Source organism: Tauraco erythrolophus, chromosome Z, assembly GCF_009769465.1.
Source record: "Tauraco erythrolophus isolate bTauEry1 chromosome Z, bTauEry1.pri, whole genome shotgun sequence".
NCBI lineage: Eukaryota > Metazoa > Chordata > Aves > Musophagiformes > Musophagidae > Tauraco > Tauraco erythrolophus.
In genome coordinates, this window is record NC_141496.1 from 79,881,681 (window position 1) to 80,025,859 (window position 144,179).

Here is a 144,179-nt window from a genome sequence, read left to right on the forward strand (position 1 = left end):
ACCCTTGTCCACCGATGTTGTCACCCCATCGTAAAAGGCCACCAAGTTGGTCAGGCACGATCTGCCTTTGGTGAAGCCATGTTGGCTGTCACCAACCACCTCCTTGCTCTCCATGTGCCTTAGCATGGTTCCCAGGAGAATCTGCTCCATGACCTTGCCAGGCACAGAGGTGAGGCTGACCGGCCTGTAGTTGCCCGGGTCCTCCTTGTTCCCCTTTTTACGTATGTATGTATGTATAAATAACTTCCCAATTTACTGATGAACATCTCTTTTTTTCAAAACAATTGAGAAATACAAAATTATACCCTGTGTCATGCAAGCTTTTGCAAGCAAGTTTCCCTTGCTTCTCAGCTCATGTGAGAGAAAGATGGGAATTACATTTCTACATTTTTGCTATTATTTTATCTGTACAGTTGCTTATAGAATTGTGCTTTTACAGAAAATCTGGGAAAGCATAACACTCACTTTTTGATTCAAGTAACACTTTAAAAGTGATACATCTTATTCACCAATGGGCAACTAATAGTCACATACTAGATAGAAAATGGAGTTCAATTAGAGACTTAAGGCAATACAGTCTAACTTCTATAAAATAATAATCTTTGTGGCTTGGGCCAGAGCTAGTAAGCTTGCCTTTTTGTAACACTCTTCTACTTATTACGAAAAATACCTAACTAGGCCCAAAACTTCATGTAATGGTTTCTCAAATGCTTTCAGTGAAAAAATAATAATCCCACAAAGCAAATATCTAAAGTAGCACTTAAAAATAAATTAAACTTTATTTTCCACTGTCTTATGCTTTTCAAATACTTATTATCCAGATAATGCATTCTTCGCTTTTACTGGAGATTTACTGTGGAGTTTCAACTTCTTGCAATGATATAACAATGTTCCAGGGGACTGCCAACATAATAAGCTAATTGATTTGAAGATTTCTATTTTTAAAGTTCCACTACATTTCCAATAGAAGTTAAAATTTTGATGGAGTAAAAAACATAAATATAAAAGTAAGTGATAGAAGGCTACTTAGAGAAAGACATATTTTTTTTCTGAACCCAACAGCTGCTGATAAAATATATTCCAGGACTGTAATCCAGATAAACTATATTCTAGCACTTCTCAGTGCAAGTCAGTAACAAGTCCCAGATGTCCTTCACAGGCAAAAGAAGGCGGCATTTATGTGGGGCAGCAAAATTATGAAAGACCTTAAAACAAGAAAGACTGGACAAAGACAGACAATATTCCCTACAGTAAAATTCTGCAAACTACACCAGCAACATTTCTGCAGTTGCACAGGTTTCTTGAGGAGAAAGCAATGCTTGGCAATTAGGTTAAGACAGAGGATTCTGGATGGTTGCTTTTATTTCTCCTTACACATCCCAAGCAGAAAAAACTCTCATATATCTTAGGACATTCAGTACCTGGGATAAAATCTACCCCAGCTGAAGTGAATGGGACCCATTGAATGCACAGAGCAAGATACTACACAGTTGGTATTCCTATAGTTAGCCCTGTACCTCATGCATGGAGAGTCTGTCGTGCTTTATGACCCAGGGGACAGGAACACGCACCATCTTGATTTATGATATCGAACAAGGTAGGGCGATGTGTGGTGCAGGGAAGAGGAGAGCAAGTTTATGGCTGTGCTACAATGGGCAGTCTCCACTCAAGGGACACCATGAGAAGACAGCCATCCTGGTGTTACACTCCTTCTTCCTTACATGACCCATTCCCCTCCTACGGCCTTCTGTGAGGTGTCTCAGCTTAGGATAGAAGTAAGTCGGGAAATATGCTTTCTGTTCCTATTGTTTTCAAACACAGGGGCAAAATATGCCAGGCTTTGTTGAGCAATTTGCTTGTGGCAGTTTTGTTCAATTGAGGACTCAGAATTTGTCTTGTGGCTTGGCTGGTTAGCAGGGAGAGAACCAACCAATATTCAAAAATTATTTAAAAACATGTGGACCTTGTCTGCACCATCTGGACAGTTCAGCAGGAGCCCTATGTGAACCACTTAAAGAAACTGGTTTAGAACACGGCCTTTACTCTTTCCACAGTATCTCAGCCTACAATAGATCTAAAGTTGAACAATGACCTGTGATTTGTTTTTAATCCCCACAATTATTTGCTTGGTTTTTTTCCAGAGGCATTGATAATATAAGAAAGAAGCTGTACAGCTTCAAACTAGAGTGTGTGATTTCAAATAAATATATCTACTTATTTAAATGGCAAATTGTGATAGATGTTGAGAAGTCTATCTATGTTTAGATGTACCACAATTTATAAGAAACACAGGCAAAATCAATCTTCTAAGAAAAAGATGTAAATAAAATGAAATGGATGAACCTGTACCAGATTAATTAAAGGAACGAAATACCTCTGCACTTTTAGAGAAGAGTTCCATTGAAGTAACTGCCCTTCACTGCAGGTAGTACATTTCGCTTGAAAATTAAATGCCATATTCTGAACTGTTCTGCAGGACTATAGAACTTGCCACGCAAAATGCGTGTACAAAATATCCCTAAATACTTACCCACCTCTTCCTTTTGTTAGACAAATATTCCCCAGCTTTGTTGAGCTAAAAGTAAAATCAGGGTGCGGTAGGGGAAGAAAAAAAAAAAAGAAAAAAAGTGCTGTTGGTATGTTATGATGCAATAGAATGTTTCCAGAAAAGGTGACTGACTTCGTAGGACCTCATCAATAATAGCCTACGCAATCAGTGGCTTTCTACAAATCCCTAAATACTGTTCTTGTCTTTCAAGGACATCTCACTTGCAGATGTGAAGAATACTGGTAAAAGTGCTCTTATATGAACCACCTTCAGAGGCTAATCATGTCTCTCTTTCATTTAAGTGAAAGACCTTAATTCAAAGCAAAATACTGGCATTTAACTGTTATCTGTCCATATGGGCAATATGAGAACGTTTAATCCAACCTATAATTATGCTAAATGGTGTATACGCACATCTGCATGACTTGTGCAGCTTACTCCCTGCTTTTCATGGTTTGCATGGGTGAGATTTGCAAACTACTTTTTTGCAAAATTTATGAAGATATAATGATTTCACTTGTGTGATCCAGTCTGTTCCCAAAGTACACCCTACTGCCAGTTTTAGGGCACAGACATTCTCCTGAGCTATGCTCTGGGGTCATGTAACATCGAGATTTTCTCCTGCATGGATGCTACTTAACTCAGACAGCTGAGCACCTGAGTATGCATAAGGACATTAATAGACAGTAAAGCTACAGCAGAAAATGTGAGTGGCTGGATAGAAAATGTCTTACTACCAACCCTTGAATTTATAATGGTAAATTATGGATATGTGCATACTTTTCATTGCTTTTGAGCTCAGATGGATAGATGGCAAATCAGTCTTGTGCAAACCACAAAAAAAAAAAAAAATCCCCCAAGCAACCATCCCCTCCCCACCCAAGCATTTCAGCGTACAATATCCCATCTATACCGCACTCATTAGGCCTGTTTTCACAGAAAATGTCCTTTCAATGACTTTGGCTGCTCTCTCCTCAACAACCAGCATTAATCTTAACTCTTCATTGCATTTTCTATCTGCTAATATTCAGATGTTGGATCACTGGTGCATGGTTACTCTACAGCGTGTGTAATCATACCATGCAGTTTTCTGCAGTAGAAAGTTTATTGGTATTTTAGAGGCAGTAATATAGAAGTGGAATTGCACGGGCTGGATCTACTTTTCCTCTTCTTTATACCAATTTTGTTCTGGGTGATGCCAGTGATACAAGCATACCAGTGTATCAGAAAAGATCAATAGTTGAAAGAATTGCCTTTTTGATGGGATGCTTCATTTGAGTTTTCACTTGAGGGCTGAGTAGATGATCCGTATTAGTGATAGTTCTACGTGCATGTCAAACCACAGAATTTATGATTTCATATTTTGGAGGATGGCTATGCTTTATTAATAATCACAGTTGTTATTACATATTAGTCCTTCAGGATATAAACTGAAACACCTGCATTAAAGGTAGTGGAAGGGTAGTAAATTCAGAGTGAGAAGAAAACAGAGAAGTGAAGAGTGCTGGATGACTGAGATGTTTAATTCTTTTCTTTTATACTGTGAGCAACTGTAATTGTTTACAATCTTGCCTGAAGTTCAGTGTTGTTTTTCTAAGGAAATTTCCACATTGTTAAGAATTGTATGACGTTAATGAAATGTTCCCTCCCCATATAATTACTTTCCCTCTCCCCAGTTCTCTTCTCCATCACTATCTATGTCCAGCAACTTCTTTCTCATAATCTCATCGCTTCCCATCAGATCCTAAAAGACATGTTGGTAAATCCATTCCCACAAGAATATGGGAGCCCAGAGCTTTAAAGCATGAAGAAAGTTGGAAACAGACCTACGGCTTCCATGCCACCAGTGCTGGAAGAGCATCTCCACAGATGTTGCAGCTGTAGCATGCCAGTGCATTACAGCATCTGCATTATGAAGAAACAGCAGGACAGCTCAATCTGCTCTCATCTAGACTCCACCAGAACCAGACTGGAATCTGAGGTCTGCAGTAGAAGGCTGGTATGAGGGCAGCTCATATGGGCTTTATAACCTCAGTGTAAGCATGACTCAAATTCTGAAGAACTGAGAGGCAGAAGTATTAGAGTAACAGCTGCCAAACTCCAGCCAACTTCCAGTTGAACCTAATTCCGATGGCTGATGGAGAGTCATGATTCTGCACAAAATAATTCTGCATTACATTTGTACTTAAAAGATTTCTCAAGGCTGTTGTCTTCGTATACAAAGAACAGATATTAGGGTAAAGGACAGGGCTTCAGGTACCTTTGCAGCAGCAAGCAATTACTGCTCCTAACCATGAAATACCAGTGCACTTGGGGCCATCTCTCCCTCACAGATAATCCCTTTATTTCCAAGATGAAACTTCCTTCACTCATTTCAACAAATGTTGTGGAATCAACACTTTCACAAGACCATTTGTCTCAATGTTATTTCTCCTGTGGTTTTAAGTCGAAGGACCTTTGGTGATCTCTAGACTCTTTCTAAGATGTTATTGACAGCTTAGGGAAAAATAAATAATTAGAAAACTCCACTATTCATGCCAAAAGACAATATATAGGGAACTAAAACAGGTTGGAAAAGTTGTAGGATTATGGAAGGCAATAGAAAAATACAAGTCCACTGAAGTGAAATGGTTAACTATACTCCTGTGATATCCTTTCCTTTTAGGTAATTCTCCAAAAAAGGGGATAAATCCCAGTCTTCTACACGTGCATAGCCTCACTGGTAAAAACACACGCATTCTGCTTATGTATGTCTCCCACAAACTATGCATTCTGTGTGCCTGGCCCTGATGTGGTGAAGTCTGACATGGAGATATCCTTTTCATGCAAGTATTGTCATTGACTTCAGAGGGACTATTTCCACGAGTAAACTTAGTCATGCATGTGACGCGAGATCAGGGAGCTGCTATGAGCGCGTGTCCCCATTTACTGTACAAAATAGACACACATTGCTCCTTTCACTGTCATCTCCTGCGGTAGAGACATCATTCTGCAACAGACTGAAGTGTGATATACTGGCAGGTGGTCTTTATTAGAAAGGTCATTGACGTTGTCAAGCATCTTTTGAAAGGTGACATGGCACCTAGAAGGTTATCGGGCCAGAGTCATGAAGTCTAAACAATTTCTCTGACAATATTGTAAACAGGTAATATCTCTGACCCCTTTTTAGACTTAACAAACACGGGAGATTAAAGTTGTTCTGTGCGTCTTTCACCCCTCTGACATCCATGTATACACTTCCCCCAAGCTTTGTCTTGAAGTACCCTGCAGAAGTAGTGAAGTTGTGAAAGAGCTACTTTAATTGTAAGTACCACAGTAATGAATTCAAGTACACTCATTTATCATAAAGGGCTTCCCCATCTGTCTCTAAAGTATGCTCAAAAATGCTGTGTATTTCGTAACATGAAGGTTGAGAATTTAACACATGTTAGTTTTAAACACTCCATTTTGGTTAGCTTTTTATAAGACTGTACAACTGCATTTTTACTGAGAGAGCAGATTGGGGTGTGTGAGGGGGTGTGCGTGTAAGTGTGTGCGCGCGCACGCGTGCGCCTGTGTGGTCTCTTCCTAATTTATTTGCACTTCAACCCATTTGGGACCAAGCTGCAATCCCTGTAGGCAAAAGAAGATTAGGGAAAGCGACTGACTGTTTTTTCCCAGACACAGAAGGGAAAGCGACTTCTCAAGTACCACAAGTTTTTCTGGCCACTGTACAAATTGTTCCTGAGTATGGAGAGTTTCCAAAAGACCTAATTAGCAACTCGCTGCAAACATTTCTTTGCATTAGCTAATGATCCGGCTACACTTGTAAGCAAACAGTACCAACATATCTAATCAATGCAGAAAAACCAACAGAATGCCTATTAAACATCTGGATGTAATTTTCTAGTTAGACTTAGAACAAAACGAAAACATATGCAGGTTTCTTTGATCTATGCCTCAACAAAGAAATCGTCAATAAAAAAAAACACACTGGCCAGTCAATGTGTCATTTTCATAAAGCCTGGTCATTTCTCTTCAAATGTTCCCAGTTTAATTTTGTTGGTTTCCTGCAATCTCTAATTTTACCATATTGTGTGAAACCACAAGGGATTCTTTGGATCTGATTTTATTTGAGGTTTTACTGCTGCACGATCTGCTACTGACTTTTTTTTAAATTCAAGCCGGGGAATTTTTAAGGGTGAAGGAACGGGGGAAGGGAATACAGACGTGATGGTGAAATGACCTAGTGCAACTTTTGAACAGTCTTGCCTACAAGGAAAGCTACTAATTAAAAAGAAATCAAATTACAAAGAGGCTATGCAATGGCTATTAGCCAAAAGATAGCGAATAATTAGAAATGTAATTGCTTTACCCTGCTCACATCATTTGCACTTCATAAATAAAGAAATATTTTTAAAGTGATATTGTTTTGCATGCCCTCATAATAATTATTATTCTTGCAGCTGTATAGATAGTCACTACTAAACCGCATACACTGTATGTATGACTCAGATACTCTTTTTTTTCTCTATCCCATCTGTGCTGTCCTGTGATTAAAAAAAAATAAAATAGAACAACCTCCTCCCCCCATGCACATATACATAATTTTTAAACGTACTGTTTCTCTTTCAGTTGCAACTCCAATGATCTCTCAATTGAAAACTTTGAAAGCATAAAATCCATTGAATTCTATAATTGCTTCCTTCACTGATTTGCTCTCATGACATAGGTAGTAGAACAGTGGGATAAATCACAAATTTGCTAAATTGTTTCCCACCCACCTGCGGCAGACTCCTGGTGATTAACATCATCAACATTTTTATTATATTTGCCAGTTTGTGGGAAGTTAAAAAAATATTGCTTGTAAATAGTGCTGTTAACTGTAAAGGAAAAAAAATATAAACAGTACGGTAAACAGAACATCATACAATACGTCATTTCTCTAAAGAACAGATGCTACATCTGAAACCTTTTCAGTATACTCAAACTACATTTTGGACCCAATACTGCTTTTTTTGACTCAAACCTCCAACTACTTCCAGCGTGAGCTTTCAATACACAGTCAATGCAGGATTAGGCCCTTTGCTGGATGAGGTAGGAACACTACATTAAAATGCTTACAGTGAAAAACATTGATTTCAAACAGCAGGGTCGAATGGATGATTAAACAGAATGGCTTGGGGGGGTATAACACTGAAGGCAATCTTTTATTGCATTTTTAAAACATGAGACGAAGGTTTAAACACAATTATTTTTAACCCTTTGAGAATTGTGTAGATTATGTACAATATGGCGGCATAACGATCTGGTTTAAAATACTACCTTGAGTTGAATACAGCTCTTTACAAGATGCTTAGTCACATTTTGGTCTGTCTTTCCATGGTGTAAATAGTGAGTATCACCACGGAATAAGGATGTTCAGTTTTCTGGGATTAATCCCTTTTACAGATTTATATCCATCTTACAAAAAGGAAATTTTTATGCTCTAATCAGCCAACGATGACACATTATAGATTAGTTACATATCAGATCATATTGGTTATTGTACGTACTATGTAATGTCAGTGGCTCACATTTGAAAAAAATAATCACATTTGATTCTAGCAACTGCTTTTACAGCTCTTCTAGCTTGATTGCAATGGAGAAGATTCAAAATGCCCTTAAGTGTCTGATTCCAGAATCTAAGTAGGTTAAAAGACTTGTTAAAAAAAAAAAAAATCAAGAAAATAGAGCTCTTCTGTTTCTGTTAAAACATGCCTTGGACATTTTAATGATGACAAATAAAGGTTACAAGACATTTCAACTTTCATGTAGGCGAGCAATTAAAAAAAAAAAAAGCTTTTGTTTATGTTCCAAAACATAGTGTTGTTTTAATGTCATATCTGTTAATATCTCATTAACAACTTGTGCCAGCAGGTTAAGCAAAGTATAACCAAAGTTAGGTAAGTGTTATGTTATTACAGACTCCATAGCTACTAGGTACACACACAAAGTATGTAATAATAGCTTGCATTTTTATGGCATCTTTCATCCAAAGATCTAAGTACTTTATAAGTATTAATTAATTAAGGTTTCTAATGCCATGAACAGAGCAGTGAGTTGGCGTGTCCAAGACTAAAAGGGAAGACCTGGGAACAGAATGCAAGATTTTTAGCTTTACTTATGCATGCGGAACACCAGACGAGTTAACATTCCCGTCCTGGGAACCACAATCTCTCTTTGCCTCATCTCTTAAAAAACATTAAAAATCCTTTATTTATGTATTCACAAAGACATATGCACATATACAGATATAAATACGAACACACATACATATGTATAGGCACAGACACCTATAGATTCAGACACTATTACATACATACACGTACGGAGACATACACGCATCTATTTTCATTGTCAAAAGTCTGTAGTCCCAGAATAAAGTCCAGATTTCACTGCAGAAGACTGAAGGAGTTTAATTTGAAACTGGGAATAATGTAGTATGGAAATTAGCAGTCTGAATGAGTAAAGGTGTATCTTAATATCGCAACACATCGAATTTTGTATCAAGTTTTACACATAGACTGCTCTTTCTTTAAGATACAAGATGAAGTGTAATACAATTCTTAATAAGTGTATCTAGCAAACATTAATGGGGAATTGTAAGAAAACGCAAATTAGAAAATTACCCTTACTGTGTTTAAATGATGCAATACAACATTTTAAGGCCTTTTTTTTTTAGGTCATATACAGGTATACAAACAGGGTAATTATGTCTTAAGGCATTGTTTCGAATCCGAAGTCACCAGTATTTAACACTTTATCGTGTGATTCTGCTATGAATAAGGCAGCCGTTAACAGAGGACGTGTTTTGAAGTTTACTTCCCACTGCAAGCTGTGTTGCCATTTGTCATCTCAGTAGTCACACAGAGAGTCAGTGGCATTTGTTCGACCCTCGCCTACCTCAAGTGGGCCTATAAACCATTTACAACAGCAAAGTTCTTGACAGCTTTCCTCTAGCAGACCCCTCTTGTAAAAAAAGCCGATTTTACCCAAAGGACGACTTCTGTCTGATCAGGGAGTCAATCCAGCCAACAGTTCAGTTGGTATATTTGAGCGAAGCACGCGAGCACGAAGCTTCATCTTTTTTTTTTACAGTATTTTATGTATAGCTGAGAGCATTGTCAGCAGGTGCTACAGCACGCCCCGGTATCACCGTGCAAACGAGACACGGAAAGGCGCCGCGCCTGCCTGCCCGAGTTACGAGGCAGATGCTCGGGACAGGAAAGTTAAGCCTCTTCCCTGAGCGCTCTGGGCCCGGCTCCGCGCAGGCACCGGCCCGCGGCTGCGGGGCCGCCTCCTTCCCACGCCCGCAGCCGCGGGCCGGCTGCGCCTCCGCGTAGTCCATGGCGGGGGATGGCGGATGCAGCCCCGTGCACCACCAGCACCCCTCGGCGTGTGCGCGCAAGGCACCGGGGCGCTCCCCGAAGGCGGGGGAGCCGCCCCGCTCCGCAGAGCCCCTGCGAAAAAAAAAACCCCGGGCGGGCGCAAGGCGCGGAGCCGGGGCCGCCCCGCACGGCGCGCCCCGCTCCGGGGCAACCTCTAACGGACTCGCCGCGCCTTGGCAACCGCTCGAACAGCGAGCGGGAAAACGCGCCGCGCGGGCGGGGAAGCGGGGCGCGCTGCGCTCGGGGCACCGTGCACCGGGCCGACCCCCACCGCCCCGCACCGACCGGGTGCGGAGAAACCGGCCCCGGCGGCGGGAGCGCGCAGGCGCCGCGCCCGCCGCTCGCCGGCAGCCCCGCCCCTCCGCGAGCCCCACGTTACTTTGATTGACGGCTCAGCGTCTCCACTCTCCTTCCCACCGACCTTCCCCTCCTCCCCGCGGCCCTCCGCGCTCTAACGCCCTCCTATTGGCCAGCTCGGAGCGCTCCTGCCGCTGCGCCAGAAACGGTTCCCAGCGAAAGGCTGCGAGCCGGCGGGACTCGGGCTCTCGCCATTGGTCCGCGGGGCCGGGGCGCATCACGGCCCCACGTTGGTGGCGGGGACGGCGATTGGGCGGCGGCGGCGGCGGTCCCCCTGCGCTCGGCGGCGTGGGCGGGGCCGGACGGGCGGGTTAGCTGGCGGAGTGTGAAACCGCGTGCTAATGTAAGCGGCGCGGGAGAGCACGGCGCGTCCCGCTCGGCCGCGGCCGCGCACCCGTCCCGCCGAGCGCCTCCCGCGGGGCCGCCCCAGCTTCGCCTTTCCCTCGGCCGGCGCGGAGGGCAGCGGGGGAAGGAGGCCGGTGGCGTTTCCGGCCGCTCGTGTCCAGATTCTTCAGCCAGGGAGAACTTTATCCCGGGTCGGCGAGGAGCGGTGCGGCAGCGCGGAGGAGGGGGAGGATGAAGATGATGAAGGTGCTGATGATGCTGCCGCCGCCGCGACGTACCGCGCTCGGGGGACCCTAGTGAGACGCGCAGCTCCCCGATGCGCGCCCGCACGGAGAAGGCTGCAGTGGTGTCGTTGCACGAAGGAGCTTCCCGTCTGATTTAGCCTCGATACGGACGCTTTCATCTTTTTTTTTTTCCTTCTTTTTTTTTTTTTTTCTTCCTCCCCCAAGCCACCCCGACGAGGCGGGCGGCTTGGCCGGTCGGGCCAGCGGGCATTTTGAGGGGTTTTGTTTTTCTTTTGTCCTAGGGACCTCTCTGCAACTAACGGAAGAGTCTCTGCTGCGTGTGTGGTTCCCCCTCCTCTGTCCCCCTGCGTTTCGTGCATGTGCTACTGGAGCTGCTCCGATCGGGGCCGGCTGTTCAGAGCCCCCTCCTGCCCCCTTCCTCCTCCTCCTCCCGCCTTCCTCCCTTGTTCATCGCTCTGTGTCTTGCCGATGACCTGGCCCCTCCGCCGACGCCTGGGAGCAGCGCGGCCTCCCCCGGAGACTTTCTCTCGCCCCCCCGGTTTGCGACGGTCCTGCTGCTGACACCGCGTCCCGCGTCCTCCGGCTGGATTTTCCCCTCTTGGCAAGAGGCAGAAGTGGGGAGAGGAGTCTCCTCCAACCGGGTTTCCGGCCTTACAATTGACATCGGCAACTTGCGAGCTCGAAAGAGGGGGATTATCCACTCCCGTAGCGGAGAGCGGCGGGGCGGCCGCGGCCCCCCCCCGCTCCCTACCCCACCCCGTCGGGTCGGGTCCCGTCCCGTCTCGCCCGGGCCCTGTGGGCGCCGCCCGCCGGCCGGAGCGCCGCCGGAGGAGCTCGGAGCAGCGCTGACCGCCCCGAGTGCGGTCCGTCCGCCTCCCCAGGGGCACCCCCAGGCCCTCCCGGAGCAAGAGCGACAAAGAACGCCGCGGCCGGAGGATGTCCCCGCGGCGGGGGCACTGAGCGGCGCCTCGCTCCGCTCCTGCCCGCGGCGGAGGGAAGGTGGCCGGCGAGTGTCGGCGCTCCTGCCCCCTCAGCGCCCCGCGTGTGAAGCCGGGTCAGGGCGGGGGGCTCGCAACGAGAACCGCACTGAGAGGGAGCCCCGCCGCGGCCGGAGCCATGTTCCCCCAGAGCCGACACCCCGTAAGTACGGCCCGGGCCGCCGCTCCGCGGGGGTGAGGGCGCGGGGCCGGGGAGGGAGCGGGGCGGGGGCCGGGCGGCGCCCCGCTGCTAGCGCTGCCCCGCCGGGACGCACCCCCGGCTCCTTCGCCCGGCTGACGGGGGGGGCGGGCGCCCTCCCAAGTTTTGGCCCCTCTTGGGAGGAGCGCCGCATCCTGCCAGTCGGCGCTGCTGGGAGGGTAAGCGCCCCCTCCCCCGACCCCTTTTGTTTCGTGGGCAACTTATTTGCCTTGGGAATGACGGCGGGGGGCCGCCGCCGAGCCGGGCAGCATCCCCCCTCCCCGCCGAGCGCGGAGCCCGGGCCGGGACCGGCCGTGCCCCCACGGCGGGGGTCGGCGGGGAGGAGCCGGCACGCCCCGCTTTCGGGTAGACGGCGGCGGCAGGAGCGTGTGGGTCGGGGCCGGAGCGGCTCTCGAAGCGCGGTTAGCCTCGTCCCCCGCAGATGAGGGACGGGAAGGTGGGTAACAAGTGCGCAGCGCCCCGGGGCGGTGGCGGGCGGGGCGGGCCGGGCTCTCCCTCCTTGCTTCCCTCCCTGCTTCTCTCCGGCCCTGCCGCGGCGGGCAGCGCCGAGCATCCCCTCCCCGCGGGGCCGCCGCGCTGTGTCTGAACGTGCCTCTCTCTCCCGTGCCGGCCGCCGCCGCGCCAGACCCCGCATCAGGCTGCGGGCCAGCCTTTCAAATTCACCATCCCGGAGTCGCTGGACCGCATCAAGGAGGAGTTCCAGTTCCTCCAGGCGCAGTACCACAGGTGAGCGCCTGCGGGCCGCCTCGGGGCCGGGGGTCGCTGCCCTGTCCCCGGCCCGGCGCGGGGGGCTGCACTGGACGGCCGCGTCCAGGCGGTGGCGTGCGGCGTCGCGGCGGAGCTCCGCCGCGGGGACCCGGCCGCCCCGGCACCGACGGCCTGTGCCGGCCGGTTCGGTGAGGGGCGGCGCGGGGAGCCCCGGCTCCCAGCGGTGGCGGGGGGTGCCCGAGGACGGGGCGCGCAGGAGAAAGCAGCCTTGCCCCGCGCGGGCCCTCCTGGCGATGTGCTGCCCGGGCACCTACGGAAAGGGTGGTAATGTCGAAGCTGGAGCGGTTCGGCGCGCGTATGAGTTTAAAAGACAAATAAAATTGTTAGGGATCCTTATGCGGAGCATTTTTTTAAGTATATGGAGAGAAGAGACCTGCTCTACTTCTGTGACACGCAACGTTAAGGAGGTTAATTCTGATGTGTCTGCTCATTTGTGTGTGGTGTTAATGCAAAGATTAATCAAATGCCAACGCGCGGTGCTTAAAGAAGCGAGAAGGATTTTTTTTAAGCACACAAGTCAAGTACGGGAGTACTAACACAAAGTTGACGTGAATCTGCTGAAGCAGTGGCATGTGTTTGATGCTATGCTGTCCTTCAGACGTTCTTGTTGCGTTTGTGCTTGCTGCCGAGGTCCCTACAGAGATTTAGGGTATGGATTTTTGCGTACACAGGGCAATTGGCGTTAAGGGGCAGTAATCTTCCTTAATTTTGTACTTCCGTGCACCTGCAAGCTGTGGATAGGAGTAAAATTCCTAGTTAGAAGTCGCTTGGTGTTGCTTAGGCTTCCTCTTTCTTACCTATGATACTGTAGTCTTAGTCTTATCTAAAATCGTTAACTTGTTTAAGCCATTTATTACTTTAAAAGTGCAGTGTAAAACACGAATATTCGGTATTGCATCTGTAAGTGGAAAATGCTGTTCCCTAGGATACTTACTAGCGTCGTTAAAAAAAAAAAAACCAAACCCCAACAACAACAACAACAAAAAAAAACAGTTTGCCAGAGAACAAAAAGAATATTGAGGCATTTGCCCTCAGTGAAAGTAATCAGAATTATACTGTTGTTAGTGATGAGATGTGCAAGTGCCAAATGCAACTTCTTTTAATTTGCAAAAACAGAAATAGAAAACAAACTTGCCAGTAAATGTTAGTGAAAGTTACTGATTTTCAAGCCTTGGGCATGATAACATCAGCTAGAGTGTACTTAAGGTTAAGGATTATACACATACTCAAGCTGTAATTGTAAACGTGAGTGGTGTTACTTGGCAGTAATTTACTAAATGCCATATACAAAGAAATATCTCTGGTTTAGGACTGAGAAGTACTTTGGAGAAATTCAGATCCTGTTACAGCTTGAAAGTTGTAGCACTTCATCGCAGCTCCTTACCAAAGCATGAAGATTGGGTATGTTTGGGTTCTGGAGCCAGTTTGGGTCTCATACAGCACCCTTGAAATACCTTTTAAATTTCCTGTTCAGCCTTTGTACCGAAAGTAGGAATTAAGTCTTTCTCTCTGTGTTTGTGTGTTAGTTTATGAGGTTTTTTTAATTAGCTACTTCTGTCAAAATACAAATAAATGGGTAGATGTCACAACAAATGACATAACAGTTACATTAAAGTGTGATCTATTTTGTAGCCTTAAATTGGAATGTGAGAAACTGGCAAGCGAAAAGACAGAAATGCAGAGGCACTATGTGATGGTAAGTATATTTGTTTTTTCTTTATTTCAGTAAATAATCTCCTGATAGAATGTAAGCCAGCATGAGAAAATAATATATGCTCCTTTATTTGCAGTATTACGAAATGTCATACGGATTAAACATTGAAATGCACAAACAGGTAAGGCATTCTGTTTTCTAAACCACAATCTGCAGTCTGTCTAGTGCATTGAAATGTAGCCTTTCTGTTTATGTTCTGATGACCGTACCACGTGGTTGAATCGATAGGCTAGTTTGTAGCCGTGATTAGTAAACCTTTGCCTACCTGCTGTCAGACGAGGTATAGATTAGGTTGAGCGACAAGAATTTCTTGGTATTGGTCCTGAAAAGCGTTGGCAGAAATAGGAAAGGTCTTGTGTCTGTGGTTTTAAAAATATAACTCAGTGCTTTACGTGGCTTTATTTTGTTGGTGGTAGAGTCTTTGATGTGTAGAACCGGTCCTATGTGTGTGTGTGAAACCTATGTGTATGCGTGAAAAGATTAGTGACTTGGAAAGCTCTAGTTATGACTATGAGTTTGCAAGTTCCCATAAAATTCACACTTATGGCCACTATAATGGTGAATAAAAAGAGTATTGAACTGGAACAAGACACTAAGGACCTCATAAGAGAAGAAAAGCTAAATGATTGCTCAGCCCAGAGGACCCTCAATTGAGTAGTCATTGTCTGCCAAATAAAGCATTAATGGCAGGGTGTAAGTATTCTGTAGATATGCTGACATTCACTTTTTCATCAAGATGCTGGTACAATAAGTCTTTCAGAAATCGATGGCCTCTTAAAAAAAATTATCATTAGATGAAGTTGCACAGTTGGACACGTTTCAAAGTGCAACAATACAATTCTTTCTTGATGTGTATGTGCTATTTCATCTAAAACTCTTGTTTCATTAAATTAAAGAGCATGGCTGACCGGCTAGGGCACAGCGAAGAAATTGATTAGTTCAGGCTTCAGATCTTCAGTATATTCAAAGACTTTCTTTACGCAAGTGAATTGCAGAGTTGAATTTTGCTTTTGTAACTCTGAGCTCTTTGATTTTTGTTTTGTTTTCCCCTAAAAATATTTTATTTGATAAAGTGGTATTATAATTCTGTGATGGCTTTCTGTCTGCAAAGCTGGGAAGGTATTCTCTTGGTTTTTAGAGGTACACTTGTTTGAATGCAGAACGCTGGTAAAAGAAGAAATATCACGACAACATCAATTTTTTTTTTAAGTAACGCACTGAATAGGTACACTGGAGGAGTAGTGTTTGCCTTGGTTCTGTAGTGTAGCTACACTAGTCATCTTGTGTTTTTAGAAGACTGTCAGTTTTCCTGTGAGGTGACTTTTCCAGGCTTTGTGATGTGGAGATTTCTTTTTTCCTTCTCCTAAACAACTATTTGACACACTGTAACCTGTGAGGAAGCCAACATCTGTATATAAGCCTCATTTGGTGTGAAATGGATGTTGATCTTTGAAGAGAACATGCAACTTCAGTAAATGTACTAGGAATTAACTTTAGATAAAATCAATTAACTCCACGAGATTAAAGAGTGTCAGAACTGAGGTTTCCACTTTGACCTTAACGTCTGTGTATTGCAAGGGTGTAATGTTCTGTATGTATGGCAACTATAATTACATACCCAGTAGGCAGTGATACTTAGGAAGCTTTTAAAATTTATGACAGAGCATTATACCTGTGTTGGTTCTAGCTAGTGAGAGTAGAGCGCACTTGCTCTGTGTATACTGTTAAGAAAAGAACAAGCTTTTTGAAGCCATAACTACATTTCCTTGGATAGGAGTCTCAGATGCTATGCCTTTACATGCTAAGTAATTCTAATTTCCGATAGAAGTAGCACCTTTGTGTGAAAGACTGTCGATTCGGAGGCTTGCAATGAGGATGCCAAACGGTGTTACAGTTCGGTATGTAGGTGGTCTTAGGTTACAGAAACAAACAAAAAAAAACCTTGCCAATGACATTCTTCTGAATTTCCACAGCTACCGATAAGTCCTGAGGAGGCTTTTGGCAGATAGTAATCATAATTCTTATTAAAACTGGTGACGTGTAGCCCCAAGGGTGTAGCCAGGCTCAAATTGATGCTTTTTGCTGGCTGATCACCAGCATGGCCTAAGTGCTCATTATGTTGTAGAGAGGGCCTTTGGAGCTCTCATTACATTTGACAGGAATTCTCTCTAGGGGGAAACTGGGCATTAGCTAGACTCCTGACAGGCTGAAATTATTCCTGCTTTATGGCTTATAACCAAATGCTAGCAAGGCATCATCAGGGGACACGAAAAATTGTCATTTCTGACAACATCTTTGTTACTGAAAAATGCAGTGATGGGGAAACTTTCCACTGAACAAGCTTGAACGTTTTTAAGGCCTGCCTCCTATGTGGATGCTGCACTCACTCTGTGTGAAGCCCTTCAGAGTGCTTGGGCTGCTGACTGAAAAACAAAAAATTACACTGGAGCAGTCTTTCTTTATGCAGCGTGATGCGTACGTACATCACTGTTAAGGTAGAGTCACTTCCATAAAATGAAGTGGTTGAAGTTTGCCTGCATATGAAAGGGTGGACTTCTTGTACTGATACAGTAGCATCAGCAGTTCCCTCTTCATTTAATCTATTGTAATTTGACTAAAACAAAGTTAGTCAAGACTTGAATGTTGCTATACACAGACTTAATTGAGATGAACTTTCCATACACAAACAAATTTACTGCGGAGCTTTCCACTTGAATATGTTGCATTTGAGTCCAGAAATGGCCATGATAAGGCTTCCTTCACAACTTTAGCTTTGGCACTTTGCAGTGTTTAATTGCATAACTGTGTGCTTAAATCCAGTTGCTGCTGTGTTTCAGCTTGCTGGCTGAACAGTGGTCAGGAAATAATTTTTTTGGCGTATTTGTGGCTGGTTTGTGGTTTTTTTTTGGTCTTGTTTCTATGTGTGTTTTTTATTTTTAAGAATTTCTAAGGTTAGTCCTTAAGAGGATGTTGTGTGTGGATTCTTATACTGTTTTCAGAAATAATTATTTTAAGATTAATAGTTAATGGCTAAGGGTTGCACACCTGAAACAGAAACAAGCACCTGAAAATTTGTTTAGGATGGATGCGCTTGATTCAGATACTGTTTTCATATGTGTCAGGAAGACAGAATGAATAAGGATGTTTTGTGTGGTCTTAAGTTTTTCTGTGTTACCTCATCCACGTCAAGATTTTTCCCACTGTGACATCCGTGGCTGGCAAAGCAGGTGCATCGACTGCTAGTACCAAGATGTAAAGTTGGTTGGGTGTTAAAAATCCCGCTATACTTAAAAGGGTTGCTGCTCTTGGCTATTAGGGCAGCGCCTCTTTATTTTCACCAGCTCTGTCTGTCATCTTCTGTCATAAGTCAGAAGATAAGGCTTCCTGTGCGTTTAATGCCTAGATTGTTTAGGTGCAAGATTAGCTTTTGTTCCGTGGCAGGCAGCCAAAGAAAGAAAAATTCATCACTGCTGAACCAACTGACAGACTATATAAACTACTACAGTGTGTGGGTTTCTGCTATCTGACAGCTAGGTTTCCCTCTCTTTGGGTGGGTTATTGTGATCTCTGTGACCTGCCTGGAGGCAGACCTGTCATGCAGAACCTTGCCTCTTGTAGAAGAGTATACAAACTCCCAAACTGCATTATGTTAACCAATTGTACGAGAGTTAAACGTCTCTTTTAGCCTGGACTGTTTCGTGGAATCGTTTGTAATGCTCCACGGCAAAGGACAGAATCTTCTACTGATATCTCATTAGAACATCAGTCTTTGGGAGTGGGTTAAATAGAAAGGAATTAAGGAGCTTAGTTAGCTCTCTACAGCTCCTGAGTAGGATGACTGTGCTGTTGAAAGGGATTTAAAGATAAATTATTTTTTTCCTACTTGCATTTTAATTATTAGAATGAGAAACTTCATGAATCTTTAAGGTTTTGGTGGTGTGCAGTAAGCATTTTACAGTTCACACTGCCACATAGGACTTGCAAAACCTGTTTTTATTTAAAAGAGAAAATGGTGAGGTAGGTTGGAACATAATATTTTTCACTGAAAAAAAATGGTGCTTATTCTACAAATACTGGGTTTCTAAATAAGTACAGTTATATCACCAGTGCAGCCAGTTCAACCACAACGAGAGCTGCCAGTTTGAACGAGAAGGAAAGACTAGAGTAACGACCTCAACTTTCTCGACTTTTGAACCACATTCAAGCTTGAGACCAGCATTATTGTTATCTGACGGATTCAGGGCACTGTGTGAAGTATGTCTCCATGTGGCTTTTAGATAACCATATTGTCAGATACTATCTATTATGTCAGCTTCATATGCAACTTAATCTGAAAGTATATCACGGTGTAAACATTGTACATATGTTGAATACTGCCTGATCATCTCACGTTGTAGGCTTGGTCTACCAGATTTCAGGTTCGCCACAGAATGGAGAGAGGAAACGCGTTTCTACCTGCAACGTTCTCAAACTTCCCTTGCATTGCTGGGACTTAACTTTGTCAAATGTCTGTTGATGTACTTTATGGACTGGTTCAAGTGGGCAAAAAAAATCTTCCTGGTATTTTTTGGGGCACGGAGAAGAGTAGGAGGGAAGATGACTTTTTGAATGTGCAGTACTCCTGTCACAACATCCTGGGGGAAACAGCTTAACACTTTTCCTCCTTCTGCTGGTTGTTATACCAAATGGAGCTGAGCATTTGAATTGCCTATCCTCCCACCCTTCTCCAGCACTTCAGTATTTGTAGCAAAGTGGTACAGTTGCATTGTTTCTCCTGTGCAAAATGGAAGTTAGTATCCATCTAGGTTTGATAGTAGGTCACCATTGGCATGCAGTAAAAGCCTTTAAAAGCAGTTTTAGGTGAACTGGCTCTTATCAGAAGACTGCACGGTACTGTTATTTTAAAAATGGTAACAGCTTTGAGTAGAAGTAATGAGGTTATCTTTCCACTTGAAGTAAGATCTAGGGATATCTAATGGCCACTATTTTCATCTCTTGCAACATACTTCTTAACTGGACTCTGGATGTAGCTATTTGAGCAATAGTAGTTCCTTTCAGAAGGGGGGGGAAAACAACAGCTGACGGGGCATTCCCGATTTTTCAGCATGTATTTGTCAAAACAGCATTTTAATGGATCAGTCCTTATGATTACTCATAGGCTGTGGCTTTTAAAGCACTTGTAAGTTGGTCCCATGTTCCACCTGAGCTTGCAACCTGTACTTTTGCAAGTATTGTATTCCCATCCCAGTATTCTGTGAAAGTAATCTTGCGTGACATCTCTGAGCAATGCTTTCCAGTGTTTGCCTCACCTTCGCTGTGAAGAATTTTTCCTTCACTAACTGCGACTTTGCCTTAACTGCACTGGTGACCATTGTCAGCCTTTTGTTCTTCTGCTGTGCGTGTCTGAGAAGAGTCTGGCTTAGTCTTCTCCATAATCACCTCTTTGTCAGCAATCAGATCTCCACTCCCATTAATCCTCCTCCTCTTGAAACTAAACAAATCTAACTTCTTCCTGGTACGTTGTGTGCTCCGATTCACTGATCGTCTTGCTGGTGTTGCTTAGTGACTTGCTCCAGTTTGGCAACGTTTTCCTTCGTGCCAAACAAGGGGAACAAAGAGTGGAACAGTTTATTTTAATCATCCAGCTGGTTACAGTCACACTATTGCATCCTAGTATGAGGTGTAGCCTTCATCAACATAAGGGTGTGGGGCTCATGCCTATTCAACTTGTCCTCTTCTGCAAAACTGCTTTCTAGTTCGTTTCCACACTGGCTGTGCTGTTGTGGGGAGGAGATTGTCCCAGGTGCAGGACAAAAACAACCTTTGTTTGCTTTGAATCTGGTTTCCACTGTCTTTATTGGATGGCCCCTAGTTCTCAGAATAGGCAAGTGGTTGATGCCTAATTGCTTTTTCAATGCACTCAAAATTTTGCATCTCTGTTGTAACTCGCCTGTATTGACTCCTTTTCAGTTTGGGCAGTCCCATCCTACACAGTTGTGTAGCTTTCTTTACTCATCTTCCTTGCTTTTCCCTCGACCTTTTTCATTTTTATCTTCACTTGCTGAAATGAGGGGACTAGAACTACATACAGTTCTCAGGGTGCAAGTGAACCAGAGATTTGCATTATTGTATAGTTCTGTTTTCTGGATGTTTTTCTTTTTTATTTTACTCCCCCCCCCCCCCCCCCCCCCCCCCCCCCACTTGGTAAAGTTCTCAGCATCAAATTTCTCTTTTGGCTGCCATGAAATGCTGAACTGCTGGAGTCACCTTTCACATTTCAGTTTACTTATCACGGATGATTGTAAGCTCAGGAGCTGTCACTTTATGTTGAGTTTAGGGAGGGCTACTCTCAGTGTGTGCAAATTTTGTTTATATACTACTCTTTTCGCTGCCCACTTAGACTTCTAAGGTCTTCTCTATTGCTTGCAGTTCTTCAGCCATTGTTTTTACTTTAAATGAATTCTCTTATGGAGCAATTTTTCTTACTCGCTGCTTACTGTCTTTTCCAAGCTGCACTGCTGAGTGTATTGATAAAACAGATTGCAGTAAAGGCACCTATGAAACTCCACCAGTATTGACCTGTTGATGGCATAGAGCTAGAGATGATTGAAGAGTAGAGAAATTGAGTTTATCCTTAACTGAGCTCTAGTTTAAATCTGACTAGGTTTAAAAATCTTATTTCTTGATGTCTTTTTTTAAAAGAAGGCTTACTGATGCACTTTTTTTGTTACTTATAAAAACAGCCCACCCTGTTGCTGTGTTAAAATTTTTATAAACAAATGGAAACAATGTTGAATTCTCCAGTTTGGAACCATAATCCCAGTATGTTTAAGTGAAATTGGATTAGGAAAAGGTTTCTAGTGTTAATTCATAGGGTAGCTGTGTTTTACATTTGTAGGTATTGAGGATTATTTTAGTTGTTAGCAAGCCTATTTGTTATAAAATATACTTTCTAGTATGGGGAAAATGGTTCATGAAATTAATCAGTTTGGTAGGTTTCACTGAACTTTTGTAATGGTAATAGTATTCTGTGGCTAATGATAAACCGCACAGTGTTTAAGATCTCCAATCTAATTGGGGGATTAGCTGAGTTGCTCTTACCTTTTCTTTATGTTCTTCAGAACTATGAACAAATTAGCACAGATGATTAAATTACAAATTAAAGTTCTTTGAGGGCTGTTGGATAAGCTTTGTGTCAGGGCTGCTTATCTGGAACGATCTTGTACTTCTCAGGTGATGCAAAGAGCCAACTAGCCTTTTTGTCTGTGTGATAACAGAAAGCTGAGGTTAATTTGCGTTATGGTGTAGTGGTTTTTTGTTTATTTGGTTTGTTTGTTTCTTTTCCAATTTATTTTGTGGGGTTTTTTGTCCTCTTTCCCCAGCAGCATGGATGTTCTTTTTTTTCTGTTCAGTCTTTTCTTTTTTTAATTCCACTTGAAGCTTTTTGATGTTCGTGTAAACAGTCGGTCAAAGCAACTTACTTGTAAGGTGACCAGTCAGTGTATTGACAAGAACAGACACAATAGAAAACTTCATTAGGAGGCAAACCGTTGGGATTTGCAGTAAATATATTACAGAACACAAGTGAATTGCCGATACTGCTTGTTTAGCAGTTTGCAAGGGCAATGGTAGTATGGATTTTTGAATTAGAAAGGAAGGATTGTTCTTTCTCTGTGCTGGAACATCTAGTTGATAGCTGAGGATAAAACTGATTTAGAGAACAAAATGCTGCTGCCTCTATTTGTGCCATTTTTAAAGGCTTCTATAGATTAGCAAGCAAAAACAAAAAGAGAGCTTTCAGTTTGGAGGAGGAAAGAAAGAAAGGGTGCGCTTGTTCAGCTGCGTCTTGATTAGGTATTAAGTTTAAAAGGAAACCTGCTTTTGTTAGGTCAAGAAAAGGGAAGGACATCTGAAACTGAGTGGGTTTATGATCTGTGGAAATCTGCCTACTTACGGAATTGTTTTTAAGTGTTCTAAAACCCCAAAATTGCTGTGGTGTCCACTTCATGGAATGATGATCTCAACATTTTAAATGTAGACATTTGAATTAGATCCCTGGGGAAGGGGATGAAAAACCCACAATTTCTTGGGAAAAATAACTAATAGAAAGATGATTTTGCTTTATTGCCACAATAATTTTCATTTACAAAGGTATGTTGTGTTATTTTTTTTTAAAAGCTGAAATGGTTATCACTGTTTTTCATGTGAGTTTGGATGTAAGGTCATTCTGAATTTCTATTTTTGTAACTGGTTATAAGGTTTCCAGCCATTACTTTTCAGACAGCTAACTGTCTGGCCTCAAATGACGGACATAAATTGCCAGTTAAGCAAACACAAAATCTTTAATTAACAAGACCTATGGGAAGCTCCTAGGTTGTTTCTTTAAACTGAAATATGAACTGTAGAATCACAGCACTAAAAAGTAGGTAGTGCCTCCCTATGTCCTAGCTGGATTGGCCGTACTGCTGTCATTCCTGATAGGGTGTTTGTCCTATCCGTTTGCAAAGACTTCACAGTAGTGGTGACTCGCAAGCCCTCTAGGTAGCAGAGTGCTTTTATGTCCTTGCTGTTGAAGTGCTTCTTCAGTTACAACTTCCATCTCCTCTGCTGCAGCTTCAGCTCTTTACTATGCATTGTCTTTACCCTGGATAGGGAGAACAGGTCATTCCCCCCTGCCTTCCAAAACTGTTTTGTACACCTCTACAGTCTGATGTTCATTCTCTGACTGTTGTTGCCCAGCTGAAGTTCAGTGCCCGAAATAAGTGCAGTGCTCCAGGGGAGGAAATGCCGTGCTGAGTAGCACAGGAGGTTTACTTAGCATATGGCTTACTGTGGTGACAGCCTTTTTTGCAACAGGATGCTATTGACTTACGTTCAACTTCTGATCCACTGTGACCAAGAAATTCCTTCCTGGCCCATTATTTCCTTTTCCTTTATGTTCCTGTCTAGGCATGCTATGGTCCTTTATCCCTATTTATCCCTATCCTTCTTTTTTCCTTTGTAGTCTATTTTTCCATTCACTGCAAAGTGAGTTCTGAAGCTATTCTCCAGCATATTCTGTCTTTCTCAGCTTGAAGCTCTCTTCAAATTAAGGATTAGGGCAAATGAAGAGATCTCTATGCTTGTTAGTGGGAAATACTGAAAAATGCTTGACCTATCATGCATGCAGAACTTCTTAATTTGCAGAAGAGAAGGATGTATTCATACATGGTTTAATCATCAAGCAGTTTTGTGCTTGTTCCTGCGAAGTTTTAGCTGGGCAGGGCCATGTGTTGCTCCTAGTAGTACTACAAGTGTCAAATTCTCAGGGAAGATATTAACATCATCTGCCTCTCTTAGCCATAATTACTTTACCTTTTTGGATATTGCATAATTCTGATGTTGTTTACTACTGAAGAATACTTTTGAGTTCTGATTTATATCCCTATTTCACCTAGATGTTTATGGATAAGAGGTTTTTTAATGCCCCAAACTTAAGGAACAGTAATTAAGCTGAAGTGTCTTTCCTTCTTCATTTGCTGTTTTCTGTCTGTTAGACACTCTCCTTTCATGGTTTCATATCCACTTGACATTTGCAGGTTCTGCAAGGTGTCCTCTAGCTATTTTCACTAATGTGCACTTTTTATTTCATCAGGCCTAGTCAATTTGAAGATGGTTTTACTTGAAACGCTCTCATCTGTTCCTTTCCTGTATAAGCTGCAGTGTTGACCTTGCATAGCTAGTAATTTATATTAATTATGTGGTTGGTAATGATTCTTGTATAGTTATGATGGATGCAAAAAAGTATAGACTTTCTGGCCTTCTCGGTGTCCCTTGACTGTATCTTTCCTCTTCTAATTGAGGGGATTGAACCATTGGTTTTTTGTTCTCCTCTGACTATTCCAACCTATAGAGCAGTAGCTTTACTTTAGCTGCTGCTTACTAGTGGCACATACTTAAAAAAATACGAACTTCTGCTGTAAATGTTCGTACGGTCTCACCTGACCTAGTTTCCACTTCCTGTGTGCTTTCCTGTTTATATGAAGTCACTTAAGAATTCGGGATTTAGTCTCTTGGCACAACTTGATCCCTCCCCTTCTTCATCTGTCCCTTCATCTTCCATTCTCAGATGTTTTAACTGTCATCCATGTCCTCTTAAATTGTTGGTTGTTAGTGAGTCACCCGATGGCACCTGAAGCATTGATGCAAACACTTTTTTAAGGCCTTAAATTGTTTCTCTGACTTGACAGATATTTGAAACTGAGCTGTGGGTGTACTAAGTGTTGTAAAATGATGAAAATTACATGTAAGATACGAAAGTGCATGTGACTTGGTAAGTTTAGTTTGGTAGTGATTTCTAAAGTCCTGGTGAATGTAGCATATTGAATTTCCCCCCCATATTTCAGGCCCTTGCATTAGTGTGTCGTCCTTTTTTTTTTTTGTCACATGGCATGGTTATTGTTCTAGTCAAGTCCAGATTCTACTGCTATTATAGTCTTACTTGAATATTGACAAGGACTGAATCCTGACTGGGAGTTTTGTTACTGACTTGCATACTGTAAATGTATGTTCTTGGTTTGAGGAACTTTATCCTCTTAAGTTTTAGAAGCTGTGTGGTTCTAGGCACTTCTCCAGCTATGCAAGAGCTCTGACTTTCTAGTGCCATCCCAATAAAGTGGCTCAGTGTAGCAAGTGCTGCAAGGATGTATGCAGAAACTTGGATTAGGCTTGTGGGAGTGAGAGTGAAATAGGAAGTAGTTCTAAAATAATGTCCTAAACTAAATGAAAAGCCGACAGGGCTCTTTTCTGGTAGCAGTTACAGATACATTGTGGTTTTTTGTGCCTCCTTTCTTTTTCTCTTCTTGCTGTCTCCTCCTCGTTCTTGTGTAGTGTAGTGCTGCTCAGTTTTCCAAAGTAAATTAAGTTCTTGACATCCTTAAGGGTAATAATGCAAAGCATGTTGGATAGTTTTAGAGACTGTGTTGTTTCTAGATCACCCTAAGAGCACATGAGACAGCAGCCCTGTGGGAAGAGGAGAGCTTGTCCAATAGCTTATTCTTTCCTCCAAAAAAGCTCTGCTCCCAGCTTGGTTTGCCTGATACTTTGAGATACTCTGTTACCTGATGGATGCCTCCTGTGAGCCTATTTAACTAAGTGATGTGGTGGTCTACTGCCCTGGCCCTTTTTCTTCTCACATAGTAATGTTTTCTGCTTAACTAATTAGTTGAGATGTTGGACCAAGTCCAAATGTCACCAGCATGATTTGAAGAAAGTCTGCCTCTGGAAGCAACAGTGACAAGACCTCTTCTGGATTGGAGTTAGCCTGTGACTTGCTCAGCATCTCATGAAATCTAAATAAAAGTGGGAGCTGCACGTGCTGGAAAACAACTTGAAAATAAAATAAAGCTGTGAGCTTACTTCAGAGACTTAGATACTTCTGTGTCTATTGAAGGTTAGCTTAGGCATGGAAACTAAGCTGTGGTACTAAAATTTGGGTAAACACACCTTTAGTAGTTGAGAGTGCTTGAGCAAGATGGGCTGAAGACGAATTAAAGGAGAAATGTGATAACTGTCCTGTTTAGCCAAGTTTAAGAAGAGTCTTGACATAGTGAAAATGTGTGAAAGGAGCACTTTAACATCCTGACAACAGCTTCTTTGTTGCCAGTTGGCTTGGGTTCAACAGGATTTACAGCTGCAAATGGGATGGGCAGTTGTGTACAGTGGTTTGTTGAGAGCTGCACAGTGGCCTCTCTATTATTATAGAAAGCATTGAAATTAGACATCTGAAATATATTCAGTCACTTCACTTTATAGTTGACTGAAGTCCAAACCTGTAGTAGATGTTTGGCAAGTGTAGCTGTTGGCTTGTGCATCATATGTAGCTTATGTTTAAATTAACATGACCTTTCTGTAGTTCAAGCTGACATCTAAGAGGATTCAGATAAATGTAGTTTAGGTGCTGAATAAAAAAAAACAAAACTAGTTTCACTTTGGAAACAGTAGCATTCCGTGACTTTATCATTTTGAGGTTTTACTCTGTTAATATTTCTGTTACTTCTCCCTCTCTTGACTCCCACTTGCAATATGGTGGTGTTTTGGGTTTTTTCATAGCTAAAGATTTTTCATGCCAGTCTTCTGGGGTTTTAATATCATCATTGTGTGGGTGGCTGACCTCGCAATTAAAACGAGTAGTACAAATGGCGGGGAAGAGAGAAAGCTGTATCTGTTAATGATACGTCACGTTAAACTGACAGTTTACGCCCAAAACACCGAGATTGTTCCTCTCGCTGAAATGAACGCTACCCGTTGCCGCTTGTCAGATTGAATGTCAAGTATCTGTTGAGAGTAAACCTTCCCACCCCCTCCTATTGGTGAGAATATTAGTAATGAGTGTTTATAATTTAAAATAGAGTCTGAAGGCCAGCTTCCACAGTTTGTCGCAGGGTGGTTAATACGACGGTAAAGGGGAGATGGATGTGGCTACTTGTGTTGAGTCTATTACTCAGGAGGCCCGTAAATTTGATTGGCTGCTGCAGTTCTAGCAGAATCATTCGATTTGAGAGCAATAGAAAGATAAGATATCCAATTACCCAAATGATTTGCAGGGTTAGCCAACGTTGTCATGGAGACGCGAGTTGGAACAAATTAAATTTTAAGCAATAAAATAATCTTAAAGCACGTCTGGGAACAAGAAAATTTGGCAGTGGCACTTACCTGAATTGAATCTTAGCTTGACACGCTGTTGTTTGACATTGATATACTGTGGAGGCCTAAACTTTTAAATGGCATGTTGCCTTTATTCCCCCCCCCCCGCGCCCCCCCCCCCCCTTTTGCAGCCATTGCCAGAACAGATTGTAGTGTATTAGTTTTAAATAAAAGGACATTAATAATATATGCATATCTCAGTGCTCAATGTGGATTCAATAACTCATGAACAGCAAAGTTCATAGAATGCTAGCCTTAATCATTTGAGGCTTTTGAATATTTAAGTTTTCAGATTTAATTATACCTCCAACATTCTGTTCCCCCTCGAATTCTTACCAACAAATTTTTTGAAGTGCTTGAGTCGTTCTGTAACAAAGTTCTAAGAAAGCATGCAGAGAGCTAAGCATAGTGAAATGTTTCTTTTTTGTAATTGCTCTATGAATGTGTGCTTTTTGTTGTCTTTGAAGATCTCAATCACAAAAAGAGTAAAGGCTGCATCGTTAAACTGTACTGCTGGTTTCAGTGATTCTGTTGGAAAAATGAAAATACTAAATAGGTACTAAACTTCAGCTCAAGACTGAAATATACACAAAGAGTTTCTTGGCTAAGGACTTTTGAAATGTAATTTTAAACTGATTTCTCGCTTGCGACAGGGATTAAAAAAATGGTTAGGTATGTCCCATAAAGAGGGCTTTTATCTACATGTCTGTTAGACAGATGGAGATGAAAATTGGTCTGAGGTCAAGCCATTTGCAGCATTCTCATAGCCTTCGATTTTCTTCTCATCCCCACCACAGATAATCTCAAATGATTCAGTAATGACCAAAAGTGCAACATTGACCTTTACTCCCCGGTGGATTACTGTGTTACATGCTGTAAATGACAGGAAGTCCATTTTATTCTTCCAGGAGGAGTTCAGTGTTGTACTTGGCTTCCTACATGTTGAAAGTGTAAGTGGAGGCAAAGTACTTACAAATTACCTTCTAAAGCTTTTATGAATGTGATTTGACAGTATATTTTTTTTTGTGTGTGAGTTAAAGGCTGACCCTCAGCTTCCTTTGCTTTAAAGGAATGGATTAGTACATGTTTTTTTTTGATATCATCAGAACTTTGGGTTTTCTTGCTTTACTTTTAATCGTGTTGTTCCTAAGCTGTATTCTTCCCAATCTAAAGACAAATATGAGTCTCAAAATTGGATTGAAATAACTTAAGTAAATAAAAATGTAATAACTGAGAATACACAAGCCAGTCCTTAAAAAGTAGTGATAGAGTGCTTTCAAATACTGATCTAACTTTGTGATATAGGAAGTGCATTTTGTGTGAAAGAACAAGCTTCTGGCATACAACGGACGTTTTTAGCTGAGCATTGTTTTCTAAAGGTAGGTCTGGAAAGCTTTGAGAAGTCTCAGCACTAATAATGGAACAGTTGTCACAATGCAGTTTATTGTTAAAAATAACGTGTTGTAAGATTCAATTTTTGCTTTAGATCAGCATGGATGCTATAGCTAAAGTCAGTCCTGGGACACGTATGTCAGACACTGATGGGAGCAAACACAAAAGTATTATTGTTCAAACCTCTGAAGCAGAAAGGTGATGAACTAATTCTTCTCAGAGGAAGGTTGTATTCTTCACTCAAAAGTGAGCAGTGGCTCCCGTAGGCTAGGGCTTCCAGCATTAATGATAAAATATATATGGATGTTAAGTGTGGTGTGAAAAACCACCAGTCCGAGTTTGGATACTTGTATTATACTTCCTTCTTTTCATTCCAGTACAAAAATCTGTAGTTGTTTAAGAAATCATGTTGATTTCAGTATGATATCTTGCATAGTGCTTTGGAAAGCAGAGGCTGTCAAAATGCAAAATGATCTGGAATAGACTACTGTAAAGGAAAACACTTCAATACTTCATTTAACCATGCAGAAGGAAAAAAAAATACAATTGTATATACAAGCTCTTTCTTAACTGCTTAGTACAATGACTTATTTAAATGAGTATTATATTTAGTAACGAGTCTGGCTGCTTTGTTCTTTGTCATTATGTTAAGAATTCACTTTAGCAAGGGACAAACTTAAGTACAATCACTTGAGTTTGGCAATGGTTAGGTCAAAACATTTAAGTCCTTAATTAGATGGAACGGAGGCAAAAAAATTACGTGAGTGAAGAAAAATTAATCCATCGACTCAACTTAATTTTACAAAATGCAGCTGAATTCCTTCATGTTAATTTTTAATGATACTTCAGAAAGGAGGGTAGCACTTCAGTCAGAGGTCTGACAAGCTTGTCATTTGCAAATAAATCAAAAGACAATCATTACAACAGCAAGAACCAGTGAACGATGTAGTTTTGTCATTCTTTGATGGGCCCCACACTCAAGTCCTCTATTAAAAATGAATGTATTCAAGAGGCTCTGCATTAAGAACACAAACAATTAAGGGCACTTCAGATGCTTTGCTAAGAGCTGCCGTAGAGCTAGGAGGGCTTTCATGAGAGATGCAGGCTTCTACAGTCTGCTTTACCAAGGAGCCAAAGAACATGGGCAATTAGTCATGTTTGTCTATGCTTGAGCAGCTTTCTGCAGAATTTTCTTTGTTTACTCCTTCTTCTGACTGCCCTACATGTCTCAAGATCAGCAGTTAGATAATAGTTATGTCATACTGGGAGGCCTCTAGAAGTAACTGATAAGTACCTTTCCTTTGTGACTTTCAAATGCGTGAGCCCCAAATCTGGAATATATAGTTTACTCTAATGCCACCAATTACTGATGTTTGATTTGGATTAACAAAGCTCTCCTAGACTCCTTCAAAAAAGGTTTTTGCTTTTAAGAATGAATATATGTATACACACACACGTGCACACAGATATAATCAAAGATATTTCACCTTGAAAGGTGAATGTACATTGCCTTTTGGACAGCTAGATTTATATTTGAAGTAATGAAAGTTCCTTTCTCGCAATTCTGAAAACCTCTTGCAACTCCTGATGGGCAAGATTAGGTGAATTGTGCATTAAAATCTAACTTCCACAACTCACTAGAGAACAAAAATATATTTTAACATGTTTGTGAATAAGAATCGTTTTTACTAAACATTTGAGGGCAGCCACAGGAGAAGCATGAAATCTCATAGTGGATAGGTAATTTTAAGTACTTGATTTAATTGCATGTGGGAAATAGCACTAGTAGGCAAACTACCTTTTAAATGTAAGCAGACTTTTATTATGAAGTGTAGAATAGTATTTTCAGTTTCCTTTCAGTGTAAATGTTTCTTAAAGAAATAAATTTCAAAATAAACCTATTTATGGCATGTACATTTAACTTTACCTAGCACTGTGGATAATTATTAAGGATGCTCTTCATATAGGATGGTGAATGATACCCTGCTTTGGTAAAGACAAACTCAGAAGTATACCTTTTTTCAGTTCAGATACGAAGTCAGGTATGATAGTACTGAGGCAATAATTTTAAAATAAGATTGACTGGGAAAGGGAGGAGTTGATTATGCCCCCTTTTTTGGAAAAGAAATAAAAATCTAAAAAAAAATAAACCTAATTGACCTGTGTTGGGACTGGTAATTACAGTGAATGCATGGTGTTGCATTCTCTTTTCTCATTTTTCAAAATCCAGTAACATGGACAACTTGCATGTTTTATAGACTCTACTGAAAATACATGTTGTTTTTTTTTCTTACAGCTACAATAAGGATACTTACCTCAACATTACAGATTAGGGAGACCTTTGTGTAGGTCATACAGGTCAAAGAACTTTTCAGTAGAAACCAAATGAGTTTCTTATTTTAGTTTTTTCTTTCCCCTCTTATCACCTACTATGATTCATCCTGGCTTCGTCCTGAAAACAAAAGTAATCCCATTGGTCTAGGGCAATTAACTTCTTGGACCCTTAACATCTTAGCTAAACATCAGCCAACTGGATTGCTATGTAACAGACTTTCCATAGCTGACATATCTTGCTTTCAGGAGAGACATATTAGGTATGTGGAAAAATGCCATGTAGTACATAGATTCTCACAATCATGTGGTTTAGTGATTTATTTTTTTTTTTCCTCCTGTTCACAGACACTGAAAGTACCAATGGATTTGATAATAGTTAAGTCTGATAACTGAGAATAGTTAAGCTAGTAACTTCCTTGATCGCATTTGCTGGTATGTATGTAGTACCAGTGCTAAAGGCCACATGCAGAATGATGGATATTTTATGGTCGTAGCTCGAACGAAATGGAAGCAGACCGCTGTGGTACTGTGTGAAGTGGTGGCTGTTTCTAGTAAGAACAGAGATCTGTTCCCTTTGTTGCAGGGAGAGAAAGGTTTGCTGTAAAGCAACTGTCGCTTCATCGCTGTTATATAAGGGGAATGTGTCAAATGCCAGACATTGGTCAGGTAGAGTACTTCAGCTTGTGTCGGAAAGACGTGGTGCTTTACAAGTTTCAGTGCTATCAAGTATTTTCCCTGTGTCTGTCAGAGGCAGGGAAAGAGGTGTTAAAGCTTGCCAGTTGTATTTCGATCCCATATCACCTGTCCGCTGAGGCATAGAAGTGGAGGGTGGCTTTTGTATCCCAATTACTGCTTGACTGATGCATCAGGATCAGCACATCACAGAGTCTTCCTAAAAAACTGAGGATGATGAGAAGACTCGGGGAAAGGCTCAGCAGATGAGTTACCAATGTTTTCATCGGACTTCTTTGAAAGAATATGTATCTTTGCTCAGGTTTATGCACGTCCTTTCATGGAAGGCGTAACGATTCTCAGCAGGGATTTTTTGTTTCTTGTCTCTTAAAAAAAACCACCACACCAAAAGCCTCAAGAAATATGTATATGGATTAATGGTATGAGAGACTGACAAGAGCTCTTCAGAGTGTCTTGTATGTAGGCTGTGTTCACATCTGGACGCTAATTTTGGTTTTGTGCACCCGTGCTACGGTGACTACAGGAGATGTTATTAAGGAAAACTGTAGGAGTTGTGCAAGCACCTTGAGCGTTAATTACAATGGTGGTTCTGAACGGTGGGCAGATATATAGGTCTGAAAAGCTGTAAGCACAGGTAAGACTGAATAATGAGAGAAAAAGATCCCTGTACACCACCAGAAATCCTGTATTCAAGTTGATATGCCAGAAGTGGGAGATAGATAAAGCTGTTGAAAAGTGGGACACAAACACTTTGTCCTGCTGTTTTCTCTGCTGCTTTCAGTGAAGGATTGTTCCGTTCTCTGCTGGTTCCTAGCCTTATTGTTCTCCTGTTACTCATGGTTTCACTGATTTGCTGTTATTGACTATCACATTCTCCGATCTGATTCTTTTCTGCATTATTTTAATTCCCTCTCAATATGGATGTTTTAGAAGCCTGTATCTTTTGTCTCCATTCTGCCTTGCTTCTGTTTTGGTATTTCTTTTGTACTCTTGATGGTGTGTTTCTGTCAGCAAAACTAATTTTACCTTTTAATAGGCAGATAAAATTGATCATGAAAGAAGCGTTTTTCTTCCATGCCTGTCACCTTCATGTTATGCTGCTTGATAATTTGAGTAATAATAAATCTACCTTTTAAAAGGCTTTATCTTGAACTTAATGGATTTCAAAAATGCTTTACTTGTTAATGAGCTATGTACAAGGACCAGATTTGTGCCTAAATGTGTATACAGATTAGGTGCTTTAGACATGGCAGATGTCCTAGAGGAGCTAACTAAATCTCTGTCCTCATCTGGGCTTATATATTTACTATTTGCAGTAATATGAAGATGTGGATTTTTTTGTTACTTTCTTCACTGTGTGAACTTTATATAATCCTGTACACTAGTGAATATATGGCAGCGAATTTAAAACACAGTTTTAATCAAAATACTTTTCCTCTATAGACAGAAATCGCCAAGAGATTGAATACAATTTGTGCACAAGTCATCCCATTTTTGTCTCAGGAAGTAAGTAAAACTGTTCAGCTGTTAAAGTGCAATTATGTTGCTTTTCTGTTTGCAAATTAGCTAGTTTTAAGATGTTAATTTTATCACAATACACAAGTGTAAGGAACATCTGTTATAGCTGAAGTGTGCAAACCCCCTGCTAATTTGATCTAACAAATCTGAGTTCAAACTAGTGTCGATGGCTCGGCCTCATTCATTGCCTGAGGAGAGTGGGAGTCTTGTAAAATATTACTAATGAAACAAAAAGCTTTCATTTCTAATCATGATGATTGCTTATTTTCATATTCAGTTGTCAAATGTGAATCTAGTGAAATAAGCATCCTTATCTACATAATCTGTATCAAATTTTAGTGTGAAAGGTGAGTAGTTAGCTTGGATGCAAAGCGCTGTTTTAAGGTTACAAATGTGCATCTGGTCTGAATGGCTGCAATTGTAGCGTATGGTGGGCAGCTGCTGTTACATTTTGAAGCCTGTTATTTTGGATATGCCTTTTCAAACTCTACATAGAGTATTTGTAATTCTTGTTAAGTTCAGTGAAGCACTTCTTTTCCCTGTTTGAAATTTCAGTAGGTTTTACTGTGTGGGCACAGAGTATATAAATGTTAAAATTGACACTAGTGTGAAGTTGACATTATCGTCCTGTCAACTCAATTAGAAACTGATTATTCATTTGCCAGAAGATTAATATTGAAGTGGCATGAGGGAAGAGGTGAGCTGGCAGCCTTCAGTGCTCTTGTTTGCTTTTGAACGGGTGAGAAATAGGGCACTGTTACCTCAAGTAAAAACTTGTGTAAGATGTCTTGCAATAGGTAGCCCGGGCTTCTGCAGGCAAACCGGTTGTGCAGGTATTTGTGATCCTGGTTTGATTTGGTGTGGTCAATACCTTAACACAAATTCCTCCCCATGCCCCTTCTTCTTTTAATAGCATCAGCAGCAAGTGGCCCAAGCTGTAGAACGTGCCAAACAAGTGACCATGGCTGAACTGAATGCCATCATCGGGGTACGTGGCCTTCCAGGTCTACCTCCTACAGTGTGTATAACTTGCTTTCATATCTTACTGCTTTGCTGTTTTTAAAATAAGCTTAATGTTTTGATGTCTAACGCTGTTTTGATGCCCAGTGTTGCTGAAGTGTTTGCCTTGCTTCACGTGGATTTTAACAGGGATAAAGTTAATAGTTTACTTTGTCAGAACATCATTTTGTGCAGCAGTGCTGTGTAATGAAACTTCTCCTGCAAGAAGTATAATGATTAGGAGAGTTGCTTGTTTATTTGTAGGTATTGTATGTCAGTTGATCTAGTTACCTTTGCCTCATGCTTTTTGTGACACTTGAGTTCTTGGAGCCTGTACAACTATTCATTCTTCTTTCTTTCCCTTTCTTGTGAATCTTTCATGAATTTTAAATTAGCAAGCTACTGAAAAGAAACTTCACTTGCTTTTGAAGTAGTATTAATTGTCTGACACAGTATTCTAATAGCCTTTCACTGAGTTTGTGCTTCTAAATATGCTCAAATAAGTTAATACTACTTGCTTGTGACTGGTTGTCAATCACAAGTCATTTGCTTTGTGTCAATGAACTTTCTGAACCATACATTCCTTCCACTGCATGAGTTCATTTCCCCCGCCACTAAGTCTAGAATATTTCTCATGTTTTCTGCCCTTCCAGACTAAGTGAAAGAAGTAGCCGTAACAAGAACCCGTCCTTTCTGATTTTATTCATATGTGAGCGCCTTGAGCAGATTCAAATTACTCATTTATCAATTTATGTTAATTGCTTGTGAGAAGATGCCCTGCTGGTCTTTATAGTTCCCTCAGACACTTTGTAATGATAATTAGACATGCTGCTGTACGGATTAACAGTGCCATAGTCCAATGACGTCTACAGACAATGGAACCAGTTAATCCATCTGTGCTTAAAATTACATCCCAACTGGAGATGGAAAAAAAAAATAGGAGTGAGAGAGGATTAAAAGAATGAGCCTCAGCTTGAAAACTCTCCTTTCATCAGTTCCTCAATTGCAGATCTGCAGTTGGTTTGCCTGTGGTAAGCTATTGGCAGTCAATTAGGTGAAATAAACTGAGAGGGTGACCTTCATTTCCTTTTAATAGCTTTTCCTCCCTGAAATGGGGAGCTTCAGTGGATTTTCAGCTTAAATTTTATTCAAGCTGCTTTATTACACTTGACAGATTAGCTTTGCATAAACATACCCCCCCTTCAAATCTGCGCTGTTTTTCCCTTCGTATCAAATTTTGACTGTTACTTAGTTGATTTGCTAATCACATCTTAGAAACCCACACAATTACATCTGTATTTGTCACAATCTCCTCTATGCTTTTCTTGTGTAATGAATTACTTTATGAATACCTGATTTGATCTTTGAAATACAGCACATGTACGTTTGTGGTGTTTGATTAACAAAGATTAGAGAACTGTACTTTCTTGCATTTTTTAAAATTAATTACTTCTTTAGGGTGAGAAGGGAATGGAAAACCCTTTTTAATGAACTAGTTTTAAATAATATTTTACGCAGTAAAAGGAAGTATGTATTGAAATGTATTTAAAAATATTCTTACCGGACTTAGGATAGTGCTACATAGCCAAACCAAATTTTGCTGTCTTGAGCATGCCATGTACCTCTTTTTAAAGTCTGCAAGATACGGTCTTTTAAAAGCAATAGGATCTGCAAGTACGGCATGCAATTAAAAAATATTTTTTGAGGGGGGGCGGGAAACTCTTTGGAAGCTGGAATAGAAGCCTCCACCTTTTTAATTTTTAAATTATCCAGGATTCACCAGATGAGATACTTTCTTAATGATGCCATACAAATCCAAAACTGTGAATGAGGAAATGAACATGTTGAGTGCAAAATTCCTTTGACCGTGTAGATGCATGCATATACATAATGCTAAAATTAGACGTATGTCACAGTGATCTTTTACAGTCTTACACGATCGATAATTATCTTGTGCTGCGCAATAAGTTTCACGCTCTGACATATGCTTGATTTTGTTTGAAAGGGACGGTGTGCATCCTGGAAGATCTGAATAGCATAAAATCGGGATGACAATTCAGTGGAACTTTGCTCCCCCTCGCTGAGCACGCAGTGTGTCAAGCCCTCTCCCCAGAGGGAAGGACACATCAGAAGCCTGTCTGTTCCTACAAGCGGCAGCTGCACGGAGAGTGAGCACGGCCCAGTTTGATAGCAGCTGTCAGTATTGTTCAGGGATCCGACTTAGTGTAAAGAACAATGGAAGGGCCATGCTGTTAAAGTGCAGTGTCTTTCAAGATAAGAAAAGAAATAGTAATTTAACGGTTTAGACATCTATTACGAGCATGAAAGATCATGAAACTTCTTTTCAGAATGCAAATAGGGTGCAGCAATCTGTAACAGTAGAAGATGCAATCGAGTACCCTCTGGCATCATACTACTGAGGGTACTTACGCACAATACATTTTCAGGACAGGAGGAAAGTTTTTAATTTTCCTGGCTGATGTTCATTGTGTAGTTTCTCTTGATTAGATAAAATCTGTGGTTTTATCAGGCTTTGACTTCCACCCCCTGCCCCCCACCTCCTCCCCCATTCCTTTCTCTTTACGGGCCATTGTTTCCTGACACTAGATGATTCAAGAGTTTCCCAATTGGCTTGCCTGAGTTAGAGCAATTCCTCTTGCTGCTGAGCCATATGTGAATTCTGGAAGGGAACAAAGCCTTTAATTAGTGGTAACAACTTTTTTGAAATGCAAAATGATTTCGAACTATCTTCATACTATTTTTATTTCCCTTTGAAAAAGGGAAAGCCTACTAGAGGACAGACTGTGAGGATACGGACTTGTAGTCTCATGGGACTGAGATTTTTTTTTTTGGAGAATTTACCTACAAAGTGAAAAGCCAGGCTTTGGAATTGGTGTATATTAAGCACGTACAAAAAGAATGAATGAATTGACACTTTTTTTTTAAAAAAAACAAAGTAATATAGTAGGACTCGGTGAGCTTGTAAGCAGTGCTAATCCTCTGCGTTGATTAAAAATTCTTACTTCAGGAAAGAACTGTAGATGATGTTTGGTTAAGTCATACTTCTGGCCTTATACATTTCCTGCATGTTCTTGAAGGCTTTAACTTCCAGCCAAACAACCTCCTTGCCAATTTTTTTAAATGGCACTATGTAATATTTTTTTATATTAAAGTTCAATGAAGCATCAATTTTGCTAGATAAATAATAAACAAAACAGGAACTTTCTGACTTACAAGTGCACCTGTTAATTCCTTGGCACCGCTGCAGCTGCAGGCAGTGTCCACATTTAGGGTTAAGGGAGATCCAGCTCATGGTATGAAATAATTAGGTAGATTATCATGGTTTAACTTGAAGGGGTGGGGTTTTTTTTTGTGTGTGTGTGTTTGGTTTGTGGGGTTGTTTTTTTTGAGAGAGAGATGATCTGGCTGGAAAATCAAAGGTACTCAAAAGTTCATGCTAGGAAGAATAAAGGATAGATAAATTGGCCTATCCAGGTGTAAACAAGGCAAAATTGGTTAGATTTACTTTCAAATTAATAAACTATAATATATATGCTGCTAAAAATATAAGCTGCAAACGGGGATCTTTTTAGCATTGCATTGTATATGCATGATTTCAGTGTACCACTGAGTAGCCAGATAAGTCTTATTTTGCCTTTTGAGGTGGGTCACTAATGGTTCTGTGAAATACGTGTCTTTTGAATTGACAGTTCTCTTGAGACAGATTGAGTTGTAGGCCTCCGAGAGGCCTCTCCACTGTTGCATGAGGTGATTGGCTAAAGGATTAGCAAGATGTGGGATTATTTTTTTCTCTCTTGGCTGTGGTTGCCAGCTATCTCTGGGATTGTAGTGTGTGAAGCTTAAGAGGATGAGGTTAACCTCTTGAGGGTTTATTCTTATGAGTGTGTAGTTAATCCCTAGAAAGCCTATAAATAACTAGACTGTATGTTTCATTATAAAATAGAAATACAGACTAGAGCAGAAATGAATGCAGAACTTAGTGCAAGGGAAGAGCTAAGCAGCTGTAGCATTACTTTAGATCCTCCTCAGCCATGATCTGCATTATGTGCTGAGGGAGGGGAAATTGCCTAGTTCTTCTAAATTAAATAAAATGAGATCTAGTGAGCACAAGACAGTATGTCCTCACTTTGAACACAAACTAGCTAACCTCAAGTCTAAATTACTGAACTGCAACAATAGGAATTCTGTTGTGTGACAACATCCTGGGTTATTCTTCATATTTTGCTTCTTTAAAATACATAGACACTTTAATTACGTGCTAGGATTCTGTCATGGTAGGTGCTTTTAGAATACAAAGGCTCCAGACTTGTAAACTAAGTTTAAAATAGGTAGCAAAGGAAGAAGGTATTTGTCAGCATGACAATGGGTATTTTCAAAATATTACTCCCCAAACAATGCTCAGATTGGTTTTTGTTGTTGTTGTTGTTAGTGCCACTAAGTTTTGAGGAAAAAATAAGAAAGTGTTATTGATGTGTGTTGGTAGTTTGTCCTACTCAAAACAGAAAACCTGGGAGAAGGTGTGTAAAATGTGAATGAATAGATACTGTTACTCAAACTTGGTTTCCCCTTGACACTCCGCTGCACCCCAACCCCCATTCCGTGCACTCCGTGATGGGAAAATGAAGGACCTTGGAGCAGCAACAAGGGTAGTGTCTAAACAAGACAATAATTTCCTGGAGAAAAAGATATTTTCAGTCTGAAGAGGGGAAAATTGCATCCAAAAGTCAATTGTAATTGAGGTGCAGGCCAGGCCTCCTTCATCTTTCAAGGTTTCACGTGTGGGTGAATAGAAAAAGCTGCATCTTGGATCTTGTCCAAAAAGAAAAACGAAAGATCTTTAGGCGGCTCTCTCATCTAGATCTCAAATCCAAGCTACAAGTCAAAGGTGAGACCAACTATATGGTTACAAATTTGTGAAACTAAACAGCTTTCAAGAAAGGAGTGAAAGGGAGATGGTTGGAGAAAAACGTGGTTAGCTAGAGCTCAAACCCAAAGATACGCAGCTGCAACTGTGAATGCAGAGAAGGTAGATTCTGATGAGATGAGCATATAAGGTACCAACAGTGAGTAGGTACCGCTTGCTAGATTACTGTCTGCTGAGCAGATGTTGGGGATACAGATGTATGCAGAGCTGTAAGTTGGTCTGTTTTGCTGCAGGGAGGACTGGTAATATTAGAAAAACCTGTGTATGTGGCAACAGTAAACAGAAGACCAGAAAAGTCAATGGAGAGTATGGTTTCAGGAAGGATTAGGTAGATAGAAGCAGAGGAGATTGATACGCTAGAAGAGATGATTCCTTCTTTTTGTGAACTTGGCTCCAAATGTTTCTGTTAAACAGACTGGTTTGGAAGGAATAGTATCGGTGGAATGGAAATGACTAAAGTTGGGTCAAATGTTGGAATAGTACAGTTCATCGCAAGGATTTACAGAAAGTGCATTCAATGAGCTTTAATAAAGACAATATGGTTGGGCCACCAGAAAGACAAAATGGGGGTTAGGAATGGGTTTGCTTTTGAGTGTGGTTGAGGCAGAGGAGCATCTACATATCTATTTATATATATATATAAAGTCATTGGCACAGAAGAGTAGCTTATTTAATCCCAGTGAAAAGGATTACTTCCTCTAGAGAGTGATTCAGAGCTGCTCTCTTGATTAAAGCATATGCAGGCAGAGTAGCTTTCCATATTGGAAGATAGTTTTTGTCAATATTATACACTTTTTTCCTAAGTTATCAAGGAAGTAAAAGGAGACAAAGAGATGAACATACCTTCTTCTGTCTTACAAATGTCTGCTTTGTATTCTTATTTGAAGTGAGACAAGTGAGGGAGTTGGAGTAGGTGAAAAGTCAGTAGGCTGAGATAAAAATATGATGTGACCTTCCATACTTGTCTTGAAAGAAGTCTGAGATGTGGTAGGTTTGGAGGACAAAGGAGTTGGATGGCAAGAATTGAAGGTCTAAACTGTTTAGAGTTAAATGTTGGGGATGACCTAGTAGAATGTCTGTGGGTGAAAATCAAAGGGGGGCCTATGAAGGCGGATATTGTAGTGGGAATCTGCTACAGGCCACCCTGTCAGGACAGTGAAACTGATGAGCTATTCTTTAAACAACTGGGGGAAGTCTCGCGCTCACTAGCCCTTGTCCTTATGGGTGACTTTAACCTACCTGATGTTTGTTGGAAGTATAACATGGCAGTCAGGAAACAGTCTAGGCGGTTTCTGCAGAGTGTGGAGGACAACTTCCTATCGCAACTGGTCAGTGAACCGACTAGAGAAGGTGCTCCCCTAGACCTGCTGTTTGTGAACAGAGAAGGTCTTGTGGGAGATGTGAAGGTTGGAGGACGCCTGGGGCATAGTGACCACGAGATAATAGAATTCTCAATTCTAGGGGAAGTTAGAAGGGGGAACACTAAAACGGCCAAGCTGGACTTTGGGAGAGCTGACTTTGGGCTGTTTAGAAGTCTGGTTAACAAAGTCCAATGGGAGACAGCTCTCAAGGGTAAGGGGGCGCAGGAGGGTTGGTTACTATTCAAAAAGGAAATTCTGGAGGCACAGGAGCGAGCTGTCCCTGTGTGCCGGAAGTCGAGCCGCCGGGGTAGAAAACCAGCTTGGATGACAAATGAGATTTGGGAACATCTCAAAAGAAAAAGGGATGTCTATAAGTCTTGGAAGAATGGGCAGGCATCCAGGAATCAATACAGGGAGGAAGTTAGGACATGTAGGGAGATAATCAGGGGGGCAAAAGCCCAATTGGAACTTAGACTAGCCAGCTCTGTAAGGGACAATAAAAAGTCTTTCTATAAATATATTAATAACAAAAGGAGGGCTAAAGATCACCTCCAGCCCCTACTGGACTCAGGGGGTGCGTTAGTCACTAGGGATGAGGACAAGGCTGAGGTCCTTAATGCCTTCTTTGCCTCAGTCTTTAATAATAAGGTTAGTAGTTCCCAGGTGAGCTGGCCTTCGGTGTCTGAGAGCAGGGAGGGAGAGCAAATCGAAGCTCCTGTGATCCCAGAGGAACGGGTCAAGGAACTGCTCCTCCGGCTGGATGCCCACAAGTCTATGGGGCCTGATGGTATCCACCCGAGAGTCCTGAGAGAGCTGGCGGATGTCATTGCCAAACCCCTGTCCATTATCTTTGGACAGTCTTGGCTCACTGGGGAAGTTCCGCTGGACTGGAGGCTGGCGGATGTTACCCCCATTTACAAAAAAGGGCGGAAGGAGGATCCGGGGAACTACAGGCCTGTCAGTTTGACCTCGGTGACGGGCAAAGTCATGGAACAGGTTATCTTGAGTGCTATTAATGAGCACATACAGGTTAACCGGGTGATCAGGCCCAGTCAACATGGGTTTATGAAAGGCGGGTCTTGCCAATCAAACCTGATCACCTTCTATGACAGGGTGACCCGCCTAGTTGACGACGGAAGGGCTGTGGATGTAGTTTTCCTAGACCTCAGTAAAGCCTTTGATACAGTTTCTCATAGTGTTCTGGTTGAGAAACTGATAACTGCTGGCCTGGATAGGCACACCCTCCTTTGGGTTAAAAACTGGCTGGATGGCCGGGCCCAAAGAGTGGTGGGAAATGGGGCTAAATCCGGCTGGAGGCCGGTCACCAGTGGGGTTCCCCAGGGCTCAGTGCTGGGTCCGGTTCTGTTTAACATCTTTATCAATGACCTGGATGAGGGAATTGAATGTACCCTCAGTAAATTTGCGGACGACACCAAGCTGAGAGGCTGTGTCGATCTGCTTGAGGGTAGGGAGGCCCTTCAGAGGGACTTGAACAGACTGGATCGTTGGGCTGAGGCCAATGGCATGAGCTTTAATAAGGCCAAGTGCAGAGTCCTTCACTTGGGGTATAAAAACCCCAAGCATCGCTATAGGCCCGGGGAAGAGTGGCTGGAGAGCTGCCTGGCGGAGAAGGACCTGGGGGTGTTGGTTGACTACCAGCTTGATATGAGCCAGCAGTGTGCCCAGGTGGCGAAAAAGGCCAATGGGATACTGGTGTGTATCAAGAATAGTGTGACCAGCAGGAGCAGGGAAGTGATCCTGCCCCTGTACTCGGCACTGGTGAGGCCGCACCTGGAATATTGTGTCCAGTTTTGGGCCCCTCGCTTTAAGAGAGATATTGAGCTCCTGGAGCGAGTCCAAAGAAGGGCGACTAAACTGGTCAAGGGGCTGGAAAATAAAACTTATGAAGAGAGGCTGAGGGAGTTGGGGCTGTTTAGCCTGGAGAAGAGGAGGCTGAGGGGAGACCTGATTACGGCCTATAAATACTTGAGAAACGATGGTGGGGAGGTAGGGGAAGGACTCTTTACATTAGTGATGGGTGATAGAACAAGAGGAAATGGGCATAAGCTTAGTCAGGGGAGATTCAGGTTGGATGTTAGGAAGTATTTCTTCTCTGAAAGGGTTGTCAGCCACTGGAATAGGCTGCCCAGGGAGGTGGTTGAGTCCCCGTCCCTGGATGTGTTTAAGAATAGGGTGGATGATCTACTTGAGGATATGGTTTAATGGGGATTAGGGATGGTTGGACTCGATGATCTCTAAGGTCTTTTCCAACCTAGAAATCTATGAATCTATGAATTAATCAGTGGGCCCAGACAAAAGATAAACTCATCTGGGACTGTGCATGAGGTGAAATCAAATGCAAAGAATTGAGTAAGGACGAAACAAAGCATGGTCATGGAGTTGTCCTGCAACATGAGTAGGAATAGAGATGTTGAGTTTCCATGTTGACTGACACAGGGCTGTAAGTTGGACTACTTTGCAGTAGGAGAGAGAGGTGCAACGAATGAAGCATAGAGATGCAAAAGGAACTACGGTCCAGTTTTGAGAAGTACTCACTGATATGCTGAGGTGAACTAACAGTCGGTGTGCCAATGGGAGTGTTGTGGACCATGCAGGCAAAATATACCTGTAACTGGGTGACTGGGACAAAGGTGGAGTCAGTGAGAGTAGGAAGCTGCAGAGAGGCTGGAGTAAGATACAGGGGCTCACAAGTACTGTAAATACTAAACATTTGAAACATGCAAGAAAGCAGCAACCCACTATCTTTTCCATGGGAGAAGAGCAAGGCAAACCGTCAAGATTCCGGGGCTGTGTGGGAGGACTGGAAGAGAAGGGAGAGAAGCTTGCATTCCCCGTTCTCACACAGGGTGAGACTAGCATAGGCATTTAGGATACCTTTAGGAAATATTAAAGGCAAGGCAAAGACGTAGTTTGTACAGCACTTTGCTGTAACTCTTCAATATGCTGAAGAGTTTGTATCAACTGCGGGATTTCTATTATCTGTGAACTGCATTGTTTTTTCTTTTTTCAGAGTACTTGCTGAACTACTAATGTTGCTGTCTTGTATAATTGTTGCTTGATTTCCTGAGAACGTCTAGTACTGTTTTTAAAGGTGCTGTCTGACTGTAGCTCTTTGAATTGAATACTTACAAGCAATAGTATTGAGACAGTAAAGCAAGGATTAGCAAAAGTGGATTGCTCCAGTGCATGTTCAGAAGTGATGGTCATTTGGTAGATAGAAATACTTACAGAATCTATATGAAACTTCCAAGAATCTGGTCTGTGATTTGGAACAGTAAATACAAATCAATGTAATTGAATCAATGTAATTGGAGTGGGTCCAGAGGAGGGCCACGAAGATGATCCAAGGGATGGAACACCTCTGCTATGAAGACAGGCTGAGAGAGTTGGGGCTCTTCAGCCTGGAGAAGAGAAGGCTCTGGGAAGACCTTCTGGCAGCCTTCCAGTACTTAAAGGGGGCCTACAGGAAAGCTGGAGAGGGGCTTTTTGCAAGGGCGTGTAGTGATAGGACAAGGGGCAATGGCTTTAAATCGAAAGAGGGCAGATTTCAATTAGATATAAGGAAGAAATTTTTCACTCAGAGGTTGGTGAGGCACGGTAACAGGTTGCCCAGAGAAGTTGTGGATGCCCCATCCCTGGAAGTATTCAAGGTCAGGTTGGATGAGGTTTTGGGCAACCTGGTGTAGTGGAGGGTTTCCCTGCCCATGGCAGGGGGGTTGGAACTACATGATTGAGGTCCGTTCCAACCCTAACCATTCTATGATTCTATGATAATGCTTTTCTTCTGACTGTCAAATTTTTCATTCTGTGATATCTCTGAAATGTTTTTGTAGTTAGTAGTAGGTGAGACAAAAGCGTGATGAGCGTAATTTAAAAGGCTATATTTAACTTACGGATTTTAATTTACCAAAAAGCCTTCCAACTCCATCATTACTGTCTTCATGTTCAGCAAGATTTAACTTTCTGGAGACTAAAAGAGCCTGAAAAGAAAATAAATACTTTTTAAGATAATCATACGTCAGTAATAAAACTCCCTAGAGTAATATCTTTAAGTCATTTCCAAATTGGTACATGCTTGAACTAGTTGTTTTTGGCTGACGTGGCAGCAGAAACACGCTTTTGAAGTGTCGTTGGTAGTGGCATGCTAACAGTAGCTAAAAAGGCAAATACATAGATTTGAGGTTAGAAGGTGAGTAATAGCAGGAATTTATGGTTGCCCCAGAAAAAAAATGTGCTGGCACTTTCTGCAAACCAGAAGCACTGTGTGCTGACAGCTTCATTCTAGAGACTTAAGGCTTGCATCTGAGTCTTCAGAGAAAGCAATAGGTACTTGTCTAAAATTAAAGAAAAGCTTTGTTCTCAAACTGACTTACACACTGACAGTAATCAGAAGAATATAACTGATTTCAGAAAACCAGCCTTTATCATGTCTGGACCAAGAGAATTTACGGTCGTGTTCTGTGGTTTTTAGAACGTGGTTCTGAATTTTTTACTTTCCTTTAAGAGTCTGGGAAGTCCTCTGGTGAAGACATGTTTTCCCGCGAAAGGATTATTTTTTTTCGTCACTGTACTCTGACTTTACCCTTCCACTCCCTCCTGTCCTGTGACATCTGTCCTTTATAAAGGTTTCTCTGATTCCTCCATTGTTGTGGTCTTTTTCCTGCAGCGCAACTTCAGCTTTGCTGTTTGTCCCTTATTTCTTCAGAATTTAGCCTAAGGGAAAAACTCCAACATTATTTAACCTAAGGAAAAAACAATATCATTATTAATACAATGACCCTTAGAACTTGCTCTTCTGACTTGTTTCTATTTCCCTTTTTTGCTGAAAACAGTTTGAGACAGGAACTGTTCTTAAGCCAGCCCTGTAACACCTATTTTCAGAAGAATAGCTATCGATGAAAAAGCTGTATATACAAACAGAAGAACTTTTTAGAGAAAAGTAAAAACGATATATATGTAATATATATATATAGCTGTAGGTATAATATATAACGTATAGTACGTGTAGTATATAATAATATATTAATGATATATTAAGATACAAACTATATAATTGTGTATACACAATATATAAAATGTTGTATGTGCTTATACATACACATAAGGTTGTGCTAGCTAAAGGGCTTTAGTTGGTGGGCTGCCTGTTGCAGCATAGCTGCTGTTACAAACACTAGCTGTGCTTCAATGGGTCTGCACTCGGTACAAGCTGCTATGTTTTAAGTTGACTTACAGAGCCTAAAAAAATGGAGGAGGGAAGAAACCCCTTCTTTTCTGTTGGCAAAAGCCCTTATGTGGATGCAGCTACACCAGCGGAGTGGTAGTGCACCTTGGGGAGAAGATGTCGCTGAACTGGAAGGATTCCATCTGCTGGCAATGTCCTGTGTCCTCGCTGTGGGGCTCTGCTGACATGGGATGGTCCACAGAGGCTCCACCATGTAGATAGACTGCTAGTGCAGATCTGCTCTTGTGAAAGTGCTAGTCATGCTGGCAGTGCTGTATAATTACTCCCTGTATGTCAATGGGATGTTAAAAATCTTGCCATTTAACAATTATCACTAAAGTTTTGTTAAATAGTTAATTGGCGATCACTTTAGCGGAAAAACAGCTGATGTGCTCATTCACTGGGTGTGGTGACAGATCATTTGGGTGGGGTCACCCACATCTGTCAGTACTGTTTACAAGAGTGATCTTTTTGAAGAGCCCTAAAGTGTAATATCTCTTTATCTTTCTAGTTCTGATGCCTGGGCTTGCCCTCCAAAATGCCAGAAGGAAGGGCAGAGGAGCTGCCCTGGCTGCTTCTGCTGAGACAGAAGGGCACAGCAAAGATTAGAGTTGCTGCTCAGCATAGTGCTAAGGAAAAGATAGAGTACTGCTTTCTCCCTTGGAGTCTGTATGTCTGCAGTCTATAATGGTGATGTGGCAACTAATCAATGGTTAATAAATAAGGTTCCAATTTACCCTTGGAAATTATTTTTATATTTGCTGGTTTTGTTACACTGGGAAGCATTGAAGACCTGTTTCTCGGTTCTCAGTATAGGTGTAAAGCTAACTACAGAATTAAAATTTAAAAATGGAATCTTGCAATTCAGAAGAACTACTGTGTTTGTAGTTGTAGGCAGGCTGGTACTGGCTATGTAGTTCAAATTGATAGCAACTCAAGCCTTTCTCATGTTGAGAGACTCGTTTAAGAAAATTCTTCATGAAATACAGAACATACTCTAAAATACAAACTGAAGCATATTGTTAGTATTTATATGCTTTATTTTATATAAGGATTTCAGGGAGCTTTCAAAAAATTTTTCCTGTTGTAGTAATGAAAAATTGAATTTAGAGTTTTGCTAGGTAGACGCATGCTTCAATATAACTGCTTTGACCCTTGTTGACTGTCTGAGTTGCCTTCTGTGTGCTCTTTGGAGGTGACGCATGTCCACCAGTGGTTTGCTTGTCCCGCATTAGAATCTGTTCTCTTCCTGTGTTGTAATTTTTCTATGAAATCATTTCTCTCTTGAACTACACCACCAATCAATAAATGTATATTTGTTTCAGGTAAGTTAGTATGTCAGTTTCATGAGTGCAACTAGTTATTATCTTCTTCCTTTATGTAGAGAAGAACTTTTAGCCTTATAGAGCAATTATATGGGGAATTATGCTTGTAAGTGTTCATGCTAACTTTCCTTCTTTTAGCAAGATTAAAGAATGTAGTTTAACGTCTAATGCAAGGAGAAGAAAAAAAAGAACAGACTCTACAGCTGGCCAGGTTTAGTATTCTGTGGCAAAACTGTCTAGCGTAAATCTGCAGATGAAATACATCTTACAGTGAGACAGGTATGTGTCAGTGTAAAAGTGTAGAGAGAGCACCAGAGCATGAAGTGGTCTTTTTAATCTTCCTAAACCAGTTGAAATCAGTATTGCTTTTCCTATTCAGAGTTTTCTGAAGAGCAAAGAAGAGACAAGACTATATTCCTAAAGGAGGATCCCATAGCAGGGGACAAAGTTAGTTCTGAAAAGGAGGGAAATAACACAGGGAGGAAGGAACCAAATGACCAAGCAGAAAAGGAGTTAAAAAGGGAAAACAGACAAAAGACTCTAATTGAGAACCACAAACTTCATGTTGTTTTTCAGTACCTTCATGGAGTACTTTAGACATGCTGAGGGCCTTAGGTCTGATTTTATTTTTTTTTTAATAGATAAGGTGGCAGAAGGGCTTAGTTTGCTAGTGTTCTTATAATCACTATATCAGCAGAGCAGTGGCAACTTCGAAGCCTTATTTCAGTTACCTTAGAGATGAAGTTAATTTTTGAGAAAAGGACTGCTTGGGGAGTGTGTGTGTGGGGAGCTGCCTTTATCCCAGTATAACATCAGTTTTCTGGTTTATGTGAGGCATTTTATGCAACCCCTTACTGCTTCAAAAAAGTTGATGTGCAATTGAGAATTATTGGTGTGGTTTGTATTTGAATAAGTGGGAACAGGGACTGTGCAAAACTTTGAAGAGCCTTCTGTTCAGAAATTTAACATTAGTTTAAAGCAGATTCCCATAGTAGAAAATAGTAACAAAGAACAAACTCAAGATGACTTTTTCATAATCTTTCTGACTTTTATATTTGCTTTCTGACATCAGTTCTCCACAGAGTAAAAAGTTTATTCTGGTTTGTTTGTGAGTTGATTTTTTTTTTTTTTTTTTGAGGGAGTGAAAATTAAATGATAAAAGTAAAAGATTCTATCCTATGCATCTTCTGTAATAAAGCATGAAAAAGGGACAGGATTTTTCCCATGAGACAGTTGATTCTTTAAATAATCATGCCACTGCCACACAAATTTTATATATATGAAATATATGGCTTTGGATAGCCTTTACCAATATTGTCCTTCTGTGGACTTAAATCTCTGTAGTACAATGACATTTCACGTGGATTATAGATGGAACAGGCTTGCTGAGGACACTGTTTCTTTGTTCTGAAGGGACATTCTCTTCCTGCAGCCAAGGGACTGTGGCTTGTTCACATAATGGATAGTTTTCAAATAACTTCTGCAAAACTACAAAGGCTCCATTCTTGCCTTGCTAGCTAGAGATGCAGTGGTGGGCACTTTCAAGTTTGTTTACTGTGGTATTGTGTAGCTTCCTATCTGTCAATAAAATCTGAGCATTTGGAAGAAGAGGAAGTAAGAAAACCAAATGAACCAAAATAAGCACAGATGTTTCAAAGGAATTAGGTAGAAAATTAAGCAGTAATAGTAGCAGCTGACTCATTTTTCTAAAACACGATTAAACAGGGAGAAAACAGTAAGCAATAAGAATTGCAGAGTCACGGAATGCCTAAGGTTTGAAAGGAGCCCTGGAAGTCATGTGGTCTACCCACTCCGCTCAAGCAGTACCACCTAGAGCCAGTTGTGCAGGACCATGTCCGTGTGGCTTTTGAGTATCCAAGGATGGAGACTCCACAACCTCCCTTGGCAACTTGTGACAGTGCTAAGTCACCATCATAGTGAAAAAAGTGGTTTTTGATGTTCAGGAAGATCCTCCCATGTTTCAGCTTGTGCCCATTCCCTTTTGATCTGTCAGTGGGCCATCCAATGATGTGCCACAAAGATGATTAAGGGACTGGGGCATCGTCTAGCATATGAGTACAGGCTGAGAGAGCTGGGACTGTTTAGCCTTCTCTAGGCCCATCATTGGATGTTCTCCAATACGTCCATGTCTCGGTCGTATTGGGAAGCCCAGAACTGGACACAGTGTTCCAGGCGTGTGTTGAAGAGTGGCGAATAGAGGGGAAGGATCACCTCCCTTGGCCTGCTGGCAGTACTCTGTCTAATGCAGCCCAGGATGCCATTCACCTGCTTTGCCACAAGGGCATGTTGCTGGCTTATGTTCAGTGTGGTGTCTGCCAGGATTTCCAGGTGGTTTCTGCAAAGCTGCTTTCCAGCTGGGTGGCCCCCGGCATATATTGGTGCATAGGGTTTCCCCTCCTGGTGCAGGACTTTGCAGTTCCCCTTGTTGAACCTCATGAGATTCCTGTCAGCCTATTTTTCCAGCCTGTTGAGGTCCCTGTCAATCTTCTGATCTATCAGTCACTACACCCAGTTTTGTGTCATCAGCAAAAGAAAGCAAACTCAGAGCTTAGTTTTGCAGATTGCTGCTATGGTACTGAAGAGTAGGGTTCAAATAGGTCAAAAGGAAGCATTTTGCAGGGACTGCTAACACTTTGTGATTAGTTACTCTAATACTGATATTATCAAGTAAAAAGAACCATCCAAAAGCAATGAAGAGGAAACACAGCTTCTGCAGCCGAAGGTGTTAGAAAATGGAGTAGTAAGCAATCCACCACTTCTCTGGGCAATCTGTCATTCCAGTGTCTCACCACTTGCATTATTCCTTATGTCCAGTCTAAATCTACCCTCTTTCAGTTTAAAACTGTTGCCGCTTGTCCTGTCACTACAGGCCCTGGTAAAAGGGGTGTCTCCATCTTTCTTACAGGCCGACTTTATATATTGAAAGGCCACAGTAAGGTGTGCCCAGAGCCTTCTCTTTTTGAGGCTGAACAACCTCAACTCTATGAGCCTTTCTTTGTAGGAGAAGTGTTCCAGCCCTCTCTGATAATTTTTGTGGCTCTCCTTTAGACCAGCTCTAACAGGTCTGTGTCTTTCTTGCACTGTGGACCCCAGAACTGGATGCAGTACTCCAGATGGGCGTCTCATGACAGCGGAGTAAAAGGGGAGAATCGCCTCCCTCAGCCTGCTGGCCATTCTTCTTTTGATGCAGCACAGGATACGACTGGCTTTCTGGGTTGCAGGTCCACATTGCCCGTTCATGTCCAATTTTTTATCCTCAAGTCCCTCTCTGCAGGCCTGCTCAATCCATTTGTCCTCCAGTCTATATTAATACTGTGAGTTGCCTTGATCCAGGTGCAGGACCTTACACTTGGCCTGGTTGAACCATATGAGATTGGCATGGTCCCACTCCTTAGGCCTGTCAAACTCCATCTGGATGGCATCTCTTCCCTTGAGTGAATCAATGTGCCCTTCAACTTGCTGTCATCTGGAAACTTGCTATGGGTCCACTCAAACCCATTAGCTCTGTCATTGATGAAGATATTGAATAGCGCGGACCCTTGAGGGACACCACTAGTTACTAATTTCCACAAGGACATTGAGGCATTGACTCCTTGGATGGAGTCTCATTGGACGACCGCATCCAAAGAGTCAGCCAGTTCCTCACCTATCTAACAGTCCAGCCATCAACCCCATATCTCTCCAACTGAGTGGCAAGAATATTGTGAGGGACCATATCAAAGGCCTTCCAGAAGTCTAGGGAGATGATACCTGTAGCCCTTCCCTTCTCCTGTGATGCAGTCACTCCATTATGGAGGAATATGGCCATATTCTTAAGGGAGATTGTTTGTCATCCTCCAATATGGTCTTCCCTGTAGCTGAAATAGTCTTTTTGAAGTACCTACAGAAATTTCACTGCAAGTATTAATTAATGGTTTAGACTGTCTAATGAGTTTACTCCTCCTAGACTTGACTGTTGGTAGCGTGGGTTGTGTGTGCAGTTTGGGGTTTTTTTAGAATGAGAGTGAAGACTGGATCTGAGAGGAGCATAATCTTGAATTGTTTCCTTTTTTGAAAGGTTACATGTGCAATATTGGTTTTAAGAATATTTCTGAACAGTGGGGGAGAAAGTTACTGCTTGTTTGGCTAGTTGTGTGTGCTCAGACAGTGGCCCTCGTGTGTTCATCGGCCATAGACAGTTGATACAGGCTGTCACTTCCTTCTGCTACTCAAGCAAGCAAATCAAAAACCTGAAGATTGCCTTTAGGGAAGGGAGAGAATATGGCAAGGAAATTGAACACAACAATACATATTTTTCTCTTGTGTCTTTCTGCCTTTTTGGGTTTAACAAAATCACATCAGTTTTACAGGAAATAGTGCCCTTTACATTTTAGGTCTCTAAATGACACTTGTGCTTGCCAGATATTTTGTCAGAACATGTCTATGGAGCTTGGGAGAATCTATTAATAGTATTACTGATGCTAGTGCTGATAAGGTTTCTGAAAACTTTTTCTACTCTCGGGTAGAAAAAGGTCACAACAGAAAACAGCTGTTGTAGTCTGGGACCACATATAACCCTTTTTTCCATTGTTCATGTACAATCACATCTGAGTTTTTAACTCGGTGCTTTTCAACAGATACTGAGTAGTGCATCACGCATCTAAGAACAGAAGAATGCTCTAACTGTTTCATGTTAGGAATTCAAAATTAGATTTTTAAGTAAGCCATAGGTATTTGTGACCTCAACTACTTTAAGGTAGGAAGTGGGATTGTAGGAGCTCTTCCTCTGTCTTGGTAAGCAGGGAGGCCAGAGGAGACATGTTATTGTATTTCCTATATTATTTATAGGAAATCTGTTTCACAAAGATTTACTAACTCTGTCTCTGGAAGTCTCTGGCAGAGATTGAAAATTAATTTCAAATTTTTAGTCCTAGTTAAAGAGCGCTTTATAGCTGGAACTCGCCTAGGACATTGGAGGTGAAAAACTGTGCTGCCTTTAAAATTGTTAGGAGGTGCTTCCTGAGAGAAGGAAGTGCTGTGCTTTCATTTGCCGTTTTTTCAGTCTTTGCAGTCTGGTTAGGGGAATACTTGGAAAAAGATTTGAGTCAATAAACCTCACATCTAGCCAGTGCAGTAAGCTGAATTTGCCATTGCATTTCTCCCTTTGAAAATACTAAGAACTTCTGTTCTTGCAACAAAATGGTGGGTGAACTACTGATGCCTTTAAAATCACTGCTATGGCTAATTATCTCAGGGCAGTCCCTTGTGTATGCATCATTGCACTCTTCTCTACCTTCCCACTTCCCTCTGAAAGTGGACACAGCCCTTGCCCTGCAAGTAATGATAATAATTGGTAGTAAGACAGACCTGTTACTCATCCTTTTTTGAGCACATATCTTATGGCAGGTGTCTGGTTTCTAATTAACTGCTAATGAACATGCCTAGTAGACCATGATACTGCTGCCAACTTACTCCGTTTTATATCTCACTGCTGCTAAGCTCTTAAAAGGTGACAGAGCAAGCATTAGTGTTTTTGAAGTGATGGGAAAGTGATTATATGCATAACATAATTGTTTCTAGGATCTACTATGGCAAATGTCTAGTTACTAAATACATCTGGTGAGTGCTGCTGTTATCCATCTCCCTGGTCTTTAGTTTCTTCCTTTGTGTGCAGCGCATATTCCCTTTTCCCTTTCTAGAAAGAGAATGCAACGTACTTTTGACAAATCAAGTTTAAATAAAAAGAGCATAAACTATCATCTTCATCTATGTGTTAGAGAAAACTTTAAACCTATTATGAATAGATTATGTAAGTCAATATACTTCAGTGTCTATATGTATATAATGTAAATCAATATACTGCAGTAAGCCTCAGATAATAAACATTAAATCACGATATACCTTTGTTGGCTTAGAAGACCATGATCAGATTTTCAGTCTTAAGTCTGTTTAACATAGCTGAATATTTAAGCACCTTTGGGTACCGTCTTCCTCTGCTACACCCAGTAGCCATTTTGCAAGGCTACTAAGATGTTATGCAGAGTGATCTGTTTCCACTTACAGCTCTCGTACTTCATTCTGTGCCTTACCCTGGGCATCGCTCCCCACCGTGTGTATGCAGTCCTGTCAGAAAAACAGGACATAGCCCTTCTTGTCACATGCTTTCAGCTTCGTAACCTGTTAGAGGGGATTAATCTTTTCCTTGTTTCTGGGACTTTTAAAATACTCTGTGTAGGCTACAAAGCAGAGCCAGGGAAATTGTAGGTAGCGTGTCCCTAACAGTTCAATTTCTAAAGACATTAAGCTATGCTTCCTGAAATCACGCGGGTTAACTTGTTTGCTAATTAAACCAAGCAAGAGAGGCATGAATAAAGGGCATCTTCACAGGCTTCCTGAAGGAATAGGGACAAGAATGGAAACAATTTAACTTCATTTCCCTGTTTTGACCTTCCCATGCCCACACTGCAAAAGAAGCTAATTTGAGCTCGCTGTTGGAGTTGGGAGGAGGTTTTTCTCCAGGAAACCAATTCAGAAGGGATAAATCACTTTTTGTTCTTAGCCAATTGCGCTCCACAGCTAGGTAATCCAGTGTGATAGTGCAGCTGGGGACAAGACAGACCAATGCCATGAATGCAGTATGGTACTGCTGATGCATGTTGTCTCATGGCTAGAGTGCAGATGATTGACCTGGCTTAAATGGCTGGCAAGGAAGGGAATGACTAAGATACTATCTCTCTGAGACAGTCTTCCAGAACATCAGGTTATCTCCTGATTTGAGGAAACATGCTGGAAATTACTAAAGCCTTGATAAAATCTGTGAGAAGAGAGATGTCCTCTTGTTCTTTAGAGGCTGGATCAAAAACCAAACAAAAAACCCCACCCAAAACAAACAAACAACAACCAGAACCTCTGCAGTCCTGTCAGACAGTGCTTTTTACTGATACTTCTTCAATTACATCAAGTTTCACTATCAGTAGCTGCCCAATTTTGTAGAAGATGGTCTACTGCTGTAATTACTTCAAATAAAAATAAATCTTAATACTTTTTTCCAAGTGGCTTGAAGAATGGGTTTACTTTTTGGGTTGTTGTAAACACATTAAAATAGAAGAAAAAGAACTATTTCTGTCTCACCAGGCTTTTTAAACATTCTGAAAAGTTGTCGTTAATGGTGATCAGATGTACATCTTACAGTGAAGACTAGCAAGGCTTTTTATCCAGCATGTGAAAAGAAATTCTTGATTCATGTTGTGAGAAAGATTTGATAAAATTATGACTTTATAGAATTGACTAAAGGGATTGTGGTAAATTTTAAGATTTGTCTTGTATATCAAAAATAAATGATGGCTGCTTTACAGTTGGGACAGCAGAAAAGTGAAAGGTTGATAGGTCCACTCCAGGGTTCTTCACTGTCAGTCACTTGTGTTCACATAAACTTATAAACAGCTCAAGGCATGTCTTGGGGCATGTTATGAGGCATGCTTTGAGTGTAGGGGTGCAGTATTTATCTAAATAGTAATAAATTAATATTGTGAGCTTTAGTCTAGTTAAGATTTTAGTAGCCTGTCAGCAGTACTGTAACAATTTTGCCTGCTCTTACAGGACCACTGGCATTCACCAGGTCAAACTCTCATGTCTAGCTGAGCTTATCCTGTTCAGAAATGTGCTTATCTATCTCCTCTTTGATCCAATGAATTGAGTCGTACTCTAGCTTTTTTCATGGTGCCTACCTTTGGCAGAGGGATGGTGGAGCATGGCCAAGGTGGAGAGGTTTGTTCCGTCTTCTGTTCATATGCCTAGACATGAGGAAGCAGGAAAGAGATGTAAAATCTGTTTACCAATAGCAGGCTACAGGGAAGCTATGACTAAGCTAAAGAGAGTTTTGAAGCTTAATTTTCTAAATAAATCTGTGCTGAGCATTTTGGACAAATTAAATGGTTAACTGAACTTGGAAAATATTAATAAAACCATGACAGCTTTAACTAGAGAATATCTTAGTATTTAAACTATGGGGACGTCATTCCATTATAAGGACTCTGTTTCTAAAAATCGCTTACAGGTTATGTTGCCAGATTGGTTGCAGGGTTGTATGTCCACTCATTATGATATTGATCTTGCAAGCTGCTTTTGAAACAGATGGAGGTATTTTAATTCATTAATACCATGATTCTTTTTGGGAATTCCATGATCTTATTGATACTCTCTGGAATACCTGAATTTTAAGCTCAAAGTTGATTCCTAAACACAGTGTTAGATCATGAATAATTTTTTTTTTTCAAAAGCTTGGCTAGAATAAAATATAAATTTGACTACACCAAATATGAAATTGAACAATGTCTTTTAGGTTTTTTAATATGAAAAATAGAAACCTACTTATTGTTCCTAAATTGAGGGAAGAGAGGGGTGTGAGTTTAAATCAATCTTGCCAGTGAAATTTGGGGTTTTTTTTTGTTTGTTTGTTTGTTTTTTTTTTTTTTTTTTTCGCAGAGCAATGATACTCCATTCTATAGAAAGGGAAAGATACATGGGACTTCTGCTGCTGCTGTGTGTTGGTCACTGGTGATGCTGTGGCAGGCGGTAGCTTCTCAAAACAGCCTACAGGAGTTGAACCTGTTCCTCAGGCTGCAGAACAAGTATCCAGCTAGCCTTTTTTGGTTTATGGGACATGAGCAGAGCTGTCCACAAACAGCATATTATCATCATAGAATCACGGAATGATTTGGTTTGGAAAGGACCTTAAAGATCATCTAGTTTCAACCCTGCTGCTGTAGGCAAGGACACCCGCCACTAGATCAGATTACTCAAAGCCTCATCCAACCTGGCCTTGAACACTTCCAGGGATGGGGCATCCACTTCTCTGGGCAAACTGTTCCAGTGTCTCACTGCCCTCAAAGTGAAGAATTTCTTCCTTATATCTAATCGAAATCTCCCCTCTTTCAATTTAAAGCTATTGGCTCTTGTCCTATCACTACACGCCCTTGTAAAAAGTCCCTCTCCAGCTTTCCTTAGGCCCCCTTTAAGTACTGGAAGTCTGCCAGAAGGTCTTCCCGGAGCCTTCTTTTCTCCAGGTTGAACAACCCCAGCTCTCTCAGCTGTAATGCAGCTGTATAGTATGGTGGGACAAAAAGAAAAGGCTAGATTTAAAACAAACAAATGAAAAAGTCTACTGTTGATTCTCAATAATTAACCAAATTTCTTTCTTTCTTCTTCCCAAACTATGTGCTCTGTGCTGTTCTTCTGGGGATGATGATACCACTGGGAACAGCAGCAGCAGTTGCAGGCTCAACATCTCTCCCATGGCCATGGACCTCCAGTGCCTCTAACACCACATCCATCAGGACTTCAGCCTCCAGGAATCCCTCCCCTTGGAAGCAGTGCTGGCCTTCTTGCCCTTTCTAGTGCTTTGGGTGGGCAGTCTCACTTGGCAATAAAAGATGACAAGAAGCATCACGATGCAGAACACCACAGAGGTGAGAGGCATGGCAGGCCTGATTAGGACATTGTCAGAGTTGCACGTTGCTGCAAATTATGTGCATCTCTAAAGAATTCAAGTTATATAGAATGAGAAAAAACTGCTGGCAAACTTATAAATGTCTGCACATATACCACTGAAGCAAATTTCAGCTTGGAAGTTTTCAGTGTTTTAAAAGGGGATCTCTAGGTGTCACCTGCTCTGTAGCTTGCAGGGCGTTTTGACATCCTGGTAAATGCTTAGTTGTAACACCAGTGGCCTGCACCATGTTGTGGAAAATTGTTAAACTGCGTAATGGCAATTTTTTCAAAGAAAGTAGTGTTGTTAAATGGGTAGGTGGGAAGGTAGGGAGAACAAGAAGTTAAATTTTGAAGTGAATGTGTTTGAAACAAAAGATTTAGATAATTGCATCTGTTACTTTAGTTTCATAGGCTTAAACTAGAACGCAATTAAGTATTGGGCAAAATTGCACTTGACTAATTTTTGAAAAGAAAATAATTTATTCTGTCATGAAATAAAACTAGGCTTTGTGTATGGTTAAACTGTAAATCATGTTTACAAAATACTGTAATTTTCAGGAAATCACTGTATTAGGAATGTGCAATGACTTATATAAATAAAAGCCATTTTAAAACTGTTCACGGCTTGTGTTCTAATTTTTTTCCCCCCTTTTTTATTTCTGTTCTTGCCTCTGTGTCTGAACGGGCATGTCTGTGCATTTCTTGGTTACTGCGGGAGCAGACAGAGAGCCAGGCACGGTAAGTACCAATGTTCCTGCTAATGTTTCTATTTATAATGTAATAATCAGAAGTTGCACTGTTTGTCTGTTTTGTCTTCCTTTTTAGTCAGTTTCATGATATGAGGCATATATTTTTTTCTGTTAAGATATCTCTTAGTTTATGCAGAACACCAAGTCATTTGTTTGGAGGACTATATGAATCAGATTTGTTTCAGAGCAGAATGATTTTGAGGAAGTGTAAACTTTATTTGCTTATTGAGGGTGAGGAGGAAGCTGCAAATCAAAAAGAACGTTGACTGCAACTTAAAGTATAATGGCTCATCAGAGTTCAGATTTTTCCTGTAGGATTTTCAGAAATTAAAGTTGCGGAACAGGTGAGAAATTTAAAATTCATGTCATGTGATGGTGTTTGGCTCTAGGAATTTCTTTAACTGAATCTGTTTAAGCTGTCCTGATGTCTTTACTGCTTAATTTGTGCTTCAGGTAAAACTTCCACAGCAATACTCTTTTTTTTTTCCTTTAGATATCAGCTGAAATAGAATTGGTCTAAGTCAATCTTATCTGAAAACCAGCCAAAGAACTACTTTGTTAGGGCTTTTTACACTTGTGTTTTGAGTGATGTTGCTATATGAATCTGTTGGGAATGGGCATATGCAACTTTCATGTCATTTCAAGTAACAAAGCTAATTCTGCTTGTTGATGCCATAGGTGAGTTTGAGCTCTGCTTTGTTTCTTTTTCTGAATTAGACAAGAACTAGGAAAAGTTATTTGACAGATACCTTTATGGTACTAAACTTATGGATTTTATTGCTGCTTTATCCCGCCATCCCCCCCCACACTGTTCCCCATGCTAGGGCTTGACAATTATTTACTAGAAACTATCTGCATGTCTTTTGTGGCAATGTTTTCTGTTTCAAGGTTATTAAGCATGAAACATTGATTTCAGCTTGCTTAATGTTATCAATGACAGTGTAACTGTGGAAATAATTTTAAGCTCAGTTTTTCTGAAGCCTCAGACTTATTAAGAGCATATTTCTTCAAGTGGGACATATTTCTTGAGTGGCGTTGGTCAAGTGCAGCATTCCAACAACTTTTCTTAAAAGCTAAGGAAGGAGGTTTGCAGTGTGTGTCCGTGTGTGCACACACGTGCACATGTGGGAATGATAACTTTGTGTTTTGTTTTGGTTGCTGTGTATCCTGTCCTTGCTGTCTTCCCATCCTCCCCTGCCCTGTCCTTCAAGTACTCTAGTAAAGGGTTTTTGAGTTTAAAATCAGATGCTTCACAGTGTTGTGAAATTCAGACTCTGAATTCATCTTGTAGCCGAGAACAGTTCTTGCCTACGGAAGAAGAACTGTCAAAAATGAAACCAGGCTTTGTGTTGTGGGAGATTTGCAATATAACTTGCTTAGTATACTATGTGTGTCAATTTTATTTAATTAAAGTACATAAAATTATTGCTGCAGTTACTTCTGTCTCCACATGTCTAACTCATGATTGCTTGGTTATTACCTGTAGTAGGCTTTTTTATGCTGGGTTTACCACTAAGTAACCTTTAAACAATGTGAGGCTTTATTTCATAAAATAACTTTGCCATATGAATATATTGAGTTCCTAGACTATGATGGCCACAGTTTCTTTTTGATCCTAGTGGACAATAATAGTTCATAATTAAATTAAACTTCAATAGCTAAATACAGGTGAACTTGAACTTAAAATTGTTTAAATGCAGTGTTGAGTTAGAGTCTTGGCTTAACAGTAAATGATATCTTCAGTGAAAGAATCACAATTCAAGTAATAGTCAAGTTCAAATCTGTGGCTGAAATGATCATCTGGGAATTATTTGCTCTTTGGACTTCTCTAATTCACTTGTATTTTTAATGGATTTTTTAAAATTTAAAGTACATTTTTAAGGATAATATAAAATTGATTCCAGGTAGACAAGGCATACCAGCAGGTCTGTTTACATGTGGTTCCAACTGAGCAGTACTTATTTTGCAAATTATGTTAGAACATCTGGGTCACCAAGATAAGATCAATTTGATTTTCAGTGTAACACTTTAAGTGTAATGGTGCTGCCAGAAATCCTGACAAAGGCTTGCTTTCCTCACCCAAGACACCAAACCCCATGCTGTCTGTTAGTTACCTAAATTAACCATGATATTTGGTATTACTGTGCAGCTCTACAGTATGATTTCCATCAAATACGTCTAGTGTGACCTTCCAGTATCATCAGTAGAAGCTGACAGCTTTAAATGTGGAAGTTTGAAAGATTACAATTTCGCTCTTTCCTATTTGGTTTTAAATCAACATGACTTTGAGTTAAAGCATATTGTGGCATACTATTTGAGCATATTCATTTTTAAATGAGATCTGGTTTTATTTTTTTAAAGTCGTCTTGGGCAAACAAGCAGTCACAAGCTTTTATGTATTGTATGTTTAGAAATACTTCATAATGCAGTGAGGTTCATGTATTTATAAAGGAATATAAAGATGTAGTGATTTAATTACTCTTGTTTGCGATCTATGTCGATTTTACCTACTTTTGCTATATCTAAATGGGAAGGGCTACTTTTTTCTTTTTTATGTTACTTAGTTTCAGGAAGTAAAATGAAAGAAAGTTCTTCATAAATGCGTGTTTGTAAAATATATAACATCTACATTAGTAAGAATAGTATACTTCATATATGAACTGCTAAAATTATTTGGTCAAAATTAAATTGCAGGACTACATGTATAATGGCAGGAAGGTTTTGGCTGATGTAGCTTTAACCATCCAGAACTGGGTCACACTATTGTGGGAATGCAGGCATCCCTACTATTGTGACATAGTTTGGCTCCAGGTAATGAAGCCAGGCAAAGTAACCAAGTTTCGCAACTGAAGCTTAATAAAATTTTTCGGAGACATCAATACAAAAGAACTTTGTCCACATTATTTTCTCTAGGGAACATACTGGCAACATTTTTCAAACTCAGCTTAGGTGTTCATTTGTCACTTATCTTCCTGCTGTTCTAGTATCCTGTTTGGACAGCGTAGAAATGCAAATGTTCTGAAGTGCTGTATTTATTGTATCAGTAATAATTTGTATACAGAGAAATCTGACTTGCTTATATGCTTGGGATTTACATTAAGGTTGGTGTTTATCTTTTGTCCTCGTGAAAAACATTGAGTTTGTTTTCTAGGTCTTAGAAAGTACTCATGCTTGTCCAAGAATTTTTTTGTCTTCACTATTAAGCATAAATATCACTATCGTTTTGTAAAGCAAATGCACTTTTCTTACAGCAGAAAAACATTATGTCGTTAGCTGTCTGTCCTATTCTTTCCCTCTCAGTCTTAGAGGAAAGGCGCATGCACAATTTAATGCTACTTTTTGGTTGATATTATATGCACACTGTTTTTGTTTTGTGTTTTAGTTTTTTAAATGGGGGGGGGGGGGGAATGATAAAAGGAGTTGTATGAAGATGTAGAGTACTCTTCAGTGTGGCACATGTATGCTTCTTGGCCTTTGTGAAGCAAGTATTATTTTCCATTATATAGCTTGTAATCAAAAATCCTGGATTTCTTTAATCAGTTACCTGTTTTTATTGGCTCTATCATCTCAAAAATAAGTAAAATCTTACAGTCTTTAGGGATGCAAACCACAAATTAGCTTCAGCAGAAGTTGCTCACGTGGAAGAGCTGTGGGATGCTGTGATGCAGTTTACTTTGTAGCTGATACAAAGCAGCATGAGGCTGATGATGAAGGACGAGAGGATTGAGGTGGTCTACTAGAAATCTTTATGGATACCCTGATTCTGACAAACATTAGCTAGAAAATACTGGAATCAACCGAAGCCTTATTCTCAGTTACTGGCTCCTGATTATTGAATCAGTGTGGAGCGTGATTCAAATCCATTTAGGCTTCTAGATTTCTGTATTCCTAATATGAATATACTAGTCTAAATATAACTTTAGATGGTGGGCGAAAAGAGGGTGGAATCAGTAGCTTTCTATCACTGGTAATTTAAAACAAAACCTACTGACTTTAAAAGTCATCTTTTGAGTTGTTGACCTGTGTTTTGCAAGAAGCGTATTCAACAAATGGAAGTTAATGTTTCTTGAGTCGGCTAACTTTGAGTGCGTTCTTCTTGTACCTTGCCAGTCCCTCTTCCAACGTCCACTATATTCCTATCAGTGAGTCCTGACGATGAGCAGTGGGACTGCTGAGCAACTGATGTTTTGGTCATAGGTGTTACGGACTTGATCCTGTGTTGCCTCCTTAAGAAGGGATGGCGTTTGTTCCTGTCTATGGCTGTAGATGATCTGTAGGTAGCACTTGTGTGGTGCAGTGGTGTGGGTCCAGCGCAGCGGCTGACTGAACACAGCGGCCCTGCTTGGTGACATGGGCAAGTGCGAGTTGTCAGCCGTGATAACTGGCTGCAATGGCAGGTGGGTGCAGTTGGTTTGTATGTACAGGGAGTCAGTGAATGGAGTTAGAGAAAAGCAATTTGTCTGTCGCTTTGGGGGAAGGGGAGTGGGAGTGATAAGGAGCCCAGCGCCTAGAGATCTTAATTGGGACCAGGTGGAGTTGAACCATGAGCACAGATGTAATGTAAATACTGTTATTTAATTGCTGTAACAATCAGCATAAAGTTAATTGTCAGTTCTGTATGTTCTAGTGAGTTGTCTGTGGTGTATTATAGCTGGGGCTAAATGAGATTCTGTGGGCTCAGCCTGTACCTCTGGCACACACACCTGTGGTTTGGAGGTGGTTCCTATGGGGAACAACATGGCAGTCAAAGAACTGCATTTGAATAATGTGTGTTATATTCCTAATAGGAAACCAGCCTTCTCTCTGTGCACCATGACCAGCTTTTCATTTCATGTTTGCTGCTGGTGGTTTCAGTGTTAAACTTTTGCTGGCAGCAAAGTTGCTTTAGGATCCCAAGTTGCCTGTTACCCAGCCCTTGTGCAGGCTGGTAACTCTGACAGGAAGCGGTGCAATGTTAGGCTTTTTTTCTTCTTTCAGGACTTATTTGAAGAAAAGGGATTCGTGTGAATAAATTTTGAATTATCGGAAGAAAAATAAAACATTTATATAAAATTGATTTTGACCATTTATTCTGATCTGAGATTCGTGATTTACAGATGTTGCCTTGGTAATCCCTAATAAATTGAACTCCTAGTATTAAAGCAAGGATTATCCTCTATTATGCATCTAGTCTGTTGAAATTAAGACAAAATGAAAACTAGTGTCATGCAGTTTCTCTTTAGGAAATCAACTATGCATGTTTATATCTTTTTACTCTTTTTGTATGAACTGATTGTTATTAAAGATCAATCCCAACTGGAAATTTCTGTACCATTATAAAAATATATATATAAATATTACAGCTAAAATAAAAATGCTCTCCCACTTTTGAAAATAAGTCAGATGTTAGTAGGCCTGGTAGAATAACTAAACAGATATTTTTTTCTTTAAGAGAAGGTAAGGAAAATTATCATTGTTGCTGCGGTCTCCTAGCTGGCCCCGATGCTTCACAGTGAACATACAGTAAATATAAACTACCAGAGCTGAAATGAGAAAAGGTGACTTTTGGTAGGCTGTCTTCACTGTACCCTGAACCTTAACATTATCTTGGTAAGAGATATCAATAGCCCAAGGCTTATATGATCATCTCTTTCCCAGTTCTTGTTTGCATTTTCGTTTGTTTCCTTTGTTACTTTAGTGTTCTGCATCTACTATATTCGCTGGTTAAAAAAGATACATATTTTCATATTGTTGAATGAAATGTAACACAATTAGTGGTTTGAATTATGGCAGAAAGTTACAGTACCAAGCTATTTTTTTCATCAAAAGTTATACTTTACCTGATATTAGTCACAATTGTTAGAACATCCTTGTGCCATAGAAAGCAGCAACTTTTTAATTATTGAGTTTACTGGTAAATTTTGCCAGAGTAACAGCACGATCTTACTTGCAACTGCCAGTATTGCTGTTGTGAAATAAGCTGCTCTACATCAACTTCTAGTGTGCTCTGATTCCAAAGGACAGTACTTCAAATGAATGTGGTAACTTAGAGAAAAGCAGTGTAAATATGACCATAGGGGAGACTTTTTTTTGCAGAATAAGCTTGTGAGGACTGTAAATTATTGTTATAATTATGTATTTGTGTGATGAGTCAGCCATCAGTCTTTTGAGGAGAAATCAAATACCATAATCTTAGTTTAGCATTTAGGTATACCTAGGCATTCCTAGGTATGTTTCATGGTACTGAAATTCTGCAAGACAAACTGTACAGAATATTGTCAGTATTGTCTAGTAGACTTTACATTAAGCCATAAAAAAATACCAGCTGTTGGAGTTACACATATTTGATGCCAAAGTTTGCAAGCTGTTTCCTACCCTTCTGTGTAGTAACTTCAAATAGTAGGGTTGCTAAGTTTTTCCCACTGCTGCCCCTTTGCCACCTTTTTGTTATGTTTAATTTTGGCAATTTCAAATGAGAAACTGAGTTTATTCGCTTTACTACATTTGCCTTCATTGTTTTATTCTAAGTTCTTCAGTAGTAAAATAGATTTTTTAAAAAATATTTTTGTTAAGGGAAGAATCTCTTAAAGGAGCGGCTCCTCCTTAAGGCATTTGCAGTACTCAAATCTGTGGTCAAGTTTGAATTGACAACTTGCTTCTTAAGATATCTTCTTTCTACTGCTACAGACATGACGGATTCAATATTAAAATGTCGAAGATGGGTTTTAATGTTTTTCAGTCTAGTGAATCCCTGAGTTTGTGTGCATCTGGGAGGAGACGAGGGGTTAAATTCAGACTGGCAAGGCAATTAGTTCAGTGATCCAACGAGCCCACCTTTTAGCCGGGAAACATTGCGGGTAAAGACATTATTTTGAGCTTCTTTATATTGAATTTGATTAGACCCTCCTATATGCTTTATGTAAGCCCCCTGGCATTTGTTTAGCTTGAATAGTCCTGAATAAAAGAGCTTAGAGTTGGCTTTAAAGTGCAGCTTCTGAAGTAGGAAAAAGAGGATTCAGATTGCCTTATGTACCCTGTTTTGTTTTCCTTCTCCTTGGGACTAAACATTAATGTCTGAGTGAAACTACTGTGGTGTCCTCAGGTTTTAAAGGGGAAGGCGTTCAGTGCACAGTTCACCGGCTATTAGTATGTGTTTGTGATATATTAAGACTGAGTATCTCTGACTCTTGAGTAGATCTAAGTATTTCCTTTGAGGGCTTGGGCTTACCCTTACATCATAGCATGTATGTCGGTATTAGGCTTTTCTCTTGTGAGACGTGTGTATGCGTGTAAATACGTATTTTCACATATATTTATGTGAGCATATATTTATTTATGGAAGCGTGTACTTGGCTTTTAGGAACTAGGCTTACGAGGTCTTTGTGAAAGGAGATTTTTTTCTCAGCTCATTCAGTATTGTTCACAGCATTAACACATCACTGAACAAATTGCCCTCTTGCATATGCTAATCCTGCACTTAAAAGAACTCATTGTAACACGTTTTAATGCTTTAGCTGGAACGGAGATGGAGATGGGAATCGCAAGCATGTCAAATTGTCATGTGACTGAAAAATGTCTAAAATGCCTTTCTCTTTGGGTCAACAGTTTGTACTTAGCATAACTTAGCATGAATGAAAGCAGTCCGTGTAGTTTAAGGAAAAGATTAGTCTTTGCTTTTGTCTTTTGTGTGTCTGTGTTGGCCTCAGTTTTTCAGATCAAGTCTGATTAAACAACACTTTAGCCTTAATTTCACACTAGTAGTGAATGTTATGCGCAAAGTAAAAATATTTGATATTTGTTTGCAATACATTTGTTGAAGGCATCCAACTGGAGTTTACCGCAGTTACCAAGTGATTACTTCATAACCTTATTTGGTAAATACTTGTTGTTTTAGGAGTTAAAGGCGAGTTACCATATATCTATCCATGCCTGCAGGTGTAGACATATCAAAGCGTCATCTATATGTGATGGTCTAGAAGGGAGCAATTAATCACATTATATTTAGTAAGTCTCTTTTATTATGTGATCTCTGTACATTAAAAAAATAAATTAAAAAAAAATTGTTACCTGCTCATGAATCAAATAGCAAGCCTGCTTCTCCAAAGCAACAAATTCAGTTGAGTTAGTTAAATACATGATGACTGGCAAGTGAACTAAACTTTTGATAAGTTGAACAATGAAAAGCTAAGCTTCTTAGAATGCATGAAGCTGTACATGTTTGCCTGGAGGACATTGAGTGAATTAAACGGAATGAAAGGCTATGTAGGTATCGCATTTCTAAAGCATCTATCACATCCAATTTGAGTTTTTAAGCATATGTGAAGGAATCTTGAAAGGAATTTTTGATTGACCTTGTTTTTTTGTCTTTACAGAGTAATTCTCTGTTGGTCCCGGACAGTCTGCGAAGCACAGATAAACGCAGGAATGGCCCTGAATATACCAATGACATCAAAAAGAGAAAGGTGGATGATAAGGATTCCAGCCACTATGTAAGCAAATCTGTGTCAAAGAAATGATTAATTTATTTGCACATACTGTGCTTGTATGAGGAGTAAAAGAGCTGTGAAGAACAAAGCAATGTGTTTCCTATGGCTGATGTAGTACATGAGTATGTGTGCCAGAGAGACCATTATTCATGTTGTGGGAAGAGTGGTGACCTAATAGTTTGGGCTATTGTCAAATAATACTCCCCAACAGAGAATACTGAGCCAGGAGTAGCTGTTCAGGATTCACAAATATTCTGGGACATTTCTCAGACCAAGCAAGAGATCCTTTCTGGACTGCTAAAACCTACAGGTTTGTTTGAAGTGGAGGACTTTGTTGATTTGGAAGGCTTTAGAACATTTTTCTGATACTAGCTATTACTATGCTGAGTAAAAATTACCATTGCAAATTGCATATATTATGAGGCTGTATCAGTTTACTAAAGCTTACTTCTGGTTGATATGGTAGTTTCAGCAGAAAGCAAATTAAAATACGAAGAAGTCACGGTCTGTGTTTTGCGTTTTTGACTAGCTTGCTTGTTGCTTGATTTCGAAGAGACATTTCAGTACAACAGTGTGGTATTGTACTGAACCTCAAAGGGTCACGTAGGCTTTCAACTTCCAGTCTAAATTCTCAGCCAAATCACAGGATGATACTCGAACAGACTTTAGAGACTAGAACTGGTGTGAAAAAAGAAAAGCAGAAATTAAATCTAACAGAATATATTATTCTTTGACATAACAGTGTGGCAAACTGTCTAGTTTCTATAAATCCAATCTCTAATTAGTTCCTGGTTACTGAATCCTAAGAGAAATTTGGGTGCCAGTTTATTTCTTCAGTATTTGGTAGGGTAACGTCAACCATTTGGATCCAGAATGTCTCTGAGCAGCTGTTGGATGTCCTTGGAGCTACTTACAGTAGATGCGATTACTTTCTCCTTTCTGCACATTGTGGTGTTGTAGTACTGTTATGGTTTTGCAAGTTGAATTTCCACCACTATCTAATAATCTTGTTTTGATTACGGTAGGGTGTGCAAACTTTCCCATGTTACTCCCTCAACTTTGAGGGTTTGATATTCTATGGGCATTTTTCATTTTAAATATTTGAAGATCAGGCATTTTCAAGCTACGTTTGATATTAAAAAAAAAAGAAGAAAAAAATTAACTTGCTTGTTTTGCTTGTATTTCTACTATAAAGAAGTGGAAAGGATATTATTCACTGTAGAAACAGTTTGTTTTAATCCACCCTATAAATGTGTGGTTCTGTTTGCTGTTCACTTGAAAAGGATTTTGCAGATAAAGGCAGCATCAAAATAAAGAATTGAGTAAAATAAGGATATTTGAAAGTTCCAGATTTATTCTGGAAGAAGATCTTTGTTTTTAAAGGTTCCCTGATTCTGCAAACACAGAGGGGCTGATTTCAAGCTCATTTTAGATGAGGCTCTTCTAGGGACAAGGAAGTACTGCTTTTGTCAGAAGGGAGATAACCGAGTTGTAGGAATTGTTGCTTTTGGAAATAAGATGCAAAATGCAATTTTTTTTTTTTGACTTCTGAATAATTTTCATGTTAGGACCTGTATAGTTTCACCCTGTGGGTTTGTTAGGAGAATCTTCTGATATTAATAATACCTATAAGAGATGCCTTTGATAGTCCCAATAAATTTCTGTTTCTCAAGATGACAAGGTCAGCAGAGTGCACTTAATCATTGCTTGGCAGCTATTTTTGCCCTCCTCAGGAGCGGTATTTCTGGTGGACAAGTGTCCCACCTACTGTGCTCCCGTGTGCTCAGATGTGTTCTAACCTATTCTTGCCTTCTGGGTGCTTCATACTTTTTAAGAGGTGGCAGATAACTGGGGCTGAAGCTTTCCTGTTCCTTCTCCTTTTGTACCCTTTGGTTGGATAGCTTCCTGAGTGGCTAATAATCACTTGATTTTTTTGTTTGTTTGTTTGGTTTTGAGTCAAGACTCACCTTCTGGTTGAACCACCGTGATGCAATGAGGAAATCACTAGACCACTGTGTATCACAGAATGTGTCTACTGGGGCATCCCAGCCCACTTCGGAGATAGGGACGAGGAGGTACTTGAGTAACAGCTATTGTGAGGCACTAGAGCAGCTCAGGTGAACACAGATTTATCTGAAACAGTCAAAATGCAGTTTGACAAGCCTCGATAAAACATTTCAGTTTAGGAATGTCAAAGTATTTTGATTTTATTAGACAGAACTGTTGAAATGCTTTGGCATTTTTGAAGCTTTTTCTTCCTCAGAACTTTCCATTTCAAAAGTTTCCTTTCTGAAATAGGACAAAAAATGACCTATCATTTTGAGGAAGTTGATTCATCAAACAAATGCCAAAAAGCTCCATTTTTTTGAGATCTGTTGTATTTTTTAGCTATGTATAAGTAGCAATTCCCATAAGATTAACACATAAGATTAGCATATGAACAGAATGAGTTTCTCTTTCAAGAGTAGAGTCATAGAATCATAGAATGGTTAGGGTTGGAAGGGATCTCAAAGATCATCTAGTTCCAACCCCCCTGCCATAGGCAAGGACACCCTCCACTACACCAGGTTGCCCAAAGCCTCATCCAGCCTGGCCTTGAACACTTCCAGGGATGGGGCATCTACAATTTCTCTGGGAAACCTGTTCCACTGCCTCACCACCCTCTGAGTGAAAAACTTCTTCCTTATATCCAATCTAAATTTCCCCTTTCAGTTTAAATCCATTGCCCCTTGTCCTGTCACTACATGCCCTTGTAAAAAGTCCCTCTCCAGCTTTCCTGTAGGGCCCCTTGAAGTACTGGAAGTCACACTTGGAGAGCTGAGAACGGCCAGGAGGCAAAGAGATGAACAAATTACGGGCTTGCAAACAAAGGTCTACAGCAGGACTGTTGACAAGGATGTGGTGCATCATAATCCCCAGAAAAAACACACATTTCCTGGTGTGATGCTATTGCATAGAAGGAAAAATTACATTCTTGAGTGTATTTGTCACCAGAAGCATTACAGAAGGTGACTATTCTGTTCTGCTTTCCCAATGACTTGTCAGTTGGAATGCTTCCACTCAAATTTGAATGCTGCTTTTGCAAGGGAGCAAGTCAATCAAGGAAAGTCTGCACTAATCTGCAGGTTGGGTGGTTTGGGGTTGGTTGGGAACTTTTTTTGTTTCAAACTGGAGTTGATTTGTTAGTATGGCACAGATCTTTTCCAAAAGGGAGTTATCTATAAATACTTCATATTTCACACAAGACAGAAACTTTTAAACCCACAAGGAGAAAAAACACTGTTTATTATGGTAATAAGGAGGGGATTTGGACCATCTTGCACTGATGGTGAGACTACCATCTTTCAACTAGTTCTACCTTATTTGGGTTTATTATTGAAGCAGAAATAAGATGTTATATTCCTGTTTTCATTATTTTCCCTATTGCTAATAAGTTAATGAAAGGCTGTTTGCTTTTTGTTTAGGAAAAACATGTCTGAGTAGATGTGTAGTCTCTCTCTGGGCTCTTAATGTACTAATTGAAATGAACACTATATTTATTTATTTTTAATAGGACAGTGATGGGGACAAGAGTGACGATAACTTGGTTGTAGATGTATCCAATGAGGTAACTTTTTTCATTTTTGTAGTCTTGACATTTGCCCAAAGGTTAAAGGAAAAATGCCTTTAGATGTTGGAAGAAAAATAATTCTCTGTGTGGTTGTGTTAAAATATTCACAACTTCTCCTTTTTGTTAGTGCTGCAGTCACTATGTCTTCTTCTGAGCTTTCCTTCTGCTACTTTGTCTGGGTCTGTTCCCTCCACGGTTACGTTCTGACGCTTCACAGCGGCTCTGTAGTGAAGAGAGTTGTGGTGAGATGCAGGTGGAGGGCTGAGGTTTTCAAACTACTGTCTTCAAATGAAAAAGAAAGACGATACCTAACCTTGTCTCTAATAGTAGGAGTATTATTAAAAACATTTGTGGTACCTTAAAAATTACTGGTGTTTTAATGTCCTGTGTTAAAGACAGCATTTTCCGGAACTGTTTGGTTTTTACAATGAAGTCAGCTGAATTCAGAATGAAGTCAGTCAGTTCACAAAACTTTCCAGAGATTGTAGCCACTTTTTTTCTCCAGGGCAGAGATTTGGCTCTGGCATCAAGGTGAAGGGATGGGCTTTTTCCCTTTTCTTCATCTTTTATTTCATACAACAGAGAGATTTAGGAAGCCTGAATGTGATAGCGAGGTGGTTCTGCTCTGTGAAAAGCACAGGGAGAGAAGCTGACAGGGAAGAAGTGTCTTCTGCAGTTCCAAGTGCCCAAATGATGTCAGCCAAGTAGAAAGATGGGTATCCAACTAGGGATTTTAGTAATCCTTTCGGAAGCCCTACTTGCAATGAAACTGCTCAATAGTCGATCAGTAGACTTATTGCCCTCTTGTGAGGACCGCTTCCTCCCTGCTGCCATTCACATGAGCCAAAGGAGCATGGAAAACCTGCAGAGCTCTGATGGCGTTGTAGCTTGCTGGGCTGGCTATTTCAGGTTAAAGTACATGCAGACAGTGCTTCCGGAAGGGAGAAAGATAAATCACCTGGGAGATAATTTCAGTTTTCCCTGTAAATTTCAGTAGTAAGGCAATTCCAGGCGGTGTTTAGAAAGAAGTGACCGGTATTGTGGCATATAAAGCATATGTCTTTATCTCTTCTTCTGAAGATAGAGATTGTGCCAAACGCAGGACTGAGATAAGCAAGGTTTGTATGGCCTAAAAGAGGTTATTGAAATGTTTATCACTAAACGTACAAGGATGTGAAAAACATACAAGGAAAAAACAGTGTAAACTTAGCGCAGTTACTGTTGGTCGTTCTTGCTCTTACCATGTCATGTGTGCTTGCCTTAGTTTGTGCTTAGGTATACTTGGATTGCAGGCTCTATGCTTGGAAAGTTTATGATTACATGTAGTGTAAAATAAAACCAGATTGTTTATTATATGAACTTACTTATGTCTTTAAATTGCTGGAAGGATTTCAGCTTTTTTCTGTAGAGATAACAAAATGTCATTTGAGCTTGTGACTTAAATTCTTCTAGTTTTTCTCCTATAGACTCCTTAGTGGTGTTTGTGTACCAACCCATGACACACTTCTGTGCCGTTTTTCCCTTCTGGTTGTTTTAGGATCCTTCTTCCCCAAGGGCAAGTCCCACTCATTCACCACGTGAAAATGGTATAGATAAAACTCGTTTGCTGAAAAAAGACGCCTCTAGCAGTCCAGCATCTACAGCCTCTTCAGGAAGTTCCACTTCCCTCAAATCCAAAGAAATTAGTCTGGTTGGTAGCAGTCTGTTGTCCAGATAAATGTTCTTGTTTCTTGTAAAGTCTAACTCCTCATTCTCCTGCAACTACTGTGGCAGAAAGTACGTGGCTTTAAATACTTGAAGCTGAAATAGACTACTGTGTTTCCAGACCTGTATGGTATTATTCAGCATTCCTCCTCAGCAATATTTTCTGCTTGGTTTTGATTTCTTGTATTTCCTAAGTTTCTGTCAAAGAAGTTGCAAATTTATTGCAAAGTACAAGAATTGCTTAAGCCTTGTTTGTTTTCTTGAGAAAAAGCTTATGGTTTAACATAGTCTGTATACAGCCACTAAGAACTTCTCCATACTTTTGTTAAACTCTTCTAAATAAGCTGTTACTCTTTAAAAACTTCTCCTGCAGTATCACTAATAATTTGATCATATTGTACCTTTTCTGTCACAATTTTTTGATACTATCAACTATGGCGGTACTTAAATTGTACTTAAATTTGCTGTGTCCGATAATAATTGGGACAGTAATGATTTCAAGCTAAAATAATTTGGTGATGCATACTGTATTGTCCTGAAAAAAAAATAGCTCAAGCATTTTTTCTTCATGCAAATGGAAGAAGGAAAAATAACTTCTTGTTTCTTATTTTAATTTTAGCAGCAATCAAAAAGGTCAGCATTTTTTTCTTGCAAGTTAATGTTGTCAGCATTGCGTGGATTTATGAAAATTGGCTGAAGGACTAGGTAGTAGGTGCCCAGCATCCCAGCTGCTGGTGTGATAAATTGTGTAATATGACCTGGATCAAAAATAATACTCATTTAATTTGTTTAATGATACCAGCATGAAAAAGCCAGCACGCCTGTTCTGAAATCCAGCACACCAACTCCTCGAAGTGATGTGCCAACCCCAGGCACTAGCGCAACTCCAGGACTTCGTCCAGGCCTTGGCAAGCCTTCAACGATGGACCCTCTGGTTAACCAAGCTGGTAATGCATTACCTCACGTGTATTTATGGTTTCAAAAATCAATCTTTTTTTGCGTATGTAGTTCTGCGTGAATGTTAACTAAATGTGTTGCTTTGTTCTTGGTATCAAGAGAGGACTTGATGAGAAGCAGATGTTTGGATTATCGAGAGTTTGAGTATCTTTCTATCTCTTATCCTTCTTTGTTTACTTTTGTCTTTATCTTTTTTGCAAATAATCCAGAGACTGAAAGCAGTATAAAGACTTCTCAGAAGTTTCTGGTACTTACTCTGAGTGCAATCTCTTCTCCAGCCCTTTGTCTGAGTCTGCTGATACTTGCTGCAGTGTAAATCTTGACAAATGCAGGGGAAGTTTACTTTTGCTATTCAGCCTGGTACAGCACAGTTGCTTCAGACATGAGCTGTGTAAACTGTGTCTGTCAGCTTCACTGCTTAATTTGGCAAAGGGGAGATTCATGTAAACTGGGAAATATTACAGAAATGGAAATAAGTAATGCTAGAAGAGATTGTTAGAAGTAATCAGCAAGTTCAGACTTCAGCAGATCTTATTTACACTGAGTGAAAAGAGGTGGCGGTACTGATAAATTATGGCAATGTTTCTTGGCAGCATGTGTATGTGAGAGGGGAAGGTTAGGTATTGGGGGGGCGGGGGGGGTAAGAAAGGGCCGTTTTCTTCCCTGTATGCAGGAATATATAAATAAAACTACTTGATTTCATTATTCCATAGCTGCAGGTTTGCGGACGCCATTGGCGGTACCAGGACCATACCCTGCTCCATTTGGAATGGTACCTCATGCTGGCATGAATGGAGAGTTAACCAGTCCAGGGGCAGCCTATGCCAGTCTGCACAATATGTCACCCCAGATGAGTGCTGCTGCTGCTGCAGCTGCTGTGGTTGCCTATGGAAGGTCTCCTATGGTAGGCCATACGTTGCATGCAATCTCGGTTGTGTGAGTTGTGGTTCACTGAGAAGAGCTACATGCTTCATTTAGCACTGTCGAATTCCCAAGTTATAACAGCGCCAGAGGCTTGACAGGTTCACTCTGTGTTTCGCTTTGCTGCGTGGCTGGAGAAACAAATTTGCACCTTGAAAACAAAGAATCTCGGTGTATTTATGTATGTTCCCTTTTTTCTTCACCTTCATCAGTGCTTTGACTGATTAATAAATGACAAAAAAAAAATATTTTGTGCTTTAAATGGGAAGATAGTTTTAGTAGCTACAACGTATTTCATTGGTGCTATGGACATCTGCTTTTCTCTTGCGGAACCAGATTTGTGTTCCATAGAGACATACCAAATTAATCTTGAAGCACATAGAAGTCTTTGTCTATGTCTCTGTCCTTGTATTTTGTGGTTTTTTTTTTTTTGTTTGTTTGTTTTGTTGTTTTTTTTTTTTTTTGAAATCAACATAAGAAGTTGATGGGTACCTATCTTGGAGCTCTGATAAGATGTGTTTAGAATAGCTACTGTTGTGGGTGCAGTAAATAAATGGAGCTTAGTAGTTACAGCTGTTTTCGAGCAGAATAACCTAGGGGCCCAATTCTGCAAACATGATCTTGATGGCAGCTTGTGCATGGACAAATTTACCTATTTGTAAATTTGCAAGATTGGACTTAAGCTTGTCATCTTCTCATTACTGTGGATATGGCTACATTTTTCAAACTGGTAAACAGGGCTCTTATGTGAAAATGTGGAAATTCGAAATAGTATATGTGCTCCTTTAAAGGAGCAAGAATTTTAACTCAAATATAGTATTCAGCAGAAAAGCTAAGTCATTTGGTCCAGAATTTCTGTTTGGATTATGTGATGGACATATTTATTCAGAATATAAAAGTTTAGTGGCATTGCAGTATGTAAAGAGAACACAGTATATTTAAGCTGCAGACAAACTTGTCTGCACCCTGTGGAGTAGCTCCATGAGAGAGATCTCGTGTGGAGCCATGCAGAGATTCTGGCTGGGGCTTGAAGCTGCTTTCCAGCACGGCGCTGTGCCGGCGTGGGTACGCGCTAGCTGTCGCATGTTGGCTACATGCCGACATGCCACGGACTCTAATTCCAGGGCTAGCTCTGCGCCAGCGCGGGGGTATTTGTGTTGCACTCAGTGGTGTGAATGCATGATACATGTTATTGGTTTTCTATTTGCATATGAATACTTCTAGCAGAAGCATGCCTAGGGAAGGCGTCTTGTTTTCCCCTCCTGTGAAGCAACATGCACTTACCTAATACTGTGGGTAAAAGCCACCTTTTGGTTAAATGCATAATATCTTGGGGCTTAAGAAAAGGGTCTTGCCGAATGAGAAATTGCGAGTGTGAGATTAATTCATTTTTCATTGTCAGGTTGGGTTTGATCCTCCTCCGCACATGAGAGTACCTGGAATCCCTCCAAATCTAGCAGGGATTCCTGGGGGAAAACCGTAAGTAACTTTTATAATTTTAGTAACATCGCCAGTATCTAATAAAGTTATCGTGTGTCTATGAACAAGAATTCCGAAGGGGGTACTGTCTGGTTGATCCCAAGAGAATTGTTTCAGACTTCTCCTGGTAAGAGGTGCAGCATATAAATTCTCAAATGGTAGTTGTCGTATCCCGAAACAGGTGTGCATGTACCTATTTCCAAGGACAAGCTGTTGAAGGTACGGTTTAAGGGTTTTTATTTCGTCCTTTCTAGGGGAAGTTAAAATGGGTGGTAAAAGGTGTAAGATAAAAATGTATTGAAACTAGACTTTGTAATACACTGAACATAAACGCGTAGGGCAAACTCACAGGCCTCCTTTTCTGGCACCTGTGTTACTGGGCGTGAGAGTCTGCAGCTGTTAATCAGAGCGGGTATCCAAAGCAGTTACTTCAGCAGCTGATGCGCACCTTGCGTCATGGAGCAAGCTCTTTAAAGTGTTTCTGAAAGTGTGCGGCTGGAGAGCGAAAGGATGATGAAGCAGTTGCGCAGCAGGTGATGTGTAGATGCAAGATAACTTTCACAACAGATTACTTTCAAATAAAAGTTTTAATTATTGATAAAGAGGTCAAATTTTTCAGTAATTTGGCTTTGGTAGGCTGGTGAGACTGAGCTTATCCATGTGCAGTGGAGTCATAAGCATGTATGACCTCTTTAAAAATGTGATTGTTTTTTAAGTATTTCTGGACAACTAGTCTGTGCAGGTACAAACAGTGCATATACTGCGAAATTGACTAATCTGTTTTCTTGGAGAGAGTCAGGCAGAGAGAATTAGAACAGGTTTTTCAGCACTTTGTTAGAACCTGTTCTTTGTCCCTTCATGCTTGGCCTTCAGTCCTGTCTTCTCTTTCTACAGTAAGTTGCAATTAGAGTAGTTTTTCTCTGTCTAGGTACTTAGGTAATTTTGCAACTCACTTAGGAACACCCAGATTAGGAAGTCCTGTTACATACTGTCGTCTTTACCAGTCTATTGTGGCTTAATTTTTCCTTTTGCAGCTTAGGAAAAATTCAGAAACTGTTGTTTTTAGGATACTGTTTAAGTTATAAGACACACTGTGGTGAAATTTATATACGCACATACTTCTATTTGCCTTCATTTTGAGCTCTTGTTAATAGCTAGTGATACATTGTAATGCCAGTCATGCAAACTTCCTTAAAAGTACATCAGATTACAGGCAAAAAGGTGTGTATTTTCTTCTATTCTTTTTCCATAACAGTACAAAAGCAGCAGACTTGGATTAGGAAAGCCATCCTGACTGTGTTTTTGTTGTTATCCACCATGCTTCTGAGAACACACTTAGCTGTCTGTTGGCAGTGTGAGAAATCTTTTAAATCTTGAATTTACTTAAAGAAAAGTTGGTGGTGTGTTGACAAGATTACTGAAGTGAGGGCTCAGTGTGTTGGTGTTATGTATCAGATGGTGATGTACTTAAATTAAGCACAGTAACAAACAGGTTTTGTTCTCAAAACATTCTTTTATTAAGGGTCAGACTCATCGTTGCTGACTTTAGTAGAATTTGGCGTACTTATATAAAATATTTTTTGGAGATCGCATAATCCAGTGACTAGAAGTTTTTATTTTTAAACAAATATATTCATAAACTTTCAATCGCTTGCTCCATTGGTAATGCCTGGCAATATTTTATAATATAAGCTATGAAAACCTATTTTTGTTCAGTTGAAATTTTCTGTGTTGAGTTCTAGTTGTTGCACTATTCAAGGCACAAAAGAAGTGCGTATATGCTGCTGTACTTTGTATCCTGGTATTTCATAGCTAAATCGCAGTCTGTGTAGTGGTTTGTTGTGTTTTTTTGTTTTGTTTTGTTTTAATCTTTTATTTAGTATTTTCATCACTTTATTCACACTGCTTCATAGATCGCCTGCCTTGATATGTACTGCCTACTCTCCACTTGGTTTGATGCCTTCTGTAATGTTTTTTTTGTGGTAGTGTTACTTGGACTGCGTCAGTCGTTTCCTCAAAAGTGACTTCAGTGCTTGTCTTTATTGTAAGTGAGGCAAACCTAAAATTCCATAACCTGATCTCTTTCCATTGACGACTTTAGAACGAACCCTTGTTTTAGTCTTGATTGGCTACAGCTAACTATATGCCATCTGCTACCTGCAGCATCTTTGACTACCTCTTACCTACGTTAGGCAAGTCTTCCATATTCTATGTACAAACTATATGGGTTATGTAATCATACAAACGAGTGGAATACTCCGAGTTTATTTTCAAGGTCTACCTTTTCCTAGAGTGTAATTAAGGTGCCACATTGAATTTGTTTTATGAGATGTGGAGTTTTAGTCTGAGACTTGTTGCAAGCAGTAAAAAGAATTTTCAGATTGAACTATTGAATCCCTAGTCATATGTGTGTGCTCATGGCCACACATTTGCATCAATGGTTATGCTGGGACTGTTTTTTCACCAAGCCCTGCTTCCAAGAGAAAATTAAGTTCCTTTCTTTCCAAATAAATGACAATTCTGATTGCACCCAGTTTTTTTATCCTCTGCGTATTCTGAGATCTGTTGATGGCCAGCTTGTTAGAAGGATTTGAGGACTCTTAAGAGCTCATTTCTTCTTGTTTATCTGCTTTTATCAAGAGGCTGTTGTCTGGAAAGCTTGTCTTTTGCTTGTCTGGTTTTGTAACTTGTTTAAATATGTCTTTACTACCATCTTTTTATGCTCCTGAATGTGAATCTTTCAGTTTTGCTCTTCGTGGAGTCTAACCTAGTTAGCAGTGGTACAGATGTACTTGGGAAATTGGGTAGCGATCTAGAAAGTCGAAGTGTCTTCAGCAGTTTCTTAATTATGTAAATGAGGTAGTCTTTGAATTTGGTAGCAAGTTGGGGTTTTTTAAAACTGATGAAGCTTTTCATATTTTTCATACTACTTTGATATTTTGGTGTACACACATGTGACCTCACATTAGTAGTTTTCTCTCTTCAGCTGCTTCTAGTTCAGTAATTTTATGGACAAGGACTTGATATTTTCCCTGTTCCTTGCAGAGGGGTTGGACTAGATGACCTTGGAAGGTCCCTTCCAGCCCTAACGATTCTATGATTCTATGATTCTATATCTCTATGTGTGTTTGAATGTGCATAAAATAAGTTTTCATATTCTTGGTTTCAAAATTAATTCCCATCAGTAGATTATTCTTTTCTTAGCAGCTCTTCTGGTTTTGATTTGTTTTTTTTTGGGGGGGGGCTGTGTGTGATTTTTTTTCTTCTGGATTGCCCTAAGCCATCACATAATTATTGATTAATTATCGTTATCTTAGGTTGAGGGCAGGAAACGACTACTAGATTTGGACATTGACATGTGGTGTCTGAGTCTTGCACTCCATCATCTTGATACGTTTACAGGTTGCCCAGAGAAGCTATGGATGCCCTATCCCTGGAAGTGTTCAAGGCCAGGCTGGATGAGGCTTTGGGCAACCCTGGTGTAGTGGAGGGTTTCCCTGCCCATGGCAGGGGAGTTGCAACTAGATGATGTTTGAGGTCCCTTCCAACCCTAACCATTCTATGATTTAACTGTGCCCTGGACTATAAGTTCTTGGTATGTTGCTGTAATCATGCTGCTTTTTCACTTTGCATAGCCTTTCTAGTGAGGTACTAATTTCGCTTTTAGTCTTCTATAGCTGCTAAATTAACATTCTTGTGGATTTCTCCTTGATGTGAGCCACACCTTCTAATAGTTAGATTGTGCACAGACCTCAGATTTTCAAGCTCAGTGGTAAGATTTATGTTCACAGTATTGCTTCGCTGGTGTCTAAAATTGTGAATTAATGGTAGCATTGAGGACAAATGTATTTCTCAGTATTTTTTTTTCAAATGTGGTTTTAATTGCAGCATGAGTTGTTATACACTAACATCAGAAAGAGATGAAAGTATGTTTCTCATTGTAGTAGGAAAGGGAAATTTAATGTGGTAACTGTTAACTCTTTCAACTTCTAGTTATAAACCAACTTTTCTTTGTGTTTTAGGAAAGGAATAGTATTCTGTTCTAGAATTTCTCAAGGCAAAAATTAAAAACATTTCAGTTCTCCCGATCTTCGCGCTTGTTCAGTGAGTGTACAATGAACAGTATTTTAAAGGAAGACTAATTTTACCATATTCTACAATAATAGCTTGTTTTTTTCCCCTCTTATACCTTTGGATAGTGTTATTTGATGACATGTATGAAGTTAAAAGGATTTGTTATTTCGATATAAATAACTTTATCCTTATTTCTTGACATTTTGTCCTATATAGTGAAGTACCATACTTGGATATTGACTGTTTGTTGTGATAACTACAACTAAAAATAAGCTGTAGTAGAAAGCAGAGCTGAAAGTAAAATGCACTCATCAGTAAAAGGAACTATCTGCTTTTGTGTTTCGCAGTTGTGATATTTTTGTGCTGGTTAAGGAATTTTGTTTGAATTGGAGGGTTGAAGTGGAAGACTTTTTTAAGGCATGGTGCTTTAAGTAGGCAGGAATTGCATGTATTATGTCAATGTGAATACTTAGAGTAGCTGGCAGTTATGTAATTTAGTTGATCTGCTATGTTCTTGAGCAGGGAATTACTATGGAAGCCTGTTCTGATAAATATATCCTGAATATTTATCTCCTCACTGTGTCTCCTCAGCATGTCAGATGATGCTTATGTATTATATACTTATTTGATACTTATTTGGAAGTTGGAGGGCCACAATTACAGGATTTAAACTGAGAAACTAGGTTGTATTAGTATCACCTACTATGTTGTGTTGTATAGGAACTCTGCAGGTTCTCAGTGCTTCTTTGGCACAGATGAGAAGTCTTTGGGTGCAATAGATCAGAAGAATGTTTCTGTTATGCAGAAAGAATGCAATCATAAGTGACAGTATACTGTGTCTCAGAACTTTCTAAAAAAAAGGCATGTAAGTTTGTCTTGTAACTGTTCTTTTCGTAATATACAATTAATTGCAAATGTATTTTTACATATTAATTGATATGTTCTTAGTTTATTTCATGTTAGATTGTAGTTGCATTGTATAAGAACTTTTTTGTTTGCCGTGGTGGTTAGCCCAACATGAGGAAGGGTTATCTTAATGCTAACAGTCATTTGACCAAAGATGGATAATCATGGAACCCAGTAATTTCATAAAGGCAGAATGCTGTGAGTGAGACAGAAATCTGTGATCATCATGAAGCTGAACAGCAGTTTCTGGTGTACACTGTCAGTTCTAAAAGGTCATCATAAAAGGACAAAAATGCACATTACGGTTTTGTAGTGTTGTGGAATTCAGGTATCAATAGCAATTTGTCGAGGAGAAAGATGAGTGGGCAAGGGGGTGCCTGTTAAGAAATACCTTGAGCTTTAAAGAACTCAAGAATTTACAAAACCTTACAAAATGTTCACTCTTTTAAGATCGGACAACCAAAATGCATGTTAGTTTTGAGAGTTAATGCCTGTGAATACATCTAATGCATTAAAAATTGATTCAGTTCTTAATTGTATGTAAGTATGCCTAGAGCTTTGTAGGTGTACCACTGGAAGTTCACTCCTGCCCAGAAGTAGCAGAGTAGGCCATCTGCCATGGTGACTTGATGGGGAGGTAGCCCAGGACAACAGCGACTGAACTGGAAGTAGTGGTTTGCACTGCTGTCTCCAGTACTGTATTCTTCTGGGGAAAGAAGCTTTCCTTCTCTAGGGAGTGTTGGTCTTGCAAATGATGCAAGTTTTTCCAAAGTAAAAGGTATGTGTAATGAGAAGTTATACCGTAATACCTAGTAGATAACAAGTTACTAGACCACTTGAGTATGCTGACAGTGGCGATGTTAGTATGACATGCCACACATCTTCAAGTAAACAGGAACGTGTACTTTTTCGTGTGCTTCTCTTGGGGGAAGACGTGTACTTTCGTGTGCTTTGTGTGAGTGGGATTTGGCAACGTCTAGCCATTTCTTTACACACTGCATTGCTGATAACTTGCACTGTAGAAAAAGCTGTCGTGGCTTGTAAGAAACTATCGCTGGTCTGTTCGTTAAGCCCTCAAACTCAGTCACCTGGAGTATTGACCAACCAGTCTTGGGAACAAATGCCTGCACATGATCTTAAAAAAGAGAGGCTACTCTTATGATCTGTATAAAAACACTTTAAACACAGGCATACTGGTAAAATTCTACGTAATAAAAAGCACACTGGGTAAAGCTTTCGTGTTTCAGAGCAGAAGAGTCATCGTAATTCTACAATATGCATGAAACACTTGAAAAATGTTCCTGTTATCTTCCTCTCACCCCTTCTGAGCAAGAAGTGAGAAACTGTGTGTATGCACAAAAGCGTTTCAAAATACCAGTTATTTAGGTATTTTGGATTCAACAAAACACTTATGCTGTAACCTTCCGTTAAAAAAAAAAATCATGTACAAGTGGATTATTCATCTTAAACATGCTGGAAAAATTTGCTTAATACTTGCTTAATTGTTTTTCTTCTGTCCACGATAAAAGCAAGGGCAGGATGAGACTTCAAAGTTGTGCAGTTCTGTGTACTCTTATTGCTAACAAATATTCTGCAACTGACTTTGATCTGTAGCCCAGGATTGGGGCCCAGTTTTTCAGCCTGTTAAGTGCTATGACTCTTCAGTTGGATTCTGTTCCTTAACCTGAGCACTTGTTCAGCCTTGAGCAGTCTTGTTGCCACTCCTTTTCTGCTTCTTCTCTCATCCTGTGTCTCATCTGTTTAGTGAATAACTACTTGGGGACAGTTCTGTCTCTACTCTTCGTGCAAATGATACACGTGTCTAGTTAAGCCTTTTTGTCATTACCGTAATTCTTCATACAAAAAAAAGAGAAAGCGTCCCATGGGAAGAAATACATTTGATTTGCTGTGCCTATTGCATACGTGTAAGGGAGTGAACTTTGCGCTTCCTTTCTTATCTTGCATTTTCCATTCCTGATATTTCCATGACTAAAAAAGATTTGTTATCTTTTTCACTCTCTCACCCTCTGTTTCTGTGTATTCTTTGAGCAGGAATTGTGTGGGTATGCACTATTAATTTCTTCTTTGTTTAACAGCAATTACTGTCAACCAGTTTTTACCCTTTCCTTCTGAGAACACTGTGGTGTTACACGGGGTGACTCTTTCCACTGCTATCTTCTCTATGAAAGAACTTAAGAGCTCTTTCACCTCTCTGCTTTCTACTCTTTTTTTAAAGGAGTATCTTCTGCTCTGCTCCTGAGCATGTTCATGTGCTTTGTGATGTGTGTTACAGATCCAGGCATCTTTCTTTTTCCTTCCTTTGAAACTGTGCAATGCTTGGAAAAATGCGATAAAATACTTTGAAAACACTAGCTCAGAGCTCAAAACAGAAGATTAAATTGTTACCTGTTGTTGAGTCCTTGGAAGGGTGATGCCATACCAATGCAGAGCTACAGAGACTGAAGATTTCTAAGTGTCGTGGGTTAGGTTAAACCGTCCCCCCCACGCACAGCTGGTCACTCCCCCTCCCCCACCCCCAGGAATGAGGGAGAGAATTAAGGATAAACGTGAAACCCGTGGGTTGAGATAAGAGTGATTTAATACAGATGATTTAATACAATGTAGGTGCTGCTCACCACCCCCTCGTATGCGAAGCCCGTCTCGTCCCGAAAACTGCAAATCCCGGACGAACGTGAGGCCCCGAAATAGAGAGGGGCAGAGAGGGAGAGATAGTACTCCGAGAGTGGGAGTACTGGGAGAGAGAAAGAGGAAAGGAAAAAAAAAAGAAAAGCAATAGAGCGAAAAACACAGCAAGCGCAAAAGAGCAAAAGTGGCAAAAGCCAAAGCGCAAAAGCCCTTCTTCCCGTCTGACCCTCGCTTTTATACTGGGCATGACGCTGCATGATATGGAATACTAATTGGCCAGTTTGGCCCTCAGTCTTAAGTTCCACACAAATCACAAGGGGAATCGTGTCCCCCTTGTCCCAGCTATGCTCCCCCCTTATCCCGCCGTGCTTCTGCACTCCGGCGCACTGAAAAGTCCTTGGCAGCTTGTTATCAGCGTTCTTCTCAGAGTGAGCCTCTGAGTAAAACCAAAACATGGAGCTTTTCTAGCTGTTAAAAAAAAAACCTCTGTCCCAGCTAAAACTAGGACAGTATCCACCCCTTATTCCATACCATGCACGTCATGCTCAAACCTTACATATATACTATTCCCTTAGCCATGGGTCATCCCTCCTAAATGTGTCTTCATCTGTTGTAGTAGTCTCTCAGGGCAGGAAAGATGACATGGAATTCGCTCAGTCAGTAGAACGGATGACATGTAGTCTTTGTTGCGTGTGGCGCCTGGAGCTCGTAGTTGGTGTATCCAGCCGCTGTCTGCAGGTTGAAGATGTTGATCTCAAAGAAGTTGCTGGGTGTTTGGAATCGGTTCTGATTCTGACGAAGTTCATTCTTCATTAACCTGGATGATTCTTAATATAATGACATTAGTACAATGTGACAACCATAGCGATGATGGTATGCAGGGACAGAGTTATTCAGCAATTAATATCACACAATTCAATTCATTTTATCATCTATTTTCCCCTAACATCAAATCCCCTTGAGGTACACATCGGACTTCCCCGTCCTTTTGCATCACCCACCAAGTGCACCCAGGTCCCTGAGCAAAAGCAATCCCATGAATGGGTTTACCTTTACCCGAGGCAGGAATAACCCAAACTGTCTTCCCGAGTATATTCCTCATGTGCACTACAGGGACTTTATCTCCTTCTACAGTACGTAGAAGTTCTGATTGCGCAGGACCAGCTCGATTTGCAGAGCCTCTAGTGTTGACTAACCAGGTGGCTTTTGCTAAATGCGTATCCCAATGTTTAAAGGTTCCACCACCCATTGCTTTCAGTGTGGTTTTTAGCAATCCATTATATCGTTCAATCTTCCCAGAAGCTGGTGCATGATAGGGGATGTGATACACCCACTCGATGCCATGCTCTTTGGCCCAGGTGTCTATAAGATTGTTACGGAAATGAGTCCCGTTGTCCGACTCAATTCTTTCTGGGGTGCCATGCCGCCACAAGACTTGCTTTTCAAGGCCCAAGATCGTGTTCCGGGCGGTGGCATGGGGCACGGCATAGGTTTCCAGCCATCCAGTGGTCACTTCCACCATTGTAAGCACGTAACGCTTGCCACTGCGAGTTTGTGGAAGTGTGATATAATCAATTTGCCAAGCCTCTCCATATTGATATTTCAACCAACGCCCTCCATACCAAAGAGGTTTTAACCGCTTGGCTTGCTTGATTGCAGCACATGTTTCATATTCATGGATCACCTCTGCAATAGTGTCCATAGTTAGGTCCACCCGTCGATCACGAGCCCATTTGTATGTGGCGTCCCTTCCTTGATGGCCTGAGGCATCATGGGCCCAACGAGCTAGAAATTTTTCACCTTTATGTTGCCAGTCCAGATCCACTTGAGCCACTTTAATCTTGGCGGCCTGATCCACCTGTTGATTGTTTTCATGTTCTTCTGTGGCCTGACTCTTGGGTACATGGGCATCTACATGTCGTACTTTCACAATCAGCTTCTCTACTCGAGCAGCAATGTCTTTCCACAACGGGGCAGCCCAGATGGGTTTACCTCTGCGTTGCCAGCTGCTCTGCTTCCATTGCCGTAGCCATCCCCACAGGGCATTTGCTACCATCCAAGAGTCGGTATAGAGATAGAGCATTGGCCACTTTTCTCGTTCAGCGATGTCTAAAGCCAGTTGGATGGCTTTCACCTCTGCGAATTGGCTTGATTCGCCTTCTCCTTCGGTAGCTTCTGCAACCCGTTGAGTAGGACTCCATACAGCAGCTTTCCATTTTCGATGTTTTCCTACAAGGCGACAGGATCCGTCTGTAAACAGAGCGTATTTCTTCTCATTGTCTGATAGTTCATTATAAGGTGGAGCCTCCTCAGCACGTGTCACCTCCTCCTCTGGTGACATTCCAAAGTCTTTACCTTCAGCCCAGTTAGTGATCACTTCCAAAATTCCTGGGCGATTGAGTTTTCCTATCCTAGCTCTTTGTGTGATCAGCGCGATCCACTTGCTCCATGTGGCATCAGTTGCGTGGTGTGTAGACGGGACGCTCCCTTTGAACATCCAGCCGAGCACTGGCAATCGGGGTGCCAGGAGCAACTGTGCTTCCGTACCAATCACTTCAGAAGCAGCTCGGACTCCTTCATATGCTGCCAATATCTCTTTTTCAGTTGGAGTATAGTTGGCTTCGGATCCTTTGTATCCTCGACTCCAAAACCCAAGAGGTCGACCTCGCGTCTCGCCTGGCGCTTTTTGCCAGAGACTCCAGGTGGGACCATTCTCCTCGGCTGCAGTGTAGAGCACGTTTTTGACATCTTGTCCTGTCCGGACTGGTCCCAGGGCTACCGCATGGACTATTTCTTGTTTAATTTGTTCAAAGGCTTGTTTTTGCTCTGGGCCCCATTCAAAATTATTCTTCTTTCGGGTTATTTGGTAGAGGGGTTTTACAATCTGGCTGTAGTCGGGAATATGCATTCGCCAGAAACCCACAATGCCTAAGAAAGCTTGTGCTTCCTTTTTGTTGGTTGGTGGGGACATAGCTGTTATTTTATTAATCACATCCATCGGAATCTGACGACGCCCACCTTGCCATTTTATTCCCAAAAACTGAATCTCCTGGGCAGGTCCCTTGACTTTACTCTGTTTTATGGCAAAGCCTGCTTTCAGAAGGATTTGGATTATCTTTTCACCTTTCTCAAAAACTTCTTCTGCTGTGTTGCCCCATACAATGATGTTATCAATGTATTGCAAATGTTCTGGGGCATCACCCTGTTCCAGTGTGGTCTGGATCAGTCCTTGGCAAATAGTGGGGCTGTGTTTCCACCCCTGGGGCAGTCGATTCCAGGTATACTGGATGCCCCTCCAAGTGAAAGCAAACTGTGGCCTGCATTCCGGTGCCAAAGGAATTGAGAAAAACGCATTAGCGATATCAATTGTAGCGTACCGCCCGGCTGCCTTTGACTCCAATTCATACTGAAGTTCCAGCATATCTGGCACGGCAGCACTCAATGGTGGTGTAACTTCATTCAAGCCACGATAGTCTACCGTCAGCCTCCACTCGCCATTGGACTTACGTACAGGCCATATAGGGCTGTTAAAAGGTGAGTGGGTCTTTGTGATGACTCCTTGACTCTCCAGTTGTTGAATCAACTTATGGATAGGAATTAGAGAGTCTCGGTTGGTACGATATTGCCGTCGGTGCACTGTTGTATTAGCAATTGGCACCTGTTGTTCTTCGACCCTCAGTAACCCCACAGCAGAAGGGTCCATTGAAAGACCAGGCAAAGTAGACAACTGCCTGCCTTCTTCTGTCTCTACTGCAGCTGTGGCAAAAGCCCACCGATACCCTTTTGGGTCTTTGAAATACCCTCTCTTAAGATAATCTATGCCAAGGATGCACGGTGCTTCTGGGCCAGTTACAATAGGGTGTTTTTGCCACCGCTCTCCAGTTAGACTCACTTCAGCCTCTAACACAGTCAGTTGTTGAGACCCCCCTGTCACTCCAGAAATACAGATGGCTTCTGTCCCTCTAAAGTTCGACGGTATCAAGGTGCATTGGGCACCAGTATCCACTAAAGCCTTATACTTTCTGGGGCATGATGTGCCAGGCCACCGAATCCACACAGTCCAGTAAACTCGATTATCCCTCTCCTCCACCTGGCTGGAGGCAGGGCCCCTCTAATGCCTGTTATCATATTCATCAGAGGAATCAGCAGGATTGGAGTCAGGGTGGCTAGGAGGATCAGCCCTCCCATTTTGACTAGTGGACTGCTCACTGTAGACTGGGGCAACAGCTGTCCTGGAGGAATTGGAGAAAGTTCTATTCCTGTTGGTTCTTCCTCCCAACTGGCGTACCCTGGCCTCTAAAGCGGAGGTGGGTTTTCCATCCCACCTTCTCATGTCTTCTCCATGATCACGGAGGTAGAACCACAGCTCACCCCGTGATCTGTACCGTCTCTCTTGTCTCTCTCGAGGAGGATAACGCCTGGTTCTGACAGCTGAAATTCTAGAACGTTCGGGTGGTGGGAAATCTACTTTTTCTCTTAATTCTCGGACCTCTTCAGACAGCTTTTCCACAGCCGCAACACAGGTTCGTATAGAAGTGTTATCATCATATCGTCGGAGGTAGGTGACCAGATTACCTACGGATAGTGGTGCTTCATCGTCCCCGAAGTCCATTATTGCCAATGAGGTGGAATATGCTGCTGGCGCACTCCGTATAATCTTCTGCCACATTGGTCGTGTGCACCGGACGTCATCTGGATCTTCGAGTCTTGGTCCGCTTCTCGAGTCAAGATAAATCAACTCTCGCACAGCCAGTTCTCTCAGATACTGAATAGCTTTTTCTGTGTTGGTCCACTTGCTTACATTACATGGCACCTCGTCCTTGTAGGGGTACCTTTCCTTTATGGCTGCCAGGAGTCGTCTCCAGAGGCTGCGGACTTGTGTCTGCCTTCCAATTGCTTTATCAATGCCTCCATCCATGGCAAGGGCTCCCAGCTGCCTAGCTTCACTACCATCTAACTCCAGACTATTGGCTCCCATGTCCCAGCATCTGAGCAACCAAGAGACAATGGGCTCACCTTTAAGACGGCCATAATCTTTTCGAATATCTCGCAGCTTGCTCATTTTTAGAGATCTGGTGGTTATCCTCTCATCTATGATGTCACTCCTCCTCCATTGAGATTTCCTCTGGGGTGAAACAGAACGCTCCCACTTCATTTCTCATGATGGCCCTGGTCGCTCTTCATCATCATCATCCTCTCCTCTACGTTCTGACTTTCGCACACATTTCCTCGGTTGCTCTTCCTCCAATCGTTGTGATGGCCCTGGTTGCTCTTCTTTGTCTGGTTGCTCTGATGGCCCTGGTTGCTCTTCCTCATTTGGTTGTTGTGATGGCCCTGATTCCTCTTCTTCATCGTCTAACTTTTGTATACATTTTCTTTTCCTTACGGGGGCAACTGATACCGTTGTAGTCTGAGTAGCTATAGTGCTTGTCATGGGAGTTGAGATGGCAAGCACAATAACCCGAGAAATAAATTGATATACACCCCTAAATGGCCGATTGATTTTGAATATATAGATAATTAAACATATATTCAGGAGACCTTGCAGGACAATCAAACCGGTTAAATTATTCCAATGATGTTCGGCATTATCAAAATCAACATAAGCTTTTGTGAATGAAAAGTCACCGGTATAATTGGCGATGATATCCGCCAGGTGACGCTCAAAATTAATAAACGAGTTCCACATCACCATCCCCCTCTGCACCGCTGAATACAAAGACTGAGCTGGTCCCAGCACCGATGATCTTATCAGAGTTATACCGTACAGTATAGCAAAACCCTTAATTACCGATAACATACTTTTCATGCTAGTCCAACACCCAGAGCCAGAAAACCGCATAAACATTCCACCTAGCATCATATAGGGTAGATAAGACAATAAATTATGAATGTCCGGTAACATGTACGCAAGCATAACAAACAGCATTCCGGCCAGCCACATCGTTATCTCAACCCCTTCGAGCCCCACGTTGGGCGCCAATTAAGACTGTCGTGGGTTAGGTTAAACCGTCCCCCCCACACACAGCCGGTCACTCCCCCTCCCCCACCCCCAGGAATGAGGGAGAGAATTAAGGATAAACGTGAAACCCGTGGGTTGAGATAAGAGTGATTTAATACAGATGATTTAATACAATGTAGGTGCTGCTCACCACCCCCTTGTATGCGAAGCCCGTCTCGTCCCGAAAACTGCAAATCCCGGACGAACGCGAGGCCCCGAAATAGAGAGGGGCAGAGAGGGAGAGATAGTACTCCGAGAGTGGGAGTACTGGGAGAGAGAAAGAGGAAAGGAAAAAAAAAAAGAAAAGCAATAGAGCGAAAAACACAGCAAGCGCAAAAGAGCAAAAGCGGCAAAAGCCAAAGCGCAAAAGCCCTTCTTCCCGTCTGACCCTCGCTTTTATACTGGGCATGACGCTGCATGATATGGAATACTAATTGGCCAGTTTGGCCCTCAGTCTTAAGTTCCACACAAATCACAAGGGGAATCGTGTCCCCCTTGTCCCAGCTATGCTCCCCCCTTATCCCGCCGTGCTTCTGCACTCCGGCACACTGAAAAGTCCTTGGCAGCTTGTTATCAGCGTTCTTCTCAGGGTGAGCCTCTGGAGTAAAACCAAAACATGGAGCTTTTCTAGCTGTTAAAAAAAAAAACCTCTGTCCCAGCTAAAACTAGGACACTAAGGAAGAAGGCACACTTGGAAAAGAAAGGGCAATTCTGAACACAAGAATATATTAGAAAAATAAATGTGTCACTAGGGAGACGATAGCTCATTATTAAAAAAAAAAGAAGATACTCATAGCTCAACATTTTTTATCCACTTTGGCCTCTTGAAGAATGCTGTTTCTGTAACTACAGTATCAAAAAATGGAGCTATGGATGTGCTTAAAACAGAAAAGGCAAAAAGGGAGCTCACCAGTATGACAAAAAGCAGCCTTTTGCAGTAGCATTTTCATTATTATTTAAAACAAACGAACAAAGATAACCTCTTGCACCCGAAACCTTTATTAACTGCTATTTATGCCCTGGTCCTTGAGTAGAGCTGACTTTAATGTTACAGTGAACATGAAGAAATAATTTCGTGTACTTTCCCTAAGGAGGGGAGTGTTTTTATTCAGTACTGGGATTCACTTCCTCAACCCTCAGTTTCCATATACTTGAAGTCATGCACTGAATACAAATAAAAGATGTTGCAGAGTGCCAAAAGTACCTGGGAAACTGAGCCTTTCAGCTTTTCCAAAATACTTACTCAAGAAAACATAATTATGAGAAGATGGTATCAGCTTTCTTATGAAAGGTGTGTGCAACCACTCTGCATGTTTCTATTTTCTGTTTAAAGCACTAGTTACTAGCTGGAAGGAGAGACATGTGAGCACAGCTGGTGCTGATGTTAGAGATGAAGTGCAGAAACAGAGCAAAAGTTGAACTTTGGCTAGTGCTACTGCAATGCAACAGGTGCAAGCCCCATGGAAGAAGTCTGAAAGAGTAGTGCCTGGTGAGGGATTGCTGCTGCAGGACTTGCGGTGCTGAGACTTGGAACTGCTGGCTAGAAACCAGGGGCTGAAAGATCTTTTGATTATCCAGGTGGCTGAGGCATAGCAGCCATGACCTCGCTCCGTAGAGTTAAGGGTAGAATTTAACATGCTTCCCCACTGCATGAATACTTTAGGTGAGGCAAGCTGAAAATATCTGTTGTGAATCCTTGTCTCCCTCTGAGATTTCATGTGCCTTTATTGCTTGGCACTGTAGCTCAAATTTTCTGGGGAAAAAGATTGGCAAAGAAATCAAATTAAACAATACTGTGTTTTTCTTGCGTTATAGCCCTGTAACTGGCTGATTTTTTTTTTTTTTTTTCCTTCTCTTTTCTTTCCCTTCCCCGAAAGAGCCTACTCCTTTCACGTTACTGCAGATGGTCAGATGCAGCCAGTTCCTTTCCCTCCTGATGCCCTCATCGGTCCGGGGATCCCTCGCCATGCCCGTCAGATCAACACTCTGAACCATGGAGAAGTTGTGTGTGCAGTTACCATCAGTAACCCCACGAGACACGTGTACACGGGTGGGAAGGGGTGCGTCAAAGTCTGGGACATCAGCCAGCCTGGCAACAAGAGCCCCGTCTCTCAGCTGGACTGCCTGGTAAGTGAACAGGAACTTGTGCACAAGGGTAGCTTCTCCTTGGAGACTAAATAAGGAAATAGCTGTCCTTGTCTGGATTTTGTTCATATTACAAGAAAATAGCAGGCAGTTCTGTTTCCTGCTTTATGTATTTAGCTGTCTCTTTTTTTAACACTAAACAGATGGAGTTACAGAGAAGAGTACTTGTTTGTTTAGGGATAAATATCATCACCAAGGGTCAAATAACAGATTAGATAGGATTTATGAGTAAAGAGTGTACCTGATATTTTTTTCTTTATTTTTTTCTTTTTTTTTTATTCTAGTCCTGCTGATGACTTTCGTGCATGAGTTTCAAAGGAACGTAGCCTGGCTTATGCAGGGCTGCACAGAACCTTCCTAGGTCTTTCACTCACACTAGGAGTGACAACCTCTTTTTTTGTAAGAAGATAGCAACCATATAATGAAATAATACGAAGAGGTCACTTTGAGTCTTGCTATGCTTTTGTTGGTGATGCACAAGTTAACACATTTTGGTTGGTTGTTTTCACATCTGCAAGATACAGAAGGGACTGAGTGTGGTAGTATAGGTAGCTGAAAAGCTAACTCAGAAGAGTTAACAGCCCAATAAAAGATGCATCTCATGTTAGAAGCAGCACAGATGTTTGTGAAATGTTAATTGAGAAGACTTAATGTCATAAAGCACAGTAATATATATTCTGAATGAAGATAATTCTAGCATCAATGTTGATCCAATTAAATGTGGTGGTTTTCTTGTTTTGGGTTTTTTTTTTTTTTAGCCTTTACCTTCTATTTGCTGCTGCTCTTATGTTAGTTGACTAGTAGTAAAAGCATGGTTGAATATATACTCTGTTGTATGTCAGGTGTGTGTCTGGATGCACAGTCCTAACTGCCTTCATTTTAGTTACAGAGTGCTAATGGCTTACAGTAACTAAGACAATATTTCCGCTGCACTACTCACTGCTCTTTTGTGGTGAATAAAAAAAAAAAGTAGTAGCAGAAATGCTGTTGACTGCTTCTTGCAGTCTTTTTGGTTTGTTGTGGGTTACAGACCTTAACCCTCCATTTCCTAAAGAACTGTTACCATGTTGATTTTGCAGCCATTACAGAGAAATGGATGTCCAGTGAGTCAAGCTTGTAAAAAGTTAAGGTGGAAATGTTCTCCACCTCTAAGTCCCCTGTAGTACCTCTCAATCAGCAATAGTATCACAAATGTGAAACTAGTAATAGAAGTACAATAAGAATCATGTTGAACAACAGAGGACCAGCATAAATCCAGGATCAGTGTGGGAATACTTAATATTTTAACTTAAAAATGCTGAATCCAAATTAGTATTTGAAAGAAAACTCAAAAACCTGAAAGGCGCGAGACTTGAACTGCATTTTCATACAGTGTTGCCTAAATGCCAAATGAAAGGTCATTTGCTTTACTATTTCTATTGTTGGTGACCTTAGCTGATGGAGTGCACTTGCAGAAATGCAAGCTTACTTTGGCTCTGTTTTTGTGTAATGAGATAGAAGACTTGCCATTCGTCAGGTTTAAAGCAGAGTAGACTGTGGCAATAGGAGCCTGGAGTTTAATTTCTGCAGCTGCAGCCTCTGGTTAGTAATGAGAAGTAGGTGTTTGAAACCTTTTAGGATCTACTGGTTCATCTTCAGGACTCTGGTAATAGGAAAAATAGCCTACTGTTTGAAACTTGGAAGCAGTCAGAATCATAGTGGTCATTATTAGCAGGCATGTATTAACATAACTGAGGTGATTTGTGTTGTACAGAACAGAGATAACTACATCCGCTCTTGTAAATTGCTGCCTGATGGATGCACCCTAATAGTTGGCGGCGAAGCCAGCACATTATCCATATGGGACCTGGCAGCTCCAACTCCTCGTATAAAAGCAGAGCTGACATCCTCAGCCCCTGCCTGCTACGCTCTGGCTATCAGCCCTGATTCCAAGGTGTGCTTTTCCTGCTGCAGTGATGGGAACATTGCAGTGTGGGATCTGCACAATCAGACATTGGTCAGGTGAGTCATTGCTTGTTTTCAGAAAACTTTAATAGAAGTTACTCTTCGGACAGCTACATAAATATTTATCTCCCTGAATAGTGGTTCGTGACAGCAATGCAAATAGTATTTCTTATCCAAAGAATGCAGTTTGCACCCAAGTTGGGCAGAAACTAGTTTCAGCCTAGTCATGGAAAATGCCCTTTCAGGGCCCAAAGGGTTGGTCCATAACCTACTGAAGTCAGTAGTAAAAGTTCCTGTTGGTTTTGGTTAGTTGGCATTTGTCTGCAGGTTTCTACAAGCAGCATTTCTGCTGGTTTGTGATTGGTGTAGACTGAACATGTCTTTTAGGGAACTCTTTGAGGTTTGTTCTTTTCCTTTGTCTTAAGCCTTGTTAAATATTAAAGAAAATTTTCAGTTCTTACTTAGTGGTGATTAAGTAATAAATTTAATGTTTCTAAGGCAGTTGAAAGCATGGATCCCCTCAGTCCTTTAGGAAAACATGAAGGACTGATGTTTGGTCATTTGTGAGAGAAAGGCATTGAGGTTTTTGGGGGAATTCGATCCCTAAAACTTTTAGAATGGGTTGCAAAGAGTATAATAAATGAATTGCAATGTAAATTATTTTTGAAAGCTTCTGTTAGACCTTTGAATAATTAATATATTAGTAGAAGATTGAAGTGTCTGGCAGGTCAATATTCAGCATTTGTGCTATGACAGAGAAAGAAAGATAGAGCTGTCTGTGAAAGGGCTCTAGGCAACTGGCTATGTGGTTTACTGGAAGATAAATCTTGGTTTATGATTACCAAAGTAGTGGTGGCTTACGATATTATGGGAATAAAGCCTAAACTAGGAACGGCCGTGATATTTTACAAGAGTGTCCTCTGATAGCACAAGGGGAAATGGGTTTAAGTTGAAGGAGAACAGATTTAGATTAGATCTTGGGAAGAAATTCTTCAGTACGAGGGTGGTGAGACTTTGGAATAGATTGCCCAGAGAAGTTGTGGATGCCGCCTCTTTGGAGGTGTTCAAGGCCAGGTTGGACGGAGCCTTGAGTAGCCTGGTCTAGTTGAGAGGTGTCCCTGCCCATGACAAGGAGGTTGGATTAGATGATCTCTAAGGTCCCTTCCAGACTATGCCATTCTATGATTCTAAAAAGTTTTGAACACAAACACTGAAGAATCTGCCTAGTCTGCTGTGTTTCAATTAAATTTTATGTGTATCAGTAATTACCCTAAACTTATGTTTATATTATTTGCATGCTCATGTTAATATATGTGCAAATTGCAAATTTTATTTTCTGTTGAACTTTTAGGTCAACAAAGAAGATATTAATTACATAGTTTGCCCTATGCATGCTTAGTCTCTGTGAAGTTGCACTCTCTCCATCTATGACTGTGTTGCCTTTTGAATGTTTGCTCTAGGTGTTCCCACCACTTGCTGGCTGATCTTGCTAATTGATAACACGTGGAATTTTGAGACCAGACCTGCAAAGCAAAATGTGCCTCCTGACCTTTCTGTGACAGCCCTTAGTGATTCATACTCTTCATTCCCAAGCTAGTTGTCTTCCCCTCCACCTCTCCGCCCGCCTGCACCCTCCACCTTTCACATTGAGGCATAGGACTTTCCTAAAGCTAATTGCTGATGAAAAATGCAGGAGCCTCAGAAGGCTTTTGCCAGAGGATTAAGGAATACTCGAGATGACCTTCTGGTTGCTGAGAGCCGAGAATTGCTAATGAGACGATTTTAAAACAAGCTGCACCATTTAGATTTTTGTGATCTCCTGCCACAGAGAATGCAACTTTGCTGACTCAACAATGCTTGTGTTTAACTGTCTGGATTGCTATCTGGACCCTTCCTACTAATATCACTGCTTATTGTGTATCATCTTGACTTGCAGCCAAAGAAAAATACAGAAGCTGTTTTCTGAAACCAAAGGAGCTTTGTTCCCTCAGCACTTGTTTTAATCAGTTGTTCTTAGTGCTTTTAACTAATAGTTACTGTACTTTAATGTTCTCACAAGCATTTTTTTTTGACTTTTCAAAACTTGATAGGAAATATTTGAGTTTGTTCAGCTAGCCATGATGCAATTCACTTCTCTAGCACCTGGAAAATGTTTTTGTAATACTGTTGTGTTTCATGCTCAGTTAGAAGGAGGGGCTGTTTTTTGCCCTAGACACAGAAGAGATGACACACACATACAGAGTCCAAAACTAACACCACAACAGTGTTTACCTTGAGCTCTGGCAGGAAATCATTATTCAATCTGGTTTGTTTTATCAGGCAATTCCAGGGCCACACAGATGGAGCCAGCTGTATTGACATTTCTAATGATGGTACCAAGCTCTGGACAGGAGGTTTGGATAACACTGTCAGATCCTGGGACTTGAGAGAGGGGAGACAGCTACAACAGCACGACTTCACATCACAGGTAACTGGCTTTTCCTAGAGCTTGAGGCGGGGTTCGGTGGGAGGAAAACGTTTAGGATGAAAGCTGAGATTAAGCCCAGTGCAGCTTGCAGATTGTTCCCTCTCTTCCTTCCACAATGTTTTGGAGTTTTCCTATGTTTAACTTCCAGAACAAAATTATAGCCTTACACTACTCTCTTTTCCTATTTTTGTAAGTTAATAGGTTAGAACAGAAGTTGTTTAGCCACTTGAATTTTGAACGGCAGTCTTGCTGTTGAACACTGACTTTTATTTGGCCCTTCTCCCTCTCTCCCTCTCCCAATCAATTTAATCCCTGTAGAAAAATAAATAAAAAGTGTAAATGTGGTTTAATTTTCAGATATTTTCCCTTGGTTATTGTCCTACTGGTGAATGGCTAGCTGTGGGAATGGAGAGCAGCAACGTAGAAGTGCTACATGTAAATAAACCAGACAAATATCAACTGCACCTTCACGAGAGCTGTGTATTGTCACTCAAGTTTGCTTACTGTGGTAAGTTGCCCTGAGCACAGAATTGGATGTCAGGGCTCTAATTCGGGCTTTGCTGTTTAGCCATTACACATAGCTTATTCGATAATCAAAACTTATTTAGCATCTCGTTTTCTTAACTTATGAATAAATATCTCTGCTTTATGAATTCAGACGTACTTATCTGCAAACAGCCATCTGTTTGTCTAAGGGCTGCTGTGAGGGTTGATGTGTGTGTTCTACTTACAGAGTCTAGGGATTTCCTGTGTAACACACTGCAAAAGCATGAGTGTCCACATTGATTGTAAGCAAAAGTACTATGCTGATTACTGGTGAGAGCTTTTGTAATGGTAATTAGTTAACAGATTTCATAGATGTGAGCTGAAAACCTAAAATCTGTCAGATGTCTGTTTCATATGTTTTCATAATCCTTCTGTTTTATATTCTAGGTAAATGGTTTGTGAGTACTGGGAAAGATAACCTTCTTAATGCATGGAGAACTCCTTACGGAGCTAGTATCTTCCAGGTGAGGATGGTGATGCTTTTAAAGAAAAAACTAAAACACCCAGAGTCCCAAGAGTGCACTCAGATATCTTCAATCTGTGTGATCTACCCAAAATGGGATGCTGAGATGAGGGTAACAGGCATTTTTTTAATTATGTAATATATTTCTATTTTTCTTCTAGTCCAAAGAATCTTCGTCAGTGCTTAGCTGTGACATCTCTGTGGATGATAAGTACATAGTCACTGGCTCTGGAGACAAAAAAGCTACAGTCTATGAAGTTATCTACTGAAATATATGATGGGGATATTTTTAGAAGTTGAACTGGGCCAAAATTGTTCTTAATTGTAGAAGTAGAAAGGTTTTGCCTTTTAAAAAGGAACAAAAGTATTGAAGTTCCAGACCTTGCCATGAAACTACTCCGATTTTTCAAAATAGAAGGCAACATCCAGCAAGTAAATATTGGCTACGTGGACCAAATGGAACACAGAGGCAAAATGGACAGATGTAGCCTAGGTTTTTGACAGTTTTTAAAAGCCAAGTCTACTGAAGAATGTTGGCGCCTTTTATTTTTTTCTTTCTTTGTGACCTCATGCAAATTGTTCTCATTGCCTGAATATGGGGGATAAATACCTTTCTGTTCCTTGCAGTTCAAGTTGCATTCTGTCCTGTGTAGAGCAGTGGTGTCTCAGATGAACTTGTTTCCTGGTTTTGCATCTTATGATATGTTTTTGTATTTTTGTTGAAGGTCAAACATTTGTATAAATTGTAAATATATTTAGTTTATTACAGTAAAGGCTTTAGTACCAACAACCAGTCTTCCCCCCCTGCCCCCTCCCTGCCCGCCCTGCTTATTTAAAATTAAAAACCTTTTGGGGATATAAGTACCTTTTTAGAAGCAAAAGCAAACACTATGTATAGTTTGAAAATGGTGACTTATTCTTTATAACTATTCCTAGATTCCTTTATCGTACTTCAAGTAGGTGTTTTGACATATTAGGGTATCAAGTCCAGTAGATACTGTCTTGTGCTACGGAAAACTTAAAGGCAATTTTGTACTAATTATAGTGTAAATATAAAGATTGAACATTTCATAAAGTTGTGCCGTTTATTTTAAGTTTATTCTGATGTCCCATATATATGTTCTTTGGCAGATACAGTAATATGTGCCTGATCATAACTCACTTGGTCATTTCTCTAGAAGAAGAGGTGACTTCTCTCTCCTGTCTCTCCCAGCTGAACAGAATTCATGCGAGACTACATTTCAACGAAGTACATCAGAGCCTTTATTCATTAACCGAGGATGTCTATGATTAAACAAAGCTAGATAAGTCGCATCCTTCATATTTTACAGAGAAGTGGTAGTTAATGACCATTTCGTTTTTAATCTCTTGTCTTAGATACTCAGGTAAATTTAATTAAATTACCAAAAGTGTGAGTTTTACAGGGGATCACTTAAACAATGTTAAATGCTTGCAGGGCTGCAAGTGAAGTGAATTAACCTAAACTAAGTTAAACTCGACTCTTAATTTCTTATGAGAATATTGACAAAGGAATATTTTCATTTTTAACTAATCCACTGTACAAATTAATTAGAATTAATTTTCCTGAGTGTCCCATGTTATGCAGGCCTATAGGCTCTATGTATTCATACTAAGTAATCTTTGAGTCCTTTCCACTGTTGCATCGGTGTGTGACATCTGTGAAGAGCCATGCTAAGCAGCCTGTTACCAAAGCTATGCATCTTCACATTAAGTTTTCTCAGTCTACTCAAGAGAAATGGATGAGGAGAGAATGTGTACATTTTATTCTGCCTATGTTTTTTCAGATTAACAAGTTCTACCAGTGTGTGCTAGACAAACCTAGCTATTGCACCAGTGAGGGCGATACATTTCCTACGTTCTGTAATTTAATTAGAATTTCTGTTACTAATGGAGAGTACAGATGAACAGAAGGATATCTTTCAACAAACAATTCGGATTACGCAAACTAGCAGACAGGTTAAGACTCATCTGTGAAGAGCTGCTTTCTCATGTTGCTAGCATTTGACAAGGACCTATATCCCTACTCTTTCAAAGACATGTAACTAGGAGGAAACAAGTTTGACTGACAGATGCATTGACTGGATAGAGAGTTTCTCATCTGGGGGCAAATTTTCTCTCTATTTCCAATCTGAAGAGACATCAGTTTTCTTTTCAATTTACATGACCGTTCTACTGAAACCGTTTTATAGCATCTAGAATTGTAATAGCCTTAATACATTAACTTTGCATTTGGAATGTAAAATGTTAACCATTCAGGATAATCTGTTTTCCCAGACATTTAAAATGAGCGTTCTATCCATATATATCTGTATCTTTGTCTATTGCTGTGTTGTGAATATCTATCTGTATGAAAATAACATACCAGACCAGCTTAGGTGGTGGTCAAGTTCCTTTCACACATGGTGAGGCAAAAAGCAGAATCATCAAGCTTTTCAAAAAAATAGTTATATTTGCTACATTGAAATACTGTGAAGTGATCTGCCATTTTAAAAAGAGAAGGTTTAAAAAAAAAAGAGTATGTACTAGGTTACTTGATTTTTACGCTGATCCTGTTTTTATATTGAAGTTTTTCTGAACATCTAACTCTACCGATGATAATTGGCTTCGTTCAGCAGCACTGGCAAATTTGCTGTAGTTAGGAACATTTAGATTTCTTCCACACTGCTATCACCTTGGCTTTTTTTTTTCTAGGGGTTCTTTTGCCTTTCTTAAAAGTTGATTTCAGAGGAACCAAGAATGCAAATATTATAACACATTCATGTAACTTTTTTAAAAATTTACATATATATAATGGATCCACTGTAAGTTGTGACATAGTGATTGTTAGTAAGACCATGTTCTTGGCAATCAGGAGGTTCAAAGTCACACTGTCAAGAAAATCACGAAATACATGTCTTTTCTTGTAAGCTTCTAAAATCCAGTGAGTCAGAGCAGTTATGGAATTGGACATTATTTATGGATGTGAATGAATTTAATCATTTGTATGATATGTTTCTTGGTTGTATTTAAGAAATTCTTTCCCTCCCCCCAATCAGATCTATGTTAAGCCTTGGGTCTGAAAACTTGGGGACGCATCGTACAATAGCCTATTCACCAACAGATGTAATTTTTAATGAAAAGACAAGTTTGGTGAAATCTTGTCATGTCTGTCTGTGCTATTACCTACAAGATTTAAAACTTGTAGTGGTTAAAACCTCCGTAAGCCCTGTGTAAAGTAGTGGGTGGAAGTAATGGCATATTGAGTGAAGAAACAGACCAATCCAGACCAACAGTAACAGGAAAAGCACATGGAAAAAAGAGGTACAGCAGTGTAATAACTATAGTATTGGTAATTAATATTTTTTTTTGTGAATTTAATTACAATCCTAAAGGATTAGCCCCTTTCTGGAACAGTCTTTGTTTGCCGTGTGGCCCTCAGTATTCAGAGATGTCTGAATGCCACTCTGGCAAACACCAGTGCCAGATAAAAGCAGAGAGTCCGTACAAATGACATATTGGATGTCAGTGCGAACAATAACTGATGAAGAGGAGATTTGTGGTAATATCAATTCAACTGAACAAAATCCTTTGCCAGCTCTAATATGTATATTTTGTATATGTGCACTAGGCATAACCTTTTATAAATCAGTTGTGCAGAAAATCATGATATTCCACATGATGCATTTGACTGTGTCAGAGTACCTCTTTTTGATTATAGTTCCAAGCAAAGATAGTTCCCCACATCAACCCACAAGCCGCTGGTCCTTGAGAGAGAGAATTTTCATCCATATTAATTCTTTTAAACTCATTTGGTATTTTGAAAGCTTTTGTTCCTTTAAAGGGAAGAGGGAGCACCAAATGAATATTAAGTTCCTAGACTGTTAAAATAAGTGTTATTTTTTAATTTAAACATCACAGTAGAATCTGTCATCTAGTCGTATGCGCATACTTTTGTATGTAAACAATTGACCGTAATTTTTGTCATATCTTTGCATTGATGATGCACATAGAATTTTCAGAAGCATCTAAGTTAAGTAGTTTAAACCCAGATTGACAAATTGATTTTTTTGTGTGTGTGTGGTTTGTTTTTGTGGAAAGACTGCCCCACTTCTGAGCCTGTGGGAACATATAATCTAGTTAGTGTAGTTCTTTGTATTTTCTATTGTATTGGTGCAATTTCGAGTCTATGGGGAAGTTCCACCATTCTAGTGGTTAAGAAAGGTGGAGATCTTAGTGTTTTCAGGCTAAGGAAGAGTGCTGAATTCAGATTTCGCACTACTGATAGAGTGTTCACCCCTTAAGCCATTTCACTGGAGAAGCTGGACTGGCTCCAACTGTGCTGTCTATTTGAAGGATTTTATTTTTTTTTTCTACCGCAAGTGCATAGAAAGAATGTGAGAATGTGGGTCTATAAAAGACTTGAGTCATGATGCCCTGCCAGAGAGAGGCTGTTTATTACCGAATGGGAAGGATAAAGCAGCTCAGAGTAGGACCTGATGAACACCAGAATGAAAGAAAGAGAATGGCAGGGAATACATGGAGGGACGAGGGAGAGTGGGAACATACACCTAGGTTTTAGTGATATTCTAACGTGTAATCTACAAAATTCACCTAGAATGAGATTCCAGTATGCAATTTCACTGACTTCTGTTTCTCTGTAAAGTTGATTAGATGTTTCTGCATAGTAATTCAAGGACACCTGAGCTGTATATTGGAACTGGAAGTGGGCATTTCTTTGACATCCATAAGCAGTCATCTAATCCTAAGAGGAAAGAGAGTTAAATCACAGCCAGTTCTCAACATTTCCCATTACCTAATATTTTTGTAGCTCAAGATCAGCTTTCCAGCAATTGATAATCCCATTTTCAGCAACATGCTCCCAGATGTCCCATTGCAGCTTAAGTGCTTAGTGCAGCGGGTAGATTTTGCTAGGGAAACCAGACATGTCAGAACTGGGTGCTTTAAAATCTGCCCTGTGGGTCTAGCTTACTGATATTTCTGAGAAGTTTACCCAGAATTTCTGTTCAACTACATAAGAGAGCTCAAACTCACTTAAACATTTTCTAAACCAGCAAAAACTGTGCTTTGAACACACTTTTAGCGCATGGGTGTGTTTTTTTTCATTTTTGGTGTTATTTAATTTTTTTCTTCTTACATAACTAAAGAAATCTATAAATTGAACACAACAAGAAAATATGAAGGGAAAGGAGAATGAATAATTGTTTTCAAAGAGCCTATTGCTTCTATGATACATTAATTCTTGAGAGAGCTGGATTTGTGTTTCCTTGGAGCAAACTTGCTATTTTCAGAAAACTGGATACCAAAAAATTGGTGCTGTGAAGACCAATGTTAGTTATCATTTTTGAATCTGAGCAGAGTTGTTTGGTTTTGTTTTTTTTTCCCTTCATATTGCTTATTGCCAGGTCCCACAGTTCACTCCTAGAATCTTACCAACAGGCTGTCCGCTTTCTGGTTCATGCATTAGTAAGAATTTGGTTGCTAACAAGTCTGTTGGTGACATGTCGACTACAGAAAAATCTGACTGAATCTTTTAGTGGATAGCTGCATAAGTAGTATTGGCCAGTGTATGTTGTAATAATTTCCCTTACTAAAGCAAAGTACCTAGAGATAAGGTAGTGTTACTGTTCCGTACTCATACTTCCATCGTTTGTGGAATCGCTGGTCTGTGTAGTTGACGTGCCATAGAAAAAAATTCTGTGGATGCTTCTAAGGTAAAACTTAAATTTTGAGATCTTTCCTCTCCTAAAATTTCACATGTGATTTTGCCCACAGTAAGTTTATGTTGACTCATAGATGAGCTGCTGCAAGGAGCACTAGACAGTTGCTATTGCGTAGAGCTTGGCAAGGATCGCCTTTGCTGTGTTCGCAGTACAAAGGTATAGTATCTCTTGAACCTCGTTTCTATCTCTGTTTTCTGCCAAGAATGAGTTAGAGGTGAAGATAACACATAGTTTGGAGATTAAGTAATCAAACATACTGTTATCATTATCCCTTTTGTATACTCTGTCATTAGCGTAGAAAGTGGAGATGATAGCTTGTAACTGCAAATAAAAGATGCTGGCTTTCCTTCAAGGACTGATTTTAATGGCAGTTTACAAAAGTTAACAAGCATAATGAAGGGGTCATAAATGGAAGTTAACCCGTAGTGTTGGGAAACTTAAAAATCACTTGTTACTTTCCTGGTAGTGAGCCTAATTTGTTTAAAATAAAATCCATCTGTTCATTTCACAGTCTGTGTCCCACTTCTTTACAGCAATCCACAGTGGATTACCCTATTACTTTAAAAATTGGCTGCAATTATGATAAGCTAATAACTCTTATTTTGTGGTTTGCTGTACCAAGATATTTTGTAGAGCAATGAAGCTTCCTTTTAGTGTAAAAAGATAATCAGCTATTGTTATTTTTTACAGTTGGACCTGAATATTTTCTTAATTGGGCTTCAAGTAAATATTCATTGTGATGGCTTTGCAAATTCAAAATATTTTTCCTTGTTGATAAACTCAGCCAAACACTGCTGTTAAGTATGTAAACAACCGTAATGTCAGCTTTATATTTGCTTAGCATGCCATGCATGCAACAAAACTTTGGAGTTCAGTGATTCGACTTTTGTGGCCACATTAAATTTACTTCCTGGAATAAGTTTCCTTTTCATATGGGGACCAGGTTACTATTGCGCTCCCTGTGTTTTTCCTGAGTATGTATTAGTCTTCTAGAGATGTTTTAATCCGTTATACATACATAATGCTTCTACCTTTCTGTGTCTTTCTGGTGGTTAATTATGTGAGATGTGTATTTCTGACAGCAGTTGAGTGAATATTCACTAATCTATGATATAATTGAGTTTTTGAACGTGTACTTCAAGAAGTTTATAGACTTGTATAGAGACATCATTAATTTTCATTTCTTAAATTCAAGATTCCCAAGTCCTGATACTCTTTTGTGTTTTTATCAGTGAATCTGTTTAAGGAAATACTTCTGGTTTTTGAATGGTTTTCATAGCTTTTTTTATTTGTTCATGTAGACACTCTTTGAGTACAAGTTATTGAACTGGTACTCTATTTATAATTCTGCCTGGTTCTTAAGTATTTTATCTAGCTGTAACTTATTACCACAAGTATGAAATGGGGATATTAATGACAAGTGGTTTAAATGTGAGAGTTTCAAAATGCATGTTAGAATATTTCAACACTTTGTTCACTGTAATTTTACATTTTTTCTTTACTTAAGTAATTAAAAAAATCCTTAGGGTTGAATTATAGTAAAATTTTATACATCTCAGTACTAATTTTGTCTCCCAGTGTACAGCAATAATTTAGATGGGATTGTTTTTACTCTACCTAATTTATTCATTTGAGGGGGGAGGGGAAAATATTAACCTTGCAAATTTTGCTAATTAGAATAATTTCATTAATATTTTTAGTTGTTTTTAATGATCTCCATGCCTTCAGAAACTTGTTCTTCTGTATTTTGAAGAAAAACATACAAATATACAGGGTTCTGTAATAGAATGTGTTTACAGTATTTATCCCCTGGGTTTGCTGTAATAGTAAGGGGAAGTACAGTGACAGATATAACATGCAATAGTTGCTAGTGTTATGTGCCTTTGAATAATTTTCTTTAGTTCATTAAGTTTTTTTATATCTTAGGTGAGGGTTAGCAGCTTTAAATCAGTTTCATTTCTATTAAAGTGGATACGGTGATACATTCTTAGAGCTTTACTAGTTTTGCTAACTTTAAATAATTTTAAATATGTAAGGTAAATGGTTGTGTGGATGATTTTGAACTGATTGTAGACTGTTCTGTTTAATTCTTTTGGTTTGCAAGCACTACTAGAGTAGAGGGAGAACTTACCAGTCATGTTTGGCTTTTTTTAACGCTTTCATTTTGTACTATATATGATCAGTGAGACTTTCTTACCACAGTAGGCATGCTCACTGTAGTGGCTTTTTAAAATATGCCCATAGTTTGCACTGTGTGATTCATTTGAACTTAGCTTATGAATCAATCCCTTTCTGTAGACATCTGCTTTGTACCTTGACAAGTATGAAAATAATCAAAAATATCACTGTGTTTGACAGTAAGACTGTATACTTCTCTGTTTCTGAGTCTGAATAGCATTTAGCAAGGCTTGTTTAGGTAAAAGGCAGTTAAACTAGTAATTGTACATGATCTGTGTTTAACTGTTGTTTGTACAAAAAGTGCTACAAAGTGATATGGGGTGATAACAAATTCAGAAGGAAAAGAATGTGAAATTCAGATAGCAGCTTGAATGATTTGCTGTTAGCATGGGGCCCAATAACACTACAAAGCTATAAACTCTGTCTTTCTAGATTACCCAGTTAGGTGGCAGAGATGCAATTTGTCTTTTCTGAAGCCGCCTGCTGCTTGCTAGCTCCGTCTCCTGTCACAGCCTATTAGCTCCCCAAGAAAATTGGTGGGAAATTGCCTGCAGTTTGTAGGAAATTGCATCTCCAGGCCTTGGAAAAAATGTAGGATAGCACAACACTGATCCTCCCAGAGCAGCTATTAATACAGCAAAAGCTGACCTTTGGCGTGGTGTGAAACGACTTTGCTATTTGCTGAATAAAGACTGTATTATGCGTGGTTGAAGGAGGGTACAAATTATTATCCTAGCTATACTTGTAGCCAGTCTGCTCCAGGAAACTTAAGCATTAGTGATAGGTTTTGCTGCCCCCCTGCTCCTTCCTATAGGAGGATGGGAGATGAGATGTTAGAGTCTTATCCAGAAATTTCACTGTACAGATGGGCAAAAGCCACTGCGTATTTAAATGATTTTATTACGTATGAAATTCAAAGCTTTAGTGACAAAACTGAAAGATAGTTTGTGAAGCTAACCTCGAAAGAATTGATAATTGCCTCTGCTTGGTCTAGCCTTGGTCAGAGTAGGAACAACTTTTCGGCTATTTTGTTCTATGTGCGTAGCCATAATAAACATTTGATTTTGGGGCAGTTACTTGAAATGGAGCTGATCTATACTGTAACTGCTGAGTGTAAAAGTCATAGGACACACATTAGTTCTGATAGATTTTAGCATTAAATTCTTTGACACTAGGAAACCTGCCCTTATCTTGCTTAAACTAATTCCCGTGTGTTCTTTATCTTGTGATATGCAATGAGTTTCATCCTTTGTCATTTCTACTAGAGCTACCTTTCTAATCTTGTTCTTTACCTCAGTTTTATAGGGCTTTTCGATAAAGGAGTCAACTTTTCCATGAATCCTGAGAGAGGAACTATGTAGAATTAGTTTGCAACATAAAAAAAAATAAACACCAACATTTTCTTTGAGCTTGCAGTTGTACTTAGTTGGTTCAAAGCCTCCTGAGGAAGATGTGTGTGTGTGTGAATCAGAATGATGTATTGATCAGAAGTGAGCATGGGGAGGGCAGCGGCAGGGAAAAAGTCATTTTGCAATCAAGAGCATTGCTGTTTTCAAACTCAGCTGAGATCTGTTGGTAACTGGCGGCTGCCCAGGGATCTGAGTGAAATCAATATGCTCATTTCCTATTGTATTAGTGTCCGCTGATGTAAATGAGCTGAAAAGGCTTACTAACACTCACACAACTGATTAGGGAAAGTTAGTGGCCTGCCTCATGGAGCTGAGGCAGAGGAGCCGAGCGTAGGGCAGCATGACAAAACAGGTACTGCTTGTAGCTCAAAGCACAGCTGAAGGGGATCAAGAGCAGCACTTCATATTAGAGAGCTCTCTGGGCCTCTGTTTTGAATTCTTATGATCATGCATGCACACGTGTGTCGGTCTGAAATGCTGATTTATTGAGGCATTGTCTTTCTAAATTAGTTATAGCACCTTTTATGGAAGTTATGCAGTTTAGTACTGTGTGTCTTTTCTTGTAAAACACAAATACAGGAGCAGAAGAGCTGTGGTGCTTGAGCCTTTATTCTGTATTTACAATAGCTGTTCATCTTCCAAGGTATTACATACTAATTGTGTTCTCAAAATAAACCTTGCCATTTAGTAACAAATGTGGATTTTTTGTATAGTGCAACACCTATATTGAAATAAGTAAAGAACATTTAGAGGACACAAAAAATCTGCCCCGTTTAGAGGACGCAGAAAATCTGCCCTGGCTAATCTCTGAATTTGCTTTCCCTTTTAACAAACAAACTAAATTGAGTGATACAATATCCAGAAATTCATTTTTTCTCACTGATGGGGTTATGAAAACTGTTACCTGCATTCCTACTCTGGCTTTAATGAGGGCAAACCCATTATTCTAGCACAGCAAGACGGTAACAAATGATTCTGGTACGAAAAGGAGAAGCTTCTTGTCATAAATTCAAAGTTACAAGCTCTTGCTTTATTTTGGAAACAACAAAAATTCAGACTGGGCTATGAAGGATTTGGAGTGCACCAAAAGCTGCTCTGGATAGTTGGATGGTTTAGGAGAGGGTTGGTGGGGAAAAAAACAACTCAGATGAGTTCCCAGCCAACACTTAATGACTGGAAAAGATGTGCAAGCCATAAGTAGCACCTCTCATTCTGTAACAGCTTATGACCTCCAGCAAAAGATGAGACACTAAGCTGTACTTGCTTTCTTTTTCTGTGATTAGTTCAAAGAGTTTGTTGTGAATCTAAGCTCTGGTCAGTCTGAGTTTACTCAGGCCATGTTTTTCATATTGCATAAATACAGCCAATAACACATCAGAAAAACACAATATGAATTCTTTAATCAGCCTTACTTGATGTTTGTTGGTTTTTTTTTTTTAAATGATGCCTTCATGTGTAATATTCTCCTTGCCACACTAGGAAAATGCAGCTTTTTTTTCCCATCTTTGTTCATATTTCCAATATTCCAGATGTCATAAAATTGTTTTAATTTACTGCAGTATCCTGTTGAATATCAAATGTTTTGCTGGTATCATTTTTCCTAGCCTCAGCAAAAGCTTTTTAGATATAAACAGTTCATTGTACCCAGAATCATATTCAGAGTCATTCATTGAAAAAATTCATAACTTTTTCAAGTTCTTCATCAATGGCTTCCACTGGGTGTTCAATTTTTACGAAATAAGTGATCTGAGAATTCTTGGGGTCTACCAAAATATCATTTCTCCTGCACCATACCTTTCTGATACTCCAGCTGAGAGTAAACCAACCTAGTCCCGACCACTTGCTCTTAAGAACCCAACACTATGAAACAAAATCCAATAGTCCTTGGTCCAGTTGCCAAAGAGCTTATTTTTCTATTAACTATCCCAAAGCTTTCCTTTATAATAAAGATTCAGCTTTCTGATAATAAAAAGGCACTAAGCATGTATATAGCATGACCACAGCTCTTAAGACTTTTGGTGCTGGGATGAGGTGAGGGACAGGTTGAAATAGGGAAGAGTGGGGGAAGATGAAGAGCAAAGCCTCCGTTTTGACCAGATTTTTCTCATTAGCTCTTGGCTATGAGGTGGGAGAGGCTGGTGAAGAGCGTGGCCTCAAAGACAGAGCCAGCAAGGGTTTGGAGTGGCCCAGCTGCCATATTCTGGTGGACACCCAGTAATGCCAGGAGTGGGGAGCAATGGTGTGCACGCAAGCTGGAGGGGTATAGTATGGCCTCCAACTTGCCTGACCAACCCCAGTGCTGCTGAGGCTGGGCAAGGAGCTGAGGGATGAGGAGCCAAGGGAGGGGACTGGTGTTTGCAGCCTGTTGGGAGAGAGGTTGCTGGGAGAAATTTTAGGGGAGGAGGGTGAGGGCAGTGGGAAATTGGGGTCAAAAGATGCAATATAAATAAGCCTCTTGGAGATGAGGATGAGCTAATGAATTTATGAATACATAATTTGTGGCCCTATCACTAAGTGTTGTTTGGGGTCCAGGGCTTGTCCAAGATGGTCCAGGGGCAAGTGAAGAAAAAGACGTGGAAGAAAGGGGTTTGTGGGTGGCATCAAGTGTGTGGCTTGTTGCGGCTGCTTCCACTTGTGGGGTGTCCACTAAATTAACAGTGAACTTGTCATCTCCCTCACCTCCCTGCAGCAAGCTGCTCAGCAGCAGATTTGAAGCACCTGAGGGGAAGGAATTGCACACCCTGGCTCTGCTACCTCTCTCCAGCCAGGGCGAAGAACTGCTTTATCTGGGGCTTGTTTACTGGAAAGGAAGGTGACTGTGGATTGGATTGGAAAGGAACATTATTTTTCTGCCAGCAGGGAAGACTTCCATTTACAGAGGAAATGGGGATACGTTAGAAATAGCACACTCAAGCAGCAATGAAGATGTAACACCAGAAAGGTAAGCCAAGACTTTATACTTGATTGAAGAGATCTGGGTGGAACATTACATTTGTGTTATTGAACCAAATACAACGAAGCCAGGACACGCTGTTGGTTGTTCTGATTTTTTCTTAGTACCCTCGGGAAAGAAGGCAGTGGAAGAGCAAATAGCCAAGCAAATGTTTATCTGCATGTTTGATTAAGTTCCTGAGAAATGGTCTTATCCAACCAGGCGATGGCTAACCACTGTGGTTAAAGTGTAATGTGCTTTTGGCAGAGACCTCAAAGTTCTGGTTTGAGCCAGCTTGCTTGAAATTGTTCTAATGAAAATAGGCTGTATATAGGTACCATCAGAGGTCCTCCTCTTTGTTCCCAGGAAAACATCTTAGTTATAAGGAATTTCACCTTCCTGTTCAAGAACACAGTATCTACAAAAGATTCCCAGTGCAACTATGTTGATGATTAACTCTTGATCAGTCGTGCTGGAGACTTTGGAACCTGGATATAGGGCAGGAAACGGATGAGATATTTGCCCTGGTGAAGCCTCTGCCTTTTGCAGCATGGGCAGCTATAATGCGACGTTAATAGCTCCTGTTTCAGAACTAATACAGGCCAGTGTCACAAAGTGCTGAACGTTGTGTGGCGCTTATTTCCAAAAAGAACAGAAAATCCTTTTGCAATCCTACTGAAAATTCTTTGCTCTCTAATCTTTGCAAACTGGCAAATAATACAGAAAATTGCAGGTATCATTCAAAATCACTGTTGCTTTTCCAGGGCTGGTACCATAGAAAGCCTTAAAAGTGGGTTTTATATTTGTGTGGGTTTTGTTAATCTCATATATAGTGACAGAAGCTTCTTCTGTCAGGAGCAGAAAAGTGTTCTGCCGTGTTGCTTTGAAATGTTCCACAATGTGTGCTATAGCAAAGTGTCTTCCCCAGTACACTACTACTTTAAAGTCTGAGGCTTATCATAGCAATTTCCCATGCTTTCACCCAAAGCCTGAAAATATGCCTCAAGCAAGACATTCAATCAAAAGTAAAACATTGCCAGTTATTTGACTGTCTCTCCAGCTCCTTGGGAGGTAGCTTGCTGCTATGCCAATGTGAAGAAACTCATGTTACAAAAGCAAAATAAAAGAAAACAGAAATTAAACAATAAGAACAGCTTCAGCTCTGAGCAATTGTCTGAGTATCCCACAGCAATCAAGTTTTCCCTTCTAGAAGAACTTTAATTTGATCTTACTTTCACTGATTTATTTTCTGTTGCGGTTTTGAGCTTTTTAAAGGAAGCATTTCCTTTTTGAATGTATCTAATCAGAGATGGGGAAGATTTGAAAGGTCTGCCTGACATCTTGTAAATCTACTTTTTTTCGCCCGTGATTTTTGTTTGTTTGGGGATTGCACACAAGAAAAATATCCATTTCTCTCTTATCCAGTCCTGAGGAACCAATGTGGTTTGGGCTGCTGGACTATTCTGCATGAATTGGTAAATCAGGACTGACCTCTTTAGATGAAATTAGTTAGAGATGGTACTAAATCCCAATCTGCTGGGCTTTGGTAGTTTAGGAGACTACAGTGTTTAGTGTCTTCTTGTACTGGAAGAAGGAGCTGTTTTGTTATTTCTGTTAGCTTTGGAATAAATGTCATGATGTGCAATCAATATGTGCTTGATTTCCTGCTGCGGATGGAGGAAGGTTGTCTCATAACTACCAATTCAGGCGTCCAACAGGAAATCCATTGGGGAAAAAACCAAAACAAACCAACCAAACAAAAAAAACCCGCCAACAACCAACTGGAAAAAAACCCTTTTTCTTAAAGTAGTATATGTACTTGCTTTACCAAGGGGAGCACGACACATGCGCATCCATCATAGGTCTCCCCAATTATACATCTATGCCAGCATTTGCTAAAATCTAGTTTTTCAGCAACTTCTCTTGTCTTTGTCCCATAAAACTACTCCATTTATTTAGTGTAGACCTCCCGCTTCATATCTTCTTGTTCTTGCTTCCTAGTCTCTATTCATGACCACTGCAGTAAAACCAAGGAGGAAATATAATCCTTATGTTGATGCTTATCATAAAGACTTCTGACCTCCTTTTCCCACAAAGCCAGTTCTTACCAAAGTTACAGATTTAGATTGCAAAGTCTCAGGCAGTCTGTCTGTCATAGGATCACTGAATAAAATTTAGATCAAAAGGAATTTCTGTATGTCTTGTGCAACATCTGCTCAGACAGGGCCAAGTTGAAAGTTAGGTTGGGTTGCTTAGGACCTGTCCAGTTGACTTTTATGTAACTCTAAGAATGGAGATACCACAGGTTTTCTGGACAACATGTTTCAGTGCCTAACCATTCTCATTAGGACTTTTTTTTTCCTGGGGCAGGATCCAGTTGGAATTAGGACTGCTGCCTCTTCTCCTTTGACTATGTGGTCCAGAGAGCTGTGCACTGTCCTGACAGGCAGAAATAGTTTGATGGGGTAGAATGATTTGTGGGCTGCTCTTCCTCCCTAGGACTCTGAGAGAAGAGAAACTGTCTCCCTCCTCTTCATTGTTCCACTTATAGTCCTTGCTCAATTTTTGTTATGTATTTCTCATCTACTGGAGTGGAACAAGTGATAACCTGCATTCACTAATGATGTCAAGATGTGTCACCTGCCATCATAAGTGAAGGGAGACAAATGGAATGAAGTAGAAGGAGAGAAGATTAGCCGGGCATGGGAAAACATCAGTGAAGGTGGTGACCAACTAGGAGGAGATGAGCTGGAAAAGACAACTTCATCTAGGGAAAAAAGAAATGGTAATTTTAACTCCTCCATGGGTATGACTCAGTCTTGAGTGGGCTGTAAAATCCTGTCATGTTTTTTTTTTTTTTTCCCTTCCGTTACATGAAGAAGGAATTTGTACCTTAAAAATACCATTGTGGTTTCCATCCCTGAGAACGATTAAAGCTCCTCCGTATGTAAATCACTACCTCCCGTGCAGTAGCTGATGCGACTTCTCCTTAGCTGCAAGCACAGCACTTGCATGCAGCACTGACTTTATGGGCAAGGGCTTGTTCTTGGGTCAACTGCTAAAGCACTAGAAAACTGTTATGTGCTCTTATTGAGTCGGAGTTGTCCTAAAAGCTCTTTGTACGACCTGAGCAGCCACAGAAATGTTGTATGCACTGGAATGAGCTTGGCTAGTGATAATATTACCAAATATGGATTTCACAGGATGGCACTCTTTGCATGACCATCTTCCTCTGGGCATACTTACTGGGGAAGACCTGGAAGTACTCAGCTCTGTTGTTGGTGCTGTCTGATATGCATGTGTGTCCAGATGTGCTGTGATGGACCAGAGGAGATTCTAAGAGAGCTGCTCTCCTCCTACTCCTTATTTGGCTCTTGCAGCTTGAGCTATTGTAAAAGCCCCACTGTGTTCTTGTCCAATGAGACACCATGTACTCTACTATGGCTTTGAGATACACAGATTGTATTTGCTAGTTATCAGCTGTAAGGCAAAGTTCCTGTGAGGCAGATACACCATTTTTTCCAGTGTAATGGCCATAGATCAAAAGCTATGTGTGGTTATTGATGGTAAGATAAAATGTGGCCTACAAGATGAAATGTGGTGCATAATGTGGTGTGTAGACACAGCTGAACAAATCGCTCCAGAAGCTTCAGAGGTCACTGCAGTGTAAACAGAAAGCAGGGGTGACCTGTGCTGTGTTCTCAAGACATAATAAATACATTTTTCATGCTGCTGCTTACTTTCTGCTGAATCAGGTATTTTAAAACACTGTGGGATTCTTTCTCTGGGCAAAACTTTGAGTCTCAACTTCCTGTATTTCAAACAGGATTTCTTTTTGTTATCCTTGAAAAGTTGCATTTAAACATGTTTGAAGCTTCAAAATCTTTGTGTAGTACAGTGTAAGGTACTGCTTGTAAAATTCCTCCTTTTGGCAGCTGGCAAATCCATCTGCCAGTTCCAGGAAGCAAAATTAAAGGATTTTTAAGAGAGATGAGCCTGATGTGACTGTAAGTTCTGCATAATTTTGTTGAGTTTGGTGAGGAGGAAGTACCTTGTACTGACCTGGATACTTCTATTTGTTGGTTTCTGTGTTGTTTGTTGTTAAATTTAATATAAAAGATACAGCTTGTCTATTCCTCCTTTCATCTGAGTAGGGATGAAAACTGGAACATGCACCTGTGTTGAGGACAGTGGAGAAAGTGTGATTAATTGAAATAAGTTCTTCTGATTTATGCATATTTTATACTCTTAGGAGCTCACAAATGACAGGGGTCTTATGGGCAGGTACTCATTTTGTCTTGTTTTTTTTTCTTAGTGTAAAGCACTCATTTTAGACACCAACTGGTCTTGTATACAGACTTGGCTGTCTGTAGATGCTACTTGCTGAATATACGTTATGGCATCAAGAAAAGAAAAAGCACTAGTAGTGGCTATCTTAAGCAAAGGAAAAAACAAAATGAGTCTTTCCTTGACTGTCATTTATCATGATGATTACCATTTGACTTTCCAAGTTTAGAGCAGGTACCAGCAGGCTTTCAAAAGAGCCGTGGAGCCTATCACAGGTTACTGCTGTGCCAAATATGATGTTGCTAGACATATACGTGGGATTGAAGGAAGAAAAATACTCCGCAATCTGCTGTAACTTAATCCAGATGGTCAAGTTTATGTTTTCTTTAAAATGCAAACTGTCTCCAGTGAATTCATTAGAACCATATTGTAGCTTTCTTTTCTAGTATAACTTTAGCAACTAGGTTAAAAAGCCTGGGACTGCCAAACTAATCTCAAGTGCCTGATTATTTTCTTTCTGAAGGATTTAAACTGTTCAACAATTCTCTGTCTCTCTTCCCCCCTCCCCCCCACCTTGTGCTCTCCCTCCCTCTTTCTCTTTCTTTCTCTGTCTTCCTCTGTTCTTCTCTTCCGTCCTTCCCTATTTTTTTTTTTTAATTAAACTAGCGTACAGCTTGTGAATCATTGGCTTAGGATATCTAGAGGTAGCTAACACATTGTTTGTGTCTGGGATTAATCCAGATACTTGAATAACATGGAGCTATAGTTGTAATGTATTCAGCTAAGATATTTACCTTGTTCTTATCATGGATGCATCACTTACTGAACAGGAAACGTTGGTCCTAAATGTGCTAGATGTCTTTTTCTACCCATGTTTCCAGACTGTTTCTTCCTATAACTTTTTGTTGGTTTGAGTTTTCTTTTAAATTTGGTCTAAAGATTTGCCAAAAGTACTCCGAATTTCGGACAGGCGTTCTTGTTTAGTTCTTTAATTGGAGTAAGCTAAAGCTTGAAGCAATTCTGAGAACTGAAATAAAATGTTTTTATACAAATTAATTCTGATAGAATTAGATCCTTAAAGAAACTTTAATACCTATGACTAGTGATGTAAAAAAAATTCCAACTGAGTAAAAAAAAAAAGAAGAAAATAAAACCATCAGCACTTTGCGCCCAAATGTCTCATGGAAGAGCACTAGGTGTTGTTTACTGATCTTTTCTGATAGTGACTTCACTGAGAAACAAGGAAATCAAATTTCTAAAGAAACAGAACAAGCATGTACTGGGACAATAATAGGATACTCACTGATTCATCTGTAAAGGGACAGTGTCTATTTTAAAACTTGGGAAAGAACAGGGTAGAAAAGATAATTCACTACTTTGTAGGTTTTCTTTTTTGTCACTTTTATTTTAAAACTATCTTTCATCCCGCTATTTCATCACTCCTAAAAGATGAAGGAACTGAACTGCGTCCATTTACCATGAGAAGATCACCTACAGTGGGCAGTTCTCAGTATGTAAATAGTATCATACCCTTTCTTTCATTTCTTTTAGGAACTTATAGTCTAAATTGCTTGCAGTAAATAGTATGAATATTCCCTGGATATACGGGAGAAGTACTGACGTGAATGAGTCAGCTGATGTTGTCTAATGCAGCATGGCAAGGAACTGAAGGGAATAGGTTTTCCTTTTTTTTTTTTCTTCCTGATCTTTGTTTAATTATAAGGAAGTAATTCTGTAGAGGGTTATGACATTTAAATTGATCATGTCCTCTGAACTACCCAATTTGAATTAATTAATTAATTGACAAAACATTACATAAATACATATAAATGGTAAGTCTTCGGATGAAGTTTTTATTTGCTTACCTAAGTATATCAGATTCTAACAAAAGCTGTTTGGTGCTGGAAACAGTTGCTTTTCCTCCTCTCAAAACAAGGGCAGCAGCTGTATAACATGCTGTCTTTGAAGGTGTCTCTCAGTCCAGTTCAGACTCTGTGTATTGGCCACTGTCTGCTATTTTTTCACACTGAATGCCTTTGAAATATACCAGGTGCAAAGTTGCAGTGCCCCATATGCATCATAATAGTCATGCAGCAGAGCATCATCTCAATACTATTCACAGCCCAGTAACAGGCCAAAGTCTGATCTATTTCTGTTGCAGAATTGTATTGTGTTGTGGTAGCAACACAGCTGGAAAATAAAGCACAGTAGTACCCAGGACCACATAAACCATCTGGCATGTGCATGGTACCACAACGGCAAGTCAAAGATCAAAGGAGGAACAGATTATGAGTGGAGTAGGAGTACTGCGGTGATATCAAATGCATTAGAAAAGTGAGTGTCCTTGATTTTGTTATCATATGTATTAGGTGATTATTAAGCAAAACCATCTCTGTTTTCTAAAATGCTCATTGAACTAAAATTGAACTTAAATATGTAGAGACTAGCGTTTGCATATAAGACAGTGAGATGTAATAAACAATAGTAGTGTCTGGAAAGTGTTTGCTGTATCTGGTACAATGAGCTTGGCTTATTTTTCTGAGGTGCTGCTTTCAGTGTTACAGTAGTGTCCAGTAGGGATCAGCACTCCATTAGCCTCCACTTGTTGAAACAAGCAAACGGAAAGGCATCCTGTGATAAAGACCACAGGATCTGCTTTAGAAAGAGTAAATTAAACAAACTGGGAGAAAGGTGGAGAGGTGGCCTAGGTTAAGCATATTTTAGAACTATAAGCGCTTCTTTCTGAAAAAAAAAAATAATTTGGAAGAGTAGTTTCTCTGTGACGCAAGGGAAATAGTCATTGATACATGCAAGATGCTTGTTCTTATTTGTGAGGTAGCAAAACACCCAAGGGAACATGTCAGTGTTGGTTCAAGAGTGTTGCAGGACAAGGGGTTATGTAATGATATCTATATCCAGCCTACTTCTGACAAATCTTGTCTTGTATGAGAAATGGAGCAAGAGTTAGAGGTTAGAATCAAGATGCTTAGAAAAATGTCACTTGTCCCAAAATCTTTACAAGTGTATTTCAGATGTCATCGAACGGAAGGCTCTGAGCTGCTGAGTAACTTATCTCTGCCAGGAGATCTAGAAATGCAATATGGACACCTGGTATAGGTTACTGGAATCCTTACAATGAGACATGTTCCCAGAAGCATGTGAGATTCAAACTTTGGACTCCCAATGGAAAAAAGTTTTTTGTAAGCTTGTGGAAACATGCATACATTGAAACTTGAGGAAATGTTGCCGTTGACTTCAGTGAACCTGGAATTTTATAGCATTTTCGGTGCCCTGTTTCTCAAAGCTGAGTCTGCCTGACAAAACAGTGGTATCTACTGTTCTTCGAAGTCTCTTCAGGGCTCTGCTGCAGACCTGCTTGAAATGTTGAGAATCGCATCTCAGAAGTCTAAAAAAAGACATGAGAAACTTTCTTCTTTCGTTGGAATTTTCCGATTTGTTGGAAGAGGAAATTATTCATAATGATGAACTACCTGAGATGGGTTAAACCTGTTGGAGCTCTTCTCATCTTGCCCACCTAAACTTTCTGTAGACTTTTTTTGCTGGGGATGCCAGTGTTTCCCAGGTCTTATGAGAAACATGAGTCATAAAACAAGCTGTTTTTCCACTGGGTGCTACCTCTAATCTCCAGAAATCATGCTTTAACCAAAATCTTGGTGGACTCAACTTCCAAAAAGCAGTATGTCTTTTGGTGAAGGATTTTTCTGGCAAAACCCAAGGAGTCTTCCTCTAGGAAAGCTTCTGCTTTTGGAGGGACTGTCACTAAGAAGAAGCTAAGTAAAGACTGGGTTTACTATATGCCAGAGAATGGCCTTAGGCAGCATGAATACTTTTCCCCACTTAATGGTCTTCAGTTTTTTCTCTGGCTTGATAGCCTGCAACTCTTTTGTGAAACAACAGTATAACAAAGACCATGACAGCACAGCTAGTGCTTTTAACTTACAACTGTACCCCATACAACTTCATCCTTCTGCCTTTTTTCTCTTCTGCCAAGAAGAAAACTGAATAGCCAGAATTAGTGCTCCTTGAGTACCAGTTCATTTGCCTAGCAATTTTATTCAGAAAACAGATGGTTCAGTATGTGAAAGAGGGCTGGTAGGGACCTCTGTGTGAGGTCCTTGGCAGGGTAATCTCATTCCAAAGATCTAGGTGGCTGGAATTCCCTCCCCCCTCCCCTTTAATACAAATCCTTAAGTGTTAAGTCAGGCAGAAAATGAGTCTAGTCTACATTTATCTTACTGAATGGCAGTCAACTCCCGCCTAATCTTTCAACATATATTTGTTCAATGGATCAACAGATTGTGTAAGCAGCATGACGGACGGGTTTAGAAATGTGTCTGCTTATGTTTGGTTTGTACTGAACCATTGACCATTTTATTTGTGAATCCATCATAAATTACATCTCCAGGTTACTCAGTATGAGTGAGGAGGGGAAATACTTGTTCTCACTGTGTTGAAAGGCGTCTTACACAGCTGTCAGCCTCCAGAAGGGAAGCTGAATTGCATCAGTACTGCTTTAGCTTTGTTTTTCAAAAGCTGGATCGATATGGCTCTGCTTTCACAAGTCTTTTGCTAATTGCAACTGTACTTCTCATTCAAGATAATATCAGGCAAAAGGCAAGAACTGTTACTGTCAAAAAAATATGTAATAAATATGTAATAATGTGGAAACAAGGATGTGATAGTGATTGTGTATGTTATTTTAGATGTATTTGACAAAACCAAGGTTAAGTAACACCAGAGACATATGCAACATTTTTAATAATGGAAATATGTATTAAAATTTCATTGTCACAACCAATACAAAAATGACCTGATAGGTAGTATTTAATGATATCTGAAAGCAAGCTAAGAGTGTGGCATCCCAGCATTGACAGGAGAGTGGACTATGTAAATGCTTCACTTAACTATTCCTAATCTGAATATTGTTTTTAACATAGTTGTTATGTGACTGCTGCTACCTCCTGTGAGAGGTGAAGGAACAGGAGGAAGTTCCAGGGCCTTGAAACAGCTCTTCTGCAAATGAGGAGAGCTTGCCTGGAAGCTAGTGAGGAGCAGGGTATGTGGAGAAGACCAGAGTGCTGCCGAACACCCCTTCCTAGAGGCCAGAAAGCCGAAATTCAGTGTCTGACACCTTTGGTGATTGTATTGGCTTTGAGCTCCTGCCTACCCAGGGAGCATAGGCATGTAGTACAAAGCTTCCTTCCCCATATACATCCCTTCACCAGCACTGGCAGAGGGCTTAAAAAAAGGAAAAAGATGAATAAAGGGTCATCCTTATCGTTGCCAACCATCCTCATTTCCAGCGAAAAGTTAAAGATTTGAAAATAATTCTAAACAAGAAAGATGCTCATCTTGGCCTAGCTGTGTATCTGAATGCGTTGACCCTCAGGTGTGACTCTGCAACCTACTCCAAGCTTTGTTTAAATGGGTTTGAGCTGGAACTAAACTCTGGAAAAGAAAGGCAATGAGGAGAGAAATGGAGAAGAAGAAAGGACACTCAGCAAAGGACTAGGTTTCTTTATGCAGTTGGAAGAAACTTCAGGAGAGTGATTGCTGTTGGCTACTTTACTGGTTTAGATGGTTATGTTCTCATGAAGGCAAGTTTTTGGATTCATGGCTTTTTGTGGGATTTGTGTTAACCTATTTTAGTCTCTTGTGCATTGAGACTTTTTGAGATTGGTAGGAACTGATTGAATTTTTTGTTGTTTGAAAGCTTAAGCTTCAGTGGAAAGTATATACTGAATTTTTTTTTAAAAGAAAGCACAGGAGAGAAAAACTATTTTTGGCAAACAAAGCGCACATTATTATGTTTGAATTTTCTCTTTTTTTTTTCCCTTTTTGTGACGGTGAGTAAATTTCTTATTTCTCTATGAAAAAATGCTTTCAATGTTTAGTTCAGATGAGAAAAATAATTTCTCCCTAACCACCTTGAAGAGGGTTTGAAGAAATTGGTAAGGAAAAAAGATGAGAAGGAGAAAAGCTGCCTTGAGACTATGAAGAAGAAACCAGAAACAAAAAGTTGAGCATTTCTATAGAACTGAATTTGAGGCATAGAAAGGAAAATGGAGCTTGTAATTCAGTGAGTAGCGTGAATGTTATCTTGTGAGCCTGGAACCACCTTTTCTTAAAAAAAGAACCAACCAAACAAACCTTTGTCGTCTAAGAAAAAAATCCAACATCTGCCTATGTGAGCATCTATTCAGTATAGTAATCCCTGGAGTATCATTTTAGTAATTTTACGTACTGTATTTCTTTTATATGGGTCATGATGCTGACTGACATTTCCCTTCCCTCCTCCTTGCTGTCTTAAGAAGATGTAGAGGGCTTTAAGAATTGCTTCTAGAATACAGTGTTTTCCAAACATTAGTTCAGGGAATAAGATGGCTGCGAACTCCCATGTTTGCTGGAATAAATAATCCTACACTGTCATTGGGAATACTTTTATCAAAAAAAAAAGAGAATGGAAAAACCAACAAAGTTAATCGTGGGATGGTTTGAGTACAATCTTATGTGCCATTAAAGCCTTTGAATATCACATTTGTCTTTTATCTTTTGTTTATTTTCAGCTTTTCCTCTAGACAATATAGAGAATTCCTTTCTTAACCAAAAAAGATAGCTTTATTGCCAGTTTCTCAAAGTTTTGAAAAAAATAAATTACATGGTGTCAATAAAAACAAAACTCCCTTCACCCAACAGCAAATACATAAACTTACAGATGCACAGATACAAATATTGATAGATATCTTCACTACTTCTTTGACCACTAGTGCTTAATATGAAGTATTGGATATACTGGCTGTGAAGCTTAAGCATGATTTGCTGACAGATTCCACTTCTTTCATGCACTTGTGGGTATATAGAGTAAATATCAATTGAAGGGACAGAAATACTTAGACAGCAAAATTCGTAATTTTGCCTCAGTGTGCATTATCTGTCAGTCTGGCAAATGGTAAATTATAGTACAAGAAATATGTTAACCCACTCATTTGCAAAGTAGTTTCTTTAGAAGTGTATATTAATTCCCTATCAGTATCTAACTAGATAATTTGTTATTGGTTGTTATAATGATTAACTGCAGAAATTTGGTTAGAATACCTGCTGGCCCTCTACCAATAAAAAGGGATTCGCTGGTTCTAAGGCTAACTGGAAATCTGAGTTTTTTGCAAGAAGCGTGTTACCTTCTCCAAGAAGAACATTACCTTCTCCAGAGAAAATCTATTTTTGTTATTGAAAATGTAATTCTTTTTATTCTCAGATGCTACAGTCTCCTGTGTCCTCAGGTTCCTTTTTTTCCTATTCCTCACAAGTCCTGACTGGGCTTCACTGTGGGGAGCAGAAAGAAGAACACAACCACTGTTTGCTACAGGTGATCCATCACAGGAGAACTTGGGCTAACTGAGAAGACTGATCTTTACAGAAGAATATGATCATGAAATCTTCAAACTAGAAGCCCCATGTAATATCATTATGCTATTATTTTTTAAAACTTTTTTTGTCCTTTAAAAGTTCCTCTCCTCCTTGCTCCTTTCTCCCTAATATATTGAGTAATTTTGAAGGGGAAACATGAGTTCTGTTTTGAACTGTGCCATTGCCGTGAAAGTCTTACAACTCAAAATTAGACCTTAGAGTGTTTTTCACTGTTTTGTGTGCTATACTCTGGGTATGCAAATTAGAATTTTAGTTCTCACTCCAGCTACTTTTAAACCATGTTATATGACCAAAGCAGCATGAATTGGCTCTTCTAAGTATGCAAAAAGACTTAGAAACAATAGTCAACAGAAGGCCTATGCTGTGTCACACTGATGCCTTCTCCAGCCTTAGCAAATCTTCAGGTGTCGGTGAGACAGAAGAGTTGTCACTGAGACATGCAGGTGTGTAAAGATGTCATATAGTCCAGTAGTCTTCTCTGAGATGCCTTTTGAGTATTCTTCAAACATGTCAAATATATAGGGATTCAAAGTTGCTTAAGCATGGTCCTTTATGTATGTTATGCATTTGCTTTCTACTACAGGTAGCCAAGAATTTCAGCTCTGGATATCCAGTACTGCTTCACAGATTTCTTTCTTGAAAGCTGTAGTTGGAATTTTGTTTGTTCAAGCCACAGCCTTCTCACCAGAATGAATATAATTGAAATAAACATTCAAAAAAGGTGTTGACTTTTGAAAACTAGTGTCCTGCTATTTTTGCTACCTTACCTCTAAACTGGCATAAACTGCCTTTATTGTATTCTATCAAAAGGATGCTTAAATATGCTTTTTTTTTTTTGTTTGATGCTTAACCTATCTTTTATCAATGCTAGAGTCTGCATGATTAGTAAAAAAAGCTTCAATATGCTCTAGTGAAGGACGATATGGTACAGCACAGCAGATTGGAATGACTGTCTAAAAGCCTGTTTGGTTGTAATCATCTGCTAAAGAAATATATTGCAGTTTGAAATGGTTACTGGCGTTTTCATATGGGAGCACATTTTGGTTAGAGCCTTACTTTGGTTTGGAGGTATAAATTGGGAAGGCTTCAACCACAGGACTGGGTTTGAAGAGTCTCAAAATATGGCACTGGAGCATGCTAGAATGGAAAGGCACTTGTGGTGAAAAATCAACTGAAAAGAAAATTTAGCAGAAGGCCGATCTGTGGAAATCGATTCCTGTAGGGAGCCTCGTGCCTTGGCTTTTCTCTTTCGCAGCACAAGAGCTTGACATCCATAACGTGGCATGGAAACCCTGCTCTCTGGACGCATGGCTGCAAGGTGTTTCTGAAGGTTTGCTGACAGGCAGACAGGGAGAACCCTTCCTCAGGATGTTGCTGACCCTGGTTTCAGTGGCCAGGAACAGCTTTCCTGAGCAACCTCTGGCAAGCTGTTTCATTAGGCTGTCTCTCAGTCTTTTCTGTCTCCTAAATGGCATGTTGCTTACCATCTTCCATAGCGTGCTTTGAGATTCACAGCTAAAATGCCGTGTAAAAGCTAGGTAGTACTAATCTCTGCTGGCATCTCGTTAAAGTGTCGTGGTTTCAGTGATGCATTTGTAACCACTCTAACATAAGATAAATGTGACAAGTGCTAATTCCAAACATCCACGTTACTGAAACTGAGAACAGCTTAACTAAAGCACTTTGAATTTCCTGAGGACATCTGAGGTCTATAGTTACAATATCTCAGGCTGCTTTTACCTGAAAAATTGAAATGTTACATTAAAGATCCAAGACTAAAAGACAAATGTTGTTTTCTAAAACAACAGATGTTGTTTTCTAAAATATTGTTTTCTAAAACAACATTTGAGGGACAAATTGGAGGACAAATGCATATGTATGTGTTTGAGACCTGCAAACACTTCTCTGGAGGAAGTGAAGGAAACTATAGGGGAGGAATGTGTTGATGTCTCTATGGGAAAAGAAATGAGCTAATACACAAGAACCAAGACCTGTGCATTAGCACAACTTCATTTGTGAGTGTCCCTCGCAGTGAGATTTTCCTGATAAGACTGTGTCATGGACTTATTATGTGTCACATGGACAAGATGTGTCCATGTGAGGAGGAGGCCGACTGGAAGGAGGAAAAGAAAACTATTCTTCAGTTGATGTGTTGCCAATATAGAATCATAGAATTATAGAATAGTTAGGGTTGGAAGGGACCTCAAAGATCATCTAGTTCCAACCCCCCTGCCATGGGCAGGGAAACCCTCCACTACATCAGGTTGCCCAAAGCCTCATCCAGCCTGGCCTTGAACACTTCCAGGGATGGGGCATCTACAACTTCTCTGGGCAAACTGTTCCAGTGCCTCACCACCATCAGAGTGAAAAATTTCTTCCTTATATCTAATCGAAATCTCCCCTCTTTCAGTTTAAGTCCATTGCTCCTTGTCCTATCACTACATGCCCTTGCAAAAAGTCCCTCTCCAGCTTTCCTGTAGGCCCCCTTGAAGTATTGGAAGGCTGCTATAAGATCACCCTGGAGCCTTTTCTTCTCTAGGGTGAACAGCCCAACTTTCTCAGCCTGCCTTCATAGCAGAGGTGCTCCAGCCCTCGGATCACCTTCGTGGACCTGCTCCAGCAGCTCCATGTCCTTCTTGTATTGGGGACTCCAGAGCTGAACACAGTATTCCAGGTGGGGTCTCGCGAGAGCAGAGTAGATGGGCAGAATCACCTCCCTCGATGAAGTAAGTGATGCCTTTTCTGGCTCGAGTGGGAAGTTCTGTACATGACAGTGCTCAAAGGTGGCCCCATCATTGTCCATTGTAAGCAGTGACATTTGTCAGGATTTGTAAATTCTGGTTTTTTTAAAGAAAAAGAAAGGGAGAGAGAAACTGCATCATTTTCAATTGACTTTTACCTGTAGGTTTTCTGTGTGGAAGATGGGAAAATACTGAAAATGCTGGATGTCAAATTACAAGAAAGTGCAAGATGTCAGCCAAGTACTGAAGAATCGCTGAGCAAAAAGGTACCTTGCTAGTGCTGGTGACTCCCAGAAGGTGAAAATCCCCTGTATGACAGACAGCAGAAGGTGTTTGGGGTGGTGGTAATGTGCAGCTGCAGAACAAGCATGGGACACTGAGAGAAAAGTGAAAGACAAAAAGTGAGTGATGGTCGGTCTACAAACCACGAGGCAGGCCATCAGCTATACTATGAAAAGTTTGCAGATTGCAATATGGTTTCGGTATAACTGCTGGGAAAGAGTGCAGAGAAAACTGTTTTGTGCTAGAAAAGAAGGAAGCTTATACTGGGGATGTGTAAGTCACACCATCTGAGCCATGTATTTCTGCAGATACTGCAGAACCTCCTTCTGAACAGCAGAACTGTGCACAAAGTGAGATTCCTTTCCCGTCGTAAATCTCATACTTTGATATTTTTCGTCTCCAAACAAGAATAATGAAAAAAGGACAGCGATTATGGTGTCTTTTCCATTGTTCTTTCTAGGCTATTCTATTGCAGAGTGGTTTTCCAGAAATTGTTGCTCTCTGTGCGTGTTTAGATGTAAATAAATGTTTCTGTATTCCAGTTCACAAACAGTTCAAAGTTGTCTACCTAGAGAAAAACTACAAAGAAGCAGGGAGAGGGATAATGAACCTTCATCCTATTTGCCAAATTTTTCACTTAGCCTTGAAATACAGTTTATGCAATATTTGTCTATCTAATCCTTTTCCTTTTTTTCTCTTGCACTTAATCCATGAAAATATCCTAAAAAGAGTGTTTCTTTTGGTAGAGAACAGTAATTTTTCTTAGCTGTTTTCTTGTTCTTCTGAAGAATATAATGCAGTTATTCTGTAGTCTTACAGCAATTTTTCCTGAGACTCCAGTTAAATCTTCCTTCGTTTTTTGTTCGTTCATGTGATATACAGTTTACTTATTGAAATTACAATGAGCTTATCTCCATGAATCACTAGAGATCAGCCAGCCTAAACTGTCAACAATAAAGTCTACCCAACAGTGACACTATTCACTGTAACATAGTGTTTATCTGAACATATTGCCCTGTACAACCCAAGTGCAATAATAACTACCTTAAAATGACAGATCTATCAAAATAATTTACTTATTTTTATGGCAAAAAGAATCTATAAATGGTTAGAAGACAATATTTTTTCTCTCATGTAGCTATTTTACAATTAAAATGGTGCAAACTTTTAATAAATTTCTGAAGTACTAGTTATATTGAAACAAAACAAAAGGTTAGCCCCTTAAAAATACAGGGAAAAATGGTTTGGATCAAAAAAATCTGAGAAACACATCTGGATGCAGTATAAACAAGGAAAGGAGTATTGAAACTCTTCTACTTACATTATAGTTACTTAAAAATCGTGTGATTCATGTGTAACTCCTCATCTTGTATGATTTCTAATTGTAAAGTGAGCAGGAGGAAGAGAAGTTTTTTTACTTCAGATGTAATATAACAGTAGGAGTCTTCAAGTTAGATCCTGTATATCTGGAAAACGATCCTTCTGGCCCACTTTTAATGCATTTCTCTATAGAAAAGAGCTTCTTCAAAGTTAAGATTCTGTTTGGCAACTAGGTGTTGTCTGGGTGCTTAAACTTGATCTTTTGAGGGGAAAGACATACAGTTAGTTGGCATCTTGTTCTTCTGAACTCAGAGATGTCTTACAGAAAGATGTGTACTGTGAACGGTAGGAGTGAGAGGCGTGGGAATTTGAAGCAACGGGAATACACTCAAAGGCTTAACTCTCTTCTTAAATTCCTGCTCAGGACTACTTTTAAAGGCTAGAGGAGCATGGAAATTCCCTGCAGAGGATATCTCCAGGGCAATCAAAATCTCTTAGTAAGATTTCTGATAAATACCTTTAAAAAAATTTATTTGTAGTTCTTTGGCCATAGCTGTACTTTTGAAGTATTTTTCCTTTGTACACAGACTGTTTTCCTTTCTGCTTCAATGTATACAATGTGGTACTTATTTGTATAATCCCCTCAAGTTTTATTGTGCAATTAGTCAGCATTTTTTTCTTAAGCTTAAAGATAAACTTGTTATACAGTATTTCCCTTCTCTTCTACTATTTGCAAATCTGGGAAACAGTCACTGAGGTCAGAGAGCAGCAGTGGAACACGACCATCCCTGGATACCATGCCATGTAGGATCAGAATTATCAAGGAGACAGATGATGGATGACTCTGTGTTTTTCAAGTTGTGGGATTTTAGGTTTTATGACTTCAACTGTGGACTCTGCTGCTGACTCTGAATGAACATCGTAATCACTCCATGCCTCTATAAAATGGTTATAATAATTCTTTGTTGCATCAATATTATGATGAAAATGAAGCAATGTTTCTAAGTGACCGGGTAGTGTGGCTGTGAGGTCAGGCAGTGAAAGTGAATCCACTTGCATCCTGATTAGTGGACAAAAAATTATTTAACAGTAGTGTAATGGTAGTCTTTCAATACTATGCATGATATGCCCAGTTGTGTGCAGAGATAGTGACGTAGCTGTAAAGATGTGGCTTGACATGGTTTGTAAGTGAACGGGGAGAGGCTGGAGAGGGAGGAAGGGGAGCGCTGGGGCAGCTCTTCACACTGCATGGAGAGGAGAGTACTGATGAGTCATGTCTAGGCGAGGATAAAATGTGTGCATCTCCCTCCCCAAACTTGGATTTATTTTTATTGTTTTGGGCTTTGCAATAATCTTGATCTCTCTCCTTTGGCACTGCTCGTACTTCTGAGTAATGCCCGTCACAGACAAATGGTCATAAACACCAAAATTATCTTATGACTAAATCTAGCTAGCCTTGGATCTTCTCGTCTCCCCAGGTGGCCACCGCTGGCTTAAGTCAGCTTAGTGCCAGCTGGCAGCTTTCTCATCTCCTCTGGAATGCTCAATGGACAGCAGCAGTGGAGCAGCTTAAAGACCTTTTGCAGCAAATAGACTGGGAGCAGAGTATATAACTGGGTGTCTCTGTGCCCCACAGTGAGCTGAGCCCATCCATGACGTGACTGCCGTCTAAAACACCCCTTCTCAAGGTGAGCACACCGGTTGCATCAGCTTGGTGTCTGCAGCTATAGGAGACCTTGAGAAGCGGTGCCACCTTTCCCCCAAGGGAGCTGGGCGCAATTGGTAGTGCAGCCGAATGAGCTAGGTGTTGCCTTGTGCCGAGAACTGAGCTGTGCCAGTGGTCTGTGGATCCCCCCTGGTTATGATGGTGCTGGTGGCACATCCAACTCTGGCACCCCTGAGCTGCAGCTGGTGCTACTGCTGGCCTGCCTTGGGTCAGGTCACCTGGGTAAAAGCTATCTCTTCCCTCACAATCAGACAGGGTGGTAGATGAACACATCCCAGCTCCCCCTTGCATCACCTGCTTAGGTGTTAGCTGCCTTTATCAACCAGGTAGCTTTTAGAATGAAGTAAGAAGATCTCAAATGTGTGGTCTGACCTCTATATTAAAATTCTTATGTCGAGTACATCAAATGGACCTATGTGAGAATATAGGAAGGTAGTTTGCACAGAAGGTGGTCTCCCTTTTCTGTGGTGCTCCTTTTCTTATCATGATGATTTGTCTACTTTGAGTCAACAAAATGACAGAACAGAGCTGCTCCAAAAGTCAAAAGTTCTGTCTTTTTGGAACCAGAAGTAGAAATGCAAAAATTCCCACAGAACAGAAGAGTAAAGATCCTAGAAAACAACTAATGACTAGACTTGGAAAAGTTCAGAATTAAGTGGAATGAGAGCACCCAGCCTCTAAGTTACTCTTTTGGCCACAGTGTTTACAGAGTCATAGAGTGGTTGTGGTCTTGACTGGATGGTTTACGTGAACCTCTCAATCAGTGGTAGGTGGTAAGGGATGCCCTTGACCGTGACAGGTCTTGCAAGTATGCAGGATGGCTCACTGGAGGTTTTGGGCAGTAGCTTTGAGAATTCATTGGCACTTGAAGACTGGGAGCTCCATGCTCCAGCTCTCCTTCATGGCAGAACTGTGCTAGAGAAGTGAATTCCTGAATAGGCTTTGGATGGATATTTAGAAGGATTCAGAGGTGGCCATAAATTCTAACAAGGTGTCAGGAAAACTTTTATGTCTTTTGCTGGTTTATGAACAGAGAAGTAATCTGGAAATTTTTGAACTAGCTCTACCATATAATGTTTGACTTGTTCAGAAATGATCCCAAACAGTGCAGATACTCCTGAAGAAGAATAATATGCCTGGACATGACGAGTGCTAGATGTAGAGTGATCAACAGATAGACATGGCATGTTACATTTTTCCAGAATAGATTAGGCCTGTTCCTGATATGCAAATTCTGAGTAGGATTAGGATTAAAATTAATTACTTATTTTAAACGGTGACAATGCACCCTTCGGGAACATTAATGTCAGAGAATTAAACCTCATTGCTTATCTCAGCTTCATTTACCATCCTTATTCATGCTTCTTTACTTCAGTTGAAGTACCAGGAAATAGTTCAGATGGTGAGGTAGAGTCTTTGTGTTCAGTAGTAGTGCAGGCAGTTCAGCTTTTCTGCAGAATACCATGTATGTACTGCAATCTCCCGGTGGAGATTCATGAGTGACGCAAGGAGGGTTGGGACTTAGAGTATTGCTGAACCATCTGAAGCACCAAGAAAGAATTGTACAATTGAAATTATACTTGCGTGTTTCTGAGGGCATTCTGAGAAAAGAAAATATTTATAAATAGTTGATCACTCTACTGTGAAAGTTAAAGATAGAAAAAGTAGTAAGAATATACATAGTCCACACTTCTACTTCTTTAGTATTCCCTTTTTCCTTTGGCAGATGTGAGTGACTAGTTCCTCTATTTTAGCAAAGCCTACTAACTGTTGCATTCAGCCATTCACATGTTTCTAGAACAGTATGTTTACATGATGGTGTAGATGTAGGTAATTGTGTCTGTGCTCAGCAAAACAGTGAAATGAAGCCTGCTCTTCTCCTCTTGGTTAAATGGTGTGCTTTGAGTCTAAAGGTGAATTAGATAAATATCGAAATTGGAGGAGGGTATAATGAGGTGAGATCTTTTTCAGCATAATAGGTATTTGGATTTCAAGATTTTCTATACAAGCTCAACCGTCAGCAAAGCAGTCCTAATTTATAAGCTTGTTTAAGGAAATGCTTTTGAGCTGAGTTTGCACATGGATATTAGAACTAAGTGTCCCTATTTTACCCACCATACACAAGTGTGCTTAACACTTTATATTGTGATGCATTGTCTCTGCATGATATGATTCTATAATTCTGTGATATAATGGTTTTATTGTAAATGGTCATTGTATTTATAATCTGGTAGATTTTTAGATAATGGGCTATGGGTGTCTGAGACGACAGCTTGCTTTAGTTTGGGCTACCAGTGTTTGTGAGTTTACTGCATTTCATAACAGTTTAATCTGAAGAAACAATCAAGTAGACTGAGATACAATATACATTATGGATTAAAAATACACACAAAAAAACAAGAGTGAGTCTGAGTGATACTGATATAAATATTTTTCTGTGTGGAAAAAGAGTCTGAAAAATGATGGAGGAGAAAAGAACACAGTCAGACATCTAATGAGTTCATTCACACTTGTAGATATTTGTTGTTAAGGATTGATTAAAGGACATCAGATGTCATTTAGCTGGAGGCAGCAGTGCTGCGTGAGCATATTCCAATTTGAGAATCAGATTTTTAATTTTTTTTTAGCTACTAAAATGTGAATTATTTTGTACCTGGGGTTATAATTTTGAAAGAGCAAGAGGTACAAGAATTACTTGCTTGTTGCTGGTGTTGTAACAATAATTATTTCTTTAAATGCACACTTCTATATATCCTCTGTTTACACACACAATTATTTAATCTGCCAAAAATAATAGTAAACACAAAACCATAGTCAAATATGCAATCATGTAGGAAATGAAAATAGCAACCTCCACCCCTTGCCAAACAATGCATCTGTAATACCCACTATGAGCAGACAGTTAACAGTGCAAAAGGATATTTCTGGCTTGGCAGATATTTTTACCTGCTCCCCTCTCTAGTCACCTCCTTCGTGCTCCCATCTTGGATAGCCCAAAGACGAAAAATCTCTTCATATGAAGGTTAACACCTAAAATCCAGTTTTGAGCAGGCCTTGTGACATACTGTTGTTCTGTCTGATCTCTCTTCCCTGTCCTCATCCTAGGGCAGCTTTCAGCTGTGCAAACTGTCATAGTCTACTGGAGCCAGAGAAGTTTCAGCAGTTTACAATAACAGATAATCTGTTGCTCCTGTCCTTTGCTGTTCTGTCTTGCATTCCTTCACTTTTTTCGTGTCAAATGCTCTATTCTTCCAGTATTTCTACTTGCATCCGGTTCAGAGGAACCGTTTGTCTGCTTTTGCGGTTTAACTTTATGCAGGAAAGGAGTACACATGCGTAAGAATTTAGGATCTATGTAAACTGTGGTGAAAAAAAAAATATATAGGAATTAAATCTTTAAAAATTTCTATGACTAGTTTTCTTGGTTTTGAGGATAAGTAGAAACTATATTTTGTGTAGGGCAAAAACAAATTTAATTTTGAAAGTGGAACTGTAGAAGTTTTTTGGAAAGAACCAGGGTTCCCATACTTACCCTCCTAGTGAAGTTCATTATCAATCCTGTAAAAGACTGAAAGAGAGGTGAAGTACATTAGATGTGAAGGCATGATAGTTTAAGCCACTTATCCTTCATGTTCTTGAGCAGAGCATAATGTACTCCGAATGCATGTGGGCACAAAGTCTTTGCGCACTGAGAACTATTAATAAGGCGGCAGCATTACCTACAGTTTGTTCTGCAATTTCTTGTCACTTTGTTCTTCCCACTAGCAGATATAGGAACCAGTGCTGTTTTTACTGCCTTCTGAATCTAGATTTGTCTTCTGATGTGTGATACAACGTTTTACATGTGAAATAAGTAATTGTTCTGGGATTTGTTGGCTAGTGGACATAGGAAAGCAAATCAGAATACCCTCTAGAGAAAACACTAATTTCAGCATAGAGCTTGTAACGAGTCTTTACTGCTCATTCAACATCAAATAATCTTGTTATTTTTCAACCCACTTAGGTTTTTATCACCCAGAATAGTAGACTTTGCTGGAACATTACATATGCTGGATAAAGCCTTTTGATATGACAGTAGCTGTAGAGTAGGAGAAAATGAGGTCTTTAAGCTTGAAGTTAAGACATTGCATGTTTTTTCTCTTCTCTATAAACTTGGCTATTTAGCAGATACTTACCATATTTAGTAAACATGCATGAGACCTCCCTGGCCTGTGGCACAGTGAAGATGATCACAAGAAGAGTGTGCTTGTATCTATGTATCTCATTCTGCACAGAGGACTGTCTTAAACATAAGAAAGCCTCGACCCTTGAGCATGTTCTCCAACTGAGCAGTGAACTAATTGTGGGAGCATGCTTAGGCCCCCTGTGATTTAAGGCAGATGGAAGAATCATCACATTTATGTCTCGAAGATGGCCTGTAAATTTCCTCCGGCAATGACTCAAGTGGACGTGTCTGAAAGAATGGACATTTTTCTCACTTAAGAGGCTTTAAGGAAGTCTACTGACATGGTGATATCAGCAGGCATGTGCTGTCATTCAGATCTGTGCCATGCAAACCAGGCTTCCTGGGGAAAGTCTGTTCTCAAGAAGCACATCAGAAACCTGTTGATAAAAAGAGCACTGAGTTTTCTTATGGTACAAATGATTGCTGGTTAATTAATTTCAGTCATACTGTGGCAGATCAACTTAGCAGAGAGTTTGGCCTGAGAGGCATACTGTGTTTTATGGTAGGTGACTTTTTGCTATGACTCATTGCAGGAGCTGTTTTTGGAGGGTGGAGAGGACTCTTCTTTCTCACTTTCACTGTGATGAACATCCTACATTTTATATGACCAGATTTGCGTAGGACAGAGGTGAAATGTGTTATCGCTTTTTTGTTGTTGTTGCCAGAAAGTAAGATGACTCACAAAAACAAATTTTTTTTTTTGGTAGAAGAATCAGCTGAACGTGTGAAACTATTGCTCCTGCTAATCCCTTTCCAGATATCCTTTGCATTCGATAGGTGCCTAGTAATAGCCTGGAAGGACTCTTTGGTAATTTGTATAAAGGAATAAAAAGCTGTAGCTTATCCAGTAATGTTATGACTTGTAATACTTAATAATATTTAGAGTGGCTGACTATATACAGTATGTACTGTATGAGTTACTTCTAGTCTCAAAGCTAAATTTCATACCAGAATCTAAAGTCTAAAAGTTCATAGGTTTTTAAAGAAAGAAGAGACCGTTGGATCATGTATTTTAATATTCTCCCAACGGGACACTGGTGTTCTCAACTTCTTCTGTGATGTTTGTTCATTTTGCGCTCAGATATTCTAGGTGTTTAAAGGACAAAAATCTAAACTCTCATACTAGTTGGTGTTTTTTTATAAAAACAGAAGAGCAGCCTTTTACTTGAAGGGATACTACTAACATTTAAGCCTATTCTTAGCCCTAACTGGATGTGAATTTAAGTTGACTGAAAATAAGTATTGTCAGGATCGTGACCTACAGAGACAGCTTGATATTAATCTGTGAATTATTGTATGTGTGTTGTGGTTTAGCCCACCCAGCAGCTAAGCTACCACGAGGTCACACACTCACTGCTCCCCCTCAGGGAGGTGGAGAGGAGAAAAATGTAACAAAAAGTCTGAGGATCCAGATAAGAACAGGGAGGGATCACCCACCAACCGTGGTCCTGCGCAAAATGGACTTGGCTTGGGGACAAATCAATTTATTTCCTAATGATTCATTCAGAGAGCATAACAAGAAACAAAGCCAGATCTCAAAAACAACACCTTCTCTCCATCCCTCCCTTCTTCCTGGCTCTACCTCCTGCCCCAGCGGACCAGCAGGACAGGGCATGGGGGCTGCAGGTCAATTCATCACACACTGTTTCTGCTGCCCCTTTCTCAAAGGAGGAGGACTCCTCGCACTCTTTTCCCCTGCTCCAGTGGATCCCCTCCTCATGGGACAGTCCACAGGCTCCTCCAACATGAGTCCTTCCCGCAGAATGCAATACTTATCCATCAGGTTGTTATGGTGCAGGCTTCTCCACAAGCTCTAGATGCCTCTCCACCTTGTTGTCAGCCTCCAGCACCTCACAGAGACCATTCTCTATGACCTCCTTCAGGCACAGGCAGCTCTGCTCCAGCGTGGGGTTCTCCAAGAGCTGTGGGTGGGTCTCTGCTCCACCAAGTGCAACATCAAATCATATCCTTAAGAGTTCTTAAAATACCTTAATATTTAAATGACTAAAAACATACTGTTGGTTTTCTTTCTTTACTACGAGAACATCTTTATGTTGACTACAGTTGTTTGTCATGCAAATGTAGGAGGATGTTTCAAATGGTTGGACTGGATGATCTCTTAAGGTCTTTTCCAACCTAGAAATCTATGAAATCTATGAAATGGAGCTTTGTGACAGAGTAAAAGTTAGATATACAGTGCAATAGTGTGCAGAGATGACAGTGGAATTTGCTGCTTATCTATAAACAATCAACACATTACCCTGTGTGATGTGAAGATGTGTGCTGCAGAAAACATCTTCTGTGCTGCAAGTGCTTAGCAAAATTTCGGGGTTTGCCAAGTTACAATGCATCTGGTTTTAGTGGCACTATTGTGTTAAGTTACAAGTTAAGGTAGATACCCACTCTTGATCCCTCATACTCCCTTCTGTTTTAAAATCATAGCCACTGAAGTGGGATCTGACTGTGCTTTATGCAAACATTTGTTTCATTTGAGTTTTTTCCTATTGTATTTAATAGAAAACAACCTTCACTTTAAACCTGGAAGTTGGTTTGATTCTGATCTTACATCAGTGTGTCTGATAATTTCACTAGTGTTAACATGGTTACTTTGTAGTGGGTGGACAAGAATCCATCCGCATCTTGCTGCTATTCTGCTCTTGAGAAGATGAGGTGCCTAATAAATGCCTCCCAACAAACCTGCACTCTCAGGAGCACTGTAGTGCTCTAAATGGACAACCTATGCAATGCAGAGCATGCCCTGGAATTTATGAATCACAGTGGCCTATAAGTTAGGATACAAGACACTATCCTCCTCTTCCTCCTATGGTGATGGCTAGGTAAAATGTAGACATTTACCTCCACACCCTAAACTACAAACACAGCTGCATAATATACACTGTCAAATGCCAAGGACCTAATAAGATTTTGCTTTCCAGAAATATAAATAATTTAATCAGATTAATGACATTGTTCTACCTGAGGGATTCTATAATTAGTAGATTATTGAAGCAGCACACAAGTTATCTACCATTAGCACCTGGAGGAATTCCTGTTGTCTTAAACAGTGAAATCAAATGATATGAATATTCCTGTCATGCAATCTGTAAAGATAATAAGCCTCTGGCATTTTGTAAGCTATATAAATCCTTGGATTTCACATTAAATATTTAAAGCGCAGGAGGTGTTATTTGTTAGAATACTGATAAAGAGAGTTCAGCCATTACAGCTGCCTTTTTCATTTGGTAAATCCCTCTTTGTTTGAGTTGCTTTCAAGCCTTTTTAATTTGTTTTTTCTTTTAGTTGTATATTTTTCCAGTTCCTCTGGAGGTTTTTTTTGGACTTTCTATGATAAACACTCAAAATATTTTTACAGAAGATTTATCCTTTTGATACAGAGAGGATGTTCAAACCAGGGGTTTCAACAGATGTGAAGCAGGCAGATTCTTTTTTGAACACCAAAGAAATCTTGCTTGAAATACTTGGAAAAGGTGCCTTTCTTCTGATTATATGTACAAAGCAGAAGTTTCTTGCCCTGATGTGTGCTCTGTTTTAAGAGTTTCTTTGGGATAATACTGGGGATGAAACTCATCAAGCCCAAATGTACATTAACATATCATAATGAGGGTATTGTATAATTCTTGAAAAATACAGGCCATGAGGAAGATGGCTGATGTCTTCATAGACTGCAGAGTTGAACAGAAGCTTTTAAAGACGATAAAAATATGATGACTATTTGTCTGAGAGTGACCACTTAACAGTTTCAGTCATCTGGCAATTTAAAGTGAAACTTTGTTGGGAAAAGTCTCTCTGTTTTTAATGGATTTCTGTGTCAGGCTGGAGCTGCAGCCAGGATAACTGATGACCTTTGAAGTCCTTAGAATAAATTATGGTTTGTGTGCAAGAGATGATAATGCAGTTAAAAAAGATTTATGTAATAGTTCTTCAAAGAGCTTGAGGCATTAACACAGGGTCATAAATTAGTAGGATTTACAAGTAAGAAATTACTTTACTGGGAGAGTCTTTTTCATCCCATATGGTTTTGTCTCCAGGCACTTGCTGGTGTTTAAGTGAAGAGATACCTGATGAACCCTCCAGGCAGCTGTGAAATTACAGGGGCACCTGTGTTGTTAACAATCCATCCAACTTTAATAGCAGCCAGGTACTTCCCCTGTAGAGAAGTGAGCTTCTACTTGTAGGACATATGTCAAAACCTTGCCACAAAGTATTTTTAGACCTCAGGCTAAATAACAGACCGAAAGCTATTTTCACTCTTTGCAGCTTTAGGAGTGGTCTAAGTGGTTTCTAGCTGTTCTAAAGTATGTTAACAACTCCAGATTGTCGCTATCAATGCATAGATATTTCTTTAGTCTGCAAAAAATTCTTGTATTAAGTTTTAATAATCTTATTTGGGAGATGCTTGGCACCTAGGTAACAAATGCTTTATGAATTATTATCTTACCACTACTGATAGTAGATATTTTTCAATGTTTGACTAGAAATATTTAGACCTTCAAGGAAAGAAAAGAGATTTCATTAATGGTATCTGAGCACTAGTGAGAAATGTCACATCCATCTCCTCAGCACAATTTCCACACATTGGAGAAGGGATTACTCTTTTTTTTTTTTTTTTTTTTTTTCACCTTTTTCCTGCCCATCCCATCCCAGCCCCTGCCCCCACACCCCTCCCCACCCTGGCTTTTAGCTAGAAACCTCTCTGCTATCATTTCAGTCTCTTGCATTTGAGGAAAGCTTGCCTTAGAGTATGTGCTGATTTCCTGGTAAGGACAGCTGCATGAAAACATTTAAATGTCTTGAAGCCTGAGTATTGGTTTCTTTAACAGACTAGAGAAACAGACATTATTTAAGAGTTTTTGATTAATATGCCCTATTACTTGCACTTGTTAATATACTTTAAAACATTCAGAAACCATGTATCATACTTCTCCCCCACCCCCCCACCGCCCTTATTGTACCTCTTTAAAAATAATATGGTGGTAAATTTAAATTTAATTTAATAAAATGGGGCAAACTCTAAGCTCATTGAAGTCTGTTATTTCTTGATCTCACCATGTCAGCCGTGAAATTTTCCTAGATCAATCTATACATCTATGTTATTTTGTTTTCTTTTTCTCTTAGCTTGCAACTTCAATATGCAGTTCATTGGGATCGTTGACTCATGTTCCTCTCCCAGTTCAAGGGAAATTGAGTTGGATTCAAATACCAAGATGCAGATTTTGTAATCCCATGGGAATGTTGATGCTTTCCAAAAATAGCTTCTTATTTAAAAAATAATGTTCAGTCTTTGGAATTTGACTAGGACTAGATGCACCTACAGAGATTCTGGCAAAGGGAAATATTAGTATCACAAACTGTTGTTTCATCGAGAAAGCTCATCTGTGTTTGGCAGTGTGGTTCTTTAAAAACAAAGCTGAACAAAATGTCTTTCCTCTTCATTTTTTCCCCTCCTCTTTTTCTTTTGTCCACTGAAACCACTCACACACACTCTTAAAAAAATGTATGTGGATTAATTTGAATTTGGTGACATCATGTGACAACATAGAGACATTATGTGTATTGTCTAGGACAAAGAAGGACCATAACAACCAAGATGAGTATAAGTGTGTTAAACTTGCCTTTGTTATGAATCCCAGTGCACAACCCCGCCACTCACCTTCTTACCTAGGGAGCCCTTTCCTTTCCTCCACCTCTTACAGCTTTTCACACGCATATACCTATGTGCTTATACTGAGTGCAAATATTAGAAGCTACTATAACTCTTAGCCAAACTTAAATCAACTTTTCGTGCATTTACAAATTCTTTGTAAGAAAATGGAGTGAAAACATCACCTTTTTCCTCCTTATGCAGGCACTTACCTGACCTGGGAAAGCAGGGTGTAAAATGCAAATGTGGAAGAGAATGAAGACCATGACTCTTGACGATTTTTAAAGCTGACAATGTAAAACTCTGCTTCTTGGTATGCAGCCTGTAATTTAGCATCTTCAGAAATAAAAATTGAAGACTACTTTAAAGGAAAAATGTATTAATCTCACTAAAATTTGTTTCAAACATTATACAGAGAGGATGAAGTTTTGGGAAATGCCAGGTATTTACTCAAGGCAAATTAGACAACTCTATTTTGTCAGTTGCTCTAATTCTAATTGAATGAGCTTTAGATGAATCAGTGCAATGGGCTCTGATTATCTGTCTTGGTTTATTCCTCTACCACTTGGGCTTGTTAGCATACTGGTTAGATAAGCCCTCTAGTTACATCTATAGCTTGAATGCAATTAATGGTTTTCCTTTCCCTTGACTAGCCAAAGACCATGATAAGATACTTCATGCTGTTCCCTTACTCTGATTTCTGAAGCTTCTAATTCTCAGTTCAGACTTTATGGAGTTTATAGGAGAGGGTGAGTTAATTGTGACGCTATGGCTATTTGTCTGTGATGGTGCACAAAGATGTGTTTATATATTGGCTTTTCTCCTAAATTTTGTTTTAGCAAGTATGACAGCCTAATTATTGATAAAGAAGCCAGTTTTCCAACTGGCTTTGCTGGAATATCTATTTTCACAGACACAAGTTTGTCAACAAAACTAACCTCAAAAGCAGCTTTGTACCTGTAATTTTCTCTGTTTCAATCTCCACGTTGGTCACCTAGTCATCTCATTTCCTGATGCACAGTGGTGGTAATGTATGCTGTAGCTCACCCTGCCAAAGGCACAAGGATACAGCACCACACGCCTGTGTTATGTGTAATGAACTGTGGTATCAGGCTGATTCAAACCTACGGGAGCAAGAAAACTGTGACGCTACTTTCAGAACTTACCTCGTGCTCCAGTACTCGTACGCAGCTGTCATGCAATAATTTTCAGTTTATTTGGGTCTGGACTGCTGGGTTTGGCCTGAGTTCAGTGCTAGCTGGGGCCTGTTAGAAGTTTCTGGGTGAAGGAGGCTGGTGCTTTTCAGCAACACAGTCACACGTGTGGCCATCCCATGCAGTGAGTTGCTGGGTGTTAAAGCAGTGTCTGCATTTGCTCTTCAGCTGTTGAACGGTTGAAGCCTGTTGTTGATCCAAGCCCCTGGCAGCTGTTCCTGACCTTTGGCTTGCATCTTGGCTCTGGCTCCCAACCCTTGGATCATATCCTGGCTCTGGTTCCTGCCTCTTGGCAGCTTGTTAGGTTCCTGTCTTTGGCTTCAGCCTTGGCTTGTATCCTGGCCCTGACTCCAGACCCTTGGCTGCTAGGTGGGTTCCAGAATTTCAATGTTTATCCCTGTTCCAGGCTTTGGTCTGAATTGGCTGTGCCCTTGTCTCCTGCAGTGAACGGTCTGCAAACATTTAATAACACTGGGATTATGTACAAGGGAGGAAAATGCAATTGTTGAGGAAACTTGTCACTGGAAGACCATGTTCCATCGTCTATCCCTGAGATCCACCAGAGTGACGTCTTACAAAGACGGCGGTGCTATTCTTAGTAAAGTTGAAAACTGCCAAATGTTTTTCTCTCGTCTTTTAAGTATGTCAGCACACGTAGTCTAAATTCTGTTTATAGTGTAAATGTTACTATATGTTTATAGGAAAGGCAAAAACAAGAGCCATTTTGATCTTCTGGAGTGTACATTTGGGCTGTAAGCATTTTCTACAAAGCAGAGAAATAAGATTTTTTTTAAAAAAAAAAAAAGAAAGCAAGGAAAAAGTGGTGCTTTCTCGTAAGAGGTATTCTCGGATTGTCCAGTTTTCTTGGCTTTTTCTTTAGATCCAGGAGAGAGAGCAAAAGAAACAATGGAAGAAGGAAGATTTTGAAGGAGAAGAAAACTTATGATGTATGTCAACAATTGTAATTTTTTTTTTTTTTTTAATTACTGTGATATGATGTTTAACCTTAAAAGATTAAACCATGCAGACCTGGATGTTAATCTGACTTGAGTCCCAAGGAAAGATGAGCTGTGATACAATGCTGATCTTCAGGAAATATGCATGCACTCTAGTGTATTGGCAGCTGGGAGCCGACGGCATGCAATAGAAGGAAAAAAATGCTCAGGGAAAACTAACGATATTGACAAAAATCCACCTACTAGAGATTTCGCAATGGCTGTCTGTAGACTAAGGCCTCATTTTGATTTCCATTTAGATATCAGGATGACTTCCATCACATACTGAAATAATTTAAATCAGGAACAGCCTTGCCAGTCAAACTGCCCAGTTCCAGACCGTTCTAGCTCTCATTTTCGTGCATACAATATGCACCATAACTGATTAGTATATTTTTCCCAAAACCTCCCCAAACTAAACCTCCACAATCCAAAACATCAAAACAGAATATGCAGACAGGTTGTGGATGGAACAGTAGGAAGAGGGAGAGAAAGAAAGAGTTTGATGAGCGGAGGATGAGAGAGACTACATATTCCTGAGAGCATACTAGGCTTGGCAAATATTCTAGGGTAAATCTTCTGGGTAAAATCTTCTAGGAAACTCTTCCTAGAGGAAAGGAAGAGTTTGATAAGCAGAGGATGAGAGAGACTGCATATTCCTGAGAGTGTACTAGGCTTGGCAAATATTCTAGGATGGAAGGCAGCACACAAAGGGCATGAGAGATTGTGGACAGTAAAAGAACAAGCCAGAGGGCTCAGAACAATGCAAGAAATTAGTCTTGTAACTAAGTTTTAGAAAGAAGAAAGTTTTCCTAGAAGGAAGAAATAATTGCGTGGAATTAATTACAGTTCAGGAAGGCACCAAGAGTTTGAGCTGTTTTGGACAGCAAGACTGGTGGAAAAAATGGCTGATGCATAGGATGGATGTTTCTTCCATGTCAAAAATCTATCCCATTAAACTTAGGGATTTTTAGTCTGACTTTTAGGCTCTTTCAGTTCATCAGATTCAGGCCAACTTTGTCGACTTTAGAATACAGAGACCTTATTTTCTTTTTTTGTCTCCAGCTGGAGCCAAACTGGAGCCTTTTTCTAGCAGGATTTACTATTAAACACTTGAACCTGGACTGGTTGTGTTTGTTTTCTCTGCCGTTCCTATCATACCTATTGACTTTGCCATCGGGCAAGCAACTTTCAAGTCTGATTCTTTTAACAACACTCCCTATCTCCTGATTTAAATGTTTTCCAACCAGGCTTTTACTGTACATATTCTTTTTGATCTCTTCCAGTATCTTATCTCTGTAGATCTGCTGTAATTCTCTAACCTTTTAGGAACAGGATTTGTTGTCTCATGCTGGATGACTTGTTGGTTCAAGTCTTGCTTACTGAATTTTTGATGAGTGGTAGCCTTGTATCAGTCTACTAAGCAGACAGTGTGGTAGATGCCTGTTTATGTGTTATGGCAAAAGCAGACAAGGGTAAGTGCGATGCTGTATGTCTTTCTGGAAACAGGTATTTGGGTGTCTGTCTCTATATGGAAATCTCAGACTTTCCCTCAAGTCAAGACAACCACTGGTGCTCATTGCATTGTTTTGGAGTTTAGTGTCTGAAGGTGTGTAGATTATCTGTGGAAGTCTCATGCATTCAGATAAACATTTGTCCCAGGGAAGTGATACAGCAGATAAATCTTTTTCTTCTCCTGTGCCTCTCCACAGGTGCTATGCAAGCCAAATTTGGTAGGTGGGGCTGAAATGATGAGCTGTATGCAGTTCTTATTTGTCTAATAAAGTGGATTGCTGCTTAATTCAAAGTCACGTTGCAGATTGCACAGAAGTGGCACCCTCATGTAACCTCTTTCAGGTATCCAATGCAGCAAGTCATCTGCACTCATTGATGTGGTAGTAATGTAGTGGTTTCTTCACAGCTGCAGACTCAGCCTGTCTGTCTAAGCTTCTGACCACTCTCTCAGTGTTTGCAGCCAGCTCTCTTTTAGATGAAGATCTAGGGGAAAGACTAGTAATCACAGTGGGCTTTCTTTCACTCTTGTCACTCTTGTTGGGAGTTATTTAATTGTCTAGGCATAAAGCCTGGAAATCTGGTTGCACCAAACAATTATGACTACATACAGCAGCCGTCTGGCTGGTTTTATGTTGAGCTGGTTTGCTTGTTACTGTGGGATGTTGCTTATGTTGATGGTCTGGGATATAGCAGCTGAAGAATTAAGACTTAATCCCTTCAAATCATCAGTTGGTTTTGGAGAAACCAATTCAGTAGCTTTATAACTGGATCTGGTGTCTGACTTTTAGCCTCTTTCAGTTCAGCAGATTGAGGCCAAATGTGTCACCTATTTTGAGACCCAATAACATTTCTTGGGATGCTGACAAATCTTAGTCAAATCACTCCTGTGCCCTTGTTTCTGCTTTCCCCCCCCCCCCCATCCCATGAATGCAGTGTGTTTTGTCAAACCTATATCAAGTCTATCAGTTGCTGCTGCTTACTCATTGTTGTCTACTGTTTTCACTCTTGCTCTTAGACACCTGGTTGTTTTCTCATCAGTATCAAAGCACTTCCCTGTAATTAAACCGTCATAGGACATTGTGTTCCTGTAAGTAGGTCATCAGTGCCTCAAGAGTCCATGTCACAGAATAATTTAGGTCGGAAGTGATATCTGGAGATAATCTAGTTCAACACCCTGCTCTAAGCAGTGTAGTCCTTTTCTCAACTAGGACTAATCCAGCAGATCAGTCTTTTTTTCTGTGCCTGACAGCTACCAGGTTTGCCTACCTACAGGCCACTAACTTTACCCTTTTAGCCTCAACATGTTCCTGTTTCTGAGACTAAGACCTTACCTTATGGGGCTTGTCCGCTAGCATTGTTATACCAAATTGTGCTGTTATCAATCCTACTTACACATGAAAATAACCTTGGCAAAATTGTTATGCTTAACAATATCTGTTAGCTTAGCAGAATTTTTTATGTTCTTGTTATGCCTCAGAACATTGTTTTCTGTTATTTCCATTTTTGTTTACTTTTTTTTTGAAAAGGAACCTCAAAAAGCTAATTATTTTAACGGAAGAGTTATGCATTTCAAAATAGTTATTACTTCAGTCTACACCATAGTAAAGTAAGTGCTTTGGAAGAATCTGGAGTCAACCATTAAACTGTTATTTTTTCATAAAATAGTTCTCTCTGAGAGTTCAAAAACCTCTAAGGATTTCGTTTTAGACAATTTTCTTGAGAAGTGCAACCAACATATCAGGTACTTATGTACATACTAGCAGCAGCTGCCTTTGTAAGCTGAACTGCCTGGATTAGTCAAGCAACTACCTGATTAAAAATTGGACTACAAATGAGCAAATAAATACTTAGTTGTTTTGAATAAGTCAAAGTTTGGGGGGTTTGTGTCAGCACTCTTGCTGCTTTTTTGGCAGATGTCTTAACGAGCAGTTTTTCTTTCGTTGTTCAAATAAAAGCAAAACAGCCTTTGAATTTTGTACTCAGAAATTCCACTCATCTGCCTAATGTTCTTTTTTAATTAGAAGGATACACATATGACTTAATTAATCAAGCCTGTCTTAGGGAATTACGCATTTATTAATGGTTTCTGCACTCAAACACGTTATTAAGGGATTTGTGCTAAGTACCTGACATAAACCAGCCTAATTTTGCTTACTTTGCTTAATGTATTGAGAAACAGCTTGTTGATCAGATTTCAAAACATTCATGCTATGAACTAATGTCCTATTTAGAATGTTTAAAAATGCAGCAATTTGACAACCGAGTACTTTAGTGGCTTGTATTTAAAATAAAGTCAGTGCCAGGCAAGAAATGAGAATGGAACTTCTTTGACCACAATGACGACGGAAGCAAGTAAAATAAGAAAAATTACTTTGATTCAGGCTTTAATTTACTTTTTTCTTCTTTTAGTAGAAATGATGTGGAATGAACAGATAGTTTTATCTATTGTTCGAGAACTGGAATCTGTGATTTTTATTTTTCTTTCTTATCATGCACCTTCCAGTTTAAGAACCACTTCTTTACTGTTATCCTTCTTCACATGACATTCCACATCACCTGGAGATGATGCCAAGTGGACAAAAATACAAGCGTACTTGTGATTTTTTTCAGGGGCTAGCCTGGTTCTCACCGCCACTTGTGCCCATTGGGCCCTCACCACCCGAGTAAATTCATTTTCCCCTTGGGAGCATGGAGGGTTAAAGAGAAAGAGTTCTCTGAAGTCCCTACGTGAAGAGTTTAGTGTCTTCGGGGGGCATGATCACAATCCAGCACTTCTGTATGTGTTTGCCTTCAGTGATATTCCTGTGTCTCGTCCTACGTAGGGATTGTCTATCCTAATTTTTGTTTATATGTACAATTGCAGTTCCTTATCTAAAAAGAAATAGCAGATGTTTGTCTTTAACAAAAGTTTTGCTGTTTTGAAGCTATTAAGGTATTTTATGTTTATGAGAGTGATACAGACTGATACGTACTCTCACACTAACCTACATGAAGGTAAACAGAAATCCTTTCTAGAAAGGAAGAAGGGTCTGTGCTGGTGTGGCCAGGAGTAGAGCGCTCACCATGTTGGCAAAATTTGCATCTTTGCAGACTGTCTCTCATCAAGACAAGCTGGTGTCTACCAGCTTGGGCCTGGGTCTGAGTGTGATCAGTCCTTTGGGCAGTAAATTTTGTCCTCTTTGATGTTCTGCCTGAGACAATGACACTGTGTTATGATCCTGCTGATCTAGGACAGCTAGGTTATTTTAACTGTTTTCTAGACATGGCAAGCTTGCGGTCTACTTACCTGGGGAAACGTGAAGGATCCGTGTGAGAAAGACAATTGCTGCCCCAGATATAGCTCCATGGAGCCACACAAAATGCAACATTTTCTAAAGCTTTAGTCTTCTCACTGTTTTTAAGTATTTTCAAGTCACATTTATTTAAGATTTGGGATCCTTTCTCTCTCTCCTTCTCTCTTTTTCTGCCTGCTTTGTATTCCTCCATTGAAACATTCATTCTTAGCTCCTCTTTCCAAAATGATTGCTGAGTGCCTTTCTTTGTAACTTTAGTCCTATTTATTTGTTGCCAGTTGGTTTGTTACTGAAAAGTTCACCTGGAACTCCCAGGCAGTGACTGCTAACCTTTGTCCATTAGTATTTTGAGTGAATAAAAGCTAATCCTGACTCGTTCTTCTTTATTAACTCAGTTAAGTCTACAGGAAAGAGATATAGAGAGTTTGAAAGGAGTTTTAAGAAATCCCGCATGTGTGCTTTAGGTCTCATAAGACATGCATGGACAGTTTCTTCAAATTTTAACTGAAAACCTGAAAAAGACATAGATAATTTTGAAGAAACAGGAAAGTGCTTTTGTGGTGTACAGGAACAGGGGAACAGGAAAGGGAAAGAAAGAGAAAATTGAATTATTTTCTAAAGGTTAAACCAGGCATTTGAATTAATGTTGAAGTCTAATTTCCACCCCTCTGATGGTTTGCCTGTCACTGAGGAGGATTAAAGTTATATGGGATCTGCATTCATGGAAATGTTAATGTGTTGACCTTATCCTGCTTACTTCATTTTTCTACTTTCCATGGTAGTAGGACTAACTCTCCTAGACTAGCTCTTTCAAAATGGATTCCTCTTCCATGCTGTTTGGATTCTTCAGAAAAAAATCAGAGTAAATCAGTCAAGCAAGTGACAAGTTGTACAGTGGTTTGATGAGCTGCTCTTGATTTATTTCTCTTCTTGGAAAACACTAGTTATTCTTTAATACTTTTGTCTTGCTTTTAACTAGTAGTCTATAAGTGTTTCTTTTTGCTTTTTAAAATAGTAAAATGTCTTGTTACAAGGTCAGTGATAAACTTGGTACAGGATTTGGGTGAGAGCCCCATACTCAAGCCATGCTGATCTAGAACTAAGTGCTTCTTTGTCAGTTCCCTTGTCAAGAGATTTCAGTCTTCTGACAATCCTGATATGATGCATCTGGTAATTCACATTCTGAGTAATGATCAGTCAGTACTTTAACAGCAAAGGTAAAGAAATATCAGATGTTGCTTTTCATGTCACTTGAAAATTATAATATTCATCAGGAGGCAATTTCAAGTGTTACCTGTCAAAGGCTGAAAAATATTTTACAGACGGTAGACATGGAATTGAAACTTTCCTAGCTACAAAATTATGTCAGGACTAACCAAAAAATGGGACCATAATTCCTTTAGTTTGGATCATTAGAAAACTGTTTTGAAGATATCTACTTAGAAGACTAGTAAAATTGTGAGCCATGTAACAAAAATTATGGCTTTTAAATTATGGTTGTTTTCCCTCTTATGAAAATGCATTATACTTCTAGCAGAGTTGATATAAGATGCTTTTTTTTTTTTTTT

At 40.2% G+C, this 144,179-nt stretch overlaps 1 protein-coding gene across 11 annotated transcripts; it reads left to right on the plus strand.

Annotated features, from left to right (window-relative positions):
• Positions 1 to 12,020: 12,020 nt before the first annotated feature.
• LOC104377115 (TLE family member 1, transcriptional corepressor) lies at positions 12,021 to 95,911 on the plus strand. Of its 11 annotated transcripts, none has more exons than XM_086629754.1 (20): positions 12,021 to 12,044; positions 12,727 to 12,827; positions 14,502 to 14,565; positions 14,660 to 14,704; positions 33,130 to 33,192; positions 34,118 to 34,222; positions 56,339 to 56,550; positions 60,135 to 60,143; positions 65,668 to 65,782; positions 69,333 to 69,386; positions 70,927 to 71,079; positions 71,896 to 72,040; positions 72,764 to 72,984; positions 74,374 to 74,450; positions 89,955 to 90,204; positions 91,976 to 92,223; positions 94,486 to 94,633; positions 94,991 to 95,141; positions 95,567 to 95,643; positions 95,804 to 95,911. In XM_086629754.1, exons 1-20 carry the CDS (start codon positions 12,021 to 12,023, stop codon positions 95,909 to 95,911), a joined length of 2,370 nt encoding a protein of 789 aa, XP_086485880.1. The 11 variants fall into 11 exon arrangements, with proteins under 11 accessions (XP_086485880.1, XP_086485883.1, XP_086485882.1 ...); XM_086629757.1 differs by having other exon boundaries at positions 72,764 to 72,954; XM_086629756.1 differs by lacking the exon at positions 60,135 to 60,143 and adding an exon at positions 57,287 to 57,303 and having other exon boundaries at positions 56,339 to 56,543; positions 65,666 to 65,782; positions 72,764 to 72,954.
• The last annotated feature ends 48,268 nt before the right edge of the window (positions 95,912 to 144,179 follow it).

Coding starts and splice junctions, on each gene's coding strand:
- LOC104377115 (XM_086629754.1), top strand. CDS start 12,021: ATGTTCCCCCAGAGCCGACACCCC. Junction 14,705..33,129: donor ACATTGAAATGCACAAACAG/GTAAGGCATTCT, acceptor TTTCCTCTATAG/ACAGAAATCGCCAAGAGATT. Junction 69,387..70,926: donor TTGTAGATGTATCCAATGAG/GTAACTTTTTTC, acceptor TGGTTGTTTTAG/GATCCTTCTTCCCCAAGGGC.